Consider the following 144,179-nt stretch of genomic DNA (forward strand, 5'->3'; position numbering starts at 1 on the left):
GATGCCTTTCTCATATCAATCATACTATCATATATAGTACTGTGGTATTTTTCAAAATAATTTTCTTCGATTCCTAAAAAGAATAACCGAAATCGGTTTGTTTGGCCGTCTACTGATAAAAACTATTAATTGGAGAAAATTTGAGGTCGATTTAGAAAACTTTTTATGGTTTTTCGCCCTTTTCAGTGATGGTATACAATTTTTATCTTTATATATTTTTATACTTTATCTTGTATTTCCGGATCCGGAAATCGGATCCGCATGAAATTCAGGAATTACGTATGGGACCACAGGACCTTTCATTTGAACCTAAGTTTGTGAAAATCGGTGGCGCCATCTATGAGAAAAGTTGGAACACATATTTTCTATTTTTTGCACATTTTACCCTATCACTCCCAAACCGGAAGTCGGATCCAAATAATAATCCGGAATTTTGTATGGGACCACAAGACCTTTCATTTGAATCTAAGTTTGTGAAAATCGGTTCAGCCATCTCTGAGAAAAGTTAGTGCACTTATTTTCACAGCTACGCGTAGCTAGCTCCTATCCGGGTAAATCGTTTTGTCAACTCAGCTACCCTGCATGTGAAACACACGAAAAAAACAAACTAATTGAGGATTGAAACAACTGGCGGAGAGGTTACTATAGAGAAATGACTACAAATTATTGCCGTGGAGCCCGATCACAGCTGAACATGCTCGGTTTCTTTTATTGAATTAAACTGTTTCTTCGTGTGGTTCACATGCAGGATAGTTTAATTGGCAAAACGATTTACCCGGATAGGAGCTAACTACGTGTTCGAATCCCGTCTCTGCGGTGGCTTTTTCATGGTTTTCATTACGTAGTTGTATTCGCATGTCATTTTTTCAGTCTGTTTTCCTCGTAAGATGCTGATCAAATTTATTTGCTTTTGCGTTTTGCTCAATATTTTTAGGAAAATGCGTACTGTGAAATGTACTGTTTTTTTTTTAATTCATCATCCTATAATTCCAGAATCGGAAGTCAGAATTGGATAAAACTCATTAATTTTGTATGGGACTATAGGTTTATTTAATATTCAATTTTTGTTTCTGAAATTCGTTTTGGCTTTTTTGAGCAAACGATTAAACTTTGAGAAACGATTCGATACTGAAACCGGAATTCGAAAATCGGTGTAGCCGAAGTCAGATAAATTCAACTCAGTAGCTGTATAGTTTACATTTGTTTCAAAATGTTTGATAATCAATGTGGATATCTTTGAGGAATCGTAGTGCGAGTTAAATTTGTCGGTGCTTTCCGAAACGAAAACTGAATACAACTGAAATAAGTTTATTTGGTTATCGACTATCCAAATCTGCTTAATCGATAAACCTGATTAATTTATGTGAAATACACATTTTTATACTAATCACCCTGTATCCCCTGAACCGGAAGTTGGATCTGACTGAAAAATAAGATGTTTTATAGAATCTTAAAACTTCTCATTTGAATCTTAGATGATTCTTAGATTTCATTTGAATCTTAGAGGTTCAGCCATCTACGAGAAAAATGAGTTACACAGTTTTAATTTCGTTTCACATATCATCCTGTAGTTCCGGTACCAGAGGTTGGAACCAAACATAATTCAGGAACCTTGTTTGGAAGCATACGACTTTTCATATGGATCTGAGTTTGTAGAAAACGGTTGAGTCATCTCCGAAAAAAATGAGTGAAATTATTTATTTTGAAATTATTATCACACACGCATTAGCTGATCTCGACGAACTGATTCGAATGGTATATGGGTGTTATGTTCTTCCAGCATTTATTGCTCTAAGTAGCTCAAAACAATATAATTATGGAATTGCTTTTAACTCGAAAATAATGCCATCATCTGATTTATATATGTCATATTCGAACGATTATGTTGCCAAAAACGAACCGTGCTAAAATCGGTCCGAGGTAAATTGTCATGAAAAAGGATGCTGTACACAGTCTTTCTGATACTTAGAAACAATTGTATGGAACAGTATAAAAATCGTGTTTTACGTTGCTTCCAAGCATTTATTTGCCATACAGCGCTCAAAACTTGTACTGCTTTAATAGGGGCAAAAATTGCGATAACTCCGTTAAAAATGGATGGATTTTAACAATCTATGGCTTGTTGGGTAGGTATTACCGTGCGGAATTTAGGTCTAAAAACATATTCTGTTTTCAAGGTCAATTGTGACAGATACTGTCAAAAAACTGAAAATTTTGACATAAAACTTCGTATAACTCAAAAAGTAAACATCCGATCTCAAAACCATTCAATAGCGTTCTGGGTGACGGGGATACCTTTCATTTGCGACTAGTTTGATCAAAATCGGTCCAGCCATCTCTGAGATCTCGACCTCTTTGTTGACAACACACATACAGACACACACACACACACACACACACACACACACACACACGCTCACACACTCACACACACACACACACACGCTCACACACACACACGCTCACACACATGCTCACACACACACACACACACACACACACACACACACACACACACACACACACACACACACACACACACACACACACACACATACACACACACACACACACACACACACACACACACACACACACACACACACACACACACACACACACACACACACACACACACACACACACACACACACGGACATTTGATACTCCAAACCGGAAATCACTTCAATTTCTTGAACCGATTTTCACAAACCCATATTCAAATGAAAGGTCATGTAGTTCCAAACCAAATTCCTGAATATTATTTGGATCCGACATCCGGTTCCGGAAATATGAGGTAAAATGTGCAACAAATTGTTAAAATAAGTGCACATTTTTTTCTCAAAGATGGCTAAACCGATTTTCACCAACTTAGATTCAAATGAAAGATATTATGATCCCATACAAAATACCTGATTTATTTTTTTGATGAGACTTCCGGTTCCGGAGTTGTGGGGTAAAATGTGCAAAAAATAGAAATAAGCGTACTAATTTTTCTCAAAGATGGCGTGACCGATTTTTACAAATTAAAATTTAAATAAATGGTCTTATGATTCTATAAAATACATCTGAATTTATAAGGTAAAGTGTGTTAAAAATTGTACCATTACTTAAAGGGGCGAAACAAATAACTATAATAATCTGATTAATAAATCTGAACAGTTTTGAACATTGAAGCCATCGCAAGTTAATTCATTTTATGACAAAATAAACCCAAAAATATCGAATTATTGCAATCTACGCTGTTGGAAAGCCTGGTGTCTTTTTTTTTTTGTTTTCAAAAAATCATTTCTGTAATAAACGCAATAGTAGCAGAATTGAAAGGAAGACTCTTTCCTCGTAGCTAAAATAAAACCAACAGAAGCACATACTTACATGGTGTCTTTTGCTTCGACTTCACGATCAGACAGCTATACTTACCACAACGCAAAAATGACGCTTACAATTCGGAACATGTTTCTCACGGAAAATGAAACGCAACGAGATTCTGAAGAACTCAATTGAAATTTATTGCATATCTATGTACACAGGAAAATAGTTTATTTCCACCTTGTCCTTAATTTAAGGTAAAGATACTCACTCAGAATTATCTTCCTTAGCTATTGTGATATATAGAACCGTTTTAAGTTACTACAAGTTTATTTAAACAATCAGAAGATCAACAAATAAATAACGATATCCGACACTACAATATTTACAATTGTACAGAAACGAAACTAATTTTTCTTTTGCAACTTTCGGTGGAGTACGATGAATGATGACGATTTTGATTACCCAGTAATTTAGCATCGATCGGCGCCATTTCCTAGTTGGAAGGACTCCTAGGTGAAGGCGGAGGCTGCGGTTGATTGTGAGGAATCATGTGCTGTGGCGGGAGCTGATAGGGACTGAAGCGTGCGAAATGTTTTGCCCTCATATCCGAAGGCGACGGAGATCCGGAGCTCGTATTGGGCGTTGAAACCGTCGGCGGGGGTGTGGATGCTGACGATGCCGATGCAACCACAGCCGCCGCAGCATTCTGCAGGAATGTCGGCGGAAGCTGCGGAGTCCACTGGTTTTGCCACAATCCTCCCAGATTCATTGCGGCCGCTATTTGCGGGGGTCGCTGGTAGATTTGTGGCAGCAGTAGGTCACTGTACGGCGAACGACCCCACATTTGCAGATGCTGACGAGCTTTCTCGATTAGCGCCGCCTGAGCTCCGTCCATATCCTGACCAGGGCCAACGGGAAATTGGGCAAGCATGGGGTCATGGAAGAGACGCAACGGGGCACGCAGGTGCTGCTCCAGAAGCAGAGCGTCCATCGGATCCCTGTAGATAAGAATTAATTGGTCACACGAGAACTTTTCGACATAGAAATGATCTAGAAAATCAAAACAGTACTCACATGCTTGGGAAACTGAAATTAAAGGAAAACAAAAAAAAAACAATTTAATCGATCCGAAACACAAACTGGTTCAACTAATTCAAGCTATGTTATATCGGGGGTCCTGATAAAACAACTCAAGCCGAATGCTGATCACAAATTCCCCGGACCCGGCATTCCTAACCGGTTGGCACCGAAACGCCCGCGAACCATTAATCACCGAGTCAACACCCGTTAATTAGAGGCCGGCGAGCGGACGGGGCGTGGATTCTGTGAGACGCCTTTCGGCGCATCTCAGATCGAAGACCAAATTAACTCTTCGATGATAGGCACTGGGGTTGCGAGAGTGGCGCTGGTTGGAGGGAGGAGGTGACGAAAGGGTGGAACACTGAAACCGCTGTCGGCGGGCGGCTTTTTGGGCTTTGTTCTTCGAAAATCCGAGAAAAACGCATTATAAATTGCTAGTTTAATGTAATTAAGTTAACATCTCAACATATCATAAATCATGCCCGGTTCGAAGAACGTGTGAAACAGCAATCAGTGGCGGGAGAGAACGACGAAAAAAAAAATCAAGATCTCACCTGTCATAGTCCGTCAGCCGGGAAGAGTCCCGAAATCCTTTGGCGAACGGATTGGAATCGATTTTGAGCTTGGTGATGAGCTGGTTCTGATAGGCGGTTACGGCCGTGAAAACGGTTTCCGAATAGACGAACGTTTTGTGGTCGACCTCCTGCAGTTCCCGGGGGGTTGTCGGAACCTGCTGGCCGGGCCCCAACCGAACCAGGTGAACTCGGGGCTGGTAGCGATGCATCGAGTTAAGGACGATCTGAAAAAAAGAATGAAAAAATTTATCAATTTGCTTCAGCTAAATTTACTTAACACATCCACTTATGCTAGGCACAACATTGACGTCTTTTTGATTCATTCATTTGAAGTTGACCGTGGACAACTTTCAGATTGATCCCTCATACTCAGGTATTTAATAATTTTGAACATAATTCCTAATTGCTTCACGCCATTCTTTCCGTTTCAGATAATCGTGAAGGGTAGTGAATTATAGGTCAGTTCTACATTCAACGACATGGGATTGGATTCCACTTACTAGTGACTATGAAGAAAGCAACAAAATTGAAATAATAAATAAGAATTGTTATATAGTGCTATACAGTCATTCACAATCTTGGGGAAATAGCTTGTATAAATTTACTCTCCAAAATCTTGTTTCTAGTCTTGTCTATCGTGCTATGTAAAAACGTAGGAAACATAATCATGTAATTTGGGTCAAAATTTTATCAAAACCAATAAAAGGGTTATTTTGTAATTAAATTTTTGAAATCTTTTCCAGAGTAAATCAGCGATTCCCAAAATGGTCCCTGTAGCCCACTGGTGGGCTCTAGCTCATTTATAGTGGGTAGTAAACTCAAAATTGACCCCAGGTGAGCAATGAGTCGCAAATAGTCGGCTGAAAGTGAGGAAAGTGAGAAGATGAATGCGTAAGTGGTGTTACGGTCAAAAATTGGTCAAAAAACTACAAGGATCAGCCCTATGGGGTTGTTCGAGCCATTGATGTGGAACAAGGCAACCAAAATTTCTAATGATCTCCAAACAAAAAGTTCAATCAATCCGAACCAACACCGAACATCATTTGTCTTGATTTGCATTTGCTTTATGACCAACGAAATTACACCATTATCCCAAATATATGCAATTATATCTTTGTACATACATGCGATTTCGATAATTAAGCTTCTCTTCGCCAAGCTTGTGTTCAAGTTTTTTATGCAAGCAGTTTTTTTAGCGTTAAGTTTCTCTATCATTCTGCGATTTCGGTTGAAGCGATAAACTATTTCTCATTATCAATCGAGATCATCTAATATAAATTAGAAATTAATCTTAAGCATTCAAAATTTATCCAGGGGTAGTTATCAATTTCTCATGGGGAAACGACATAACATGGAATTCCGAGCTTGCATGACACAAGATCAGAGTATATCTGATTTTCTCAGAAACGGTGACGAATATCAAAAAACCCAACAGACAATCTCTTATAAAATTAGTTTAGATTATTCTGTGAAAATTTCAGAATGATTGTTTGACTTTAGCGGTCGGGAAAGTCTTTTTTCTGAAGGATGAGTTGCATAGCTGAAAACGGCAACTTTCTACTTGTTCATTGAATATCTCGCCTTCAAAAGCATAGATCGAAAATCTATCCTGAAAATGTCTAGATAATTTAGTTTAGATGCGATTAGTGCATAAAAACATATACGTTGTCGCGATAAAAATTAATTGAATGTTATTTTTGTAATGGTGAGTACATTTCTATGGCTTCACCATTTTTTTCTGCTCTTGTATCCTGGTAACGTAACGAAACATGAGAGAGAAATAAAATCGGCTCATCAAGGCTGCCAAACAAGCGGTAGCTTTATTGGATTTTATGTAATGTAGTCAAACTTGTAATCGAAAATATCAAAACTTTATTGGCCACCCGGCCACATCGAGAGTCATTTTACACCCTTTTACGAGAGAGCATGGAGAGAAATGTAATACGCACAGCGAGCGATACGGTTTTACGCTAACAACTGGCATCAGCCTTTAAAGATTCAAATCGTTTTATGGCACGATTTTGTATTGCTGTCTAGCAACAACCTACCTCTAGCATGCTAGGAGTAAGACTGAAACGTTAGCTTTAATTTCGCTTCTATTTATAGATTCGCGTACTTCCAACAGCTTTTGCATCGATTGACCAATCAGAGCGATGCTTTCCCTTTGCTATATCGCTTACCTCTTCAAAACCGTCGTCTATGGCAGGGAAATCCGGTATGCCAAAGATTTTTAGCAGCCAAATAGGACACTGCTCGCTACTAATCAAAATTTCAATCATATATAAATATATATATAAATTCTAATTTGCGCCTCTATATAGAAAATAAAGATGTGTTCCACTACTATTATACAGAACAGAAAGGAAATTCAGGTCCAGGTTCAGAATTCAGAATTGGAATCCAGGTCCACATTCATGATTCAAGGGTATGCCTCGGATCTCTGTTGAATTTTTCAGAATTCGAGTCCTAAATCTTGTTCAAATATAGAGTTTAGGTCCAGAATCCTGTTCCACGGATCAGAATTTAGGTTCAGATCCAAAATTTCTTCAGGAATTCAGCTCCAGAATCTAGAATAAGATTTCATGTCCAAAACTGAAGTCCAGATCCATGTTCAGAATTCAGGTCATGTAAAGTCAGGTGTTCAATTCTAGAACCCAGGTATAAAACTCAGGCCCAGAATTCGGAACCCGACTTCCGCTCAGGAATCCAGCTCCATGTTCTGAAACTAGGTCCAGAATTCTGGTCAAGAGTCAAGGTTGAGGATCTAGTTTCAGGTTCCAAAACTCTGTCAATAGTTCTGGTCCTGAATTAAAATCTGGGATCAGGATTCTGGCCCAGAACCAAAATCCAAGTCCAGGTTGAGAATTATTTTCCAAAACCCAGGTCCAAACTAAGAATTCTGGTCCAGAATCGAAGTCCCGAATTGGGGTTCAGAATTCAAATTCTGCACTCAGATCAGAATATTCAGAGATTTGGTCAAGTTTCTACATTCAGGTCCAGGTTCTGAATCCAAACAGAAAACACTGGTTCAGGGTCAGAATACAGATCCAAGGTTAGAATCTTTATCCAGAATGCAGGTAAAGAACTTAGATCAAGAATTAAAGTCCGTAATCAGACTACAAAATTTGGACCTAGAATCCAAACCCAGAGTTCTGTTCCTGAATACAGGTTCAGAATCCTAAATCAGGATCAAGTTCCAGGTACACGATTCTGGTGCATGTCCCGGATCTCTGGCAAATTATCAGAGTAAAAAATCTTGTTTAGAATTCTGAATTCCGGAATCAAGAAGCATTATCTTGTGCATACCGTCTTAAGGTTACAGGGCTTTGGAACAGTAACCCATTAGATAATGCTACCAGCCACACTCGCTTGTGGTCTCAAATGGTTACGTGGGATGAGTATTTACTCGCTCCTAGTGACCTAACTCTCACATACAGTTTTTTTTCTTTCAAAACATTCAATGTGAGCTATCCTCTTCGTGAGGAATGGTTGTGTGGTTGTCTGGAACGACAACTTGATGAACACATAGTTTGTTAAACGGACGATTCTCTGTTGAATGGTCGTGCTGGTGTCTACTGTCGTGAAATGAGGCTGGAGCAGTCTCATTCACTTGGTAGATACTGTACTGTGTTCAAAGCAGAAATTTACGCGATTCTGTGTGGAGTACAATCGGCACTTCAGCAGAGGATCTGTGGTAAACGAATTAATTTTTGTTCCGACAGTCAGGCAGCCTTAAAAGCATTCAGTTCGAATGACTCACGGTCGAATCTAGTGATCGCATGTCGAAATCAAATTGAAGACCTCAGCATTTCAAATGCTGTTTACTTCTTATGAGTACCCGGCCTTTCTGGTATTACTGGAAATGAATGGGCTGATGAGTTGGCTAGAGCTGGTGCAACGAATGATTTCGTTGGTCCTGAACCAGCTTTACCACTTTCAACTAGTTGGAAAAAACACAAGATTCGTTCTTGGACTGCATCCAAACATGCCAGCTACTGGCGCAGCTTGCAAACTTGCGCTCAGGCAATAACATTTTTACCAGATTTGAATCTGAAAATGTCAAAATGTGTACTGCATTTTTCCAAGTATCATTGCAGTATTCTGGTCAGATCTCTGACTGCACATTGCAAACTCAATTATCGCATGGCTACTGAGTATTATTCGTGTGATTTGTGTGAATGCGATTAGGGTACTTCATATCATCTTATATGTAACTGTCCCGCAATGATACAACTACGTATCCGGGCTTCTGGTTCTCCATACATGATTGATTCTGTGTATGCGGAGCTAAAATTAAAGGATATTCTCTCGTTTCTCACCCAATGTGGTAAGGAGCTATAGTCAGAAGGGTCCATCGTTCTTCCTGGAGTGAATGAATCCTTTCTGTATTCACCTTAAATAGGGTTTAGCTGATTGTTTGGCATCCTTTAGGGGGTACCGAATTTACTTCTGCTCTTACATACTGCGAATCGTTCTGCATTCTTCCGGGAGTGCAGAATGGTGTCGCTTTTGTAAGATCTCTAAATCCTCTCGGGGGTTGGAGATTTTATTAACAGCAGACTGTTCGGGACCTCGTAGAGGTTCAGAATTTACTTCTGCTTCCACTAAATGTGATCCTCAGCAGATTGTTCAGCATCCCTTAGGGGTGCAGAAATAACTTCTGCTTTTATGTGTTTTTGTGCCGTCAATTTTTCCCATGCTCCTAGTCCAACCCTTACCATTTCATTTCAATCCTTCCCTCTTATATATCGGGAAAATGAGGCTAAAAACAAATTGATGGCAAGGTACAAATCTCCAAACATCAAGGGGAACGTGCCATTTAAGCCAATTTGTTCTGATTCCTGATAGATCCAGAATTAAAGTTCGTAATCAGACTACAAAATTTGGACCTAAAATCCAAACCCAGAGTTCTGTTCCTGAATCCAGGTTCAGGTTCAGAATCCTAAATCAGGATCAAGTTCCTGGTACACGATTCTGGTGCATGTCCCGGATCTCTGTCAAATTATCAGAGTAAAAAATCTTGTTTAGAATCCTAAATCCAGGTCCGGAATTCTGCTCCAGATTTAGACTCAAAATCTACGTCAGTAGTTCAAGTCAAGAGATTAGGTTCAGGTCTGGAATCCGAATCCATGCTATGAATCCAAGTGAAGATTTCAGCTTCAGATTCAGAATTATTTTCTGTCAGAATTCAGGTTCAAAATCCATGTCCAGATTCAGTATTAGGATCCAGAAAACTTGTCGGGCCCTGAGGTTCAGAATCCTGGTCAGTCCAAATTCACAGTCCAAGGGCAAAATACTGGACAAGAATCCAGGCACAGAACTCACGTCCAAAGTCTAAGTTCAAAGTTTAGTTTCAGAAACTATGTCGAAAGATCCAAGAACTAAGTCCAAACTGTTTCGTTTTCAGGTTCAGGCTCAGAATCTAGGTTAAGGCGATCGTCCAAGTATCATGCGCGCGGGTGGTTTTAGGAAATTTTCGATGGAAATTTTGAAAAATTTACCAAAACCAAAAACATACAGACCTTTGAAAAACTTTTATCTATCTGCAGGGCAAAAATGGCTGAAAAATTCGGAGGATTTTCCGAGTCTTATCAAAAAAAAGCTCTGAGTGTTTTTGTGATGTTTCACAATTATTACACACATTCAAACAGAAGCGGATTTTCTTCAGTTCAGCAGGAACATTTAAAATTTTAAATTCATGGTATAAGATTAGAAACTTTTAAAGTTCGCACACTTCTCTGAAACCTGCCGAGCAGACTTCTCCCAAAATGTGCCAACCGGGTTTCACGTAGCTACTCACAATATTAAATACACGATTATCACTTAGTATGGAATCTCATCAATAAATTATAACCCAAAAAGTATCCCAAACATTTGCTAGACATTGCTGCTCGGTTCGCTGACGTTGGTTCGGCAAACTCGGTTGACACGTAGAGGAAGTTTCGACCAGAGCCCACAAGCGGGAAAATCCTAATTTTATGTTTATTTCGCCAACCTAACACATTCGCACCTTCGATTTCGGCGATTCGGTTAGTCCCAAAAGTGGGTGTTAAGAAAGCATAATTTACCGATGGTCCCAATGGTAGTAGCAACCACAGGAGTAGTAGTACTAGTAGTATCAACTAAATGGTCAACGGTTGATGCATACCACTTCAGTGTAGGAAAAATCGCCTACTTCGATATTGAACATTTCTTCCGTTTATGGTTTATTTTCTTTTTCTTCCTAGCTCTCCATTTCAACGCGGCGGGCATCAACGAGTAAGAATGGCGTTTCGAGAAAGAGTATGCATAAGTTGATGTTTCGTACCTAATTTATCAACCTAACACCTAACTTCGCTGTGAGCCATTTATATGCTAAAAATCGGCACCACGTTGGCACACACAGGAAAACTTTACCGTGGCTGTGTGTTGGTCGACGATGCGGAAAGTGCCGTCTTTTTTACACCCTGATTACACCTTCCGAGCGTCAACCACCCTCACCCAATTAAAACACGTACCTAACGAACATGCCACCAACACTACGTCATTCTCGAAAGGATGTATGGTTGCTTGGAAAATGTGGTGAGGACATGCGCTTCACCACCCGGGTCACCCTCGGTCTACCACTGGAACTGTTTCGGTGGGGTTGTTCTTTCTTCCCAATGGTGTTCAATCTTTTATCTACCAACACAAAGAGAACAGATATCAACAGCGTCGTTTCCAGGAGGGTTCGAAGACGGCGATGGTTGCCATGACAGCCACAGCCAGCTCAGCTTCTTCAGTTTAGCACACCATTCCGGGCGTCGTCGTCGTCGTCGTCGTCGTCTGGCGAGACGACACAAGATAGTCGGTTGCTAGCTTACTAAGACTTTCAGCAAAAGCGACAGACTCCGGGGGTTGGCAAATCGGGGGGTGGCACAGCGGCGATTCCTTCTAGCTGACGACAAATCGATTCTTTCTGCTAACGAACTTTCTCGCAGCTCATTCCTTCACTTGTTGGCAGGTTCCAGACAAGGCAAGGGTTTATGAAGTGAAAGAGGAAAAGCTTCCGAAGACATTGACAGCATCGGGGGAGGTTTATTTTCAACATCTCTTTAATTAGATCGGTTGAACGGTTCGGTGGCATCTGTCGCAGTTATCGAGCAGAGTTTACCGTTTCCAGAGGCACTTACAATGAAACGACATTTTTTTTCATTAACTGCAACCGAGTACGGTTGGTTTGTCCAACTGAATCATGTAGGATAAAAGCTCGTTCCGGAGAGGGTAGTATCCATACTTATTTCATCCGGAATTGATTTGTCAACAATTATTTCATTTTATCGTAACTTTGCTAACAGAGGTGGCGTTGATGAATCATTATTGTTCACTTCCATTTGACTGTTTTCGAAAGTATGTAACGAAAATGCCAGAACTTTTCAAAGTTGTCGACGTTTGAATATCACTAACATCTTCGGAATCATGTCAAAAGCTACTACACAAAGAAAATATTTAAGTTTCTAGTTTCTAAAGATACGAAGACCCGTGTTTCAATTATTGATACAATCGAAGCTAATAAATGTCATTTTCAATTACTCGAAACAGAAAAAAATCACGAGAAATAAATGTCACTCTCAGCTCCGCTTGCAAATTATGAGAACGAGATCCATGTCCAGTCGACAACATAAGCAGAAAAGTAGTTTCAAAATTGTATTCTTTTTTTCATTTACCTCTTAAGTCATTTTCGGTTTTCGGTGCAAATCGTATACTGTGCAGTGTCGATATTTAACCGAAACCTGGAGAATCGATAACGACAGAAAACGATTTGCAATGATTTTTACCTGTTGGTGCTCGTACCTACGCAGCAATTCCTCAAGAAACAAACATACGATCTCTGTGAAATTCGTAATATTTTTAACAATTATTCTTCATCGAAAAATTTTCGAACCGTATTTTTTCCCTTTGCCGTTAGGGTGACCTTTTCTATGTTAGGGTGGATCAAAAATCGATTTTTTGGAAAACTGTCATTCTTTAAAAATTCATTACTAGGTAATCATTGAACCGATGTTTTCAATTTTTAAATATGTTGTCTAGAAATGTCAACAGTTTTTAGGAAATATAGAGTTGGAATTTTACGGTTGATAACGTCAACTGTACAGAAAAAATAATGATATTTATACAACATATAAATCAATGATACTATGAAAAAGACATAAGTTGAATAAAAAAATTGATTGAAAATATTTCAATTTACGCTAGTTTCGCTTTAACAGTATATTGAAAAGTAAAAACTTGAGAAGTAACTTTATATTCAAATCACTGCTTCAAATATGTGCATGAAAATAGATGTAAATATTTTTATCTGTGTGTATAAGTTTTTAGCGATTTTCATTGTTTGTAGTTAGAAGGCGGTACATGTTTTCATAATATTTTATAAAAATTTAAACCTTTTTTCAAAACATTTCAAAAAATTAGCGAAGTGAAGCTTTCCGTTATAATTATAAGTCAAGCATTTGTTGACCAAGTTTCGATTTGAAATGTTCAAAAACGGAAAGTTTTGTTGGGCCAATTTTTATATGTCATGTTAAAAAGTCTAAATTTTCAACAACAAAAAATGAAAACATGTAGCACCTTCTACCCACAAACCGTGAAAACTGTTTAGAAACAATACAATTAGCATTTTGAAATCCAAAAGACATTTTTGAATTCTCATATTTTCTCTTTCTTTCGTTTAAAAGTTATGTTTTTTTTTGTGAAATGGGCATAGTTGATATATGCTTGATATAAAATTTTAAACTAAATTAATCACTCTTAAACCTTCACTTCACTAACTTTTTCACTTTCACAAACTTTTTGTTATGTTAATGATGATGATGATGATGGTTCCGCCTCATACCCCTACAAAGGTGTGTGCTGGACGATTTATCTAAATGATAATAAATATTGCATCACATATTTTAACCAGTTAACTAAATATAAAACGATCTGGTTAATCCAGCAGGTATAGATTCTCCTTCTAAAGTAAAACTGAGAACAAGAAAACATTCAAATATTTCCGGTTCACTATCCAGGGATATTCAAGAAAATTTCCTACCCGGTAAGATCCTTGAACAAATCAGGAATCGAACCCGATATCTTTGTCAGTATCAGACAGCAATTCACCTGCCCTTCCCGCTGGACCAGTTCATCGCTACAAACATCAGCTACGATGGAGTAACGAGACTGCGGATGAGCAGAGCCATGCCCAATTCCATAAACAAATTCCGATTCCGAAATATAATCAATAAATCATTACTCAACTCTTACAAAATCAAGATTCGAACTTGACACCTAGAATACTAAAGCTTTAAAAATAAAATACCTTTGTAAACAACTCATTTTTTTTGTCGTGATTACGACCTACTTTACTATGGGGTGCCTTTTCAAAATTAGCCATATGGAAGAATGGGCAGAACTTAATCGTGAATATCTCGACTTGCATTAAGGGCAGCAACATAATTCTTTCGCCATTTCATCAAAAATATGATCAGGAATTTAGGATAATATTTTGAACAGTGAGAGATAACCACAAACAACTCAAAAATGAAGTTTTCTAAAACTTTGAAACAACGCGGAAAACTCTTTACTTTTGTTTGGCTTTTTCGCGCAAGGACGACGATTTCGAGGTAGTCAGGCACATATCTTCATCTGAATGCGTATAAAAAGGGGAACCGTGGTCGAAAATCGATCAATTCTTCTTGTGTGTTGGATGAAAGCAGACGTCGTGAGAATGATTTATCATTTGCTTTCCGGTCGTCAAGGTAGCGATATCATCAACCAATAGCGACGGAGAGTGCACCTTCTGCGTAGTTAAAACCTCAACCGCTCAGGTAGCCACTCATATTCGCTTTCCTGTCATCAAGCCGAGACTTTGAGTCTGTTCTAAGTTCTGAATATAGTTCTTGAGCTCAGGTCCAGTTCCTAATTCCAGAATTCTTCAAATCGGTTTTTTTGTCCTGAATACGACTTACTTTATTATGGGGCGCCTTTTCAAAATTTACCCTGTACAAGAATGGGCAGAACTTTACCATGAATAATCTTTTGATATATTTAACCCAACAACATATTTTTTTTCTACAAGCTATCGGTAATATGATCAGGAATTCGTGATTAAATTTTCAACAGCGTGAAAAACCCTAGAAATAATTGAAAAACAAAGTTTTCTAAAGTTTTTGAAAAAAAATCATCACGCTTGCTTGCCTTTTTCGCATCCGGACGACGGTTTTGAGGTAGTCAGGTTTATATCAGAATCTACTGAACAAATAGAAAAGGAAATCTTTGAATAAAAACTGTTCATTTCTTTTATTACTAAAGACGAAACTGGTTGGCGAGGTGAGGTTATCCCACCAACATCAGTAAGAACAAACCAAGTATAAAACGTGAAAGTCTTATTTGGATTTAGATCGTTAGGAGGATTCTTAGTGTCCGTAGGATCCATAGTACTAGCCATGCAATGATTCTGTACACTAAGAATCGGCTGCGAAGTCTGTTGAAACAGAAAGGCCAAATTCCACAAAAGGAATGTAATGCCAAGACTTTGCTTTGCTTTTCGTTAGGAGGAGCAGTCGGCAATGAAAGTAGACCTTTTGCGTGGTGTAACGCCTCAAACGCTCAGGTCACAGAGCCAGTTTTCAGGATAATTTGATAAGCTTTGTGCAATTTTCGCAGTGCAAAATTCGCAATAGTGTTTAATATCTTAGAGAATTACACAATTTGGCCCTTCTGAATACCAGAAATTGATCTCGTACGGTATTTTGAAAACTTTTTTCCACTGAAATATTTAAATCCGAAACGAAATGAATGATATCAAAATTCTGTATGTTTTTATTTAGAACAATAATTGTATACCCAAAGAATTATGCGAAATTTTCTTCACCATACTGTATACGGCCCATTTTTCAACCACTTGCAGGTTATAGTTGAACTTTCTGCTGATTTGCTATATAAAATGCATAGCACCGACTTAGAAGCCATTAATGAAAGGTTCCTTCCAGAACCACCATTATTTTATCATAAAGAACTATACTGGTTGTTTCGTAATATTTAATTGTGTGTCAGAATCTTTAATCTGTACTTTAGTTTAGGTGTGTCATTTCAAATTCTAGTAGTGAAAAAGAGGAAAGCTTGCACAATTCACACAATCGATCAACTAATTGATATTCGAATGTATAAAGAAAGAGTGTCCGTTTTATTCGTATTCACGACATCCAGTTATGTCGCTGACATTACACACCCGTACTTTTTTAAACTTTGAAACAAATAATTAAAAATCCATCATCATCATCACACAGAACATAACACATGTTGTGTAGAGAAGTTTGCTGGTATCCAAGATTGATTACGGGTTTACCCGGGCGCGCAAGGAGCAGCAATCTGGACATTTTAAGTATAAAAATCCCTCGATTGATTCGGAAAAGCTTCTTTTCATATCTACGATACAGTGCCGATACAGTGAGGCACTCGCCTCTGGCGCCATCATCCAGGGAACGACAAAAATTTATGAAAATGATAAAAATTTGTTGCACGATAAGTTTATTAAGAAATTAATTTCTCACGAATTTTTATTTGAAAACTATTTAAATTAGTTTTTGCAATGACTGAGCGGAAATATATATTGGAGAAGCCAAGTGAAAGAAAAACTAATAGAAAAGATGAATTTTTGGAAAAAGATACGCTCAGAGACAGGACACGAACCTGCGTTCTTATGCATTCCGTGCATACGCGCTACCATTTCGCCACTCTGATCTTGTTTTAGCCACTCCAAAACTCGAAACAGACATAGTAGCAACGTACATCGAACATGGTCTACATCCTGGCCGTCACCCGACCGATACCTTACATCCAAACATCTTCTCTGTCCATCAAACACTAGTCCTCTCGCTTTATACCTATTTCTCCGATCAAGCATTTAAATTAGATTCAATTTAGGATTAGTATTGTACTGTTACATAAATTCGAAAAGATACCATCGTAATCATAATCATTTATTCACATGAAAGTGCAACTCTATAGCCAGTTAGAATACAAAACCGCCATTCATCGACGACCGTAACAATTATCTTTCCTGACGGTTCTCTATTGGATGGTCGTGCTTCTGCTGGTGTTTACTGTCGTGAAATGAGACTAGAGCAGTCGCGTTCACTTGGTTGATACTGTACTGTGTTCCAAGCAGAAATCTACGCTATTCTATGTGGAATACAATCGACACTTCAGCAGAGAATCTGCGGTAAGCTTTAAAGGCTCTCAGTTCGTATGATTCACGATCGAATCTAGTTATCGCAAGTCGAACTCAAATCAAAGGCCTCTGAATTTCAAATACTGTTTACTTCTTTTGGATCCTCCCCAACTCTGGAATTACTGGAACTTAATGGTCTGAATGCGATGCATGCAAACTTGCGCTCAGACAAAGGCATTTTTATAACATTTTGAATCTGAAAATGTCAAAATGTGTACTGCATTTTCCAAGTATCATTGCATTATTCTTATCAGAGCGTGATGACAGTCACGTACACAGAGGGCCCTGGCTCCTCCCGAAATCAAAAACATATAATTATTTAGAGTGTCTCAGACATGTGTTACAGAAATAACAATACACTAAACGTAATGAATCGTAATACTATATCAGTTCCAGTGTTAAAAAGAGCGCACCAAGAATTAGGTACATAAGCAATCTTTGGTAACATTATTTTTTATGCTTTGGGCCCCTCCCGAAATGAAATACTGTGAACTGGCCTACGTGCTGGACATCTTTTGAGATTGATTAACTCATTGAGAAGGTTTCCCTTCCACCAAAAATTTGCTCTTTGAGAGGGATTGTCATTCCTGAAACTCCAAATTCAATAAAATGTGCGTGTGCGTAGATTTCCGTACTACTATTCACTGAACTGATATCACCCATTTTGACTTCTTTGTTTTCTATAGAATATGTGTGAATATGGAAAATAAAACCGTTCTAACAGTTCAAACTATATATTTGGGCTTATGAGTGGTCCACTTAATTCAACTTATTAACAAACAATGTATAATTTCCCCTGTTAACTGAGCCGTTCTCAAAACTTCCCCTATCAGAGACGAGAATGTAGTGTACATAAGATCAGTTTGAATTTCGCACAGCATGGACGCTACTATTCAAACTGAGCCTCTTCACGCAGTGAAAATTGATTCTGTGCTCAACTGTAAATGAGCTTTCTGTGAATTTTTATGCGTCGTTCGAAGGGCAATAATTTTAACCAAAGTTCTGCTGATTTTCTTTGCATTTGTGGTACTGAAAGATCTCCATCATCAAATGCAAGATGATTTTGATCAAGTATGACATTAGGTGCTGCCCATAAAAGACGTCACGATTTTTTTTTGGCAAAGACCCCCCTCCTATGTCACATGTCAAGAAATCAAAATAAATAAAATTCATATCAATACATACTCAATATGTATGACAAACCATAAAAATATGAGGGAAAAATCGATTTATTACATGCTGTCTTTAGATTTAAAAAAATATCTCTAAAACTGCAAAACCATCGAAATTATTTTACTATTATTATTTTTATAATTTAACAAAAGTATTTGATTGGAATTGATGAAACATTTAAATCATCTGTTTTAATTGTCCTAGGGGTACACAGGTTTCTTTAGCTAAGAAATAATATTTCCTTAGTGTAGCATACAGGACTGAGAAAATAAAATTCAAAACCACATCAAATCGAGATCAATGCCGAGGAAGATCACTTGTTATCTTTCCCAATAAAGAACACTTCTCATCCAGTGATCTTTAAATCACATCGATCAAAATTGGTACGGATCTTCCGTCGCACAAAATCGGTAGTGATTTTGAGCTAAAATGATTCTTGCTTCATGTAAGTTCAAGCATTGGATGATTCGATCACATATGATCAAGATAAGACGTGACATGGTCTACGCCTGAAATCGTTGATCCCCCGCTGAGGGTGAGGGTGTGAATTTGTAACTAAGGATAACGCGTGTCAATGAGACTTTTTAAAAAATCATGGAACATTGTCTATTTTGTGAAACACCCCTCTCCCCCTCGCGGCGTGACGTCTTTTATGGACAGCCCCTTATGCATCCAATTCGAATCAACTTGTACGTACAAGCGCACGTAAAAAAAGTCTTTCGTTCCGAGATGGTTCATGTGAACCCAGCATCTCTCATCATCTCAACATAAACATACCAACGGTACTTTTCAGGAAATTCAAAATTCTGAAAGAACTTATCGAAAGTATATTTATAAAAGAACAGTTATAAAAGATAACTGCTGCTGTTCAACACCAATATTAACAGTGATTGTAATAATAGTAGTGTAGTCCAACGTCAACAGTTCGAACAAACTCAAAGGACTATCAGTGGTAGTGTTTCATGGTATGTTAATATAACATATACACAAGTGACAATTCGAATGCCTTTAAGTTTTATTCGAAATTCACAAAGGAGACGTTCATACGTTGGCTCGGTATTAAGGTATTAAGGTTTTTTTTTTATTATACAGGTTTTAACCAGTGTTGGTGATTGCAGAAAATTTGACAGAAGCTGCTTGATATTTATCTACATTGCATACAACATTTTCAATCCGGTAGAAGATGCTACCAGAACTCGTGTCTCTCAATGCATGAACCATGAGAGAATTTTTCTACATTCCTTCGCTCCACTTCAAATAAATTACATTCTGACAATGATTGGTGCTTATAATATTTCAAAACCCTTGCGTGGAGCATTCACATACATTTTCATAGACACAACTTATACAAAGGTTATGTGCACATAGCTAGAATAAGCGGCAATAGTAAAATGATGCTCTCGCAGTTTTCCACTGCCTGCATATAATCGGATCGCGAGACGAGAATGAGCAACCGTTTATTGCTTCAGAGAGAATCCCCGCAGCAGCGAGCTAACCTTTGATTCTTAGATAGGTCCTCGAGAGAAATTCGCTCTCGCACTTGTGTCTATTCTATGTTAAATGAACCATGCCGGTTTTTTTGTTGCTGCGATGATATGCGGGGTTAGGAATCGAACCCATGTGGGCTACATGAGAGTTACAGTTATTGTTAAGTCTTGTCATATTCGTCATCGTTCAGTTTAGTATGTTAGTCACCCATCTCCGTCAAAATTAAGTTCTGTGTTATTCAGTCCATGTTTTTGTAGTGGTCGTCCCAATAAATCCTTGAGTTCTCCCTACGTCGGGATAATCTCATACATTCTGAACACTGTCCGACAAATCCACAGACGTTGAATGTTCCCAAACAAATAGTTTAAAGTAAATTTTAAAAAAAACCTGTATTGCGAGCTATAGAATTTATTACTTTTCAGGTTAAGTGGTTTTTGCAATAAAGGAAAATTTCATTTCCGTCATTCTAATGTTCTACCGTAACATTTATTGACATTAATTAAATTTTCCAAATAGAAAAATGAAGAAACTGAAAATGGAACCGCATATTATTTGTTTTAAATTCAGTGAAATTGTCAATGTGAATGGAATTCTTATTATGAATTTCACCCGAATGAATATAATGTTGCTCATAAAGCAGGTTTTAAAACTTTCTTGAATTTTGAATCATTTCGGAACAAAGTTAACACAGGTTTGTGCTGATTCTTAATTTTGATTTATGAACTTTATGAAGAATTGAGATCATATTCCATCTCAAAATAGTTTTCAGTAAGCTTTTGTGGAGTTTACAGTTCCAATGCGAGATTTATGGTCAAAACTGCTACTAGCATTAATTAAAAGTAAAAATATTACTTGGGACAACCTTACAGAGAAATTAAATAACTGTCAGATGGCCTTCATTGTGCTGGTTAAAAAAATCGTGGGTGTGAATATTTTTGAGTTCGCCTCGTGTACCAGAAACACTCACTACGATTCGGCTACGATATGCTGACTGTATCAAATTGTATGTATCGTACGAAGATAATTATCTACAAAACTCTGATTAGACCGGTTATCCTCTCTTACGAGTCCTGGACAATGCTTGTGGAGGATCAATCATCTATGGTGGAGTACGGATGGGAGATGGTACGTGGAGAAGGCGAACCAAGCCTCATCCAGACGGCCAAGGTCGGGCGTTCCTAGAATGTCGATGAACCACCCGGTTGAAATGGCCCTCGACAATGATCCGACTGGAAACGAGTTGAATAAAGACTATAACACATGGGCTGAAAAGTCCCGGGCCTATCGGGAATCAGAACTAATTGGCCCAAGTGGCACGTTCCTCTTGTTATTTGGAGATTTGTGCCTTGCCGTAGTTTCTCATCAATTTCCTGATGGGAAGGGAAGGGTAAAAGGAACACGGAAGTGAATTGTGAAGTGGGTGGGGTGAGAAAACAGCACAAAACATGAAGAAACAAATCGTCCCCGAAAGGATGCTGAACGATCTACAGGTGCCAAAATGCACAGTTAATAAAACCTTCAACCCCCGAGATGATTTAGAGATTTTACAAAAGCGACACCATTCTGCACTCCCGGAAGCATGCAAAAAGATTCACAGTATGTACGAGCAGAAGTAAATTCGGTACCCCATTAAGCATGCCAAACAATCTGCTAAATCCTATTTAAGGTGAATACAGAAAGGATTTATTCACTCCAGGAAGAACGATTAACCCTTCTGACTATAGCTCCTTACCACATTGGGTGAGAAACGAGAGAATATCCTTTAATTTTAGCTCCGCATACACAGAATCAATCATGTATGGAGAACCAGAAGCCCGGATACGTAGTTGTATCATTGCGGGACAGTTACATATAAGATGATATGAAGTACCCTAATCGCATTCACACAAATCACACGAATAATACTCAGTAGCCATGCGATAATTGAGTTTGCAATGTGCAGTCAGAGCTCTGACTAGAATACTGCAATGATACTTGGAAAAATGCAGTAGACATTTTGACATTTTCAGATTCAAATCTGGTAAAAATGTTTTTGCCTGAGCGCAAGTTTGCAAGCTGCGCCAGTAGCTGGCATGTTTGGATGCAGCACAAGAACGAATCTAGTGCTTCATCCAACTAGTTGAAGGTGGTAAAGCTGGTTCAGGACCAACGAAATCATTCGTTGCACCAACTCTAGCCAACTCATCAGCCCATTCATTTCCAGTAATACCAGAATGGCCGGGTACCTATAAGAAGTAAACAGTATTTGAAATGCTGAGGTCTGCAATTTGAGATCCAGTTTCGATCACTAGAGTCGACCGTGAATCATTCTAACTGAGTGCTTTTGAAGCTGCCTGACTGTCGGAACAAGAATAAATTCGTTTACTACAGATGCTCTGCTGAAGTGCCGATTGTATTCCACACAGAATCGCGTAGATTTCTGCTTGGAACACAGTACAGTATCTACCAAGTGAATGAGACTGCTCCAGCCTCATTTCACGACAGTAGACACCAGCACCAGCACGACCATTCAAAAGTGAACCGTGTTCATCAAGTTGTCCTTCCAAATAACCAGACTCAAATAACAATACTCATCCCAGGTAATCATTTGAGATTATTTGAGACCACAAGCGAGTGTGGCTAGTAGCATAGTCTATAGGGTTACTGTTCCAAAGCCCTGTAACCTTAAGACGGTATGCACAAGATAATGCTTATTGTTTTAGGAACATATGTAGTGGTTTAATGCACAGCTGCACCTCTAGAGCAGCAGTAGGAGTTGTCGTGAATGCTCCTATCATTAGCGAAATTAAGACCATCCTTTGGAGATGATTTAGCTCTGACTGAATGTCGATGAACAACCTGGTAGAAATGGCCCTCGTCAATGATCCGATCGGAATCGAGTTGAATGGAGACTATAACACATCTGCTGAAAAGTCCCGGACCTAACACATAGATGACGCTAATTTTTTTCCAGTCACCTTTTTTCACTTAGTACTAACCTTTAAAAGACAGCTGTAAATATTTCATGATATTCCATTACATATATAGAAAATAAAGATGTGTTAAACATCAAAAATCGTGTTCTCTTTGCCTCGGAAATTTTCAGCTCTTGTGTTATAAAGACTGTCCCAGAAAGTATGGACGCACTTTGATTTCGCTGTAAACAATTCACAAGTGTTAGATATTCCAATTTTATTCGATATACTAATAATATTAGACTACAAGAACAGAATATTATTCTCAACAATTGCTACTTAGCCATTGTAGACTAGCTGACGCACCTTCTTGCGAACGTTCCTCATTAAATTCCGTACAGACTTCTTGGCGACATGTTTCCTAAGATGTGCCTTCGTTAATGCCCAAAATTCCTCAATTGGTCGAAGTTGTGGGCAATTTGGTGGATTCATGTCTTTTGGGACGAAAGTGACATTTTTGGTAGTAAACCATCCTACCGTTGATTTCGAGTAGTGGCAAGAAGTAAGATCTGGCCAGAAGACAACAGGATCCTTGTGGCTTCGAATCATGGGTGGAAGTCGTTTTTGTAAGCATTCCTTGATGTATATTTTGTTGTTCATTGAAGCAGTGGTGATGAAGCGTTTCGAAATCTTACCGCAGCTACAAATTGCTTGCCAGACCATAGCTTTCTTACCAAATGTTTAGACTTCAATCGATGTCTCGGACTGGTTTTACACTTACCCTTCTCGCACCGTATAATATTGTGATCCCGGCAAGGATTTGTAATCGAGTTTCACGTAGGATTCGTCGTCCATGATTATGCAGTTCAAATTTCCAGCAAGAATCGTATTATACATCTTTCGAACCCTCGGCCTGATCGATGCTTCTTGTTTCGGACTACGTTTTGGTTGTTTCTGCTTCTTATAGGTTCGAAGATTCAAATGTTCTTTAGCACGAAGAACATTTGACTTCGAAGTGCCCACTTTTTTGGCTACATCCCGAACTGAAACCTCCTTCTTTTGCTCGAACACCTTCAGTATACGTTTATCCAACTGAGGGTTAGCAGGACCTTTTTTCGACCCGTTTTCGGTTTATTCTCGAAAATGTTATCCTCACCGAACTTCCTGATTGCATTTCGCACGGCTTTTTCACTTACTCCTTCCATTTTTGCTATCTTTCTCAGTGACAGTCCGCGTTCTGTGCACTATTTGTACCCAATTTTTCGACGTTGTTCTGCTAAAAGTCCACGCATTTCGGAACAAACTAATGAACACGAATAAACAACTGCACAAGTGGTTAGAGAAGAGTGTAAACAACAGGACGTAGCCATAAAAATTGACAGATTCTGAACCATTGCGAAATGGCAGCGGTTTTTGTTTGCGTCCATACTTTCCGGGACAGTCTTTATAGCCGATATATAGCAGAGGCTCGTGTGACCTACGACTGAAAGAGTAACCAGTAAACTGAAATTTAGAAAATGCCCGTAAATTGTTTTAACTATGAATATTTCACTTTCAAAAACACCAAATCAATACTGAAACATACAGTAACAAAACAGCTCATATTGTTAAAATGTGCCACTTGAGAAATTGAGCTTTGCTATAGTTATCACATCCCAGCAAAAACATCACCACTTCCACCGGTTTCCAGAAGATATTGAGTCTCTACAGCCATAACCATCTATTCCAGTCAGTCGTCGGTTATATGGACTGACCCCATCTTTGTCGCAATTGACGTCACCACGACGCAAACTGACTGACTGCTTGGTTGGGCACTTAGGGATTCAGCCCACACGGGTCGCTACTATTAAGTAGGCTGATTTCTGCCATTGATTATATATCGCTTACTTCGTATCATTCCACATAGCCTACTCTATAATTCTACTTGGTGATAGTTATTATGACAATGCGATGGATCGTTCAAAGCCAGCAGGCAGTCAAAGGGGTTTTTCTTTGAAGTATGAATTAACTTATCATTTCTATTGCTGCTATATGGAAGCACTCGACTCGGTTGGGAAATGTTATATAGGTGTCAATTTGTTTGCAGTCGCGTTTACAGAGCCATCACGCACGGGCTACGCTCGGATCGCAATGAAAGGTAACGAGGCTTCATACATCCGCCATTTACCATTTACATTTACGAAGAAGTTTCCGCGAAAGCAGTAAATAAAAGTTCTTTGCTCTTCCTGTCTTCTTTGTCTTCTCTCTCTCTCTCTCTCTCTCTCTCTCTCGCCAGGCGGGATTCAGCAGGACTGCGACGCTGGATATGATGGCCATCCATAAATTATGATATGATGAAATTGATATCTCGCCATCTCGCCATGTGTGTTGTAGTCGTCTTGACGCGATTGATGGCCGCTGTCGTCTGGGCGTCGTCCGGAACAAATGAACGAGACCAAGACGTTGGATCGAAATAACTAGTGACAATAGAAGTGGATCTCCGGGGAATGGGGGAAAAACGGAACGAAACGACTTGTACGGGATATATTTTGAAGCTATTCCCATTCGGTAGGTTAGATGGAAAGAGTATGGTGCGGTTCCATTTTTCATTACATTAAATAAATATAAATTGTTTCGTTAGATACTAATCAGCTACAACCGTTCTACAACAAATCGTGCAAAGTTCGGAATGGTTCATCGTTACGTACACTTACTTGACCGCTCTTGTCCATCTCGTTGTTGGTCAGTTTGACCTTCTCGAAGGAGATAACCTGTTTCCGGAGTGCTTCGGCACCCAGCGGAGTGTCCGGATGGGCGTACAGCCGTGCCGGTGGTGGGGGATCGGCTTTTCCGGCCACCAACCAGGAGGACCGATGGTACGCGTAGCGGTAGCGCCGGTTATCCATGGGAATGATGTCCAGCAGGACCACGTACCGATCGGCGGGGGTGACTGGGCGCAGTGGTCCGGAAAAGGACACCCGAACCGTCGGAAACATACGTCTGCAATGGAAAAATGGGAAATGAAAATATGGTGATTCGTTATTTATTTTATTGCTTTTGGGAGCAGAACAAAAACCATTAAACGATTTCCAATGAAAACAACATAACAAAAGCGATCGCCCGTTCGTTCTTTAATTAAGCTTTAACAGAAAAGGTCAAACATTAAACTACAACATGTTCATCGATAACGATCTGTTTCGGGTCGCTTAAGGGGCAAGCGAGGCTCAGGCAAAGTTGCTCTCCGTCTGATTCCTCTCCCCCAGCAGCAAATGAAACACAAGCATTTTAATACGAAACAAACTTTGATGCGATATCAAAACGATGTTGAATGCAAAGAAGTAGGTAAAATGCTCCGAACTGGAGCGCGCGTAAAAACACCTTGCTTGTTTGGGATGCGGTTGGGAAAAACGGGTTGGTCGGTCGGTCCGGGCAAGGAAAACGTACAGAAACCGGTTCCGGAGTTCGTGTTTTACTCGTGTAAATTCGAGCGATTTAGTGGGATAAGATAAGCAGGCTAATTCAGCCATTTCTGGGCCTTCCTTTTCGTAGTAGCCCTTTTTTTTCGAATTCGTTCTATGGCGGCTGGTAGGGCGGCGGACCCACAGCGGAGGTGCTGAAAATGTGAATTTAGCTCCTCTGCTGCCGGGGCTTCCTCACAACCCGTTCTATTCGTTAGGGTCTTGTTGGTTCAGTCGTAAAATATCACGGGCAAAGGCATCCATTCAGCACATAGTTAGCGGTAGTAATTTGCATGGAAATTGATTGAAGGTCTATCGTTGGGTATGCTATCACGATCCACGATTATGGGTGGTCTTGGGAGGTTTTCATTTTTCGTCCCGACACGGGTTTGGACATATGTCGAAGTTTCGTTGTTTGAAACACATTCCGGAAACTCTCCGAACATCAAACCTCGACGATGTTCAGCCTAGTTTCCACGACCGGATTGCATCAGCTTTGGTGTGGTAACAAATAAAAAAAAAACAACTAAACGAAACACCATCATCAGAAGCAATTTCCTAGATAAATTTCAATTTTCCACGTCATTTTCTTGAATAGTGCGATGCAACCAGCCGTTTAACGACTCGATTTAGCTCAGCAGTTGTGGCGGTTCTTAACTACACGTCTCATTATTTTGATCGGAACTCATTCCACGGGTACCCCATGGAGAAATTGAATAAATGCGGATGGTGTTGTTTTTTTTTACACGTTTTGCATCGACAGCAAGACGCTTTTTATCATTACAATAAACGATGCACTTAAATGTTACCGGCGAATGTTTTGCAAGTATCCCACCGATGGCCCTAATAAGATGTTACACCTGAGTACTAGAACAAACAAAAGGCTTTCTAATATATCGGGACCAGGCCAACGTGAAACCGTGCTTCCTTTTTTGCATTCCATCATTTCATTAAAAAAAAGCAATGCAATGCAATGAAAGTCGATATACTTTTCAACGTAATGACAGATGGTAATAACTTCTGTTCCCACTTTTCCACTCTGATCAAAGTTATAATTTCGTTTTTTTTTTCTTCTACTTATCCGCTTCTCATTCATAAGCCAACACGTAGAATGGGGCAGTTTTCAGTTTGTCGCGGTTTTTACGTCCTATCCGAAAAGGGCACTTAAGCGTTATTATATAGCTCAATTTCCCTTCACTTTTGGGTGCCATTTCACTGCAGCGCCGGTAGTTAATTGAAAAGCCATGTTTGACAAAGGCATGACTGGATGTTTGGAGGTAATTTTTGTTGAGTGAACAGAAATATGAACAGTTCGTATTTGATGGGATTACTGGTTACAGGGTCAACGCTTGAAAGCGCATTGTTGAATTATTCCAACTGACGACTTGTTAAGTTGCACCGGTGGCCTTCGGTATTCAACAAAAAACTATATATAACGAAAGTCTTACGGAAATTTGGAAACTGTCTTTCTAAATTATGTACTCTTTTCCTATTAGATCAGTTACTATAGGGTGGCGCTTAGGCTATTTTTTTTTTTTTTTTTTTTTCATAAATACGTTTATTTCATAGGCAATATACATAAGTTTTTCTTCGCCGTGGCATCCACAATACATAGTAGTTTAAACCTAATACATTTCGAATATCATATTAGTATGTTGGTACTCATTAGTTAATCTAAACACTGTTTTTATCAAGCGAGTTGCTATTTTAAATTACATTAAATAAAATACATTTATTTTGTACATGATCTTATAACTATTTCAGGATTGTTTGTATCAGTTCACCACTTATATTCAATATCCTATAGTTGGCTATTGGTTGAACTCATGGAAGAGAAAACAGTTTAACATAAAATAAAATTTAAATTGGAACTCCAATGGATTTAATGAAATGATAAAGAAGTTTCATGTATGGAAGGTCACGACAAGCAAGAATGTCGCGAACTGGGACATTGGATAGTCTACCTTGGGTACGCAAGGAATTTATTAGTTGAGATCTGACATCACGAAACTCCACGCATGTCCAAACAACATGGTCAATATCGCGGTAACCTTCGCCGCAAGCACAATGATTAGTCTCGGAAAGTCCAATTCGAAGGAGATGTGCATCTAACGTGTAGTGATTGGACATGAGTCTGGACATCACACGAATGAAATCTCTACTCACATCCAGTCCCCTGAACCATGCCTTTGTCGATATTTTAGGAATAATTGAGTGCATCCACCGACCCAGATCATCTTTATCCCAAGAAGCTTGCCAGCTGGCAAGTGTTCTTTGGCGAGACGCGCTATAGAATTCGTTGAAAGCAATCGGTCTCTCATAAATTTCACCCTCAATAGCACCACGTTTGGCTAAAATATCGGCTCTTTCATTGCCTGGAATGGAGCAATGAGCCGGAACCCAAACTATTGTGATTAGATAATTATTATTCAATATGTCGTTCAGACACTGTTTTATTTTACCCAAGAAAAACGGTTCATTTTTGCCAGCAGCGTTTGAGCGAATGGCTTCAATTGCACTCAGACTATCTGTGAAGAGGAAATAATGGTTTGGAGATAATGTGACGATTACATTCAAGCTATAATGAACTGCTGCTAACTCTGCTATATAAACAGATGCAGGTTCTTGAAGCTTGAATGAGGCCGAAACATTATTGTTGAACATACCAAACCCTGTCGCTTCTTCCATTCGCGATCCGTCCGTGTAAAACATTTTCTCAGAGTTAATATGCCTGAACTTACTTGAAAATATTTTTGGGATTTCCATAGAGCGTAGGTGGTCCGGGATTCCACGCACTTCGCGCTGCATGGATGTGTCGAAAAATAAAGTTGAGTCAGGTACATTTAGGAGGCTGACACGGATAGGAATATATCTTGAAGGGTTGATTTCCTGTGACATATGGTTAAAATATACTGTCATGAATTTTGTTTGAGATCGAAGCTCGACTAGTCGTTCGAAATTATTAATTACCATGGGATTCAGCACATCACATCTTATTAGCAGGCGTGATGAAAGCTCCCAAAATCGATCTTTTAATGGAAGAACTCCCGCCAGAACTTCAAGACTCATTGTATGTGTCGAATGCATGCAGCCTAAAGCAATTCGCAAACAACGGTACTGAATTCGCTCAAGTTTGATAATATGAGAATTTGCAGCGGAACGAAAACAAACGCATCCATATTCCATCACTGAAAGTATCGTTGTCTGATACAATTTTATTAGATCTTGCGGATGAGCACCCCACCAAGACCCTGTTATTGTTCGAAGAAAATTTACTCTTTGTTGGCATTTCGTTATCAGATACCTAATGTGTCCTCCCCACGTGCATTTGGAATCAAACCACACCCCGAGGTATTTGAAAGTCAAAACCTGTTCGATTATTCTTCCCATCATATGAAGCTGAAGTTGCGCGGGATCATGCTTTTTTGAAAAGACGACCAGCTCTGTTTTCTCCGCAGAGAATTCGATACCAAGATGAACAGCCCAAACGGACAATTTATCTAAGGTATCTTGCAATGGTTTTTGCAGATCAATAGCTTTGGATCCAGTAACTGAAACCACGCCATCATCTGCCAATTGTCTTAGTGTACATGGGGTTACTAGACAGCTGTCAATGTCATTCACGTAAAAATTATAGAGGAGCGGACTGAGGCATGAGCCTTGCGGGAGACCCATGTAGCTAATTCTGATTGTTGCCAAATCGCCATGTGAAAAATGCATGCGTTTCTCTGACAAAAGGTTGTGCAAATAATTATTTATAACCGCTGGGAGTCCATGTTGGTGGAGCTTGTCTGAAAGAACATCAATGGAAACTGAATCAAATGCTCCTTTAATGTCTAAAAATACAGATGCCATTTGTTGCTTTTGAGCGAAGGCAATTTGGATGTCAGACGAAAGTAATGCAAGGCAATCATTCGTCCCTTTATTTCTACGGAAGCCAAACTGAGTATCTGACAACAAACCGTTCGTCTCGACCCAAGTGTCGAGACGTCGTAGAATAATTTTTTCGAACAATTTTCTGATGCAGGACAACATCGCAATGGGTCTATATGAGTTGTGATTGGAAGCTGGTTTCCCCGGCTTTTGAATGGCGATAACTTTCACTTGTCTCCAGTCAGGTGGAACAATATTTTGCTCAAGAAACTTGTTGAACAATTCCAACAAACGTCTTTTTGCGAGGTCGGGCAGATTCTTCACCAAGTTGAATTTAATTCTGTCCAATCCAGGAGCGTTATTGTTACAAGACATGAGTGCTATGGAAAATTCCATCATTGAAAAGGGGCTATCAATGGAATCATCATTTGAAGAAGACTCCCTAACAATGCTATGCGTAGGAACGGAATCTGGACAAACTTTCCTCGCAAAATCAAATATCCATCGATTCGAGTACTCCTCACTCTCATTTCCTACGTTACGATTCCTCATTCGTCTGGCCGTATTCCAAAGAGTGCTCATTGAGGTTTCTCTTGACAAACCTTCCACAAAATGTCTCCAATAGCTGCATTTCTTAACCCGAAGTATGTTCTTGTACTTGGTTTCTAAAACCAAGAATTTTTCAAAATTCTGAGGAGTTCCTCCTCCTCGTTTTAAAAACGTCTTGAAAGCATTTTGTTTCGCGTGTTTAGCATCTGAGCACTCTTTGTCCCACCAAGGATTTGGAGGTCTTCTGTTAGACGATGGACCAAGAAATCGTTTGGTTTGGGCTTGTTCTGCGGCCTCCAGAATCGAACAAACGAGGAAGTCATATTCTTCAAGTGGGGGAAGCTCTTCCATTGAAGTTAAGACACTTGAAATATTACTTTGGTATTTAATCCAGTCAATATTTTTTGTCAAATCATATGGAATATTAACTGAATTAGCAATGCCTTTGTTACTGCTAATTGAGATGATGATTGGTAAATGATCGCTACCATGTAAATCAGGAAATACTTTCCAGGTGCAATCTAGTCGAATTGAAGTCGAACAAAGAGATAAATCTAATGCACTTGGACGTGCAGGAGGTCTTGGGATCCGTGTCATGCTACCCATATTTAGTACCGTCATGCTAAAATTGTCGCAAATATTATATATTAGAGATGATCTGCTATCATTGTAAACGGAACCCCACATCATTCCGTGCGAATTGAAATCTCCTAAAATCAAACGTGGAGCAGGAAGGGCTTCGACAATTTCATTAAGCTGTCGTTGTCCAACTTGAGCTCTTGGAGGAATATATACCGAAGCAATGCAAATGTCCTTTCCTTTAATGTTTATTTGACAAGCAACAACTTCTATACTAGAAGTCGAAGGAATGTTTAATCTATAAAAGGAATAACATTTCTTAATTCCTAAAAGCACTCCACCATACGGGGAGTCTCTGTCGAGACGTATAATGTTAAAGTCATTAAAATTTAAGGCTATGTTTGATGTAAGCCATGTTTCGCACAAAGCAAATACATCACATTTTTGACTATGCAACAAAACTTTAAATGAATCAAGTTTTGGCATGATGCTTCGACAATTCCACTGCAGGACAGTGATTGAATCATTTGCGGCGGATGATAAATTATCCATCAAATGATACAAAACCTGAAAGAGCTGGCCATTGAGCTGATAACTGTTTCAAAAAAGTTCTAGCTATTGGAAGGAATGCTGTTATGATGGTCTTTAGAGGTTCAGAAATATTGAATGCAGCGAAAATCCATTCTACAATTTCCGAAAATTTCAGTAATCCTGTTGGTGAATGTGAAATGGAGCCCACTGGATTATTGTCTTTTCTTGAGCTAGTTCCTGGATTGGTTTGTGAATTTGACAAACCAGGAGGCACAGTTTTTGGTTTTAAATTTGGCTTTTTAGCTTTAACACGGGGATCTTTTTTTGAAGGTATAATTTTAGGTGTCTTTTTTGGTATTTTGTGGTTTGTTAATCTCCTCTTAACAGACCCTTGAGGAGTGACAAACGAGGTATCTTCACTATTTCCGTCAGAGTCAGATTCCTCTGGCTCCGCAAGATTTGAAAAACCGTTTTCGGTTTCCAAAGGGGAGACATGTATGACCGTTTTGAGCATTTCTGCATATGTGCGCTTAGACCGTGCTTTTAAAGAAAGCTTCATTTTGTCTTTACGCAGCTTAAATGCAGCGCACACTGAAAGATCATCATGAGGGCTTTCCCCACAATAAACACATTTTTCAACATCTTTATCGCAAAGATTATCCTTATGAGGCCCTTGACATTTGATACATTTGGACTTATTACTACAGTAAGTAGCTGTATGTCCGAATTTTTTACAGTTCGTGCAATTCATAACATGCGGTACGAAAAGCCGAACAGGAAGACGAATTTTATCGATATAGACATGGCTAGGCAATGCAGATCCGGCAAATGTTACGCGAAACGAATCTGAGGGACGATAAGACTTTTTTCCATCGACAATAGATGCTGAGTACAATTGTTTGCACTCGAGTATCTTAACTCCCTCAAGCATGGAGTTTTTAAAACGGCCAACTCCATTTTTAAGTAAATCATCTGCTGTCAGACTTGCTTCAGTCACAACACCGTCAATTTCTACCTCCTTCGATGGAATGTAAACTCGATATTCAATAGCAAATAATTTACAGGTTACAATATCGTTTGCCTGTTTCAAGTCGTTAACTACAACTCGAATTTTATCTCTATTAACCTTACAGATTTCTTTAACTTCAGAGAAATGTGATGTCAAATCCTTTGTAATTTGCATCAAGTTTAAAATCTTTTCTTTTTTTCGAAGATAGACTATCCATGGCCCAGTGGTACCCTGTGGATAATGTTTAGCCCTCGGAGTATTTAAACTTTTACTAGTATCCGGAATCGGATTCGGATGATCTTCCATGAGATCATCCATTACATTAAATTTTTTTTGTAAATTAATAATACCAAATTAAAAACTTATGTTTAGTAAAATTTCAGATATAAGAAATAAAAAATAAATTAAATTAAATCTACCTTGTAGCTGATGTCTCTGTTCCTTTATCGTGAAGAACGACGTGAAGCTCTTCCAACGATTTCCAATTGGCAGTCTTTTGCTGTTTCCAATTGGCAGTCTTCTGTCGTTTACTGCTATCTCAGTTGCTCTGCCGTCGTTGTGAACACCACTGCACTTGCTGTACCTGACCCCAGGTACAGTGCTTTTGCTCTTGGTGGCGATCAAATGCGATGCTTGCAGTGTAGCACCTCGCGATATATGCCGTCTCTTTTGATCCTACGCAGCGTACAAATTCTGGTACCTGGTAGATCAGCACTGGGTTGCTTTAGCACCTCTGTGCCTTTGCACCCCTTCGTCTTCGCACCTTTATGCGATGGCACCTCTGTGACTCGTCACTTCTATGCTCTCGCACCTCTGTGTCTCTACACCTCTGTGCGTATGAACGGGATGGCCTTCGTTGCTAGCTTTCCAGTCGGGAAACGCCCCGAATATTGCGTTTGCTATGGGCAGTTTAACTACCTGAAGCTTAGAATTGTCTCGGTAGCAGCCGTTAACTCACGAGCCAGTACAATCGAAACACAACCTCTTCGCTTGAATGGTTTTTACTGAATGAGCTTAGGCTATTTGTAATATGCTATAATCGACCTTATGCCTTTCTCCATAAAAAAAAAGTAACAGAATTGCTAGAAATGGCTTTGCGTGTGTATGAGTGTGCACTTTTCAAAGAATATTTTACCGCTCGGTTTTCTCTAAGATGGCTGAACCGATCTAAGATTCAAATGAAAAGCTTTAAGATTCTGTAAAACATCTTGCTTCTCATTCAGATCCAACTTCCGGTCTATGAGATACAGGGTGATTAGTATAAAAATATCCGTTTCACGAAAATTAATCAGGTTTATCGGGTTAGCAGATTTGGATAGTTGATTACCAAATAATTTATTTCAGTTTAAGCCGTGTTCAGTTTTCGATTCGGAAGGTACCCAAAAAATTAATTCGCACAATTTCTCGAAGATGTCTATACACTCCTCAGGTGAATGATTTCGGCTACACCGATTTTAGAACTCCAGTTCCAGTATCGAATCGTTTCTCAAAGCATAATCATGTTGTCAAAAAGGCCAAATCGAACTTAAAAAAACAAAAATTCAAATTAAATGACTTAAGGTCCTATACAAAATTGGTGAATTTTATCCGATTCTGAAATTACAGGATGATGAGTTTTTTGGGGTTTGGGTTATGCTAGTTCCTGAATACCTGCTCTGAAAGTGCCATGAATAATGACGAAAAACTCTAAAGTGGAACTTACTTCCACATCTCATGGAACGTTCAATCGATTGTCACACGTTGAGATTGAAATTCGGAACGATTTGCAGTTTCGACATTACAGGGTAATGAGTGATTAAAATCTCAATTTGCCGTTTAAAACGACTATAATAAAAAAAATGTCATGAGAATTAAAACACCGAATAATATCCATGCAGTAAACACAAACGGATTGATAAAAAAGAGGTATCATCTCACTGCTAGGTGGATTAATCACGTTTTTTTTATCGCTAATTTTTCTAAGATACCTTAGTCTATTTTTACAAGTCTAGGCTCATTTGAAAGCTACTGTTGAAATTTAGATGAAGTTCGAAAATCAAATAGTTGCCACTTCTGGTTCTGAAGATAAAATAGTATAAGTGACGTAACCGACTCGGTTGAATTTTCTTAAAGACAACTCAACGAATTTTGATAAACGCAGGCTTATTTTAAAACTAACAATGTCAATCAAATTTAAAAGGGTTATGGCGAGCATTTCCGGCTCGAGAGATGTAATGTTATATGTGACGTAACCGACAAATCTCAGTGTTTTTCAGTGCAACAAATTTTTTCGAAGATGAAGAATCGATTTCGAAAGACCTAGACTCATTTGAAAGCTAAGGAGTGTATTGAAAATAAGCTATCCACAATTTTTTTTCAAATTATGATAAAAAACGATATTTTAGACAAACTAAAAATTGATCCTTTATTGTACGAGGTTAACCTTAAGCATAATGAAAACCGGATGAAATTTAAGTTATTCCTCCACGAATTTTCGGACTTTTAATCGAACGCTCTTCTTCAAGTTCCGGACAAGTGTTGCATCGTATTTTTTGGACGCTTGAGGCCAATTTTTTCAACTCCTGCATGTTCCCAGCTGCCTCACCAGTCTTCTTGAAGGCCCTCTTCACGATTGCCAAGTAACGTTCGATGGGTTGAAGCTGAGGACAATTTGGTGGATTGATATTTTTCTCAACGAAATGTATACCCTTTCGCGCAAGCCAATTGAGAGTGGTTTTGGCATAGTTAGCCGACACTCAGATAGATTTTTGTATTTATAGTTCCTGTAGTGTAAAAAATGGTTGACAAACCACAGGAACATATCGCTTGCCAAACCAGTACCTTTCGACCAAATTTCTCCACTTGAATCGACCTGTCCGCATCGCTCACAACCTCCCCAATGACGACAGTAAAGTATTGTGGACCTGGGAGGGCTTTTGAGTCCTCCTTTACATACGTTGCATCGTCCATCAAAACGCATGCATCCGGACACTGCAAAAGACGCGAATACAATTTCCGGGCCCTTGTTGCTGATCGCTTCTTCTGTTATACACTTTGTTTCGAGATTTTCTGCTTCTTGTAGGTCTTCAGGTGATTTCGCCTCTTGATACGCTGGATCATTCCGACACTCGTTCTTGCTGTTTTAGCCAAATCACGTATTGACATTGATTTGTTCTTCATGATTAGAGATACCATTTTCCGGTCCAGTTTCGGGTTGGAAGAACTGCGTTTTCTGTCTCTTCCTGGTAGCTCATCCAAAGAATAGTGCTCCCCAAATTTATTAATGATGATTTTAACACTGGCATGATGAATTCCAAACCGCTTCGCCAATTTTCGCATAGTAATACCCTTCTCACTTAGCCATGTGTTCAGAACCTTAATTTTCACTTCCTTTGCAATACGCGACATTTTCTATACGAAAAATTTCAACCGCATAAACAAATAAACAAACGAAGGCTGACAGCCAACCGCACAGCATGCTGTGGATCTAAGCATAAAAAACCATCACAAATACATGCGTACAACACAAATGTATGTGGATAGCTTTTTTTCGATACACTCCTTACTAATAGGTTATTTGATAAACTCACAATCAATCAGGCGATTTCAATGGCAAGAGAAAGGTATTATTACACCACTGGGAGCATTAAGAATGGTTTTTTCATTGTATTCAGTATTGTTCAGAATTGTCATGGAATAAATTGAACGATGGCGGTAACGATTTATTTAAGGAAATTGTGTTCTAGGATGAGGCTAACTTCCGTCTGAGTAGTGCGAATAATGTCGATTCCTGTGCGAAGAAAGTCTATACTATCACTCATAAAGAACCATGACATTCACCAGAAAGGACAGTTTTGAGTAATTTTTTGTCTGGTGGAGTCGTCATCCCGTAGTTCTTTTGAAATGAATGAAATGTCAATGAAAATCAATAAGAACCTACTTCTTTTAGACCAAATTAAAGTTGATCTTAACAACATCTGGTTCGTACACGTGAAAGCATTGCATTGTATGTCGTAATTTAACATCATTATAATATTTCTTGAAGGGGTTATTTGAAATCATTGGTCTTTAGCACTGAAACAAGCTCTTTTCAAGGTATACAGGTGGATGGAAAAAAATGCACGAAAGTTTAGTTAATTGAATTCGTTCCAGCAGAAGAAGTCGTGTAGTCCATTGGAATGGTGTTTTATTCAGAATTTAATTGTATCGATTGTACTTCACTTCAAATAAAAACCTGTTTTAATCAACCTAGTGTTAATGATGCCTTACTGATAAAAACTATTCTTTGTAGTAGTTTTGAGGCCGATTTAGAAAATTTTTTACGTTTTCTCACTCTTTTAAGTGATAGTATAAAATTTTTCACTTACAGGGTCCGCCATGTAATTTTTTTTAAAAACATGCAATAAAACTCAAAGGGTTCATCCGATTTCAAAATTTATTTTCTCATGTTAAAGTACAATCCTTCTGGTTAATTGTGGAATATAATTTCATTCAAATGGCTGCCTCGGCTTGCCTTGCAGTACGCCATACGGTGGGTCCAGTTTTTTAGTACATTTTCAATTGTATGCAGCTTTATTTCAGCTATGGCTGCACGAATGTTGTCCTTCAAGGCTTGAATTGTCTCTGGCTTGTCCACATAACATTTATCTTTGACAGTCCCTCAAAGATAATTGTCTAACGGCGTCAAATCACAGCTCCGAGGCGGCCAAACGACATCCGAATTTCGACTAATAATTCGATCTTCGAAGACTGTGCGCAGAAGATCGATCGTAGCGTTGGCTGTGTGGCACGGAGCGCCGCCTTGTTGGAACCAAATGGTGTCCAAGTCTTCCTCTTCAAGTAACGGGAAGAACCAATCGCTAATCATGGCGCGGTAGCGCTCGCCATTGACCGTGGCGGCGACTCCTGCCTCATTTTCGAAGAAAAATGACCCAATGATGCCACCAGACCACAATCCACACCAAACCGTCACTCTCTGAGGATGCATCGGCTTCTCCATGATAACGTGCGGGTTTTCCGTCCCCCAGATGCGACAATTTCTCTTATTAACATACCCGCCGAGATAAAAATGTGCCTCATCTGGGAAGAAGATTTTTTGGCAAAAATCGGCGTCTTCTCCAAGCTGATTGCAAGCCCAGTTGGCGAAGCGATAACGCATCGGATGGTCTCTTCCTCAAGCGTATACACCACCATTTTCGTTCAGCGTAAGGAAAAAACTAAGTGACATTAAGGTTACCAATGTCGAAATAACCGCTAGTTAAAAAAAATATTAGATGGCGGAGCCTGTACTTTACCCGGAACCGGAAGTCGGAACCGGAAGTCGGATCCGGATGAAATTCAGTAATTCCGTATGGAACTACAAGACCTTTCAATTGAACCTAAGTTTGTGAAAATCGGTCTAACCATCTATGAGTAAAATGAGTGAAATCCATTTGGGAAAACATGATCACTATTTCCAGTGCCTCCGGAATCGAGAACCGGAAACCAGGATAGCCTGTTTAGCCATCTACTAATTATGATTACCAATTGAAATAGTCTTAAGGCCAGTTTTTTTTGACAGTATACCACTTTTGACATACTTTATCCTATAATTCCGAAATCGGATACAAATGAAATTCAAAAGTTTTGTGAAGGGCCATAAGTCCATTCATTTGAATTTTAGTTTGTAAAAATTGGAAATCGGATCAAAATGAAATTCAGCAGTTTCATAAAGAATCATAGGACCATTCATTTGTTTGTGAGATTTGGTCACGCCATCTCTGAGAAAAGCTAGTACACATATTTTAATTGTTTTGCACATTTTACCCCATAACTCCGGAACCGGAAGTCGGATCGAAATTATATACAGGAATTTTGTATGGGACCACAAAACCTTCGAATTGAACATAAGTGTTTAGTCGCCAACTGGCCACCGTAACAAAATGTGACAATGAAAAAGTGACACACCATAAGACAAAGTTAAGTAATGATTTCATATCGGTTACCGTATTCGTTGTGATGCAACAAAGAAATACAATTACAGTGTCGGTTGAAAGCTTCCGTACATTATCCCGAACAATAATATTAAATTAATAAGTAGAATAAGTAGAAAATTCCTTCAGTTTTAAAAATTTGGTCAAGTTAAATCTGCGCTTATACGCAAATTTTTTGCCGGTACATGTCGGAAGCAAACTTGTTTCGTTTTGGAATGTACATTCACACTACCAGATATTTCTACACTTTGTCACGGCCATGTATGCATGGAAAAATTTATACAATCGACTACCATTTTGACCAGTGAATGAAATATTCTTAAAATTTAAAAAAATGCCATTTTTAATTATTGCGATTAGTCAACTATTTTAACTTTGGTATATGGAAAACAAAATAACTTTGCTATATGGAAACAAAATATCGAAGACGCGCACGTTTTCAATAAGTATAATGATCAACTTCACCATAAATATCGAATAGCACTTAGATTTTGAGTAGATATAGTGAGTTTGAAGAATATTGAATTCTATATTTCAGCTCTCATTATCGGATGTCAATTTTTGGTCTTAAATGTTGAATGGGAAAAATATCAACAAATTGTAACTTCACACAAACTTATATTTTCTGTTTCATTGTGACTGATGTGCGCGCTGAATCAAATCAAATATTCTTTACTGAGAAGTTGTTTGGCAACCCTTGGTAAGTCGCACAAGTTCCGCCTCTTACGCTTTTCAGGTTACATAGCAATTATAATGCACGTTGAAAAGTCTTCAACTTGTTCCATTAATTTGTGTCATATAAGTTACTGTCATTGAAGTGTAATAACGTGTGCTACTTGGGCTTTCTATATGAGATTAAAAAATCCAATTTTCTTAACAAATAAAGTCTATTTTTACCTTTCTACAGATACAGATTCAACTCCCGGTTCCGGAGATGGCATGTTTAGAGTGAAAATGTCAGTTTCAAGAGTATTTTTTCCCATAAGCAACCATGGTATGAGTAGAGAATTTTTTAAATTGGCTAATAAATATCTCCAGTTTGCAGATGCAGGGCCAAATAAACTCATATCAGATTTCCATAAAATCAAACTCAAATTAATAGGTCTGATAGCCCCACAAAACTATTCAAGTCCGACTTCCGGTTCTAAGAGTACACGCTGATAAATTTACAAAAATTTCTCACCTTCGTAAAAATTTGTAAAATATCTTCCAAGTTGTACTCGAAACTGTTCCGATTTATAGGACATGTTAGTTTATGGCCATACGAGCTGCAGTATTTAAATACTATATTACAGCAAGATTAATCAATTTACTACAAATTAAAAAAGTTAAGAACCCAGTTTTGAAGACAACTTTCGCATTCTCAGTATTGCTGTTCCGCAAATAAAATGGATAAAACTCAACTCTAGTTTCTTGCGGCTTGAGATTCCCTAAAAGCGTTGTGCGAATGTCACGGTGTTTGCAATGTTTTGATAGTTGAATAGCAAACGTTACGTTTGAAAAAAGCTTCAATCAGGAAGTTGACTTAAAAAAAAGTATTCACCAAAGGTCTCATGTACAATCAGCATGCTTTTAAAAAAGTTTCGGATGGTAAGCAGATATGATTGAAAATAAAGAATGAATCAAACCTTATTTGAAACATTGATCATTATTACCCATTACAAAAGAGGATAATGAATAAATTAACCCGCAAAGGGGATGAATACTAAGAAAAATATGTAGATTAATATTGGCATAGAAGCTGAGCTAGTAATTCCAATAATTAGTTGGGTTCCGGACTCTCAATCCATCCAGGATGATAACGCTCCAGCATCGCATATTTTTGTCAAAGCGAAGAGAAGATTGTTCATTGAAAGTGCAGCTTTCGTTAATTTGATACTAACGAATGGTTTAAAATCAGCCACTGATTGTATGTTAGAATATAATATTCTAAATTTCATTTTCATTTATATCGAGTTTCCAGCATTGAGTCATTTTTTTTGATCGTCAAATGGTGAGATAGCTAAGTCCTCACAAGTTCCTATCTCATACCTCCCCGAGCGTCTATGATGACATTTGGTCAATAGAACGGCGTCGACTGGGAGCTATCGCCTTCTGCGTTAGTAGCAGAATGAGAGAGTGCGAAATGGTTTGTACTCTGAAGTCCATCCTAAAGTGCAATATTTACCATAGTATATTGCAACATGTGGTTCTGTTGTTTGTTGCATTATTTGTTTTATATTGAATTGAATTATATTATATTGTATTATACACTGTTGTTATTATTATTATTACTATTATTAAAAAGGAAATATTATATTCTGTTATGTTATATTATGTTGTATGGTATTATACTGCATTGCACTATATCATATTATATTGTATTAAATTATATTATATTTTATTATATTACTAGCTGACCCATCGAACTTCGTTTCGCTCAAAAATTATGTGTTGGAATGTATGTATTCGGAGCAGAATTGTTAAACGACTAAGTGGTTAACGGTAATACTCTCCAATATGTTTCTGATTACTTAACCAACAATGAACGAAATTCGATACTCATTCGCTTTAGCCCAGAAAAAGAAACATCACCAAAACTTAATGTGAAAATGTGAAGTTAAGTAAAAATCGAGCAAATGAACATACTGTCATCTCAGGATATATTTACAATTTGTATTTAGCCCAATAAACCAAAAGCTCGTAAAAAAGATTTACTCAAGCTGCATACAAAGCATTCTGAACAGTCCGTTTTTGAGGAACTACCGATAATTTAATGTTCACCCGACGCAACAGAACAAACTTTGAAGCAGTTCCTTGTACAGCTTTTAAGCATAGAGAAAGTTTTCTCAGAACTTGCTCTATACGTTCAAGTACTTTAGAACTCTAATAAAGTGGATATTTTTAGGTTCTAAGGAACTTTTGGTGACTTGGAGAGACGACGCTTACATTTTAAGTTGATATTGATCTTACCAATTCGAACATTCTTCTCAGTAAGAATGTCTTTTATAGTATCAAAGAACGCTCTCTAGCAACTCTTCACACGACTCTATCAGTGCCAGTGCCATCAAAAGGAGATGGATATCATCACAGCAACGAAAAACCGGCATAGTTAATTTAACATTGTATTATATTATATTCTATTATATTGTATTATGTTTATTGAATTATATCATATATTGTTGTGTAATGCATTAGGATGTGATATATTATATTGTAATGTATTATATTATATTATATTATATTATATTATATTATATTATATTATATTATATTATATTATATTATATTATATTATATTATATTGTATTATGCTCAATTATATCGACAAATGAGAGGGGCAGGGAGTGCATCAGGGTATCTTACAAGTGAATGACTGGATGATGGAGTGGATTGCCATCAGGCAAACAAACCATCAGGGGGGTTTAAGCTGGTACAGCGAAATTCTTTATTATATGGCCGGATGTTTTTGCTGGAAGGCACCGGGTTCTCAAAACCCATTTTGGCCTTCTTAACAGCAGTTATATGAAAGCTATCTGATAATCAAATTCGGATCTACTGTAAGTCTACCCGCATGCATCGCTAATGCCTTGATCTGATGGTGGCTTCACACATACATACATACATACAGTATCCAGCACTGAGTACTTTTTCATCCAGTTTCTTTTATTGAAATTTGACATATGTGGATAGTACCCACTTTTGAATAAAAACCTTTTACCCATTAAATGAGTTTCCCGGTTTTGTCCGATATGGGTAGTATAATACTCATTTACGGGTACTTTCATTTAATCGTGTAATAATTTCAAAATGGAATATTGAAAATAAGGAGATGCGTTTTATGTTTATTTTTTCAGTTTTTTTTTCTAATTCTTGAAAAAGCTTTGGACCGTTATTTCAGTATATTGTTTGTTTTTAGTGTCCAATCAATTTATAAATAACATTTCTCCTTAAATACCGTTTATGTACAATTGATAGTCTTCGAATAACTAAAATTTGAAGAGAGTACATGCTAAAAAATGCCCGGGTTGGTGGTTCAATGCATAGAGCGCTGGTCTTACAAGCCAGTTGTCGTATGTTCGAGTCCCGACCTGGAAGGGTTCTTAGTGTCAGTAGAATCGTAGATCCAGCCATGCAATGGGTTCTGTACGCTATGAATCAGCTGCGAAGTCTTGTTGAAACTGATGGTAAAATTCCACAAAAGGAATGTAATACCAAGGCTTTGATACAAGCAAAAAAAGAATTCACCCTTTTTATAAACCAGCCTCTCTTTCCGTGCAAAATGAATAGTTATGATAGTATAGTATAGTATATAATAGTGCCAAAATGAAAATGTGCTTTCATTCAAATCACAGCCAATCGATTCTGATTTTTCCACCTTTTCTACTGTTAATTTCAAAAATTCATCAGTAGGATCATTCTTGGTAACGCAGGAAATGACTTCTGATACGTCAGATTTTAACCCAAAGTTAAAATAATTTGTGGAACGGTTCACAAGCTAATTATTAAAGGGGACGGGTATAGCGTGATGAGTAAGTCGATGTCGTTCACGCAGCCCGCCTGTGTTCGATTCCCAATCTCTATAATCGAAACAAAAGGAACCGATTATTACTAATACTTGATGTGACAACTCGGCAGCTGAATGAGCGACTTCTTCCCATTTAAAAACCGTGTTCACCCAAACCCTGATCCGAAGTTTTAAAAACCTTGACAAAATTATCAAATTAATTCTAAACACAAACAAAAGCCGAAAATTTTCCTACTAATCCGACGAGGTAACTTCCCAAATATCTAAACCGCAATTTCTCTTAGCTAGATCCTTAGCTGCTGTCAGTCGAAAACTGTGAACGTTGTCTCATTCCAGTTGATTAATTAGCAAATTAGCTTCGCACCCGTCCGGTTGCCGTCGGCTGTCTGTCAGTTGTCTGATTAGTCTGACGCAACGGCGTGGCGGGGACGTTCGTCGTGGAGGTAATGCTGACATTAAAATTATACCGACCGGGTCCAACCGAATGACTGCGGAAAATTCATGCGAACTTCGGCGAGTTATGTTTGGCGAAGGCCTTTAACCGACCGACTGACGGGATGCCGCCACTGAAAATGAGCTGCACCTGTAAAAAGTGTATATTTGATTTATCCATTTCATGATCTTTTTTTATTGAATTACTTTTTATTGTGTGTTGCTTAAACACATTGTGTGGCCGATGTTGTCAAAAACAAAAAATCAACAACAAACTTTACGACCCCCGGAACAATGCTTGCGTGTGAATTACATGGCCGTATAACTAACGGGGCTTTGCCATACAACCTGTGACAAGTTTTTCTTCACGTGATACAGGAAAAGTTTTTCACGATAAAGGAATAAAAATTTCACCGAACTGGGCTTGCGTGTCGAAACACGTCAACAAAAGGGTACGATCAAGATTTTTATTCCTGATGTATCCTGAAATTAGGTTTTTAAGTTCGCTTGGGGGTCATAAAACTTTGTTTGTTTATAAGCCACGTGTCGTCAGTTACAACCGAAGGGGGAACCGAAAAAAAATGCGCTGTTGTGTTGTGAAATAAAAATCCGTTCCAAATTCTTCGTGATCGTGATTTTTCCCAACATTTCATTGCTATTTTTCTTATTTAAAACAACTAAATCTAATTAACAACCCCACCGTTAATGACGCCTATCCAAGGTGTTTAACTGTTTGTCCCTATCCGGATGATTGCTCCCCGTCTCGATTACTGTATCCAGATAAAGAAGAAACGAACTGGCCACAGCAGCAGCCGCAACAGCAGATTCAGCCCGGGACAGGTGCGCTGGTGGCTGGGAGAGGGAAAAATTAAACCTATCGTAAAATTAACAAGAAACAACGACTAAAGCTGTCATCGCACTGATTACCACCGATGCGAAGCCATCGGTATCTTTCTGTCTGTCTCTTTCTCTCTAACTCACCCGTTCACCCGTTCGGTGGTCACCAATTGGGCGTCAGTTCGAAGCTGATGAGGAGAAGCTCACCTTTTATTATCTTGTTTTGTCACATTTAAGAGTGCTCTTCAAACACACAAACACGCACACACACAGACCCCGGGAGGACCTGAAGGAAGATTATCTACCGTGTTTTATAGTAATTTGATACATAAATTAAATTTTAATTGCCACGAGCGCTCGTTTGACGCGGAGGTTCGTTCAGCTGAACACTGACAACAATTCCACCAATCGATTCAATTCTCATACCAGAAGTAAACGTTTTTTTTTGGGAAATCGTTTGTCACGATTGAAATCCCGGCGAGAAATGATCGGAATGATCTGGACACACGATCGCAGCTCGTAAATACTGGAATTGGTGGTTTTCACCTGAAGATGCTGGTGGTTTTCAGGTGCGATTCGATCTGCGTTGGTTTTGAGCATATTTTTCGGACGAACAGTGATAAAACCTTGATTACTTATCTGGTGAACAGAGGGACCACTGGAATGTTAAAACTTTATGATTTTATTGCTGACACAGCTCTAGGCTGCGGTCGTTCCGGAAGAGACTGAAAGTTTTTAACACATTCTCTTGACATTCTCAAAGTTTCTTGAACAAACAGTGATACTGCAAACGAGCGGCTTTGGCTTCAATAAAACAATAAAATGTTCGAAAATAATTTTAATGCCCCCGGGTTGCTTCGTACCAAAAAAAAAACGTTTCCACGATTTAACTGGCTGGTGGTCTTCCCGAAGTTTTATTATAGCGGCTTAAAACTTATCAATTTAATCGAGGAAAGATCAGAAAAAATGTAGCAATATTTAAACATGTTCTAATGCATTCCTGATGATGATGATGAAACGATCAAAACGCGAATTGTGCACAATTAATTTAGCTTTTAGTAATTATGACCACTTTTGACGAGTTTTCAACAGACCAACTGTCAAACTGTAAATCAGCGAAGTAAAACATTTGAAACAATAACATAACGTAGTACTTGAAAGCCACTCACCTGGCTCTTGGTTTGATCAACGAATTATTGCAAAATGACAGACAGTATAACGAAAAACCGCTTCCTAAAACACATACTAGTGCGATAATGCATTTCCTTTATCATCGAAATGGCATCTTCCTTCAGTGCTGTAAAATTTCATTCAATTAAATTGAAATCAAATGTGTGTACACACTGACGATCACTCTGTCGCAGTAAACTTCACAACTTAATTCGTTTCTTTTCTACCGAAGCTCAGTTTGACAACAGTCATTTCATCACTTGAAGTAAGAAAAATATCATTTACAATTCAATGAGAGAGCGGCCTTCAAGTGAGGTTAATGTAAACACTCGCATTGGTTCAAGATATCGATAAGTAAACCAGTCATGATAACTGAAATATCTTTTACAAAATAAACATGATTTAATTGTTCCCTCTTTCAGTTTTGATTTTTAATATTTCGAAGCACATCTCAATACATTTCAAACAACCGAAATTATCGATTTTAACTTGCCGGTGACAATTGAAAACTCAAAAGACAACCGCCACTCTCTATTTATAATTATGGTCGGAGAGAGTTTAGGTTATCGAGTTGATTCATTCGCACTTGTTCACTAGCCACAGTGAAGACAAGGATGGCAATGAAACAGTTAGACTGCTTGGCACTACAAACTGAGCAAGCAAATGAATCAATTGAAATGAAGTTTTACCGCACTGATCGCAATTATCCACTGCCCGTATCAGGGCCGGTGAAAGAGGTGGGTACGGTGGGTAGTACTACCCAGCCGAAAATTTTCAAGGTGGGTAATTACTCCCTGAAATTTCGAGCAAAAAAAATGGTAATATTGTTATTATTTATAAAGTCAAGCATATTTTTATTGTAACTAGGAATAAATAAAATCAAAATTATTGAATGTTTGTACTCAAGGTAGAGCAAGGATGTACAGATATTCAATAGAAAGGTTGGACGCGACAAGAGCGGTTAAAGCAACCAGAAATCTTTTAGGAACCTTCAGCTAGAGCTAGCTTTAGCATCTCATCAATGCAAATCACTCGAGTCTCTGGTATGCCGGAAAGTACCTTTTTAACCATTTACTATCCGGACCGGCAAAAGAGAAAAAAAGAGTTCTTCGCTGTATGGATATTTTTTTTTATCAATCACGATATAGCTATAAGTTCGTCTCCTGTATCGAAAACAAAAGTGTAGATCTACGTCAAAAGATGTTGAGTGATTTTATTTATGCCAAGATATAGAACGAAAAGGTGAGACGTTAAAAGGTTCATTTTAGCAAGCAGAAATCTTTTAGTAACTTAACTTTCACATTCTACCAGTGAAAGTTAAGTTACTAAAAGATTTCTTGGCATAAATAAAATCACTCAACATCTTTTGACGTAGGTCTACACTTTTGTTTTCGATACCGGAGTGCAAATTCAAAATACAGAAAATAAAACCGTCCAAACAGTGGTCAGGCTTCGAATATCTACATCTCAACCATTACTTAACTGATTTTCAATGTATTTTACTTGGAAATATTGCTACGCATCGATTCGAGTAGATAAATCCATATATTTTAGGTAATTGGTGAATAAAACTTCAATTCAATTTGCATTTTCAGATTCAGTATCTAAACGACTTACACTCTGTGTGGTTCGATACTGCCGCATCGATAAAAATAGTCCAGATAAACATAATTTTTTGAGAATGCAATTGAATTGATCTTGTATTTTTTCGATACCATACTTATAGAATGATTTGCCCATGGCTTCAAAATATTTTGATGGTGCTTTCCTTTTTCAGATAATCGATGTTAATTATACCTCGAGCATCTAAAAACTGACATCATGATTGATCTAGCTAAATGATACATTTTCGGCTGGCTTTTTCTGAATGCTGATATGACTCCAAAAAATGATGGATCCATGTTTCGTCTACTATTTCATACCAACGCACGAGATTCTTTTTCATTGCGGCTAAACCGTGCCGATCAGCTCTCTGGATCCTCGATGCCTTGTTGCTTTTATTCGATTGTGAGCGAACGAGGCACCAATTTGGAAAAGACCTTTGTCATACCCAGATTTTCGCGTGAGTTTATTCATCTCAGCACATCCAATCTCACAAACTTTGATTTAGCGATCATTTATAACGATTTTCAAAACTTGCTAATTTTTTTCCAGATGAATGTTTTATTTCGCCATGTTCCAAATCAGAATACCACAAATCTTTATTTTTAGTGGGTCCTGGTAACATTTCTCAAACCATTTCTGAGCTGGCACGGTTTTCTCATTTTAGAAAGCAATGTTTTATCAACACACAATATTCGTTATTACCATATTATTTTTCAAACATGAATATGTAACGTCCCTCATATGTCAGTAGGTGCAATTGACGAGCAAATTTGACATATGTCATCTGAAGGTTGGTACTTTCGAGAAATGAGGAAAAATGAGCATTACAAACGTCATCTCTGGCTCAGTCCCGGATTTTTTGAACATAGATAGATAGTGTTATAGATATCAGCGGTTGTTTGTAGATATGTTTTGTGCGCCGTTCGATTCTCGCGAGACAGATTTTGATCGAAAATTCTCAAAGAATAATTTTCGAAAATTCGCAGACACAATTAAGTTTTTGCGGAATACAAAGACTGCTGCCTTAATATTCAAAACAAATACTGGCAGTGATTTTGAAACTAGCTGGGTAGTCCTACGTCAACAGTTCGAACAACCCCACAATAGTTTTATGTCGTATTAGCCCTTAAATACGCAATTTTGTTTCAAAACAAACTACGGAAAACGCTTTAAACTTCTAATTTACTCGAATTACGCATAAAGTTATGTCGAAACAAAACATTAAAAATCGACCTTACACTTTTAAGGGATAAATATTATTTCCATAATATCGTTCCCCCCGGTACGAAAAATTACCCACCTGGGCATAACACGTTTCACCGGCCCTGGCCCGTATAGAATCGGATCGCAAAACGAGAATAAGCGAGCCTTTATTGCTTCAGAGAGAATCCCCGCAGCAGCGTGCTAACCCGTGATACTCAGATGGATCAACGAGAGAAATTTGCTCTCGCACTGGTGTCCATTCTATGTTAAATGAACCATGCCAATTTTCTGTTGTTGCTGAGATAAAATCCGTCTCTCTTTGATGGCACTGATTGAATCATGTGAAGAGTTGCTAAAGTGCGTTTTTTTATACGATGAAAACCATCCTTGAATTCAGGCAATTCAAAATAGTGTGCTTTGACACCTCGCGACGCTTATCTGGTAACATTTCCAGAACCTCAAGTATCAGTAATAATACATTTGAACTTGAACATTGGCTTCTTTGCAGCTTTCAAACGAGCCCAAGTAAGTCAAAGTCAGTTGAGATATTTTAGAGAAAGTAGTAAGGAGTGTATCGAAAATAAGCTATCCACAAATTTTTCTTTCAAATCACGATAAAAAACGATATTTTATTCAAACTAAAAATTTATCCTTTATTGTACGAGGTCAAACTTGAGCATAATGAAAATCGGATGAGATTTAAATTATTCCTTCACGAATTTTTTAACTTTTGATCGAACGCTTTTCATCAAGTTCCGGACAAGTGTTGCATCGCATATTTTTGAACGCTTGAGCCCAAATTTTTTTGAACTCCTGCATGTTCCCAGCAGCCTTACCAGTCTTCTTGAAGACCCTTTTCACGATTGCCCAGTAACGTTCGATGGGTCGTTTCGGGTTAGAAGAACCGGGTTTTCTGCCTCTTCCTGATAACTCATCCAAAGAATAGTGTTCCGCAAACTTATTATTGATGGTTTTAACACTGGCAGTGATGAATTCCAAGCCGCTTCGGCAATTTTCGCATAGTAATACCCTTCTCACATAGCCATGTGTCCAGAACCTTAATTTTTACTTCCTTTTTAATACACGACATTTTGAAAACGCATAATATCAACCGCACAAACCAATAAACAAACGAAAGCTGACAGCCAAACGCACAGCATGCTGTGATCTGAGCATAAAAACCATCACAAATACATGCGTACAACACAAATGTATGTGGATAGCTTATTTTCGATACACTCCTTACGTCGTGTCGTTTACGTATCTTATTCGATTTTTTATCCAAAACCAGAAGTGTTCTCTAGAATTCTTTCTAACGTGAACTTTCACATATTGTAGCTTTCAATGAGCCTAATGTTTTCCGAATTGGTTTAGTCTGGTTCTCTGAGGAAATTGTTCCGATAGAAATCAGGTGTCATTTTATAAGATTATATCTGTTTCGAACCAAAATTGTTTACCATTACCTTCTCAAACCTAATTCATGGCCCAATGATAGCATTTTAAGCAATCTTAGGATTTTTGAAATTTAATGAGCCTTCTCTGAGAAAGCTTGAGTCCCTAGAAAAAAATGGTCTGTTAGGTCACTTCCACGAAACCACGAAACTTTTTCGAAACCGGATGTTCTGCGTGAGCCAACCAAATTCAATTATTGATCTGGTAATGGCTTTTAAATAAGCCTTAGATTGTTAAAATCGGTCTTGCCGTCTTCAAGCAAGTTGAACGGCTAGAAAATAGTTTCGATTTCTTCGCGTTTTGCCTTCGGCTCATCAGTGCTTAAGGCAGTTCAAATTGAACCGGAATCTCCGCCTAACAGTTCAATTTAAACCGCTAAGCAGACGCAAAGTCCACACTATTTATGTGACCCGAAAATAGTGATTTTTTTTCGGTTACGTTGCTAACACAATGACACAAACGAAGCCGGAAGTGTCAGCCAATTGGTCTTCAAGCTATAGTAGCTTTCAAACGAGCCTAAGATTGTCGAAACCGGTTATGACATATTCTCGAATACCTAACGAATGAAACAATCTTTGAAAGGTGCATACATGCATGGGGACTTCGGGGTTAAAAAAATTGAGTTTCCTGAAATTCTATATGTTTTCAATAAAAAATGCTCAACATACAGAGATAGGAGAGCAACCAAAGGCGGTGAGAGTGGGAGAATACAGTTGCAAGTTGCAAACGAGAGACCAGTTAATTAATATTTTTATTTTTTTCTCAATATAATCAGCAATCGGAAATTAAATGTGGCGAAAACGAAGAAAAAATCGGGTGAATATGCAACGTTTTAATTAGTTTCGAGAATATTTGTGTCTTCTTTCATTCCACCCAAAATTGAGTCGCTTAATACAACTGGCCACTGTCGCAGATATTGTGCATCAGAACGATAGCAAAAGTGCCACAGATCTCTAAGAATTGTGCCGCAGCATGGAAACGAAAGTACTCAAGTGTAACATTTATGAGAAATGAATTTCTGAGCAGTTCTAACAAGTGTTTTGAGATGTGATTGACACATTGATTTAAGCGACCACCCGCCTGGTCAACCGGATTTCCAAAAATATTGATTAATTTTTAAATTTGTTGTGCATTTCCTCTACACCAAAAGTCAGCCCTCTTATTGGTCGTGCCAAGACATTACCGCATTAACAGTCAACTTCAAGTTAATGCATTTTTGCATCGTGCACTGAAAAAAAAAAGAATTTTAAAGATGCGCATTTCAAAGATGCTTTGGAATCTAGTTGTGAAAATGTCAACGAAGAAAGAGTAATAAAACGTAAAAATTATGCTCGTGCATCTCAAAAAATCTAGCCACTCTCACGCCAAAACGTCGAAAAGGTAGATCAACTGTTTCAAGTGGAACCTCAATCTCTCCGATCGAGATGACACAAGCAAGCTAATAGTCTCATCTACTAGCGTGCAACTAAATACCAAGGAATTGACATTTGTTGAAATATAGACTTAAGCGAATATTTATCCTTTATTCTGTTTGAATTCAACTTGAGAAAGAATAATTTTTTATTATTGAACTACCATTGCCATTTGGAAGTTCAACTAAAAATTCTTAGCACAATGTTTACTTCACTTATGTAACACTTCAACGGGGCAATCTATAACTTTTGCTTCATGTCCTCGAGAATATGTTCAGCGATTTGTGTTAAATTTTGAATAGCATGAGATGACCATACAGACTCGAAATAAAGTTTTCCAAAATGTTTATGATATCATGTAGAATTGAAATTGCAGATTGTAGATTTGAGCATCATGTAGAAAAGAAACCCTAACCTCTACAATAAAATGCTTAGAAATCCAGGTCCAGGTCCAGGTCCAGGTCCAGGTCCAGGTCCAGGTCCAGGTCCAGGTCCAGGTCCAGGTCCAGGTCCAGGTCCAGGTCCAGGTCCAGGTCCAGGTCCAGGTCCAGGTCCAGGTCCAGGTCCAGGTCCAGGTCCAGGTCCAGGTCCAGGTCCAGGTCCAGGTCCAGGTCCAGGTCCAGGTCCAGGTCCAGGTCCAGGTCCAGGTCCAGGTCCAGGTCCAGGTCCAGGTCCAGGTCCAGGTCCAGGTCCAGGTCCAGGTCCAGGTCCAGGTCCAGGTCCAGGTCCAGGTCCAGGTCCAGGTCCAGGTCCAGGTCCAGGTCCAGGTCCAGGTCCAGGTCCAGGTCCAGGTCCAGGTCCAGGTCCAGGTCCAGGTCCAGGTCCAGGTCCAGGTCCAGGTCCAGGTCCAGGTCCAGGTCCAGGTCCAGGTCCAGGTCCAGGTCCAGGTCCAGGTCCAGGTCCAGGTCCAGGTCCAGGTCCAGGTCCAGGTCCAGGTCCAGGTCCAGGTCCAGGTCCAGGTCCAGGTCCAGGTCCAGGTCCAGGTCCAGGTCCAGGTCCAGGTCCAGGTCCAGGTCCAGGTCCAGGTCCAGGTCCAGGTCCAGGTCCAGGTCCAGGTCCAGGTCCAGGTCCAGGTCCAGGTCCAGGTCCAGGTCCAGGTCCAGGTCCAGGTCCACGTCCAGGTCCACGTCCAGGTCCAGGTCCAGGTCCAGGTCCAGGTCCAGGTCCAGGTCCAGGTCCAGGTCCAGGTCCACGTCCAGGTCCAGGTCCAGGTCCAGGTCCAGGTCCAGGTCCAGGTCCAGGTCCAGGTCCAGGTCCAGGTCCAGGTCCAGGTCCAGGTCCAGGTCCAGGTCCAGGTCCAGGTCCAGGTCCAGGTCCAGGTCCAGGTCCAGGTCCAGGTCCAGGTCCAGGTCCAGGTCCAGGTCCAGGTCCAGGTCCAGGTCCAGGTCCAGGTCCAGGTCCAGGTCCAGGTCCAGGTCCAGGTCCAGGTCCAGGTCCAGGTCCAGGTCCAGGTCCAGGTCCAGGTCCAGGTCCAGGTCCAGGTCCAGGTCCAGGTCCAGGTCCAGGTCCAGGTCCAGGTCCAGGTCCAGGTCCAGGTCCAGGTCCAGGTCCAGGTCCAGGTCCAGGTCCAGGTCCAGGTCCAGGTCCAGGTCCAGGTCCAGGTCCAGGTCCAGGTCCAGGTCCAGGTCCAGGTCCAGGTCCAGGTCCAGGTGGCAACAGGTTCTGGTCCAGGTCTTAATCCCAATCTAAGCCCACAATTCTGACCTAGGATTCCGATTCTGAATCTAGAAACTGGTGCTGAATCTAATTTCTGAAATCAGGTTCAAAACCAGGATGAAAATTTCTGAGCGAATAAAAAAAATTGCACTAAAAAAGTTTGTGCAAAACGACATATGATAAATAGAATACATAATAAATGTGTTATGTGCAACGTTCATTCTGAGGATCATTAGGAAAAATATTTCTCATGAAATTATGGAAAACTTGTGCACCCTGCTATGTTTTTCTGGTGACATTCTCTTACTTTACAACCACAATAGCTAAAATATTGCGTTGTACGGACATATTTCGTCCTGGACATCTTTTGGTCTTGAAAGGGTTAAGTATGCACACTCAGAATGCAATTTCAAAATACACGTTCAAGCCCAGAATTCAATTCTTGGTTCTGAATCCTCGTCTAGAATTCTGATATAAGCCCTGAATACTGGCCCAAAACTCAGACCTAGGTCCATAATTCAAATACAAAATTCAGGTTCGTAATTCGGATCAAGGATCCTAGTCCGGATCAAGAAACCAGGTCCAGATCTCAGGTTCAGAATTTAGATTCAGAATCAAAATTCAGGTTTGTAATTCAAGCTTGGAATTCAGGTCCACAAATTTAGATCAAGAATAACGATCCAGAATCCCGGCCAAAATTATGGATTCCGTTCCAGAGTCCAGGCTTAGAATCCAGTTGCAATTCTGGTTTAAGCTTCCAGTTACAAAATACAGCTTAAAAAACTTTTCCAGAATGCAGGTCTAGGTTCCGAATTCTTGCACAGAATCAGAATTCAGGTTCATAATTCATGCCCAGAATACTGGTCTAAGTTCAAAGCCAGAACACAGATCCAAAATTTAGGTTCCGAACTCACTACTATGAACCAGGGCCAATCGAAAATCCAGTTACATAATTCTAGTTCAGAATTCAGGTCCGGAATCGAGCTCCAAATCCATAATTAGAGTCCAGAATCCAAGTCCAAACTCTGAATTCAGCGCGAAAAACAAGTGGTACGAATCCACTACGTAAAAAAGATCTCAGTGTACTGAACTAATCGACAAAAATCTTGTTTTATTTGTAAGATGATGCACAGAGAAATGATTTTATTTCCTCGATCGACATCGTGTAAATGTGAAGACGACTTTTTCTACAACTAGCATCAGAAGCTGCTCGAAATGTTTGCCATTTAAACATTCAATAACAGATACTTTGAACATAATTTTCTTAGCTTTTTCTTGTTTTACACAATAAAATAAATCGACATTTTTTTCTAACGCTTCATGTAGCGCTCCGTGAGAATGTTAGGCTAATCGAATCACTGTGACGGATATCTGTTCTAAATCGACAGGCTATAGTATAATTTGAAATCAGAAACAAACAAACAAAGAATCTCTGGATGATAGAGATCTAGATAAATTCTGTCTAGGTCTTGAATAATTGATCAAAAACGACGACGCACTGCTAGGTGGCAACATCAGCTCAATTCTAGCTGTTGATGCTCAGATAAGCCGAAAACGAAACGTGAGGAAAGTAAATCCACCGAGCCAATAATTCACGAACACTCTGTTTCTTCGAATGTAGAAGAAACAGTTTTTTTAGTTGCATCAAATGCATTATAAACCGCAAAACGACGATCGAAACCTTCGAAAAACTAAGCGGATGTAGTTTGTTTCAATTAACCGCGCTCCCGGCAGCCGGCAGCACCGGACATCATCGGTTACAGCGTGTTTCAGTCAGTTTTGCCATTATAGGCACCGTTCGACAATCACTTCATTAGGCCATTCGAGTTCAATTTTCCGCTTAATATCGACAGGAAGAGAAACAGGGCATATGCAAAACGTGGGTCGAATAACGAACCGTCGAAATTAAGCGCTGGAGAGCGATTCGAGTCGCGCAATATGTTTCACATTCGAGACACTTCATCAATTTTTTCATGTGTGTGTGTGTGTGTGTGTGTGTGAGTTTGTTCCGGTCGACGACGTAATTTCGGTACTACCTCAGTCGGTATCTCGGAAAAAAGGTGGCTTCATTTTCAAGCGTCATTAGGTATGAAAATTTGGGTTCCATCAACGATTGCTACGTAGCTAGCGGATTTGTTGCACAAGAAAAGCAGTTAAGAAATTTGTGTTGCTTGACTTATTTCGCTTTTGATTTGCCTCCTCTTCTGTTTATTTTTTGTTTTGGGTCAGTATATCAGTAACGTGAGCAAACGCAATATGTCAAATCAATGGCAATGCTTAAGCCTTTGCCAATGCTAATCCGGAAACGATGAGTGATGAAATATAATGGTATTTTGAAATTACACTTTTTCTTAAAACAGTAGACAGCAATTCCACAACAATGCAACGGACAAAAACCCGCTGAGCGCAAAATGAGTCGACAACATTTCGACCGTTTTGTTAATTTAAATTCGAAAATTGTGGAATCCATCAGCACATTAACATCGCTCAAAGCTGCCAGATCATCCTCCCATTAAAGTGGTGTAGATTAGACCCTGTTGAGTGCAGTCAAACGTCGTTATCTTCGATCAGTGTATGTATCATATATGCATAGAGTCATGGAAGTACGAAGCGTTTTTTCACGGCAGTAGCAAAGCTATTTCCTGTTCCCAGTGAAAAACCTACCAATTATTTACTGGTCAAAACGATTACTTCGTCGCAGTTTAGCGAGCTGCAATTTCACCCAGATGACTTCGAACAGTTGGCCGGCTAATGTCTCATTCTCATCACTCAGCCCATCAGGCAATCATCCGCCCGTCATTCGCAGCAAAATGTGGCCCGGTTAGGTCAGCAAAATGAACAAAAAACACACACACACACACACACACACAGTTGCCCAGTTGCAGTTGAGCATCTTTATACAAACAGTCATCTACTTAAATGAATAGTTTAATGATGGTTATTACAATGAATTATTGATGTCGTTCTGTGCAGGTTAGTTCCAAGCAGCAACGATTTGTTTTTTGTTTCGTTTCAGTTTTTTTTTCCGGCAAAAACTCTAACGCTCTCTGCTATTATGTTGCAAACGGAGGCTATCGATGTTTATGAATGAGTTGCTACTACTGTGTTGACGACTGTAATCCTACCTTCCCCTGCCCCCATCAATGGTGCCGGGCTGTCCTCGGCTTTCATCGTCACGATTCAGCAGGAGCACTTCTGTAACCGGGTATGCACCTTCATATGTATGTTTTCATAAATTGGCCGCGCGAACGAGTGTTGTGAAACATTTCAATCAGTAACTAATTGAGTCCAATTTATTTCCTTTCCTTTCATGCGGAACAGGATTTTTTCCGCTGCATTTGCCGAGGTGAGTTTTTCGATGAGTAGTAATTTATTTACAAGCGTTATGCTAAATGGTGGTGATTGGATCCGTTCCTGCGAAACGGATACTCCACGCATATCCTTATAAGCTCGAGCTCTAAGAAACGCCACCGAATCGAATGTGAAATTTATTGTGCTCTTAATGTTTACTGTTAGGTAAGTACACTTCTTTATTTTATTTGGCAAATTTCTTAGTCTATAAAAGTTTCTGTTGTTTTCAGAATCGATAACCAGTAACCGTTCTGAAGTTAACGTTATCCCTGGAATAAATGGGTAATGACTTTCAGAAGTTAAACTTTCCAAAAACAGCATACGTGTCAAACCCGATAGATCAAAGCCCGCATCGAAATATTCTTGATGATCTTCTCGTCAGTAACTTTGTTTGGTTTGTCTTTATAAACGAAGAACCTTTTTTAATCCACTAGGAGCAATTCCAAAAATGTTTAGCAGATCATCAGACTCGACCTTCTCCGAGTTGGATGAAACTTTGCACATGGCTTCAGTATGGCAAACCATAAGTTGAGAACCAATGGAGAGGTCAATCCGTATCACTACTGATTTTTAAAAGGGCATTTGTATTTTTGCATTTCATAAAAAATGCCTTTTTCAAATCGTTGTAACTCGGAAACCGGTAATTGTACAAAAATGGTGTTCAGGAAGAAGTTGTAGGGAATCGATCGGGCATTCTAAAAAAAATATACACTGGAAAAAAATTGATTTTTTTCTCAATAATTACTAAATAATCCGAAAAAGTTAAATAAAAAAAAGAATGGTTTTAATTTTTTATTATGATTTCTATTTTAAAGCTGTTATTTAAACCTACAGATTGATGGCTATCCAATCCGTGCCTTTTGAAAAATGAAGAAGTTACAGCTAAAACAATTTACAGATATATTCGAAATTTAAAGTTCTTCTTTGAAAGATAATCATTTAAACAGTAGAACTAACGTAACTACGTCAAAACGAATAAACACATGTAGAATTGAAGATGTGTGCCAGTTGACTACATACTGTTTACAACCAACGTACGTACCGGCGAATTGCTTACCAAAATTCTACCTGTTTCACATATAGATAGCTATGCATCGTAGAACAGATATCAGTTTATAACAAATCTCTTTCGAAACAGTTACAATACTACAATATGGTTTTCTCAAAGTGTTGTAATCCTTTTCATGGTTTTGTGTGTTCCGGAAATTTTTTCCAATTAACAGAAACCATAATTGAAAAATTGGAAGCTCAAAAGTGCAAGGTTAAATTGAATACCACGTTAAGCATTTGTGATCGCTGTCGTAGGCGGGCTTATAAGGAAAGTCATACGTCGGAAATAGCAGGGCAGTCAGCAACGGAACCACAACCATCCGATTTAGAGAAAGTACCTTCAGTAGCTTCAATCAACTCAGCATCTTCTGAAGCATCAGTCGCGGCGGAGTATTCAAGAGCACACAACATTGAACTCTTCAACAAGGGCATCGCAGGAATCAACGTGTCTCCGATATCAACGAAGAAAACCCGGAATGTTAATTATCCTCGAGAAAAATATTTGGATATTTCAAGAGGTATAAAAAAGCTAATATTCGGGTTCCCGGCGGATGAAGAAGATCCAGAATTACTCAAAACGAAAGCAGCAGAGTTGGATGAAGTGATCACTAAAATGATAGAGCAGTTTGTTAAGCCTGATTGCACTAGGAATGAAAAAGTGCGTTTGTTGTCAATCTTGGTCAAAGGTGAAAATAGCCACCCAATTCAAAGGCGAACAAATACATTGTGTCGGAGGCAAGAGAATCTACGGACGAAAAAAAAGCCAAGAAACAAACGGGACGCAGCAAGAACGAAACGATAGAAAACGAGGTGCTTCAATATTTCAACAGCGATGACGTCAGCAGAGTAATGCCGGGATCAAGAGATTGCGTCACAGTCAAAATGAATGGTAAGTGTGAACGCAAACAAAAACGATTGCTTTATTCATCATTTAAAGAAATTTATTTGGGTTATAAGGAGGATTTTCAGATCGAAATATTGGATTTAGTACATTTTGCAGCATTAAGACCAAAACACTGCAAGTTGGTTGGAAGTTCTGGTTCACACAACATATGTGTTTGCACAATCCATGAGAATTATTATTTGACAGATGTGATCTAGAGAAATTTGTCAAACCAGTAGAAGAATTTGCAGCATATTTTTACTAAAAATTAAAAAAACTTGTTACTCATGATTTTATTAAAAATCAGCTATCTGATTTTCTTAAAATTGCAAAATCTAATTTAAAGACAGGAAAAATTGTAATTATTTGTGATTTTTCAGAAAATTTTTCATTTGTGCTTCAGGATGCTGTTCAAAGCCACTATTGGAGCAATGGTCAAGCAACCATTCAGCCGTTTGAAATTTATTATAGAGAATCGGAAGAGCTTAAACATTTAAGTTTCATTGTGATTTCAGAAGTGCTTAAACATGATACCATCGCGGTTCAAGTGTTTCTTTCACACTTAATGTCATTTTTGAAAGACAAAATTCAAATTCAAAAAAGCAGTATTTATGTCTGAAGGAGCTGCCTCGCAGTATAAAAACATAAAAAAATTTGCAAGTCTCTGTAAATTTAAATCAATGTATAATATTGATGCTAAGTGGCACTTTTTTGCAACTTCTCATGGTAAAGGACCATGTGATGCATTCGGGGGTAATTTAAAGTGAATGGCACCCAATCACAACTGCAAAACAATTACATGAATGGACAGAGCAGAGACGTCGAGATGTCTTTTTGTTACGTGTCACAAGAAGAATATGAACGGGGTATGATTTATAAAGATACCAAATGATTCCAGGCACACAGAAATACCATTCTTTCGTTCCGATTTCAGAAACCACATTTGTCACAAGACTGTATTCGAATGACGATGCACGTAGTACTCATACAATTTTCAAAAACTTAAAACCTTAAATATAATTAAGAATTACTCATGTACATGTAATAATTGTAGATAGAGCAAGTAAATAAACAATTCATGGAAATATAAAAAATGATGTTATAATTAAATATCCAAGTATCTCAAGAACAGCTACTTTTAGAAAAAAGGATATTATGACCTTCAACCTGTAGAATAATATTCTACTGTTTAAATGATTACCTTTCAACGAGAACTTGAAATTTCGAATATATCTGTAAATTGTTTTAGCTGTAACTTCTTCATTTTTCAAAAGGCACGGATGGGATAGCCATCAATCTGTAGGTTTTAATAAGAGCTTTAAAATAAAAATTATTAGAAAAAATCGAAACCCAATTTTGTTTAATTCAATTTATTTGGTTCGTTTTGAAATTATTGAGAAAAAAATTAATTTTTTTTCAGTGTATATTTTTTTAGAATGCCCAGTCGATTCCCTACAACTTCTTCCAACAATTAACGGTTTCCAAAAACATTACTAGAAGATTCTGTCAAGATTTGATTATCAAACTTCAATAAAATCAAAAACTATCTTTGGTATAAACTACAATCACCTTTTCAATTTGTAAACAGTTATATAAGGTAAAAATAGATTTAAATTTGTCAACCTCGCACGACATACAAAATTGAACGAAGCACGCTGTGTGCTAGGCGGGTGCGTTTTTTTCTTCTTCCGTACCAGCACGTACCGATGTGTACCGATTTTGCATCATTTCGGAACCGGAAGTACGAGCTGGATGAAATTGCACAGTATCTTTTAAGACAGTGAAAGTTTAAATTTGAATCGTGATTTGAGACAATCGGTTTAACCGTTGCTGAGAAATCGAAGTGAGTTCCGGTTTTGGAGCTTTACTTCACTATAACCGGTGCGTTCGGAAGCGAAAACCGGGGACTCGTTCTCGGAAATTTCTTAACCGATTTTTACAAACTAATATGTAAATTAAAATTCTTCCAAAAGTCGCCGGAAAGTTGATCCAGATCCGACTTTTGGTTCCGGAATTACAGGTATAAGATGAGGTGAGAATTTTTGTAAAATTTAATGGTAAATTCATCTAAGTTAATGGATATATAAATCTACTTTGGGATTACTAGTCCTCGGTTTCCGCTTCCGAACGCACCCATTATAGCGAAGAAAAGCTCCAAAACCGGAACTCACTTCGATATCTCAGAAAAGGTTGAACCGATTTTCACAAATCATGATTCAAATCATCGGTACGTGTTGTTACGGAAGAAGAAAACACCCCCGTTTAGCGCACTACGTGCTTTGTTTATTTTTGTATAGCGTGCAGGGCTGCCACATTTAAATCTATATTAACTTGACATAACTTTTTACAAATTGAAAAGATGAGTTTTTGATTTGAAAAGGATAGTTTTTGATTTTTTTAAAGTTTGAAAAAAATTCTTGACAGAATCTTTAACTAATGTTTTTGAAAATATAAGTAATATGGGAAAAGCATCATTACACCACAAAGTTGATTAAGGAAAGATTAAGATTAAATCATTTAAATTTTATTCATTTCAGAGCGAAATTAGCTTTGTAAGTTTTTTTTTGAATTGATTGCCTTATAGTATTGAAATGTAATGTAATGTAAATGTAATAGTGTTGGGAAAATCATGATCAGAAATTTAAAAAAAAAATGTTACTTTGCAGGCTAAGAGGACTCCTGAATGAGCTCCAATGGTTTTGGTATCATTTGCTAATTTCAGTTAACAATTTTCGCATTTGATGCATTGTAATAATTTTTTCTTTTACAATCCACGCCCGAATGAGTTGATGTGGTTGTTTTCAGTGGTTGTGTGATTAATACTGCATTGAGAATGTCGCAAATACCCAGTGAATTTTGTCGTTCCGCAACGTGCCAATTATTGAAAGCATATACGGAATGAACAATAATACAATGCCTAGAGAACAGTGAAGAAAATCATAAAAATGTCTATGGAATCCCATAACATTTAATAAAACTGATTTTTGCTTGGTTCATAAGCAAAACTGGCTTACGAAAAACTAAGTGCTTTTTCCGCAGTGTGTGATTATAAAATTCCTTAATTTCTTCCTTCAGTGTAGGATTGAACACCGCACCCAAATAAATATTCACATTCGAGTTACTTGAAAAATCACATAAAATAGTTTCAAACGTCAAATTGAACATTTTACGTGAAGAAAATAAATGTTATACGAACATCTTCTTGAATTAATAGAACCATCACATACTATTTACGTGAATCAACTAAACTTCAAACAATCCACTTGAATTTCCAGTGTGATTTTGAAAATGGCGAGCTGTGAGTCCTCAAAGTGTAAGTAATTCAAACATTTTTTTTATCTTCACAAAATCATGATTAATTCAAAGACTACAAACTAAAGAGTTGTGAATTTGTTTTAACTAAATTTTTCAACTTTGCAGGATCTATCAGTTGGTGGCCCAGGAATCCTACTTCCACGATCTTAACGACTGCTCTTGATGTTTGTTGAAATCAGTGCAGTAAAACTTCATTCAATTCAATTGAAACTGAATGTGGAACACGTTGACGATCTCTCCACTGCAGTAAACTTCACTCTCTGACACACACAATGTTTACTGACGGCCCGAAAGGGCAGCATTCAGTTCATCACTCGTTTCTCTTCAATCGAGGCTCAGTTTAACCACCGTCAGTTGATCTATTGAAGTAACAAAATATCTCTTTCAATAGTGTGAGAGCGGCCTTCAAATGAGGTTCATGTAAACATTCGAATTGGTTCAAGATAATAGATGAAAGACTAATCAGATAGCTGAAATGTCAATCACAGAATACATATAAATTAATTGTTTCCTCCTTCAGTTTTCATTTTTAATACTTTACTCCATTTATAATTCTATTCGTTCGAATCTGCTTACTACCAAGTGCGAAGACACTGAAGCAGCTATACTAAAAGGTGATTTTTTTGAGGTTAGGATTTTCATGCATTAGTATTTGCTCAGATTTTTTGAGGTTATGATTTTCATGCATTATTATTTGCTCAGTATGCTCTGACATTTCATCATGAATAGACTTACTAACGAGCAACGCTTGCAAATCAGTGAATGGGCCCTAGAAAAGTTGGCAGAAAATCCGCTTTTTTATCGACAAATTTTGTTCAGCGATGAGGCTCATTTCTGGTTGAATGGCTACGTAAATAAGCAAAATTGCCGCATTTGGAGTGAAGAGCAACCAGAAGCCGTTCAAGAACTGCCCATGCATCCCGAAAAATGCACTGTTTGGTGTGGTTTGTACGCTGGTGGAATCATTGGACCGTATTTTTTTCAAAGATGCTGTTGGACGCAACGTTACAGTGAATGGCGATCGCTATCGTTCGATGCTAACAAACTTTTTGTTGCCAAAAATGGAAGAACTGAACTTGGTTGACATGTGGTTTCAACAAGATGGCGCTACATGCCACACAGCTCGCGATTCTATGGCCATTTTGAGGGAAAACTTCGGAGAACAATTCATCTCAAGAAATGGACCGGTAAGTTGGCCACCAAGATCATGCGATTTGACGCCTTTAGACTATTTTTTGTGGGGCTACGTCAAGTCTAAAGTCTACAGAAATAAGCCAGTAACTATTCCAGCTTTGGAAGACAACATTTCCGAAGAAATTCGGGCTATTCCGGCCGAAATGCTCGAAAAAGTTGCCCAAAATTGGACTTTCCGAATGGACCACCTAAGACGCAGCCGCGGTCAACATTTAAATGAAATTATCTTCAAAAAGTAAATGTCATGTACCAATCTAACGTTTAAAATAAAGAACCGATGAGATTTTGCAAATTTTATGCGTTTTATTGTTTAAAAAAGTTCTCAAGCTCTTAAAAAATCACCCTGTACTTGGTACTTGAAACTGAGCAAGCAAAACTTCAAATAACTAGGTACGACTATTCAACTGACGATGATTTCTGGGAGCTTCACTTGAAAACGGCAGCAAAAGTCAAATGAATTTGGCAGGGATACGCTGACGGTCAGCGGCCATAAATTTCATTTTCGTCTTATATTATTCGATTGAAAATGAAATTTTACCGCACTGGTTGAAATTGACTATTCGACATGGATTGAAAGGTTTAGTTCAGTCGTTTGAAATTAATTTTGCTGCCATGTCATATAATAAAAATATCAGATTTCTAAAAAAATATCATAGACTTGCGGTAAATGTTGCCGCAATATTACTGAAATACATTTAAATTACATATGGCATTTATGAATTTTTGAAATAACATCTGTTTATTAAATTGCCGAATATAATAATATATATAATATATAATATATAAGAATGCAATATAGTTCAGAAATTTCATCTGCAATTATCAGATTGGTCTAGAAAAAAAACTTTTGGAAATGTTGTTTAAATAAAACTAGTCGGCTGTCTGCATGCAGTATTTTCACTTCGTAAAAATTTAAATGTCAAAGTTAAAATATAATGATGATGAAATTTTTTTATTATTCACAATTTCGTCAAACTCGTTGAGCTTTTCTTTGTTCAGCTTGTTCGAAATCTATTCATTGGCTATAACTTCTTGGACAAAGAAACAATTTAATCTTTTTCTTTAAAGATACTTGTTAGCCAAACAAACAAACAAACGACAGGTTCATCCACAACGTCATCTTCTACATGTGGTTCAATCAAGGATGGCTTTTATCGTATCAAAGAACGTTCACTCACAACTCTTCACAAGATTGAATCAGTGCCATAAAAAAGAAACGGAAATCATCGCAACAACAAAAACCCGGCATGGCTCATTTAACATAGAATCGACACCAGTGCGAGAGCGAATTTCTCTCGATGACTGCTGTTAGCACGCTGCTGTGGGGATCCTCTCTGAAGCAACAAACGGTCGCTTATTCTCGTTTCGCGATCCGATTCTGTATGGGCAGTGGATAATTGCGATAGAATCAGTTTTACTATTGCCGCTTATTCTAACTATGTGCATATAACGTTTGCATAAGTTGTGTCTATGAAAATGTTTGTGAATGCTCCACACAAGGGTTTTGAAATATTGCAACCTAGTATGAGAATCATCAAGTCGAATCATCGATTCGATTTCTGCGATTATTGTCAACTTGCGATTCTCTCTTGGGAAATTCCACACAGCAACGATCATTATCAGACTGTAAATTTTTTTAAGGGCGTGAAATACTCAGAGTATGAAGTGGAGCGAAGAAATGTAGCAAAATTCTCTCACGGTTCATGCATTGAGAGACTCGAGTTCTTGTAGCATCTTCTACCGGATTGAAAATGTTGTATACAATATAGATAGCAATATAGCAGCTTCTGTAAAATTATCGGCAATCACCAACACTGGGTTCAATACACGGTAGTATTTCCTAAAATTAATAAATCTAAAATTTCAATCAATTCACTCAATGATGATGACTAGGGACACATAACATTGAAGCAATTGATTTTCTTACTGGAACAGTTTTCTCAAATGATCAAAGCAGGTTCATCGAAAATTACTCAAATTTTGTACAAGCATTATCCATGACCAAAACCGACAATTATCAGTTCATCATAACTCTAGCCTTACTTTTGAAAAGGGCCTAAGCGAAAATTATGCGGAAATTTTTAACTATATCTCAGAAACTGTTGAGCCGATGGATGTGTATGCACTTTTAGAAGATCGAGTTCAAAGATCAAGAGGCTGTCACTTTTGGTTCTGTAGATATAATGTTATAAGTGATGTAACCGACAAACCGCGTTCTTTTTGCCGCTCGATTTTTTCAGAGATGGCTGAGCCGATTTTATCAAGGCTAGGCTCTTTTGGATGATACTATTAAATTGTGGATGAAGCTTAAAGATCGCATGGCTCTGATTTCTGGTTCCTGAGATATAATTGTATAAGTAACGTATTCGAAGAACTGCGCGTAATTTTTCATCAGGTGATTTTCCTCGAAGATTACTCAACGAATTTCGATAAACTCAGGCTCATTTGAAATCTAACAGTGTCAATTAAAATTCGTAGGTTATGGCGAACGTTTCCGGTTCCCGCAACTAGTTCTGATACGACTAAGTCCAAACTAGTTTTTCACAACGTAAAGATAACGAAAATTACAAGTAGAATGTTTTCTGTTGGTTTGAAGAAGTGTATGAAACTTGAATACAACAAGAATTTTACTTTTTTCTACACTAATTTTTTGACAAAAATAGTTGGTGAATTTATAGCAATTTATCTTCTATGCACTACTATAAGCCCGAAGAATACAATAGATGGATTGAAATTCGATCGCAATAATATTATAATTCTCTTTATTTATGAACTCAAAACAACAACTAATAACCGTTACATGGCATTAGTAGTTCAACATAAACTGCTGAGGCACTGATGAGCTGAAAGCGAAACGTAAAAAAATGAGAATAGTTGTGTGTACTTAGCACAAAATCGGTACCCATGCGGTACCAAACCCCTAAATAACTAATAATATTTAGTGTGCATGGAATAATTTTGAACATTTAGAACGTGGGGTAATTTCGTAGTTTGTTTTCCATATCTTTAGAAATAGATTTTTATCGAAAGCACATCAAGAAACACCTATTTAAATTTGAATTGTAAAATTAATACATTGTTTCAAGATTGTACTTTCAAATACTATGCTGCTCTTATATCATTGATAGAAAAGCATGCTGGATTCATTCAATATTTATAAAACCGTTGCTGACCTAGCTTTAACTAGTTAACTTGAAAACAAGTTATTTTCACGCAAGAGATTAGACGTTAGTAACAATCACTCAGAATTCTTGTTGCAAACTTTTTCAAAATAAGTCACCGTAACGATAATTGTTACTTGGATAATCTTATATGTGACGAAGATGAAATAATCAATTTAGGAAGACTTAGACTCGTTTGAAAGCTACTATTAGGTTTTCTGATAAGCGCACAATTCTAATGTCCAAGGATAGAATTTTACAAATGTTTTAATGAAAGGATCAAAGCTCTGAAAGAAAGAAATCAAATATTTCATACAAACGGCAAAAGTTTTCTAAAAAAACATCTGCAGTTTGAGAGTGGAACACTTTTTCAATTTGAATTTGAAGTTGTAAGTAAGAAATATAATAATAAATTAACGCCAGTAAATCCCATCCTAAGATCAAATTAAGTCAATCGTTAGGACTTGAACTTGAAAATAGGAACGTTTCTGACGAAATTACGAAAATTGTATCAGAACTCTTTTAAAAGTTATCTTGAGACTCTTGATTACAATTTTAACCATATTTTTTGACTTCGTTTGCTTTCCTCAGAGATGGAATAACGTTGAAGTGACTACAAATCTCAAACGCGAGAAGCCCAGCAAAATTTCCTTAGTACACATTCTTTATTAAATCTGAAGACAGGCACGTACCCAGAGGGGGGGCCGAAGGGGCCCGGGCCCCTCCCGAAATCGAAGTAAAGTAATTTCCATTTTGGGATTTTTAACTCAGGAACAAAAATGAGTTTTTTGGTTATCAACTAACAAGATGTGCTAATTAGAAGATAAGAATAAGAGTCGGGTTTCACAGTGATTACAATCAATGTCAAAATTAAAGGAAATGGTACTGGATGATCAGAAAGTGCCATGAAGATTAGTACTGAGCAAACATATCATAGTTTTAGCAAGATTCTGCGAAGGAAAAAGATGTCCTGCCGCTGAATGTTGCACTTGCATACTCAGGATAAAAAAGATGAACGCGAGCACACTTCAGAAGCATGTTCGCCTATGCTGATGATGATGGTGTCGGTTGGTTACTGTTGACTTACTCCATTATTATACGCCAGAGAACAGGACATTACCGATTTCGGTAATATAAGTATAAGTGTGAATTATTGGAGCGATTGAAAATCGGCGTGGGCTCTGAGAAATTTACGTGAGTTCCGTTTTGGAGTTTTTGAATGCTACTAAGAAAATTGTTCTTTTATTACATCATCACTCCCAATTAGGAATTTAAATTTTATATTCATCACCCTGTAAAATTTCAAATATATTCAAAAATTTAAACTCGAAAAAAAGTCCGCGAACTCCATATTTTCTTCAAAGAATGAAGCACGGAATTGGTATAGCGAACAAAAAAAAAGATCGCGGCAATTTAAAAAATCGGAAAATTTTTAGAAACGTCTTCTAAAAACGTTATTTTCAAAAGTCTACAAAAAAGTCTGCAACTGAAACATGTCTACAGCTAATTTTATAAATCTACTGATTTACAAACAAATCTGCAGACATCTCTGATCCAGACACGGAAGTTGATTCGATGATTAAAATAGGATCACGTGGGATTATAAGGCACTTCATTTGAATATAATTTTGTTAAAATCAGCTTGACCATCTATTCGACAAATAACCAACAAATTTGGCAAAACTAGAAGAGCTTACTGAATAGTTTCGAAATATTTGTTCCATCTTACATCATGGTTTATAAGAACACACCATTGAAATTGAAGGTTTTAATACTCATCACTCAGCTTTCCCGGAACTAGAAGTCGAATCCGAACTATGGGACTAGGACTAGAAGAAATGTAAAAATCGATCCCTTCCCTTTGACACATAGAAATTTTTGCTTAAATCTCTCATTGTCCAATCCGAAATATGTGAGTACATATTTACTTAAAATGCTACATACTTGCACTCACTCTTCAATAAAAAATAAAACAAAATATATTAAAGGCACAAGAATCATCACTTAGGCGCATTATTTCCTATTTGTGGGCTCCTCCCGAAACGAAATCCTGGGTACGGGCCTGTCTGAAGACATAGATTTACATTATGATTTACATCAGTGAGTTTTCGAAAACATTGATCAACTGTTTTCACCAAACCAGAACAAACAGAAACGAATAAATGAATCACGGATCCTAATAAGTCGATGTGATGGTGTCGCTGATAGGATCGCCCATCCCCGTGTACACAAGTTCATTACCGTTCCATTCTCAATTATGAACCAGTTGACAACGAGAAACATTAGAGAGGTGGGAAAATCGCACCCCTCGTGAATAATTTCGCAACGCAATTTTCTACTTCTACTTCAAACATGATTACCGACATCGTTTCAGCGCTGTCTGGTGTGTGTCGCTTCCGAAAATCCATGTTTGTCGGGATGACATTCATCCCAGTAGGCCCTCCGTGGCAAAAAGTCCACCAGCAAAATGACATGACAGGACAGCATCCCAACCAAGCAAACAATTGCCTGTCGCTGTTCGGCGTGTCACCGGGAAACCAACCTCAACCGCTAATCTGTCAATCAAAATCTACTCACGCTTCGAGTTTTCGTGCTCTGAAGGAGGGGGGAAATCGAGACCAAGGGAAAAATCCGAACACAACAACCGAGAAATGAATATCTTCTCTCATCTGCGTCAATTAAATTCCAATCAAAATCCATGAAATTCGTCTTTGTTTTTCTAACAAGTTTCCCGGAGATGAGCTAGGGTTCAGGGTGATGATAAAAACTCTTAAATTTATTTTTTTTTAGTCGGAATTAAGGCTCTATTCAACGCAAATGGTCTGCGCGGTTGTCCACAGTATCCTCGGTCGTTTGGAATCGCACTAAAGTGGACACATTCTGGAGGGGTAAAAGATCTCAATCGGACTTTTTACTACCTAAAACGACACACTAAGGAGACACCAAAAACTATCGTTGTCATCATCATCATCACCTTCACCAGCTGCTGCTGCTGTCTGGACAGCACATAAAGCATCGGAGCAGCATCTCTATGTGCGTATAAAAGCAGCTTGGTCCGACGTCGCGACTATCAGGTTCCCTAGGATCCGTGCACTTGAGTATATCGATGGACACAAATCGAACGCTCGCGGGGTGGTGATTTATCGACCCCATTTGGGCAGTTTTATCTTGTTTTAATTAATTGAGATTATTTCCCCTCACCCGACGAGTTGGGTCACCGAAAAACAGCTACGGTGCCGGTGTCAACTGATCCCCGATGGATAACGGAATTCAGCGCCGACCATCACAGCCAGCTTGGTTCTGGTCGATGGCGGTCTGTCCGCGTAGGACCCGTAGACAAATCTTCGTGTCCGCTGGGTGGTGATGGATTTGATAAAAGTGCTGAGTTTTTCGAGGAGCCAAGGTGGGCCCAAGAGTGCTGCTGGCGGTGGTGGTGGTGGTAAAATGACTATGGTGTTGGTTTTCAATTTCATCGGAGAATAGAAATTATGTTAATTGAATTGTTTTCCGAGCGAAGATTTATGCCTGATGGGGAGGAATCTTCACGCTGGAAGGGTTTTCGATTTCGTGACAGTCTTCAAATAGGCGAGGAATGTTGGAAGGTTAGGCTTGGTGATGAATTGCTAGATACAACTATCAATCCACTCAAATGTTCATTCTACGAAAAGTGAGCCCTAAAAATTTTATGATTATTTTTTCGAAGTGGATGAGTTCATATAAAAAAAAGGTTTTCGTGACTTTTTGTTGCTAGTAACGTGATTCCACGGCTCATGCAGGTGGAAATCTGTCCTCATTCCGACCACAATAGAAATTATTCCCATTCCCACCTAACGACAAATTACCCAAAATATTGGAAATAAAACTTGAGAAATATAACCTCCCAATCGCCGAAATCGATCCGGTAAACTTCCTTCAGTGCACGGAATTGTTCTGCCGTGATTTAATCGGCTCAGTCGTTGCACTTAGCCGATCCTATATTTGATTCAGATGCACCTCGCGCTGCTGTATTTCACTTGAGACTTCAATGAAAAGTTTATGTTTAACAATCAATTTGTAAATATGTTAGATATAAGTTAAATTTAGAAGAATTTTTCCGTTGTTTGCATTATTGCTCTAAGTGATGGTTTGGAATATTAAACACTCACTCACTCTCCAGCTATGGAATCGGAAGTCTGTACCGCTTTTAGCCGTCTTCGAGGTGAGTTTCTTTTTTTTCGATTTTTTGACCGTCATTTCCAGTAGTGATTCGAGTAAGATCCCTTTTGGAGTTTTTGGACACTTTTTCCCGTACTTCTGGAGTTCAACAAAATGTGAGATAACTAAGTTCCTATCTCATGCCTCCCCATGTGTCTATGATGACATTTGGTCAATAGAACGGCGTCGACTGGGTGCTATCGCCTTATGCGTTAGTAGCAGAATGAGAGGGTGTGAAATTGGTTATAAATTAAAGTCCACATGGTGTGTTGCAACATATCATTCTGTTTTGCCATTCTCTATAGAAAGGTATTAAAATTGCTGCAAAAATCTTATGGAGCCTCGGAGACCTAACACTATGATACCAATCCACTGAGCTCGACGAGATTGGCAAATGTCTGTGTGTCTGTGTGTGCACCTTTTAACGAATTTTTAACCGTATAATTTTCTCAGAGATGGCTTAACCGATTTCAACAATCTTAGGCTCGTCTGAAAGCTAGTATTGTTCAGTTGAGCAAGTTCGAATGGTTGGTAAACGACTTGAAAAAGCGAAATTCAGGCCTCAATTTGGTTCATAGCCTCTTGTCCAGTAACTCCTATCCCTACCTCCCTGCGGTGCCGACTGGGGTACGAGTAACCATAGGAAAGATCGGGTAACCAGCCCCGGTGAGTCGTATGCTGATAGGGAAGGTGGGGCTTTGCTTTCTCTTTACAGAGAGCAAGCCTACCCGAGCGTCTGTTCCTAATGTTGGGGCGGCTCGAAACAGCGTCTGTTCTCCATGTTAGGAGCGGCTGATTAGCGTCCTTGTGTCAGTGTGGGACTCCAAACAGTGCTGACACGATGGCCCTCCGGCGAGACAGGAGGTTGATGCAGGCCTAACAAGCCGCCCGGAAAACACTTGTTACGTATAATCAAGGAAAAAAATACGATTCGGAATAATCGGCAAAGACCTACGCGACGAAATAAGGACTAGGAATAGAAGCTTGGCACATGGAACTGCAAATCGCTTGGCTTCCCAGGATACGACAGAATGCTGCATGATGAGCTTCAAATCCGCGGCTTCGATGTCGTAGCACTGCAGGAACTTTGTTGGACGGGGCAGAAGGTGTGGAAAAGTGGGCATCGAGCGGCTACCTTCTACCAGAGCTGTGGGACAACCAACGTTCTAGGAACGAGATTTGTAGTGTTGGGCAAGATGCGCCAGCGCGTGATTGGATGGCCTCCTGAGGAGTGGTAGTTCGAAGCACCTTCTTCCCCCGCAAAGATATTCACAAAGCCACCTGAAGATCACCTGATCAACATACGGAAAACCAAATCGACCACGTTCTCATCGACGGGCAATTCTTCTCCGTCGTCATCAATGTCTGCACCTACCGCAGTGCCAACATTGATTCTGACCACTACCTTGTCACGGTTTGTATGCGCTCAAAACTATCGACGGTGCACAACACTCGTCGCACAGAAACGCCGAGACTAAATCTCGAGCAGCTACGTAGCGTTCGTACTGCAGAGGAATATGCGCAACAACTGGAGCAGGTTGGTGCGGCAACTCTTGAAGACGGCTGGAGAAATATGAGGTCCGCCGTGAGTAGCACTGCTGCAACCGTTCTAGGTACGAGGTTATCGAATCGAGGAAATGACTGGTTTGACGGCGAATGTCAGCAGTTGATCGAAGAGAAAAATGCAGCAAGGGCGAGGATGCTGCAACACCGCACTAGAGCAAACGAGGAACGATACAGACAGGCACGGAACAGACAGAACACGGTTTTCCGGAGGAAAAAGCGCCACGAAGAAGACCAAGATCGCGAAGCGATGGAACAGCTGTACCGCGCAAATAACACACGGAAGTTCTATGAGAATGTGAACCGCTCACATTGAGGCTACACGCCATAGGCCGCAATGTGCAGAGATATCAGCGGTAACCTTCTCACGAACGAACGTGAGGTGATCGACAGCAGTACTATGACGAACATCTGAATGGCGAAGCACAAGATACACAGAGAACGGCACAGAAATCAATCTGGGTGCACGCTCAGCCGACGACAGATCATCCCAGCACCTGATCTATCGAAGATAAGTGAGGAGATCGGTAAGCTGAGGAACAACAAAGCCGCGACAATGACCAGTTACCAGGCAAGCTGCTTAAACATGGAAGAGAGGCACTGGCTAGAGCGCTGCACTGGATGATTTCTAGGAGATTCTATCACAGGAATGGATGGATGGAGTTGTATGTTCTGTCTACAAAAAGGGCGATAAGCTAGATTGTTGCAATTACCGAGCAATCACATTGCTCAACGCCGCCTACAATGTACTCTCCCAAATCCTTTGCCGTCGTCTATCACCAATAGCTGAGGAATTCGTAGGGCCGTACCAAGCGGGATTTACTGGAGCCCGCGCCACTACGGATCTCATATTCGCGATAAGACAAGTACTCCAGAAGTGTCGTGAATACAACGTATCACCTATTCATTGACTTCAAAGCGGCATACGACACAATCGATCGAGAACAGCTATGCCAAATAATGCACGAATACGGTTTCCCGGATAAACTGACGCGATTGGTCAAAGCAACGATGGATAGAGTGATGTGCTACGTCCGAGTATTGTTATGAAACATTTGGTCAGTGTGAGAGGACATTAGTCTCTCAGCCCAAAGCCATAATAACCCACCAATCAACAATAATGACGGTTCATTTAAAAGAGAGGTAATAACAAAGAAAAAGCAGTGCACTCACCATTTGGGTTGTCGTCACGTTGCCAAAAATCACGTCTTCCTCGGCGGTCTCGCCGTCCGTTCTGTTTCCCATGAAGTTCAGATTTGCCGCAGCAGCGGAATTCCTCAGGTAGCTTTCCCGGGTGATCCTCGTGCGAAGTGGGAGTCGTTTCCGTCCTGTTTCTTCTTCTGGTTCTGCCTGTCGACTCCAGCGCCAAACCTCGGAATCGGCTCTCCGGATACCCTCGTGCTATCCACGATAATGCGACGATTGCACTTCCAGGGGAAACGCTGACCCCTCACTGATTCTTCACCACTTCGGATTTTACCGCCTCCGCACAGGAATCCGATTCACAACGGCCCTGCGAAAACTGCTTGCTACACCGCTGCAGTGCGATCACACAGCGACGCCGGAACCACTCGGGGAACGCTTGACACGGGAACTCTGGATGTTGGCGTGGTGATTACTCCCAATTTTTGCTGTGAACGGGTCAACATCCAAGTCCGTTGATTTTTATCGAAACCACCGATAAGGATCGCTGACCAGGACGTCATTCACTCGGGACTCCCGGGACACGCGGTCACGGTTTTTTCAGTCGCTTGCTTCACACTTTCCCGGCCTTCTTTTTTTCACGTCCTCTCGCTCGCGTGTTCACCCAAAAACTGATTTGTCATTTTTCCCCTCCGTCCGGCCGGCGTATACAAAATAATAATCTATACCGTTTCGCTCTTCAAGCGAGCAATTTACTATTGTCTCTGTTTTAATGCAGAGTGTTTCGTGCACGCTTAACACAAACCCCTCATGAACCTTAAGTTACTAAATTAACTGTAACAGTATCTGGGACGCTCTCGAGTCCCTTTGAATCTCGGAGAGGGTTTCGGCAAGGTGATGGACTCTCTTGTATCTGGGTCAATATTGCCTTGGAAGGTGTGATTAGAAGAGCGAGGATCGACACGAGTGGCACGATCTTCCGAAAGTCCGTACAACTTTTTGGCTTCGCTGACGATATTGATATTGTGACACGTAACCTTGAGAAGATGACGGAAACCTACATCGGACTGAAAGCTGAAGCTAGGCGTATCGGACTGGTCATAACTGCGTCAAAACCAAAATACATGAAAGAAAGAGGCTCTAGAGAAGAAACACTACGCCTCCCACCACGAATATTGATAGACGGTGACGATATCGAGGTGGTTGACGAGTTCGTGTATTTGGGCTCACTGGTGACCACCGATAATGGCACCAGCAGAGAAATACAGAGACGTATTTTGGCAGGGAATCGTGCGTACTTTGGACTCAGAACAACCCTTCGATCGAGAAAAGTACGCCACCGCACGAAATTGACCATCTACAAAACGCTCATTAGACCGGTTGTTCTCTATGGCCACGAGACCTGGACTATGTTGGCAGAGGACCAACGCGCCCTCAGTGTTTTCGAAAGAAAGGCGCTGAGGACCATCTATGGCGGAGTACAGATGGAAGATGGAACGTGGAGACGAGACGGCATATGAATCACGAATCGCAACAGGTGCTAGGAGAACTACCCATCGTACGGCCAGCTAAAATCGGACGTCTACGATGGGCTGGGCATGTCATAAGGATGTCGGACGACAGCCTAGTGAAAATGGTTCTTAAATCCAATCCGACTGGTACAAGAAGAAGAGGAGCGCAGCGAGCAAGGTGGATCGATCAAGTGGAGGGTGATCTCAGAAGCGTCCGTGTCTTGAGTGGCTGGCGACAAGCAGCCATGGATCGAGTTATGTGGAGACGTATGCTTGATACAGCAAAGGACACCCCAGGCCTATAGCTGTTAGGTAAGGTAACACATGGATCAATAAGTCCCAAGACTAAAGCAGAGATGGCGCTCGTAGTAAACCAGTAACCACGTCTTTCTAGAGTACTAACCTTTGCTTGAAACGGGTCAAAATTTTAAGTCGATCCGACCAGAAACAGCTGAGTTATCGAGGTTGGAGTAAAGTCGTTTTGTAGTTTGTTTAAAAAATGGAAAAAACCGAGTTTCGTGTTTCGATACAACATTGTTTTTTAATGGGTAAAAACACCGTGCAAGCGAAAGAATGGATTGAAAAATGTTATCCGGACTCTTGTCCATCAAAAGCAACGATTTGTCGGTGGTTCGCCGAGTTCAAACGTGGTCGTACCGACACAAATGACGCGGAACGCTCGGGTAGACCTGTGGAAGCCGTTACACCGGAAAATGTGAGTGAAGTGACATAAATTATAATGAAAGATCGTAAAGTGAAGCTCCGTGAGATTGCTGAGATGACACAGATAACATATCATATGGAAGTGTATTTACTATCCTTCATGAAAAATTAAGCATGAAAAAGGATTTTTCCAAGTGGGTGCCGCGATTGCTTTCGATGGAACAAAATGCACCCTGCCACAAGTCGATGAAAACAATGGCGAAATTGAACGAATTGGGCTTTGATCTGCTTCCCCACCCCCCATACTGGCCAGATTTAGCCCACAGTGACTACTGGCTCTTTGCTGATCTTAAAAAAATGCTCCAGGGAAAAAGATTTGGCTCAAATGAGGAGGTCATCGCTGAAACTGAAGCTTATTTTGAAGCGAAAGATAAATTTTTTTATAAACATGGTATTGAAAAATTGGAAAAACGTTGGAACCATTGTGTCACCCTAAAAGGTGATTATGTTGATGAATAAAAAAAAATTTGCAAAAAAAATGTTGTTTCCATTGTTAGCCTCGGGACTTATTGATCCATGTGTTAAGTCCTGCCACGGAAAGATTAATTGTGAATTTTTGAACATATTTTGAATGACATGGAGCAAGATTGACGTTGTTACGTTTGGTACAACAGGAGAGATTCACTATGAACGAAGTTTATCATTCTACCTGAGGAAAAGTTTTGCAAAGGCGCCTCATTCTTAAGGAAAACCGTGTTCAAGTCAAAACCGATCTCGGGCGGGAGAATGGCAACACCAACACTAGAAATCAGAGCCAATAAGAAGTTTTTAAATTGTACTGCTACCGATAATTAGAAAACCATATTCACTTCTAATTATCACTACGGCCACTGCCTAGAGTAACTATGTTCCAACAGCTTTAAATTGATATTTTATTAGTTTTCAAATTGTTATTACTCCTAATAAGCACGCAACGCAACAAATCGTTTAGCTATTGAATTAAATCACCCGTAATTATAGCGAACTGAACGAGCTGTCTGGTATCTGCTATCAAGCTCAATAGTTCAGTAGTCCAGCCAGACCACCTGGGAGTGTGCCTTTACATTCTAGACATGTGGTGTGACAAAAGAAAATTCCACCAGCACGAATGCAGAAGAAAAAAAACCAGCGCCAGCGGGATCAGTCAGATCTCCGGTGCGAACTTTACGCACTCTGCACCGACGTAGCGTGACTTGTTCTAGCTTCTAGGAAACTCGTTTGAAACATAAAACCGACCGATGATTTAGTTTTATGATTTCAGAATTGGTTTTGGCATTTAATCACACACCTGTTTAGTTAGTGCTGTTGGTGCAATCGGACTCGAAACGCTACCGAGTTAAGGTGCAGGAAAACTCGCACGCCCTTTCGGAACAATAATCAGTTCACCCGGTTTCTCATACGGAAGATGATTTTTTCAAGCAATTCTTAGCTGACATCATAATCGGATCTAGAATATTCTATTGAAACTAATCAACTGAGACAAATGTTCATATTCCTTCAGTTTTTTCAATTGAAAAATATGTAAAATGTAAGGGCGGTTGGAGTCAATAAGCTCCAGCTCCAGAAAATAAAGTAAACCGAAACGATCGCTCCTAAATCTTTTGTTTTACGCCACTTTAAAGTGTTGATATTTATGTTGGACCGTCACATTATTCGAGTCATTTCGTTTTTCTTCTCTCTTCCTCATCTCAGAGTCCTTCTTCCTTTAGCTGCGCCCGACCGGCTGCGAATGGCGATTTATGTTTTGATCGGTCATAAATAATGCGATTATGAACGGAGAGGCATGCTTCTGACTCAGAATCGCAAAATATGACGTGATCGGTGCGCGGGTAACGCGAAACCGCCCGAAAAAATAAAGAAACACACATTTTTTGGCGCCCGCTGAGCTGGAAAGATTTGCCAGATTCATGCGAACCTTGCGGAAGGACCAAAGGAAGGTGGAAACCCGGACGAAGAGCAAACTCGAAGGTGTGCTTTTGGGTGCTGCTGCTGCTGCTGCTGCTATTGCTGTTGCTGCTAATTAAGCACTTTTCTACCACTTGCTGAGAGTGATGGCATGTGCGTTTCGGGAATTTATGATCCTGCCATTTCCGTTTTGTTGCTACTTCTCGTTCTACGGGCACCTGTGCCCGTTGGAATGTGCCAAGATGGATGGAATGTCACATGCATAGAATGTCGATAGCAAAAACGAGTGATTGAAGCCAAGGTCGGGAGCTTTTTCGGAAGATTAAATTGTAACGTCGTTTTACTGTTTCAGGGTCACGTGGAACAACATTTGAATGAAGGTCAGTTTTCGTTGGCACACGACAATTCAACCTTGACTTCGAATTATGGGTCCTGAAGCAAAAGTTTAACCCTGGCTGAAATGGAGTACCTTGAAACAGTAATTACAATAATTAGTACGTTTCATGAAAATTCGTAGAAAGACTGTACCTAGCGCGCCTCTAGCGATGAGAATCGAAACTCGTTGACAGTGGTTTGTTTACACTTCTATAGAGATCAACTGGTGCAAGTTTCATCAGAATAGTTGATCGAGTAACTTTAAATGCAACTCAAAAGAAAAAAATACATTGTGCACATACACATGGAAAATTCGGAGTGGTCCGGCTTCGTGCGAAACATTATTGACAGGAAAGGACACAAATTGTACAAAGCCGATAAACATACGAAACCGTCAGATGAAGCTAGATTCCGTGACCAAAAAGTACGACGGTATTATGACGAAACACAAGAACTGCGCTCAGATAAATGACGAAACACAAGTCAAAGCAAGCAGCTTTTTAAGCAGCTCCCCGATCGAAAAAAATCATTATTTTCACATTTCTGGTATATATCACCCTGTAATCAATGAACCGGAAGTCGGATCCGCATGATATTTCGGAACTTTGTATGGGACCATAAGACCTTTCATTTGAATCTCAGTTTGTTAAAATCGGTTTAACCATCCCAGAGTAATGTGAGTGACATTATTACTACATTTTTGATGTATTACTTTCACATTTTTTATGCATATCATTCTGTATTTCCGGAATCAGAATATGGATCTAAATGATATTCTGGAACTTCGTATAGGACCGTGAGACCTTTCATTTAAGTCTGAGTTTGAGAAAATCGGTTTAGCCATCTCCGAGAAAAGTGAGTGATATTATTTTCACATTTTTATTGCTTTATTTTCACATTTTTTATGCATATCACCCTATAATTCCGAAACCGGAAGTCGGATCCAAATAGAATTCTGGAACTTTGTATGGGACCGTAGGGCCTTTCATTTGAATCTAAGTTTGTGAAAATCGGTTCTGCCATCTCCGAGAAAAATGAGTGACATTTTTTCACAATTTTTGTACATATCACCCTGTAGCTCCGGAACCGGAAGTCGGATCCAAATGAAATTCAGGAACTTTGTATGGGGCTATGAGACCTTTCATTTGAATCTAAGTTTGTGAAAATCGGTTGAGCCATTTCCGAGAAAAGTGAGTGACAATATTTGTCACACACGCGCACCCACACACACACACACACACACACACACACACACACACACACACACACACACACACACACACACACACACACACACACACACACACACACACACACACACACACACACACACACACACACACACACACACAGACATTTCTTTAGTTCGTCGAGCTGAGTCGAACGGTATATGACATTCGGTTCAAAAGTTGGTTTTTTGCAGTGATTGTATAGCCTTTCTATATGAGAAAGGCAAAAACAATATCACTCACTTTTCTCGGAGATGGCTTAACCGATTTTCACAAACTTAGATTCAAATGAAAGGTCTCATAGCCCCATACAAAGTTCCTGAATTTCATTTGGATCCGACTTTCGCTTCCGGAATTGCAGGGTGATATGCACCAAAAATGGGAAAATAACGTCACTCACTTTTCTCTGAGATGGCTGAAACGATTTTCACAAACTTAGATTCAAATGAAAGGTCTTGTGGTCCCATACAAGATTCCTGAATATTATTTGGATTCGACTTCAAGAGTTCTTAAATCACTTTCCATTGAGTTAATAATAGCATTGATGTCACTGTCAGGGTTGAACAGAGCTGTGTCGTCGGCGAATAGTCGTGGAGTTCCTTTAAGATGTAAATTACCTATGTCATTAATATACAAAAGAAACAATAGTGGTCCAATATTACTTCCTTGTGGAACACCAATGTTTATTGGAGCAAGGTTGCTGCTGTCACTTTCGATGGATACAAATTGTTTTCTATTAGTCAAGTCACTACGGATAATTGAATTAGCAATGTCCCTGATCCCATAGCAATCGAGTTTGTCCAAAAGTATACTATGATCCAATGTGTCAAAAGCTTTTTTAAGGTCTAAGATCTTACTATCGATCCCGCTTATAATTTCATCAACTCAATTCAACGTCAATTCAATTATAGCGGTATGTGTGCTAGAACCTTGTCTGAAGCTATATTGGAATTTAAAGAGGATATTATGCTTATTTAGGAATTCGATAAGTCTAGTGACTAGAAGTTTTTCAAATATTTTGTTGAATAGGGACATTGTAGATATAGGACGGTAATTATTACAATCACAACGGTCACCCGATTTGAACACAGGAATGACTTTAGCCAGCTTGAGGCAATCAGGGTAGTAACCGGTCTGAATAATTACGTTAAAGCACTGAGAGAGTATTTTAGCGAATGCAAATGAATTATGTTTTAGTACACTTACAAAGACGTTATCAGGGCCGTTACTTCTCTTATTATCCAAACCTTGTATTAACAGTATCACTTCATTTACAGATGAAGGACGTAGAAAAATAGAATCACAAACACGACGAATGTTACTTATTGAACAAAAAGATGAGTTTACAGGAATAGCTTTAGCCAATTCGTTACCGATATTTGAAAAGAATTTGTTGAAAATACCACAAACTTCCTTGTTGTCATTAATGTTGTTGCCCCTATCAAGCGTATCTTATCCTTTTCTTTTGTTAGTCCGAACGTACATTTAAGATTTGTCCAAAATTTCGAATGAGGTACGTTAAGTGAGAAGGTTTTCGTAATAACTTTTTTTATTCGCCTTTTTCATGGAATCGACTTTTTTAGAGATATGTGATAGCATTTGTTTGAGATGCTGATCGAGGGGGCTTGCCTTAATACGTTTGAGGTAATTGCTTTTTATTTTCACTAGTGTCCATAAATCAAAGGTCGGGGACGGGTATAGCGTGATGGGATAGTCGATGCCTTTCACGCAGCCCGCCTGGGTTCGATTCCCAACCCCGCACATAGGGTCAGAAAGATTTTCTGGTCCGAAGAGGCGAATGACCTAAGATGTTAAAGCCTCTATAATTGAAACAAAAAAAAAATCAAAGGTCATCCATGGGCAATTATTACCTTTCACTGTGACTGTTTTAGTTATTATTCTTGTATGTTGTAGTTTCAGCGTCCTCAATGACATCAATACTACTAATAAAATTGGAAAAATCAAGATTTACCTGACGATAGTTTATGATTTTTTTCGTTAACGTCATAGGTTCTTTATCAGCTAGTATTTTGAAAGTTGTTAAGATTTGAGAGTGATCACTTAGTTCATTAAATATTGTGTCGTTACGAATCCGATTAACGTCGTCAAGTTTACAAATAATATGGTCAAGCATATTGTCGCTAATTGGTCTTGTAGTAAAAAAATTCGGTGCTTCGGTTGAATTGAACACATCAAGCTTTCTAGGTAAACGGAAAATTCGTTAAAATCAAAGCTAGTGGGACGATACACACCATGAATATTATAAAAGTGTCCTTTGATACAAAGCTCGATGTTTATATGGTGAAATTCATCGGACGTGTAGTTCTTAATCAGTCTATGTTCAATATCTTGTTTGACATATATTGCTAGGCCTCCACTAGAATGTTCTCTACAAGCATAAAACGCTTTATAATGCGGTATTTTATAGAGAGCACAAATTTCATCTTTCAACCATGTTTCTCCGATTACAATAACATCTATAGGAGTTTTAAAATTGTCAATATCAATTAGTATATCATCAAATTTAGAAAGATCGTTAATACCTCTTACATTCCATTGCAAAATCTAAAGTGTTTTTTGTCGTTTAATGTATAGTTGTTATTGAACTCATAAATATTTCCGTGAAAAAAATTATTGAACTTATAAATATTTCCGTGAAAAAAAATCCGAAACTATTGAATCGAACTTCTCAGACAAGAAATTCTGCGAAGACTCCACAGCACTAGTAATTATTTAGCCAGCTACCTCTGCTTCAAGGTGGCTCTGGAGTGTTATGCTTCGAATTGCCCGACCAATTGAAAAATACTAGACAATTTCAAACCAACGACTTCGACGATGCGATGGGCAGTTGTCAAGAATTTCCAGAAAATACGGGTTCAATAAAAAAAAATGTGCTGATTTCTTGTCCTTTCTCACTGTACGGGAATCGCTGATGAGCTCCATTAAGAGAGAGGCTCGAAATTTCGTTCGAACTGAAGGAACGTAACCATCTAATGCAGTAACTTTAATGTTTTTTTTTATAAAAAGTACAATAAAGCAACCATTTATGGACTCTCCAAACTTACTGATTCCCGAATTACAGGTCTTTTACAGCGTGCCAAATTATTTTTATTTAGGCTAGGTCGTTAAAAAGTGAGATAACTAAGTGCCTCACAAGTCCCTATCTCATGCCAACCCGTATGTCTATGATGACATTTGGTAAATAGAATGGCGTCAACTTGATGCTATCATCTTCTGCGTTTGTAGCAGAATGAGAGGGTGCAAATTGGAAGCAAAAGCCTACAATTGTAAAACCAATTAAACTGTTAGTTGTCTAACTAATCGATTGTTGATGTTTTCTTTAAATCTGCAATTTTTGGTTAATCGTGCTGGCAGTGTACCGCTGACATTCGGCAATGACACGCACTGATTGTAAATAGTTTTAAGTAATATTAATTAACCGGAAGTCATTATTTTGGATTTCGGAACGACTCCAAGCTCAGATCGAGATTCAGGTTTAGATCTAGATCCAAGTTCAGATCGAGATCCAAGACAATAGTATCATTTCCCGTTTCAAAAATAGCCATATTATAAGGGTTGTAAAGAAATATCGATAAAGAGGAAGTCACTGTCTTGGACTTCGAAACAATCTCAAACATTTTTTTCTGGCATCTAATCATCAAATTCGTTCCAAAAGTATTCCAAAGCTAAGAGTTTTTAATGAATATCAAAGAGCTGAAAGTCGCCATCTTGGATTTCGAAACGGCCTCAAACATCATTTTCCGGCTCCTAATAATAAAATCCATTCCGAGAATATCCATTTTGTAAGGATTTACGAAGAAAATTAACAAACCGGAAGTCGCCATTTTGAAGTTTGGAATAGATCCAAACATAGTTTTCCGACTCCTACCTATCAAATCAATTTTGGAAATATTCATATGATTAGGTTTTAAAACATTCACTGCACAAATTGTTTTTCCAAATAACGTAAACTTTTTTTACGAAATAAATTCCAAGTAAGTAAGTACACTTCATAACTCGTTTTGCGATCTAGGATTTACCGTTTAGTTCTTAAATGGAGGTATCGGTGTATTCGAAGATTAGTATTTTTTATCTAACCTAAATTTGGGTGTAAATAATTCTTCTTTTCTTATTATAAGTGTTTCATGTAAGAACGTCCTTAAGAGAAATACTCAAGTGTATGCAATATCATAATATGTCCAAACAAAAGTAATTGGCTGGCTCCGAAGAAAGAAGACTTGAATACGATTGGTGAGAAGTAGGACATCGTATGAAAACTGAAGTAATGGAAAGATCGGAAAATGTCAATTGTTTATACAAAACTGAAGATTATAAACTTAATATGCGTAATATTTGAATCCATTTGATGCAAACAGTGCATTAAGGCGGGGCTGTTTAATAAAACGGTGAACTCGGATTTGCTCTGCATACGAAATGGGTTCATCGGAATTCAATTGAGTTATATGAACAATCTGAATTTACTTACCGTCCCGTCTTAGTGATGATCATCTCCGTACCGAGATCATGGAATTTGTCCCAGAGTTCTTTCGTTTCCAGGTGACACTGAACGGGCCGCAGATCGTCTGAATTGCAACTTCCGACGATTTTGTTTTTTGTCTGTGCGAGATGAAAAAAAAATGCACAGAAAATTCCATTATTAAATATCAATCCAACCGATGACGAATACGACCATTCTCATACCGTGGCAGGTTCCGGTGTCAAACGTTCCTCGTCCGATGGACTCGTTGGTGTGCCCGTGGTCCGCGAATGACTGCCTCTTTTGGTGCCACGTGAAGGCGTTTCCGAGTCACTGCATTGTTCCACATCGACATCGGCATCGTCCTCGCCTTCCGGGAATCGGTCCACCGATATTGGACCTTTGGAGGGTGAGATGAACGAGAGAGGGACAGAGAAAGAAAGAAAGAAACAGGCCGATATTAAACCCCATGATTAGCTTTACATGCTTGGAGTGTATTGAAAAGTGATTCCATTTATCGCGTGAAATTGTAGCCCCAGTAGCTATTAGACAGCCAGGTAGCGATACGAATCTCGAACCAGAACAACCTCCGCCGATCGATATGTTGAGCAAGGAAAACAACGACTCTCGTTACGCTCCGAATTACACTCCGGTAATCTCCGGCAATCCGAAGAAGTCGGCTCAGAGCTCAGAGCAGGAAAGTTTCGCTTATAAATATGGACTAATTAAATTAGCATGTAAATTAGCCGTGAAACAATTAAAAGTGTAAGCGAGCAGTAGAAGAAACAAGCAAATCTCGAGCCGGCCGATAGATAAGACCGCCGCCGTTTGGCGGAACGAAGGAATGGCGAAAACATTCCGAACGAACCTCCGACGCACCGGGGCGGAGGTCGGACGCACCTGGGGGCGCTGTAATCACAAATCAGTCGCGCTAACGTGTGGTGAAAAATTATTCAAATTCTTCTAATTTATTCTAACTCAGCGAAGTTTAATCAAGCTGCCTTTGTTTGGATCTCACTTCAGCGGGCCCGGTTGGAATTTTCCGCACCCTGTTCGCGGTTGTGACGACGACCGAAAGATGGCCCAACCTCGTAAATCATAATAAAAATAATTTCGTCGGACTGATTTATTAGTCGAAATACTACGGTAGACCGTAAACATTGCGGTATGTTTAGTTTTTCTAGTAACGAAGCAAAAATTGCCCTTCGGTTTGCTGTCTTGAAGAGAAAATTTGACGTGTTGGCAAACAAACAAACCACTTGGAAGTACAAGAATTGAACGATTTATGATTGCAGAAACGTGATTTGCACCAATAGTCTGATCTGAGCTATCTGATTTCGGGAATAAATTGTGCTTGGTTTGGCGATCAGATGGTAACGAAGTTTGTTTGAGGTCTCGGAAATCAGGACTCATAAATTCAAACTTTGATCAAAAACAGTTCAAGGTACTAATAAAACTGTACTTTTGTATCAATAAACTTCGATCGCTTGATAGAGCAAAAACAGGGCATTCAAGTTTGACTGAACGGTTTCGTGAAATTATTCTCATTGCGTGTTTGTAATAAGGTTAAAACACAGGGGCTGGAAAGTCCCGGGCCTAACAAAGAGAACCCGTTTTTTTATGTTCAAAACTAACTTTATTCAGCAACGTAATCTCCATCAAAAGCAATCATTCCAGCGCCGCTCTCTAACATTTCAATACCACTTTGTAGAACGATTTATCTTTTGCCTCAAAATAGGCCTCAGTTTTAGCGATAACCTCTGCATTCGAGCGAAATTTCTTACCGACGAGCATTTTTTTTAGGTCGGCGAACTGGGAGCCAAATCGAAGCGAAGAAAGCTTGCTTCAGATAGAATTGGAACAAAGACAATTGCCTGTATTTCAGTTATTTATTATTGAATTCAAGATCCTCTTTTATACAAATGTAGCGTTTTCTTTATACTTTTAAGAAAAAAAAACGGATAAAATTATTCGTCACGGTTTCGAAGGAATTCTCGAATTTTTCCTGTGACACAGCTCATCAGGCGGCGCACACCTTCTTCGTCCATCGTTTTAGCTATCTTATTCCACCAGGTCCATCATCTGATTGATGTCTTTGACAACCTTTCCCTTTGCCTTGAGTCTCCTCTTCATGATTGCCCAGTATTTCTCAATAGGGCGGAACTGGAGGCAGTTGGGTGGGTTAAGGTTTTTCGAAACAAACTGGACCCCTTTCTCTGCACACCATTCTTGAACGACTTTGCTGTAATGACTGCTTGCCAAATCCGGCCAAAACATTACGGGATGGTCGTGGGATCGAATGAACGGCAAAAATCGTTTTTGGAGACACTCTTTTTGGTAAATGCCCTGCCAAATCATAAATTATCCTGCAAATTTGTCGGCAAACAAAGTCAAAGTCTTGGCATTACATTCCTTTTTTTGCGGAATTTGGTCTTTCTGTTTCAACAGACTTCGCAGCCGATTCTTAGTGTACAGAATCATTGCATGGCTGGTACTATGGATCCTACTGACACTAAGAATCCTTCCAGGTCGGGGCTCGAACATACGCCAACTGGCTTGTAAGACCAGCGTCCTATGCATTGAACCGCCAACCCGGGACGCAAAAACAAATTTTAATTTGGCTGGAACATCCCCCCTAGCCGTTACGAAGTAAAATTTTTGACCTGGGATTTGCCCGAAGTCAGCCTTGACATAGGTTTCATCGTCCGTCAGAAGACACCCGTCTAACTTGGTCAGCACCTGGTCATATAGTTTTTTAACACGAATTTTGACCACATTATTCTATTTTATGGTCCGATTTGGCTGTTTGCTAGCTCGATACGACTTGATTCCTTCCCGGAGTCGAGTTCTCCTGACGGTACTATGGGCAGCGCCGAATTTACTGGCCAAATCATGGTCCGACAGATTAGAATTCCTCTTCGTCAAAATCTTACCACGCAGTTTCCGGTCGACAGTTCCACTCCGACGATTGGCTTGAGGCTTCCGAATCGTCGTCAATGTTTCTTTATACCGTTTGATAACGCGCCATACGATATCTCTGGGCAATTTCAGCTGTTTAGCTAGCCTAGATGCAGACCGCAATGGTTTTTCCAAATAACTGTGCACAATTTTTTCCCTTCTTTCGGCTTCCATGTTGATTGTTTACAAACTACAGTCGATTTGCGGAATGTCAAAAATCATACGTGAAGCTGACAAAATTCCCGAAACGTGGGCGCCAAGAACTTCCAAATCCGTCCACCAGGAGCGCCACAATATGAGCAAAAGTTTGTTCCAATTCTAAATGAAGCAAGCTTCATGTTAATGGTATTTTCTTTCCCAAGATAGTCGATAAATATTACACCCCGCACATCCAAAAATACCGAGGCCATAACCTTTCCAGCCGATTGTTGTGCTTTCGGGTGCTTTGGACGAGGTTCACCAGTTGCTGTCCACTCAGATGACGACGACCGTTTTGATTCCGGAGTGAAGTGATAAATCCATGTTTCATCCATTGTCATATATCGACGCAAAATTCCCGTTTGTTACGTTTAAACATGGCCAAACACGGCTTATAATCATCATGTTAATATGTGCTTCCTACTAAAACACGAAATTCCTTCCGAATCTCGTAAAACTCCGACCAGGCTGCAGTCGAGAGATTCGCTTTTAATTTATACATTTAGTTCATTGTGTTCTGTTTTTTTTTTTTTCATTAGACAACCGTAATGCTAACGAGGTATCACTCCATAATCATCAGTAAAGCCTTACGCGATACGAAGTAAGGTTCGATATCTACTCCCTAACCAAAATTACAAAATTCCAAATGGATCCTCTTCGCAGTCTAAACTATAAATACGTGCCACTTAAGGAACACGAGTAAACCAAGTTAATTTGTATTGGTAATTACGTACATTTTATTTGGTACGTATGTCATAGATCTATGTATTCATATATGCAGTGCAACGAGTTTATTAAAGTGGCTTGCACGATTGAGTTTCAAACAATCTTTTTTAACAATAATTTATTCTCAAATGAATGTAAAGCCTGACATTTTGGATGAAATATCAGTTTTGATCAACTTTTCACCAACGTTTGATGGAAAATTGCTTACACTTTATGAATGTTGATTTTAATTCCCTAATAAAAAAAAGTTAGCAATACTTCTTCACTGAATTTCCGGAAAAATAAATAGTTTTACGACAACATTCCATATCCATTGCCTTTCGCGTGTTCAACGAAAAGGTTCCTATTATGCGGGTTCACTTATAAAAGGTACGTAAACCTTCATCTCGCAATAATTTCTGCTAGAGAAAATCCAGTGTTTGTTGCTAATCAAATCTGTCAGTGGAAGTAAGTTGAAACGGAAATAATTTTTCTTAGACAGTTTTAAGGAAAACTGGAGAGTTTTAGATTACGATTTTCGCTTTTCTTGAATTGCAATTTTAAGCAGAATAAACTGATTGGTTTATTTTGCAACCATTTGGAAGATTTATTGCTTATAATCAGGAAAAGAAGCGTCGGAATTTGTTTTTACGCTCACATTGTTGACATCACTCATACGCTTGCAAAGAGTCTTGCTCCTTAAGCACGGCCGCAAGAGATATCTACACGGTTATAAACTTCACGCGTAGATCCATTGATCAAACGTCCCCCGAATAATCGACAATCTCTCCAGTATTCTGCTTCTGCTATTCCCATTGCTGTAAACAACGCGAGATGACACACAACTACTGAAAAAAAGGTGGGTGGGTAATGTCAGAGACATAACTGGATGTCGTAAATACGAAAACAACTTACATGTTCCTAAACACTTCCGAATATCAATTAGTTGATCAATTGTATGAATTATGCAAGCATTCCCCTTTTCCACATTTTTCGTAAAAACAAAGAAGGCTTCACTTGATCTCGATTACTGTGAATTTCACACAGCGAAAAGTGCACAAATCTAACCAAACTGTTCTAGATTTGCACTAAACTGAGGATATTTCCTTTCGATTAGCGAACAACAAATTATAATAGTTTTTTAGAAAACTTTTAGAGCCATTAGAACGGATGATTTTGTGCAATGCTCTCCACCGTTGCTTTTTCACCAATGCAAATGACTGACAGCTGTGACGTAATCACTCTTGTCGGAAGCGAAACTCGTTTATAAGAAACATTTCAGAAAAGTTTAATTTTGAATTATTTGAGAATATTTTATCATAAAATTGTGATCATATTTCCGATGACATGTAGCAAAAATTATGTTGATTCGTTAGATACAACAAGAAATATTCACGATCAAAAACTTATCACTCTCTCAGAGGGTAAATTTTGAAAAGTTGTAAAGTAAGTCGTATTCACGACAAAATAAAATAAAAAAACACTCTCGGCTGGGTTAGCTGCAGACCAATTTTAAATTTTCAGCATGAATCACACAATTGATTTGTAAAGTTTCACACACTCCATATAAATCTGATAACACCGACAATGATAAGTATGCTGATGGCGCTTCGATCGATCGGTTGACATAACTATATTTTGGGCGGTAAATTCGCAGTATCCGTCGCTTGAACAGTTTTTAGTTTCGCGAATCAGCACTATTCAATAAATAACACTACAGGCACAGCTGCACTATCACTCAAAATAACTGTTTCGACCAATGATCTTACTACAAGTTGTTTGAAACACATTGAAATTAGACTTTTCTGAGAGCAACACTCTCTTTCTCTCACTCTCTCTCTCTCTCTCTCTCTCTCGATTGCACTGCTGTTGTTGACATGTAAACAATCATTTCACGACAAAACACACTAGAAACAGCTATACCAGGTTTGAGTAATTACAGTTTGAATCATTCAGGGGTTAGCCAAATTTTGTGCCAGGGCTCATAACCGTAAAAAAAAGTATTCTGCAAATAGCAGAAACTTTACGTCTGCTCGGCGGTTCAAACTGAATTGCCGAGTTTTGCTATGACGAAACGTAAACGTATTACAGTTTGAAAACGTTTGCTAACTACTTTTCGATACACTCTAATCGGATTTTCGAAGTGATAAGAAGTGAAAGAAAGAAAAAACTACAAGGATCAGCCCCAACGGGTTGTTCAAGCAACCAAGGCAACCAAAATTTCTAATGATCTACAATCAAACAGTTCAATTAATCGTCACACTTTTGAATCCGCGATTCAACGAGAATCTGCTTGGATTGATCTTGATTAGGAACCAACACCGAACACGCGAACCCAGAACTCTGTTTGTCGTGATTTGTATTTGTTTTGTAGCCGACGAAATTACATCAATATCCCATTATATCTTTGTACATACTTGCGCTACGAATTTCGATATTTAAGTTTCTTTTCGCCAAGCTTGTGTTCAAGTTTTGTATACAAGCAATCAGAGCGATGCTTTCCCATTGATATATCGCTTACTCCTTCAAATCCGTCGACTATGGCAGGGAAATCCGGTATGCCGGAGATTTTAAGCAGACAAAATAGGATACTGCTCGCTACTAATCAAAATTTCAATCATATATAATTGAAAATACGTGGCTTGATACATTCAAATCGAAACTCAGAAATGGTTTAAATCAATTGATGAAATAATATTAATAATTGATACAAAATAGACTAAGTACAAGTGTTTAAAACCAGACTACATTTCTACGTGCATTTTCCCTTGAGTTTCTGATTTGCACCCCTATATAGAAAATAAATAACTGCTATCAAAACATTCCAGATCCGACAACTAAAATTACAACATTTCCTCTAGCTTGGACGCGGATTATTTTATACTTCATTCTTTTCATCAACTCCTATTCATCATTCATGTTATGATAATAAGAGTTAAAGATTCGATCTTACATCAATTAACGCAAGGTTCGGTAGAAATGTTCGATATTATTTTTCAAATTTTTAATTCAATAACGGTCACGTTGACGGAACATTTCCAATCCTACCGAACTTGGTCAGGCTGGAGGAAAAAATCGTCCGACTGAAGCTGACTTCAATTCAGTGAACGGAAACACCACCGGTCGAAGTCGGATGACTCTCCGGAGACGGAACGAGAATGGCAAAACCGAAAAACGACCGGAAAAATATATAGCCCCAGTATCGATTTTCCCGAGCTCTGTTGTTTTGCCATCGCCAACTGTACCTCGTGCATTTTGCAAGTAATTTTTCTTCGCTTTTATCGTCTCGAAGACAGCGCCTTGGTTGGAGCTTCCAGGAACAGTTTTCCAGTGTCAGCTGTAGTTTACCAAGATCAGCGGTTTCCTCCCGGGGGCTGTTAGTTTTGGCAATAACAGAACTCGATAGTTTTGATGCCTCTCCGGGGAAGTCGCTTTTCCTGATCGTTGCCGAGAATTTGTAATAAGTTCAATTTATGATATTGGCAAAGTTTCGAAACAACGCTTGATAGCACAGTGATGCCCCCCCTCCCTCGAGAACGTTGGTCCGTAATCAACAGAAGACTGTAACTAAACTAGACTAGGCTAGACTTGACTAGACCGGACTAGACTAGAGTATAACCGAAAGATGGGGAAGCGATTTATACTCTTATCTGGAACATCGGAACAGTAATTACCTTAATTATCATGCAAATAATTAACATCGGCGGAAAATGTTCGCAGCTCATGAATGAACACTAAATACCTGAGAAACTTTCGCAACTTTTAGCACACATTGACCGCGCTGACGCAGTTGGAGTGTTGCGTGTATTTGCACGACTCCCATCAAGCTGAGCACGATTCTTGCATCCCCTTTGAGTTCCACAAACTAGTGCCATTCGTTTCGTTCCGTTGAATTTTTCGTTCAAGTTGTGAATAGGCTCATCACCATCACTCGAACCGAACCGAAGATACCGTATCTTAGCTTTGTTTGTACGTTTGCTACAACAACCGTCCCGCGTCATGATTGCGAACCCATCAATTATCGTTCGGTGCATCGTCGGTAGAATCCAACCGGAGCCGGTGCTGCTGCACTTGCTGCAGGCCACTGCAAGTGCGAATCGATATCGTGCAGATTCTAACACCTTCTTCGAAACTACAAATCAGCGAATCATCACGCACACTGCCGCCAAAGCGTTAAACGGATTTTTTTTTATTGTTACTGTTGTTTCATCGTACGCAAATCTTTTGTTGGATTTCAATCAGCAGTTTTAGGTTGGTGCACTTTTCTTTTGTTGCACTGGTCGGTTGTTTGCTGATAGTAATAAAAACAAAACCATGTAATTAATCGAGCCAACAACGGTGAAGAAAACATTGATCGAACAGAGGAGGCTCAGCTCTGAGCAGTCGATCTTGCAACATTGTGGATCCGGAGTACGTTTTTAACCAGCGAAGAACCAAAAAACTTCGTTCATTTGAACCAGATGATCCCGGTACTGTAACAACTAGATGAACGAAACGAACAGACTCTGGAACAAGCCCTCTAATTGGTTTACGTTTTCGTAAGACTTCCCACCACTTCCCTCAGACTGTTTGCCTGTTCATTTTGTCTTTTCAGTAGTTGCAAAAACATAACTCTGTCACGGAGCAATCTTTCCTTGTCGAAATCGTTCTCATAAAATTTACCAGTTCCATCGTTATCTGCTGGCTGACAAATCTTTCCAAAAGTTTGAAAAATCGCACAGAATCATTTTTGGATCGACTTTTAAGTGATGAAATCAATTGATCAAAGACTTTAGAGCAAGCTTTAAGGCATTTCAATTTTTTTAGATTCAAGGTCAGTAACAGCTTGAATGCTCTCTGTTCCAAATTTCATCAAAGGTAGAATCGCGGGAAGCGTTAAGAACGCCGGAAACTGTTTGCATTTTGCCATACGATTCGATGTTGCAAAAAGTAGACCTTACAAGTCTTTGTTTAATATCTCCATATGATCGATAATTTCAATCAGCATATTAAAAAGAAAGACACACTCGAAAGTTTCCAAGTAATCGTGAAACCCAAACGCTTTAGCTGATACGGCGCTGTCGATTTTCGTGTCCAAAGAACGGTCATCAAAAAACTGCACCAATTGTGTGTAGTTTACTTTGACAGTCCTCAGAGATTATTATTATTATTATTATTACTCGTTTATTTGACCTTGGCTTTAACCGTTTGGTCATTCGTTGAGGTTCCTCAGAGATTTTATTCCGTTCATTTGAAAAAAAAACCGTTCAGCCATTGTAGCACTTCTCCTATGTAGTGACAGTTTAGCAGGTCAAAACTTAACAGAACCATTGTAAGGACTAATGTAGTGATGGGCAAAACCGTTTATTTTGAAAAAACCGTTCAAAACTAGAAATCAAATCAAATCAAAAGAACTAGTTCTTTCGTTTGTTCGTTCGTTCCGAACAACACAGAACTATTGAACTCTCACTCATCATTCAATTCAATTTTTTTATTTTTTTCTTATACACTTTCTTTATGTATACAATATACACTTTCAGTATGTGGTTTTTTAAGTGGCATTTATGAGCGGATTTCCGAAGTTACGCAGTTTTCTAGTTTTGTCTTAGAAATGCATAAAATGTCGAGATCTGGTGTTATCTCGAATTTTTTTTAAGGTAACTCTGAGTTCTTTCGTTTGTTCGTTCGTTCCGAACAACACAGAACTATTGAACTCTCACTCATCATTCAATTCAATTTTTTTATTTTTTTCTTATACACTTTCTTTATGTATACAATATACACTTTCAGTATGTGGTTTTTTAAGTGGCATTTATGAGCGGATTTCCGAAGTTACGCAGTTTTCTAGTTTTGTCTTAGAAATGCATAAAATGTCGAGATCTGGTGTTATCTCGAATTTTTTTTAAGGTAACTCTGAGTAATGAAATTCAGCAGATCTTTTATGTGATTATAATTTGTTTATTTGATTACAGGCTCTCATGGTCTGCAAACTAGAGACATTAACTAGCAAATATTGAAGCTTATGAAAAAAAAAACGTTTTTAATCCACCTAGTGGTGTAATGATGCCTTTCTCATATTACTTATATTTTTGGAAATATCACCAGAAGTTTTTGTGAAGAATTTTTTATGTGGAACACATCTTTATTTTCTATATAGGCATGCAAATCAGAAACTCAAGGAAAAAAAGGCGGGTGGGTAATGTCAGAGACATAACTGGATGTCGTGAATACGAAAACAACTGACATGTTCCTTAACACTTCCGAATATCAATTAGTTGATCAATTGTGTGAATTATGCAAGCATTCCACTTTTTCACATTTTTCGCAAAAACAAAGAAGGCTTCACAAATCTAACCAAGCTGTTCTAGATTTGCACTAAACTGAGGATATTTACTTTCGATTTGCTAAGAAGAAATCCTAATAGTTAATTAGAAAACTTTTAGAACCATTAGAACGGCTGATTTTGTGTGATGCTCTCCACCGTTGTCCCCTTTTCGTTGTTTTTTCACCAATGCAAACGACTAGCAGCTGTGACGTAATCGCTCTTGTCGGAAGCGAAACTAGCTTTGCAAACGACACACAATACATCTGCTTGCAGTGGCGATAGAATCCAAACTGATCCAATTTTTGTTAGGAGGTTTCTTTATATGTGATTTCGTTTGTAGCTTTTTCACTAATGGGCGGTCCTAACGGCTTTCAAAATAGCAGCGTATAGAATTTTAATGTCGATTATTTTATTTCGGATTTGCATAATTTATTGAAAGAAACTATCAGGATGCTGTAAGGGATTCATTCCTGCCTTTCAGAAAGACCAAATTGTGGAACTCACTACGATATTGAACACTGTTCGGAACATTTTTCTCAAACGATTTGTTGTACAGCAGCAGATATTTTGTTCTCTTCCTCAGAACGCGTTCTGATTGGCTGGTGTTGACATGGGCCAAATGAGACAGGTTTTTCAATAGTGTACTATTGAAATACTTCAATGCTTTTGCTATACACGTTTATGTTGAAAAATTTCGATTCTATTGGTAGTTAGATTATATAAATCCTTTCACAGATCACTGAGCTATGAGCTTTTAAAATACGAAAAAGGCAAACGCGCCTTATGAATTATCCTCTTTGATACTCGTTTATACCGAACATTTCAGAAAAGTTTAATTTTGAATTATTTGAGACTATGTCACAAAACTGAAAATTTCATCATAAAATTGTGATCATTATTCCGATGGCATGTAGCAAAAATTATGTTGATTCGTTAGATACAACAAGAGATATTCACCATCGAAAACTTATCACTCTCTCAGAGGGTAAATTTTGAAAAGGCACCCCATAGTAAAGTAAGTCGTATTCACGACAAAATACACGTAGAAATGTGGTCAGGTTTTAAACACTTGCAGCTTAGTCTATTTTGTATCAATTATTAATATTATTTCATCATTTGATTGGAAAAGTTTTAATTTGAGTATATCAAGCTACGTATTTTCAATTATAAATGATTGAAATTTTGATTAGTAGCTAACAGTACCCTATTTTGTCTGCTAAAAATCTCCGACATACCGGATTTCCCTGCCATAGGCGACGGGATTGAAGGAGTAAGCGATATATCAAAGGGAAAGCATCGCTCTGATTGGTCAATCGATGCAAAAGCAAAGCTGTGGAAGCACGTGAATCTATAAATAGAAGCGAAATTATAGCTAACGTTTCAATTCCTACGCGTAGCATGCTAGAGGTAGGTTGTTGCTAGACAGCAAGACAAAAAGTGCTATAAAACGATTTGAAGCTTCAAATTCCATGTTATGTCGTTTCGCCTGAGAAATTGAAAACTTCCCAGGGTAAATTTTGAGTGCTTAAGATTAATTTCTAATTTGTATAAGATGAACTAGATTGATAATGAGAAAAAGATTATCGCTTCAAACGAAATCTCAGAATGGTAGAGAAACTTAACGCTATAAAAAAAACTGCTTGCATGCAAAACTTGAACACAAGCTTGGCGAAGAGAAGCTTAAATATCGATATCCGTTTCGCAAACATGTACAAAGATATAATTGCATACATTTGGGATTTTGGTGTAATTTCGTCGGCTATAAAACAAATACAAATAAAGACAAACAGTGTTCGGTGTTGGTTCCTAATCGAGATCAATTTAAGCGGACTCTCGTGCGGAATCAAAAGAGTGACGATTGATTGAACTGTTTGATTGTAGATCATTAGAAATTTTGGTTGCCTTCACAGAAAGAAAAGATGAAACTTACACGACATGTAAACCGATAGTACTATGAAATAGACATCAGTTGAAACGAAAATCTGATTTAAAACCATGAGTGATGTAAGATTACATTAAGATTCATTTAGTTTTTCATTGAACAAGACAAACCGCTTAGTTTTGTAATGTAACTTTCCATTCAATTGCCTGCTCCAAATATGTGCATGAAAATAAATGTAAAATCACAAAATATTTTTATCTGTGTTGTTCCACATCAATGCACAGTGGTTCGAATCAATAAACGTGGACATAAATCAGTAGCTGTCAAACGGTTTTTAATGCATATAGTTACTTTTAAGAAATTATTTACAAATTCTATCCCTAACTGTTCATGGCCTACTTTGACAAAAAATATAACCATAACTTTTTTATCTGAAGAGATAGACATTTTTTTTCTTCTACAAAGTTTTAGAACTATTGAAAATAATTTACTTTGTCAAATATACCAAAAGTCTAGGTCGCACCGTTTCGGATATACAAAGCGTTTTTATGGCAACCCCCTTAAAATCACTTAACAATTAACTTGTTTCAAGTTATTTTTTTATGCATACTTTCTTTGGAATAGTTTAAGAAAATAAAAAATCACATATTTTTGTTGAAGGTAGTGCATAGGTTTGTTGTTTCCTGGCAAAGTTATACAACATTTTACCTTTTTTTTACCTATGATAAAACCTTACACCGAAGCGAAATATGCAACTTTATGCAGCTGATTTTTACAAAATTTATAGAAAAAGGTATACCCAATATTATAAAAAAAATCTAAGTGGAACTCGATGGAACTTTTTTTAGGCCTTTTCAAAGTTAGTTTAAGTTATTGAATTATGACCACCCCCTTAAAACTAGTTTTCTAATCATAACTTGTTTCAAGGTATTTTTTAAACCTTACTTTGTTTTGAATTGTTGTAGAAAATATAAAATCCCATAATTTTGTAGAAGGTAATGCATAGGTTTATTCTTTTCTGGAAAAGTTATACATCATTTAACCTATTTTTACCTAGGAAACCTTGTATTAAAGCGAAATATGCAACTTATTTCAATAATTCATAATCCAATTTATTTTCCAATGAAAATATCCTGAGTACTATTCGTGTGACTCATTTTTACTATAGCCATGCTGAAACCATGAATGGTTAAGAAACGGAGGGCGTCACGCGTCTGCTATTTCTGTAACTCACTTTTACAGTGAGCGTAGAGATGGGCAATTCGCTTCTGAGCTATTGAATCGAATCTTTAAAGTGAGCTGATAGCTCACAGCTATTTTAAAAAGAACCGCAGCTCACCAGTTCACCGCACTGGTAAGCAGGGATGCCAGGTTCACAGATTAATTTGTGTTTCACAGATTTTCAACCTTTTGCACAGATTTAAAAAATGGAACAAATTATCACAGAATTCTGAAAATGGTCACAGATTGACACAGATTCTGAAATCAATCACAGATTTTTCAAATTGATCTCAGTTTAACACCAAAAATTACAGAGCGGATAGGAAATTCCGATCAGGTATTATGGAAACGGGGAAACGTGCACAGGTTTTGCACAGACAGGTTTTTGGATTGATCACAAATTTTTGAAAAAATGACCTGGCATCCCTGCTGGTAAGGTGGAAACAAGCTACGAGCTGAACGAATCGTCGGTTCTTGAAGAGAGTTATAAATGAGAAGAAATTTGTGCATGAGCTCTTGCCAGTTCTTCAAAATGTGCATCTATCCTTCTTTAACAAATTGAATGAGCCATTGTCAATAAGAAATCTTACTTCTCACTCAGTAGGCTAAGGTATATTCAGGGATGCCACTTTTGCAGATATTCTCAAATATGACACAATAATAATTCGCAGACAAGTTAGTTCGTATAGCATTGTTCTTTGTGCATCAATGATTTCGATCATGCATATGAAAGAAAAACGGAGTGAAAAAACCGGCGCTCAATACAAACCTTCAGTTCAATCTAAATGAGCTGATGAGCTGATCGGTTCGGAGCTACTCACTGGTATGAACTGTTTCGCACATCTCTAATACCGTTTTCGTTTTTGGACCTAGACGCGGGCGACTCTGACTCCGAGTAAAAAGAACACGCGGTACGCGCCCTAAACAACCACTCATAGAAAAGTAAAAATGAACAAATTCGCATGGATGCTTGGTGCGACCCGAGAAAATTTTCAGAGCGAAACTACGCGATTGGAGTTCGATCTAGAGCGACCCCAGGTTGCTAAAACAAACATATCAAACGATGTTTGGGCGACTCTGGGTCAGCTTTCGGGCTGCTCTGATCAATAAACGAAAACTGTATAAGTGAGCGTCGCACGATCAACATATCGTCTTAAACAACGTGTTGCTTCGCGATAACACACTTTTAACACATGGATCAATAAGTCCCAAGACTAAAGCAGAGATGGCGCTCGTAGTAAACCAGTAACCACGTCTTTCTTCAGTACTAACCTTTGCTTGAAACGGGTCAAAATTTTAAGTCGATCCGACCAGAAACAGCTGAGTTATCGAGGTTAGAGTAAAGTCGTTTTGTAGTTTGTTTAAAAAATGGTAAAAAACCGAGTTTCGTGTTTTGATAAAACATTGTTTTTTAATGGGTAAAAACACCGTGCAAGCGAAACAATGGATTGAAAAATGTTATCCGGACTCTTGTCCATCAAAAGCAACGATTTGTCGGTGGTTCGCCGAGTTTAAACGTGGTCGTACCGACACAAATGACGCGGAACCAAACTGACGTGAGATTTAAGCGCTTAACGTGCAACCATAAGTCATGTCTTTCTACCCTTAGTTACAGAATAAAATTTCATAATGTTCAATTCAAGTTTTTCTATGTTTCAACTAATAATATCGCTATAATTCAGTGCTGATCATCAAAAACCTACACAATTTTATGATTTTCAGATCATTACAAAGCTATTATCTTGTCACTGTTATCAAATATAGTCTAGACTAAAGAAGTTTAGTTTGTTCATTCCTTTTTTGTTAAATCTGTATTGGAATTCATAAATCTGTACAAAATCAGCACTTTGTATGCGCAAATCGGAGACGACTAAATCTGGTGGCTTTTCGCCCTTTTTTGTTTCAACTATCGAGGATTGAAGCTTTTGTCAATCGCCTCTCACGACAGAAAAATTTTCTGATCTAATGAGCGGAGTTGGAAACCAAAATGAGCGGTTCCGGAATCGGAAGTCAGATTCGGAAATATTCAGCCTCAGTATAAAGTACCAACCATTTTGTATTTGTTGAAATGACACTCGGCCTCCAGGGCCTGGTATCGACATGAATGCAAAAACTTTCCGTAAAAGAAGTATAAATTAATTTTTGGATTCCTATCAATGACTTTGAAAATGTTGTATGTGAGTAAGACCTTCGTGCATAATACCAAAACTCATGCTGGACTTCGCAAGTTGGTGTCTGCTGTTCCTGAGAACCCGAGAAGTTCGTAACATGGCAAGCGATTTGTACTTGCGGAAAGCGTAGTACACCTTGCGTACCATGAATGGATTGGTGTATTTGGAAGAGTGTCTCTTCAAAAGTGAGTTACGGCGCTCCGAAGAACTACTAGGTGGATTTGGCATCATCCCACTGAACGAAGGACGTTAAAGAGAGTGGTTAAAGGAGAATGATTTCAACTTTGTTCTGAAACATATGAAACTTCCAAACACTCCAGAGCTGCGCCCGAAGGAAAATTACTGGATCATGGAACTTCTCAAATAAACCTAAGTAGAGAATGTAGAATAAATTAAGAGAGCATGGCTGAATACGCAAAACAATGTCGATGGCTGAAGAAGGTCAAGATTCGCGCATTCGGAAATAAAACTGAAAAAAATTATACGAGTGATGCCAAATTTATCCTCAATTGTTTCTTCTCACTCCTTGAAAATTTTGTGATAATCAGATAAAAACTCGGAATTTTGAGAATGAGTTTTGAGGATGAATTTTGAGAGTAAATTTTGAGTGTGCGGACGAGTTGACGAGTTTACATCTTTCAAGTAATCGAGCAATAGCCAAATTAAGGATGCTGTGATGAAATTATACTAGTAAAGTTTGATAAAATAATCCCAATATAACTTGAAATTCATGCTGTCGGAAATTATAGGAATAGATATGCATCTCTACAAAAATAATTTTTATTTCACAAACTTCACAAATAGTATACTTCAAAAACTTGATTACTAGGCCTATTAAATGTCTCTGCAACTACCGATAAAAATATTTACTAATAGCCTACGCGTTTACTAAATGCCATCCTACCACCCAGGCATCGAACTGAACGGGGTGGGCCTCTGTCAAGCAATGCTGTCATCTTCAATTTGGTTCCCATGATTCGATATAAATAGTATAATTAACCACAACCGGGTCCGATCAGAAAATTCAATAATGATAGGGTTCGTTTTTCAGGCTCTATTTAAATCGTGCCATCATATCATTCCCATCGGCCATTCGACGCGGGCTTTCGTAATATGGCCTGTTAAGCGGTCACCGAAGCACACACGCACAGACGGCACAGCGGGTCTATGAGCGTGCAGGCAGGCAGAGGCGTTTCGATCGTCTTCCGTCAGCTTTCAATTACCAGCCGCAAGCCGAAAAGGGTACGAAAAAAAATCTTTCTCCGAAACGGCTGACGCCTCCTCGATCTACTGATGAGTATGCTGCTTCTGTGCTTTTGGTGGCGGATGCCTGCAACTACTGATCTATAAATGACCAGTAGGTAAACGTCGTGTTCAGGACGAGTCACGCAACCTCGCATGGAACATTTTTTTTTTTGGGTTCCCGAACTCTCGAAACGAAATGTTTGTTTTTACAATCGTTTGGGACAATCTCGAAAATTTAACTCTTTTTTGAATTAGGGTATTATCTATCGAAAAAAATAACGGATACTCGCCACTGATTTTTTTTTATTAAAACTACATTTTGAATTTCAGTACCTTTATAAATTGTAAAAGTTTTGTATCCTATTTTGGGCGAGGACAAAGTTGAAAACAAACTCCACTCTTTCGTTTTCTGATCTGAACGATTACTAACATTTAGAAGGTACTGCATTTTTCAGCCATGCTTTCTTAATTTATTCTACATTCTCTACTTAGGTTTATTTGAGAAGTTCCATGATCCAGTAATTTTCTTTCGGGCGCAGCTCTGAATAACTATAAAACAATTTCATCAAACAGCAAATTTACTTTCGCAAACTCTTGCAATTTCGTTTGAGAAATTCCTACGAACAAATTGCAGAACTAGGTCAACAAGCTTACAGCGATCTTTGTAGCTAACGTCGATTTGCACGGTTTCTCCATGGTAGATTGTGCAGAACGAATCGAACAATTTTTTCTCTTGAAAGGTTCGATCGAGATCCATTAGATTGCGAGAGGTAACCGAACGACAGCAGCATGTACAAGTAGGTCTCTTATAGCAGAGTCCTTAGAAACGCGAAAAAAAATAATACTAAACGGTTGGAGGCCCTAGAAATCACGAAAATTCATATGATTAGCTACACTCTTAGAAAAAACGAAATTTACGCTTGACGTAAATTCAAATATGCCGTAATTTCTTCGGTGATGACACAATATTACATCTACTAACATGTAAACATATATTTTGCGTCTGTGTCGACGTGAGTTTCATCGAAAACAACTGTGAAGTTAATGATATGACTTATCTTTAAATGCTTTGTATTGTGAATGTAAGTAAATCGCGACGCTCCTTTTATGTGCATCTATAAAGATGTAACATTTTTTAAGTGTGTACACACCCAGAAAAAGTCGTGTAAATTTACGTCTTCTGAGACCGACAGATAGAAGCGTCAAAAATGACTCAATTTAACAATAAATCTAACTTATATTTTATGCATTCTGACATAATTTAAGTGCTAAAACATGTAAATTTCAACGTTTGCTTGAAAAGCGGGATACGTTTGACGTATATTTATATCCTTCTTGTAAAATTCAGCCGTTTCAAGGATTACGTTCTTATGAACTGTGCCCATTGTGAATTTGCGTCACCTGTAAATTTAATTTCATAATTTTTTGCTGTGCAGGCATCGATAAAAATCTTATGGACTTACAAGTAAATGATGGAAAATAAAAGAAGTTACGGAACACTTTGTGTACTCTAATAACATCCTTTTCACTTGACACAAGTTCGGGAAAAAATCTGGTTGTGGCCGAAGGAAAAAACTACAAGGATCAGCCCCATGGGGTTGTTCGAGCCGTTGAGGAACAAGGCAACCAAAATTTCTTATGATCTACAATCAAAAAGTTCAATCAATCCGAATCAACACCGAACATCATTTGTCTTGATTTGCATTTGTTTTATGACCGACGAAATTACACCATTATCCCAAATATATGCAATTATATCTTTGTACATACTTGCGATTTCGATAATTAAGCTTCTCTTCGCCAAGCTTGTGTTCAAGTTTTTTATACAAGCAGTTTTTTAGCGTTGAGTTTCTCTACCATTCTGCGATTTTGGTTGAAGCGAACTATTTCTCATTATCAATCGAGTTCATCTAATATAAATTAGAAATTAATCTTAAGCACTCAAAATTTATCCAGAGGTAGTTGTCAATCTCTCATGGGGAAACGACATAACATGGAATTCCGAGCTTGCGCGACACAAGATCAGAGCATACCAATTAAGGGCTGAGACCAGTGTGTTGTAGGACGTTTTGAAGGGCTATTTTCACGCTTCAAATTTGATTTTCTCAGAAACGGTGACGAATATCAAAAAACCCAACAGAAAATCTCTTAGAAATTTAATTTAGATTATTCTGGAAAAATTTCAGAATGATTGTTTGACTTTAGCGGTCGGGAAAGTCTTTTTGCTGAAGGAAGAGTTGCATAGCTGAAAACGGCAACTTTCAACTTGTTCATTGAATATCTCGCGTTCAAAAACATGGATCAAAAATGTATCCTGACAATGTCTAGATAATTTAGTTTAGACGCGATTAGTGCATAAAAACATATATGTTGTTGCGATGAAAATTAAGTGAAATTTATTTTTGTGGAGGTAAGTCGGTTTCTATGTCGGCGCCATTTTAGTTCCCTGGTAACGTAACGAAACATGACAGAGAAATAAAATCGGCTCATCAAGGCTGCCAAACAAGCGGTAGCTTTATTGGATTCTATGTGATGTAGTCAAACTTGTAACCGAAAATATCAAAACTTTCTTGGCCACCCGGCCACATCGAGAGTCATTTTACACATTTACGAGAGAGCATGAAGAGAAATTTAATACGCACAGCGAGCGACACGGTTTTACGCTAACAACTGGCATCAGCCCTTGAAGCTTCAAATCGTTTTATGACACGTTTTTTTCTTGCTGTCTAGCAACAACCTACCTCTAGCATGCTAGTAATAGTAGGAATAGGACTGAAACGTTAGCTTCAATTTCGCTCCTATTTATAGATTCGCGTGCTTCCAACAGCTTCGCTTTTGCATCGATTGACCAATCAGAGCGATGCTCTCTCTTTGATACATCGCTTACTCCTTCAAAACCGTCGACTATGGCAGGGAAATCCGGTATGCTGGAGATTTTTTGCAGACAAAATAGGACACTGCTAGCTATTAATCAACATTTCAATGATATACAATTAAAAATACATGGCTATGAACATTCAAATTAATACGTAGAAATATTTCCTATCAAATGATGAAAAAATATTAATAATTGATACAAAACAGACTGAGCTGTAAGTGTTTAAAACCTGACCACATTTCTACGTGTAGTTTTTCTTGAATTTCTGATTTGCACCCCTACATAGAAAATAAAGATGTGTTCCACATCAAAAGTTGTCTTCTGTAGTTTTTACCTAAAAATAGCATCAAAACCCGGTGAAGAATAGTTTACAGGATTTTTTTTTTGTTTCAACATCTTTCAAATCATAGACGTAGATTAAAAATTCAAATGAATCCAAATGGTTTTCTTGAGATAGTGAAGAGTCGGCAGCATTGAGCTTCACATTTTTTATGACAAATAAAAGGCATTTCGAAATTCCGCACTCTGGCATTTCAGTATACCTCCTTACATTCATTGCGATTTTTTTATAAACAGATTCTATTGTAATTTCATCATACAATTTGAACTTGAAAATTTGTTTGCATTTGGCCCAAGCCACCCCCCTCATGACGGATTCCTTGGGCCACAACTATCATAAATTATCACAATTGAATTTATGACACTGGCCCTTATTACCGGTGTCACTACACGATGAAAACCAAGTGAAGTGACTGTGACCCTTATTATGGGTATCACTTCACGGTGGAAATCAAATGAAGTGAATGTAGGTTCTTATTACGAAAGTCGCTTCTGAGATAAAAGTAATTAATTGAATGAACTTGATGTCATTTTGAACATCACGCCACCAACATTTTGTTGAAAAATTTGTTTTTTTTCCTCCACAGTGAACTGAAGTGATATGTAAGTGAAGTGAATGTGAAATTGGAGTGAGAACGGTAATAAGGGCCACTGTGAATAATACTGTTCCTTGTAAAACAAAATGGTTAATGCTCACAAATTAATATTTTTTCTATTAGTAATATCGTAAATTATGATGTGATTTCAGGGCTGTTGCTTGTGCTTACTTACTCAGAAATTACTTTCATCACTTACAATAAAAACTTGTTTTAGCTCACTTAGTGGTGTAATGATGCCTTTCTCATATATAATGCTGGGTTATTCTATACAAAATGTTTCTCTTCGATTTTTGAAAGAAACCAAGGTATTGTTTGTGCATTAACTAGTATAACACACAAAATGAAACAGTGCTTTGCTCGCGTAGATAATCCTTAAGAAAACGTAATGGGAACCCGAGAGCAGGTATAATCGAAGTCGGTTCGTACGGCCACCAACTAACATAACGTACTAGTTTTTATTCAAACTTTGAAGTTTTCATACGATTTTGCCATCGTACTCTAAACGACGGTTTAAATTTTTGTTGTATCCGAAAATATGCAGTAATTGTTGGTAGGACCATAAGACCTTTCATTTGACCCTAAGATTGGGAATAGCGGTTCTGCCATCTCTGAAAAAAGTGAGTAAGATCCATTTTCAACATATGACTATTATCTTCCATCGTTAATCGAAAACCGGGAGCCAGGATAACAGGAATCGATTTGTTTATTTGCCTACTGATAATAGCTATCGATTTGTGTAGTTTTGAGTCGAGTTTAGACATTTTTTTGAGTTTATCGTTTCGCCGGTTTAAGTGACGGTGTACAATATTTAACACACCCTATAACTCTGGAACCGGAAGTCGGATCCGGACGAAATTCAGGAATTCCGCATGGGACCACGGGACCTTTCATTTGATTCTAATTTTAATCTGTCAAAATCGGTTCAGCCGTCTCCGAAAAAACCTAGTGAGATTCTATACTTTATGTGTCGTCTTCAACCCGTCAGTACATAACAGTTTATGTTGAACTGTTATGTGACCTAGCAGTTCAACATAAACCGCTGCAGATATAAAGCTTCTGCTACTTACAGAACACTTTTTTTATATGCACCGAAGTGCAACGTCTTTACTGTCGTGTCGAACGTAAACGAGTTTCGACTAAAACTGGCCGATTCAGGTGATGGTCATTTAGGGGTTATCCTATTTTGTGCCGTTGTGTGCCATATGCACAAAATTGGATAACCCCTGAATGACCAAGCTCGATGAACTGAGTCGAATGGTATATGATTTTTACTAGTCGATTTTCCAAGTGATTGCATAACCTTTCTATATGAGAAAGGCAAAAATATCAAAAAAATTCCTGCAGTACTTCTCGATAAAACACGAGTGGCCCAAGATCGCAACATGAGCTGATTTTTCGCAAGGAAGTAACGGTTCTCGAGATGTTTCGATATAAGACATTCTAGATTTTCACGGGAATATATAAAACCATCATTTAGAGCGACGATGAACAAAATTTAAAACGTAACGTAAGAAATCCTCGAAACTAGGCTAACATTACGCATCTCGACTAGAGTTTCTCTTTTAAAATCGTAGAGCAGAGGTTTTCAAATTTGTTTGCTCGAATGCTCATTTTGAATATATTATTCGTTCTACTGCCCACCAAGCAGAAAAAAAATTATAAAAATTCTGCGACAATCAACATTTTTGCAGTTAACTCGAGATTCAAATATAAAATAGACAGAAATGATACAAAAAATAATTTGCTTCCCATTCCAAACGCGGTAATTAATTGTTATTTCAAGATCCTATCGTTCAAACATTGGGTAAACAAAACAACAACAAAACTTCAACTGGAGAAATAAAGTGAGATCGACTGTTAGAGGATATAAGTTTTTGAGTGCGAAATTGGATCACAGGGTATTAGCTAAAATGTGAACTTAACTGACCGTGCACCGTCAGATCAAATTTCTACCAAATTCCTTTCTAGCCGGAAGTCTTCTGCGTTGTGTATCATAACATCCACAGTAGTTCAGTTGGTAGAGTGATTTCTCCGGATTGAAGAAGGTTGCGGACGGATTTTTAACTGTATCTGAACTGAGCTTATGACGCCAGTTTTTGGATTTCATTATTTTCATTTTATCAGTCATAATTTCAGACCGTCTTTTCGTTGAGCAATGGAGAAAAGTTCTTCCTTAGGCGTATTTGCTGGATTTTGGATTCTGAACCTGAAGCTGGACATAACTCAAGACTTGGACTCTTGGTCAAAATTTTGAAGCATGATTAAGGACCTGGTTTCTGGATCTAAGTTCTGGACCTGCATTCTAACCTTGGATCGTGATTCTGTATTCTGAAACTGATACAGAATTCTTCATTCTGATTCTATATCTGGACCTGGATTCTGTACACTGATTATAAGTTCTGGACCTGAACTGAGTAACTTGACCTAACCTCTGAACATTAATTTGTGATTTGAGTGCAGAATCTGAATTCTGAACCTAAAATCGGGACTTCCATTAGGACTGAAATTTTTAGTCTGTATCTGAATTTTGAAATTGGACTCAATTCTGCACCAAAATTCTTGACAGAGTTTTTACCTGAACCTGAATTCTGCATCTGGATTTTGGAATTTTATTTTCAACCTGGACTTGGACTTTGATTCCGAGCCAGAATTCTGAACTCGGATCAGCTTTTTGAACCTGATACTAGATCCTGACCCATAACTCTTCACCTGAATTCTGGACCTACTTCCAGAACATGGACCTGGCTTCTTGAGCTAAAATCGTGATCCGAATTTTAGGCCTGCATTTTGAATCTGGGTTATAGACCTGAGCTCCTGACAGGAATAGATACATAAGTATGTTTTGGACATAAGTTCTGATCCCAGGCCTAGATTCTGGGTCTGCATTCCTGACAGAAATTTTAGATCTGAACCTAAATTCTGAACCGACAAGCAGGATTCTGAGTCTGAATGCCGAACATTTTTTCGTGTATTTTGTATGAATTGAATTTGGAATATAGACATGAATTTCTATTGAAACATTGAAACTATTTGCACTCATTCTTATTTGACCAATTCTTGGTCGTAGCAGCACTTAAATTTTCATCTTCTTAATTTCATTTTCTTTCTCACAAATCTCGCAAGAATTGAATGATGCACTAATCACATCATTTCCCCAACTGATAGACAAATTACCCACATGTCTATATAAATTTGTCATGAATACATTTTACTCAAGGCCTTCCTCAGAAGGTTATTCGAAGTATCGAAGACCACTATTTGCGACTCATTGCCCACTTGTTAACTAGTGAGCAGTATGGACCAGTTTGGGAATCACTGATGTATAGCATTCGATTAAGCGATTGAGGTCCTGACATTCTGGAACAAGACTTCGACTAGCGCGCTGAAGCTAGAGAAATTTGTCAAATGAAAGTAAATAAACTCAAACAATTTGCACAATTTAAAACTTGAAAACGATTGAGATACAAAGCTTGTAGGATGCCGCATCGCATGTATGGTTTTAAGAACAACCAAATATGTACGTCATCCGTCTTAAGTATAGGTTTGAATCGCGGACTATGAAAATCCTAAGCGCTTGTTGCATACACTGTGGAATGGAGCCAGCTGAGTATTATTGGAAGAGAAAGATTAAGTTCTTTAACGACTGGATATGAAATGTTGTATTATAATGAACGGCTTTTCTCAGTCAAATGAATTAGACAGACGATTTGTTTTTAAATTTTTTCTGACGTTTCGACCGTTTTCGATGGCTTTTTTGAAGAGAAAATGATGGTGCCATTAAATGTACAACAATACAATGCAACAGATAGAGAGCAGTTTTTACAAATTATACTTGCTTAAGTACTGGTAAGGAAATGAAGAGTAGAAAAAAAGATATGTCAAGACGCATATGAACAAATAGAAAAATTCATGTGATTGAACTTCGAGGTTCCAACTCAGAAACAAAACTTAAGTTTCTTATCTTTAATGTTTTATTTTTAAATTTAATGTTGAATAAATTCATTGAATGCAATATTTTGATAAGGAACTACAGTTGCAGGACTTTTAGTTCTATTGATATTGTAGCTATCTCTTGTAATATTAATCATATAACTTTTTGCGTTCAGTTAACATGATTGAAAATTAGTTAGACAAAATTTACAATAATTTATAAAACATTGAATAAAGATATAAATTTAATATTATCGACAATAAAAACTAATATGTTGATGATAATCGAAAACTGGGACAGAATATGTCAAATCACTCAGAAAAATAAAATCTTTTTGAATCCATTCCGATGTTATATTGTATTGTTATTTTTCGAACGTCCTAAGCATTGTGTGGGTATTTGTTAAAGAGTGGCATGATTTTGTTTAAAAGGTGACAAAAACTTTCATTTTACTATAGCTTTAACAAAAAATGAAACAAGTTAATTTTTTCTTAACCAACTATTTTTAAAAACAAATAAACGTATTCTAAAAGTAAGACTTGACAGCAATTAACCTTTCGACCAGTTCTCGTCGAGTTTAGTAGTTCCACAGAGCTCGAGTGTTTTGTAATCAAAACTTCTCAATATTCAAATACTTCTTTTAATTAACTCAAATGAAATGAAATGACTGGCACTACCGGCTTCTAGTTCTCAGTCCTTGAAGCACCGGAAATAGCGATGAAAAACTTCGTAACCGTTAGACCGGTTTTCAAAAACTTCTGCTCAAATGGAAGGTCTTATGGTTCAACAAACTACAAACAAAAAATTATTTTACAGGTGATCTAATCCCACATATGATGCAATTCATTAAGATCTGATTCGTCAAATGACGGAAAATTCCATTTGTAATGACTTAAAGGGGTGCTCTATGAAACGGTAGAAAATATGATCCATTTGCAATAGTTTGCTGTACAGAAACCGAAAAAGCATCTGTAGATGTACAGAAAACAAGTTTTTTATACTAAAAGTATTCAAAACGGCAAACATATCGAGAGTGGTTTTAAAAAATCGACTTCTCGTCGACACGATATCTTCCAAAGGTGAGCTCTAATACATTCAAATAGTGTATCAAATTGATCAGTAGAATTGTCTTAAATGCGTGAACTTTAGATACTATGTGAACGTTTAATACATAGCTACATATAAACATACATGCAAGAAAAACAGGGTATTTCCTTGTTGTCTGTTTTAAAAATTATATAGAACAATCACAATAAGCAAACACTCGTGTCGATTGGATTATTAGTTTTACTTTCATTGTGTGGACGGACGGTTTCGAGAGAACGCGCTTCAATGTTTATATGCTTCAAAACAGAGTACCTATAACCAGAGTGATGACAGTTGCTTGCTCGGAATGACACCTTTGTTCCGAACGAACAAACGACCTGTCAAATGCAATGTAAATCTAACGAAACTACCAACATTGTGGAGTAAATATTTTTAGCTGTTAGTATCTCCGAAATATTTAAAGCGCGATTTTGAAACTTTGAAAATATGTTCTCATACAACATATCATTCGATTAAAACAATAAATGAAAAATTGATTTTTCATGGAGTTAATATTGAATTTAGAGTGTACAGTTAAATTTTGTTCGGATCAACCTTCCGGTTTCTGATTTACAGAGTTAAGTGTGTTGGAAGTTTCAAACTATCATTTAGAGTGATGATACAAAAAAACTCGAACATCCTTCCTAATTTGGTGCAAAATTATTTTAATGTGTAGTTTTCAAAAGGCATTATTACACATCTTGGTGAATTAATATAGGTTTATTAAATAAATTCAATATTACATATTTTGAATCAATGCAACAAATATAACTGGTAAAGCAATAATATATTCAAGAACACGTGAAATTGTGTAAATGAAAATTATATGGCTTAAAATCGAATGGAAAAACTGGTAGATAATGTCATGAGACATAACCGAATAACGTGAATACGAATAAACTGGATGATTTAGTTGCTTTGATGTTAAAGAACCTGAATTCTGGATCTGGAATTCAGGAGCCGAATTTCGAAGCCGAATGCTAGAATAAAATTCTGAAAATTAATTTTGATGCTATATTCTGGAGCTGAACTCTAAATCTGCACTCGGAAACTGAATCCTAAGACTGATTTTTGAACCGATAACTGAACCTGTGTTCTGGAACTGAATCCGAGTATGCGATTCTGGTTCGACACTGAATTCTGAACCTGAATTCTATCACAGAACTATGGAAATTAGTTCAGGTATGCAATTGAATTTTAGCTGCAGAATCACGGTCTAGGATTCAGTTTTTAAATTCGGACCCAGAATTCAGCTCTGAAATTAAGATCTAGAATCCAGAATGCGGAATATAACTGAGTTTTGAGACCAAATTCTGAATTCAGAACCTTTCCAGCATGTATATTAGGATCGAACACAGGAAATACAACTGAATTTTGGTTCTTAATTCTGGTCCTGTATTTCGGTCTTAAGTTCCAGGACTGAAGCTGAATTCCGGATAGTAATTTTGGAACTGAATTCTGACCTAAATTTCAGAACCAGGATTCAGTTTCAATAATCAGATTATACTCCAGAATTCAATTCCGACATTTAGTTCCAAAGTCCTGGTCTAGAATAAAGATTTCGATCTCAATTCGAGATTTCGGTTCCAAAATTCAGACTTTGAGTCAAGTTCTGGAATTTTTGATCTAGATTCTGGAATTCTGGTTTTAGGAGGGGGGTGAAGGCTTGGGTTTAACGGTTGAGAAAAAAACATGTTTTGAAAATTTTTATACAGCTATCGTGAAATAAATTCAAAAATTTTACATAATACTAACGATCATCCGAACATTTCGTATTTTTTTCGTGGAACAATATCAAGAGATAAGCCGGTGCAGAAGTATTTTTGAGAACGCTTCTTAGAAATCATGATTTGCGGTGTCCACTGTATCTCAACGAAGACTAATCAGAAGTCAATATATCAAAGCAGTATAGTTAAAGTAGATGTTTTTCTAGACCCCAACATTTTTTTTTATTTTTTGGCGGTTGTTTAAAATAAAAAATGCTATTTCTTACAAATAATACCGACATTTTGTAGCTATAAAACGTTGGGCTCTTGCTTCTTCTCAGTATGAGATAGGCAAACTTAAAGTCCCATAACTTCCAGAATTTTGCTCCGATAAGCTTGAAATTTTCGCAGAATATTCTTGAAATGTTTTACTATAAGAAAATGTTAAGAAAAAAAATAAATGAATATTAGTGTTAGAACCCCCGCCACTTAAGAAAATATGTGCTTCTGTAGCTCAGTCGATTAAGTCGATTGTGATTTGTGATCTAATGTTTCCCGGTTGCTATCGATTTTTTGTTTTTTTTATTTCATTCGGTTTCAAGCCATGTAAATTTCAAATCACACAATTTTACATGTTCTTAAATATAAATTTGTGTAAATTACGATGCTCCATTTATGTGCATCTTATAAAATGTAAAATCATAAGATTTTTTCGAACGATGGCTCTACCACACTTCGTCCTAGTTCTTAGAAGATCTTCAAATGATGTTTCGTAAGGAGATAAAATTCGATCTATTAAAAATGATTCATCACATAAAAGATGGATGAGAAATTGCTTGAAAACTGTAAAAATATGTATGAATCTTTAGCTTTACAGAAAAAAAATTGTGGGAAGCTACAAGCTTCTAATGAATTATGTTCACTAGAAACTTATAGCTCATTTAGGGGTTAGCCAAATTTTGTGCTAGGGCAGGCTAATCCCTAAATGACCAAACCTGCATCGGCCAGAAATAGTCGAAAACACGTTTTCGTTCGGCACGTCAGAAAAGACATTGCACTTTGTTGCAAAACAAAAAGTGTTTAAGTAGCAGAAACTTTACGTCTGCTTAGCGGTTCAAATTGAACTGCCGAGTTTAGCACTAAGCAGTTCAATTTGAACTGCTCTGCACTGATGAGTCAAAGACGAAACGTAAAAATAATAACTTATAGCTTTCCGCAAACTCTCAAAATACCGGTGTTTATATTTGCTTTGTAGCGGTATTTCACTACTAACAATGTACTGTAAACTGAAACTCATTCACGCAGCTACAGGGTTATGAAATAATATATAAAAATTTTGTTAACTTAATCAAATATTACAATAGAACTGATGCACTGAAGAAGGTTGCAAATAGCATACCGAAATACTGGTATCTGTGTCTATTACTATCTCGTGACGAAACAGTGAAGACTTTTAAATATAGTGGAATGAAATGAAAACAATTTTTTCTTTTTGATTCAAATTAATTAAGTTTTGTGTTTCGAACGGTGGTTGTTCACTTTTAGACGAGTAGCAAGAATAGTCTTGTTCATTAAAATTCGTTGTTAGATTTCAATCTAAGTTATGTTTAAACTGATGTTAACATATTAAAATAGAAACCCGAGAGTGGATGCTACATCCTAGAGACATCCTAAAACATATCCGTGACTATTACACGAAGAAAAATCCATTGCCAGTACCATGATTCGAAATCATGAAACATGTATTCTCATCGAAGTTCATGAGCAAAATTAATAAAATAATGAAAATTTGCATGGATGATGAGTTATTGTTCAGAATCTCATTCAATTTACCCATGAAATCATGATAGTCATGTTTCATGATTTCATGATTTTTAATCATGGTACCTGCAATGGATTTTTATTCGTGTATTACACACGAAGAAATCTATACACGGTGCTAGATCGGTCTTTCTGAATGCTTCAATAAACTTAAGAAATATTAGCAATTGATATCATATTCTTACGAACAATTTAGTCTAATCAAAAACGTTTCAATCGTTATGGGCATAGGACCATAGTAGATTTATAGACCATCTATAAAGGTATTTGCTGAGTTGAGATCTCAACAGTAGCAATAAATAATCACTAGAAATTACGTACGTAATTTACGTATCGACAGGGGAATTAATTTACATGTTAAAATGTAATTTTCGTTGTATTCAAATCGGTCATAAATTCCGGAAACTTCTTAGTTAACAAGATCTTCGTTCGACCAAACTTTCCCGGCAGTATTGGTCTTGTAAATCAGTCCAGTATATTATTTCAAAAATTCAGTCAACTTACTAAGACTCCTTTCCGATGGCTCTCGGCTGGAACTGCCGCCGCCGGTACTTCCGTTAATTCGACCACCGACGGATGCGGCCGCCGCAGCCGCTCCCCGTGCCATGATGGCGGCTATGGAAAAATCCGTCGCCGAGCCGGATCCCTCCGGTCTTTTGGATGCGGCTAGGGCAGCCGCCGCTGCTGCCGCGGCTGCCATGGCCGCCGGATTTTGCGATCCCAGTAGCATAGCGGCCGTAGCCAACCTGCGTCGAAAATCACTTGTGTCAGAGCTCACCACTCGATTGTCGGCGCCAATCTGGCCTCCCCCTCCTCGTCCTCCTCCCGTTCCACCTCCTGCGACACCACCACTCAGACGGAGGGGATTTGTGGTATCAATTTTGAGACTGTTCCGGGCGTCCCTTCTCCAGCCCTCGTAATGATCGGAGTGTTCTCAGCTGGAAGCTTTAAGTTTGTATGCTTGTTTCAAATCTTCCAGATTGCTTACACTAGGTCAGAACATGTTTTCAGTTTTACACATCCGATACGGTCACGACAGAATGGTTCGAGATTTTCCCTAAAACTGCATACAATCCACGTACAAAAAAAGGAACAACTATTTTTTCACGATTTCCACACGATAGAACCGACCGGGAATAGACGGGAAAAACGGTCTCGTTCCGTAACACTCACGTGCACCAGTAGCACCGGGATCGAACTGCACTGGAATGCATATGGCCGCCTGCAAACGGCCGTAGCAAGAGAAAAAAAAATCAAAACACAGCACAAAACTAAGGGGCGAAAGCGATGGAAACCACGGATGGACGCGAAGACAACGACGGCAGCAAAAACAATAACACCAGCATCAGTCAAACAGCCGCGAAATATCGTTCGCGAATCCGCGCGGCAAAGCCCTTTGTTTTCGCTTTAGCCTACACCCGTAAAACCAACCCGTCGACGTGTGTGCGAGCCTTGAGGCGTACCAGTGCCAACTAAACTCCGGTCCTGTGCAACCGAGACCAGACATTCCTACACCTCCACCTCCACCTCGCCGCTAAGGAAGCGTACCTACAGCTGTCCGTGCTAGTCACGGAGTTGCGAAGAACGTGACCACTTGAAGCATATTCAGCGACGATACAGCGAATAAACCTTATGTCCACGATTCCCGAGCATTGCAACCATAGTACCGAGCGTATTGCTGCACTTGAAACTAGAGAGGAAGACAGTCTCCATAAGCTCCGCCCATCACCAACACACTGTCGACGGTCACCCCAGGGTGCGAATGGTGTTCAAATGCAAAATCAGAGCGTTCCGGGTACTCAGTAATCAATGGATGGAACTCACCAAGAGGGGCGTTGTTATGGCGGGAACTCACTTCCAGTGGATGATAATCTCTCAGATAGGCTCTCAGTGTTAGTGAGAGTCGCAAGAAAAAGAAGAAAAAAATAACCTAACTCACTAATTCCTCTTCTGTTTTACTCCTCATTTAAAGCTTTCATCGAATGCTAAACACATATTAGCCCCGTCCCACTTTGGCATTCACTCGTTACCCTGTCTCACTTTAGCACGTTCGCCCGTTGATGACGATGATGACGGGTTCACATACCGGTCCGGTTCGGTCTGATACGAGACGGCACGGTCTGTATTTACAGATTCTCAACTGTTCCGGACCGAAGATATACTTTTTTTTTTGTTGTTTTGCTTGCCTGCGCACTCTTCGTATCTGCTTGCCGCTCATTTACACCGCAATGAGTGCGCTGAAATGGGTTTCACTGGTGCGGTCCCGTTCTGGCCCACGTGCAATCCCTCAATCGATAGTTTTGCAGTAGTAGCGCGAGAGGTGGGAAGTAGGATCGAATGTGATTCTAATTTGATGAAAACTTATGGATTGATGCCGATAGGAGTTAGGGGATTCAGCTTTCGCATTGGCGATTAGGTCGTGAATAGGGTATGGATGTCGTTACCTCGGTTATTTCGGATAATCCGTTGGAATAGATTTATTTCATTATGATTTTGTTTAACAACTACAGGGTCCGGCACTCGAAGTGTAACCAACTTCAGACCGCTCGCGCAGCTGACGCACGGGCATCAGCTCTCTAGAAATTTGCTAAATGACAGTTCGGAGTTGTATTTTTTACAAGCGCAAGAAAGCATTTTGCCAAAAGTGAACGCGAAAAAAAAATCTTGACTTGAGAGAGCGAAGGAGTTGCTTCGTTTGGCCGAAAGCGGTCAATTTCCGAACATTGTATTTTCTGACGAGAAAATTTTTCCAATTGAGCAATTCGTAAACTCTCAAAACGATAGGGTTTACTTGACCGACCGTTCATACGAGAATTTGAGTCATCGATTCGCCACCAGGAGGCAGCACCCGCAACAGATAATGGTTTGGGCCGCTGTAACCGCAGATGGGCGCTCTCCAATCGTTTTCATCGAGCCTGGCGTCAAGGTAAATGCGACATATTATCGGGAAAGTATTCTGGAGGTTGCTTTGAAGGTGTGGGCAGACAAACATTTCGGTGGCAGACCATGGACGTTTCAGCAGGACTCGGCACCGTCTCACAAAGCTCGAGTGAACCAAGAATGGCTGAAAAACAACGTTCCGAACTTCATCACGTCCACACAATGGCTCTCGAATGCACCAGATGCGAATCCAATGGATTATTCTCTTTGGGCCATTTTGGAGAGCAAAGTCCGAACTAAAAGATACACCAGTCTCGAGGCGCTGAAAAAAGTTATTGTCCGCGAGTGGGCCTAAATACCTGCAAGTCACATTCGGCAGCTTGCGATTCGTTTTTTGACCGTCTCAAAGCCATAGTCAAGGGAAAAGGTGGTCATATCGAGCAAAAGTGAATTGATTCTGAATTTTGTATTATTTTTACACATTTTGTACTTTGAATCAAGTAAAAGTAATTTTCCAAACTGAATTTATGGCCTTTTTAATTGGTTACACTTCGAGTGCCGGACCCTGTAATTATGATAAGAGACTTATACTCCCTAAACACAAAAACGACATATTTTTATTATGATAATAGAAGTCATCTCACCTCATTTCGGTCGAGAAGCTAAGCCTTCGGTATTGCACGAATTTTGCAGCCGATAGCGTGAATCTTCTCAGATTGGGATAGACCAGTACACCGCGGCGCCACGCCGCTGCCGCCGATAATTTCGACACGCCGCCAATATAAGAAAAAGATAATCAGAGCGCCGGTTATCACATTTTAATCATGCCGCCGATTTATCAGCCGAAAAAATAATTTTATCAATGTGCAAAATTGTTTACAGTTTTCATGAAAATTTATTGAAAATAATCACTAAAGCATTTTCCGCCTACTTATACTGAAAATCAGTACTACCAAAGGCAAAGTCTTGGCATTACATTCCTTTTGTGAAATTTGGCCTTTCTGTTTCAACAGACTTCACAGCCGATTCTTAGTGTACAGAATCATTGCATGGCTAGTACTATGGATCCTACTGACACTAAGAATCCTTCCAGGTCGGGGCTCGAGAACATACGACAACTGGCTTGTAAGACCAGTGTCCTATTCATTGAACCGCAAACCCGGCTACCGACGTCATCTAAATATGAGAAATGGAAGCAAGAAAAGGAAGGTTTTTCCGAAAATTTTCATATCGGCAGTAGTGATTTGCAACATTTTTTTTCGTTTATTCAATAGTACAAATAGATATCAGCAATAAAAGTAAACTCGGAGTAAAAGAAAATCGATTTCAAAGTGATTACTACTACTTTTTTGTGTAAACTAGGATTGATCATGGAAAATCTTCAGAAATGAGTGAAATTGGGTAAGGTTAGGTTTTTTCAGATCAACATCTTTCAAACAGAAACCAGTGTAATGTTGATTTCTTGAGTACTAGAATGTATAGCGATCGAGTATCATTTATTTTGTAATTTATTTGTTATTTCTGGGCATTTGAAAAATGGTATTGAACCAAGTTTAATGCTCCATTCTAAATAAACGTTAATTTTCGCACAATAAATTAAGATCAACGTTACCAACTCAGAGTAAAAACATTTTTTTCTACTTCTACTATGATTTTTCAAATGAATTTACCCGTTTTTAAAGGAAACCGTTAAAAATGTGAAGTAATTAAAAATTTTCCGGCCGATTTGACAGCTCTTACTGAAAGGATTATCTTTAAACAAGCAGCGCCTCTTCATTTCATTTTAGCGTCATTGTGCCAATAAGCTGGTTCGCCTCTAAAAAATATATTTAAATGTCGTTATGTTATAGAAAGTTTGTATTAAAATTAGACTTATGTTTGGCAGAATGTTGCAAAATTTTCGTATTTTTCATTATACCACACGGTATTAGTAAAATACACATAATGCATAGTATTATTATACTATGCATTGTCTACGAAAATTCCAGATTACTTACTTATTAGGTGAGATATACATTTCTAATAACTGTAACTCAGGCTTTGTAGAAAACTGATTTCTAATCAGATTTGTATGTTTGTATGAAATGAATTTTTTAGTATACAGTATATATTTGTTTTTTTTTTCCACTCATTAGCTTTCAATTTGAACAGAAGCCTCAGCAGTTCCGAATAAAATTTTATATTTCTTGCTAATGATAAAAAAAACAATTGTATATGAATGATATATTTATTTAAACAATAGTCAACCATCTCAAAGTAATTGCACAATGTCTTCTTTAATTTGCTGCTTTCGAAACCATTTACCATCTCTATCCACTACGTTGGCTATAATGGATCACATAAACATTAGGATCGTTGATTGTAGGTCGAGAAAATTATAAAATAGAGAAACTGTCCTGTGTTATAGATACACACAAAATAAAATTAATGTTATGCTTATAATTGATCCGCCGCCGATATTTTCAGGAAAAACGTCACGCCGATTCGCCGTCGTCGCTGGTCAAAAAGACGCTTTAGCCGCCGATGTTGACAATTTTGATCGGCGCACAGGTCTAGATTGGGACTCGAACGTATGACGACTGGATTCAGACAACTTAACGCTTCGATCTAATAAATGATCAGTGATTTTTACCTTTTTACCTTTTTTTATATATATAAAAAATAGGTATAGAATTCGCTCAAACTTTCGAAAATTTTTCCGAGGCCCGGAGGGCCGAATGACATATACCAATCGATTCAGCTCGACGAACTGAGCAAATGTCTGTGTGTGTGTGTGTGTGTGTGTATGTGTGTGTGTTGTCAACTAAGAGGTCGAGATCTCAGAGATGGCTGGACCGATTTTGATCAAACTAGTCGCAAATGAAAGGTCTCCCCGTCACCCAAAACGCTATTGAATGGTTTTGAGATCGGATGTTTACTTTTTGAGTTATTCGAAGTTTTATGTCAAAATTTTCAGTTTTTTGACAGTATCTGTCACAATTGACCTTGAAAACAGAATATGTTTTCAGACTTAGATTCCGCACGATAATACCTATTCAACAAGCCATAGATTGTTAAAATCCGTCCATTTTTAACGGAGATATCGAAATTTTTGTGTAAACGACTTTTCCCCTTATTCCAGCAGTAGGAGTTTTGAGCGCTGTATGACAAAGCAATGCTTGGGAGCAACGGAAAATACCGGATTTTTTATTCTGTTACATACAATTGTTTCTAAGTACCAAAAAGACTGTGTACAGCATCCTTTTTCATGACAATTTGCCTCGGACCGATTTTAGCACGGCTCGTTTTTGGCAACATAATCGTTCGAATATGACATATATAAACCAGATGATGGCAGATTTTTTTTTAATTATATTGTTTTAAACTACTTACAGCAATAAATGCTAGAAGCACATAACATCCATATACCATTCGAATCAGTTCGTCGAGATCAGCAAATGCGTGTGTGACAAATAATTTCACTCAATTTTCTCTGAAAATTTCTTTACTACAAATTCAGATTCATACGAAAATTCGTATGCTCCCAAACAAAGTTCCTGAATTATGTTTGGTTCCGACCTCTGGTTCCGGAACTACAGGATGATATATGAAACGAAATCAAAATTGTGTAACTCATTCTTCTCGTAGATGGCTGAACCGATCTAAGATTCAAATGAAATCTAAGAATCATCTAAGATTGAAATGAAAAGTTTCAAGATTCTTTAAAACATCTTGCTCTTCAGTCAGATCCAACTTCCGGTTTCGGGGATACAGGGTGATTAGTATAAAAATGTCTATTCCACATAAATTAATCAGGTTTATCGGGTTAGCAGATTTGGATAGTCGATAAAAAAATTAACTTTTTTCAGTTTTAGTGGTATTCAGTTGTCGATTCAGAAGGCACCTAAAAATTTAATTCGTGCTATGATTTCTCAAAGATGTCTTCACTGATTTTCAAATATTTTGAAACTAATGTAAATTATACAGCTATTCAGGTGAATTTATCTGACTTCGGCCATACCGATTTTTGAATTCCGGTTCCAGTATAAAGCCTAATCAAATTTCAGAAACAAAAATTCAAATTGAATTAAACTTAGATACAAAATTAATTAGTTTTATACATACATAAAAAAATTAATGAATTTTATCCAATTAAGCTTCAAAGTTGTACTCAAAACTGTAATTTATTCGTCATATGGCCATACGAATCGGTTTGGGTTATTCTGGTTCCTGAATACCGGCTCTGGAAGTACCTTAAATTACCGTAAACTCTAAAATGGAACTTACATATCATGGCTTGTTTAATCGATTATCACACTTCTAGATTTAAATTCGATTGTATTTGCAGTTTCGACATTACAGAGTAATGAGTGATTACAATCTCAAATTGTCGCTTAAAACGACGGTCATTAAAACAATGTGATGAAAACTTAAACACCGAAGAATATTCATGCAAAAACACATGTGGATTGATAAAAAAAGGTATCATCTCACTGCTAGGTGGATTAATCACGTTTTTTATATATATAAAAAATAGGTATAGAATTCGCTCAAACTTTCGAAAAATTTTCCGAGGCCCGGAGGGCCGAATGTCATATACCAATCGATTCAGCTCGACGAACTGAGCAAATGTCTGTGTGTGTGTGTGTATGTGTGTGTGTCTGTATGTGTGTTGTCAACTAAGAGGTCGAGATCTCAGAGATGGCTGGACCGATTTTGATCAAACTAGTCGCAAATGAAAGGTCTCCCCGTCACCCAGAACGCTATTGAATGGTTTTGAGATCGGATGTTTACTTTTTGAGTTATACGAAGTTTTGACCTTGAAAACAGAATATGTTTCCAGACTTAGATTTCGCTCGGTAATACCTATCCAACAAGCCATAGATTGTTAAAATCCGTCCATTTTTAACGGAGATATCGATATTTTTGTGTAAGCCTCATTCCAGTAGAAGGAATTTTGAGCGCTGTATGAAAAAGCAATGCTTGGGAGCTACATGCAACACGATTTTTTATACTGTTACATATAATTGTTTCTAAGTACCAAAAAGACTGTGTACAGCATCCTTTTATATGACAATTTGCCTCGGACCAATTTTAGCACGGTTCATTTTTGGCAACATAATCTTTCGAATATGGCATATGTAAACCAGATGATACCAGCATTATCGAGTTGGAAGTAATTCCATAATTATATTGATTTAAACTTTTTACAGCAATAAATGCTGGAAGAACATGACTTCCATATACCATACGACTCAGTTCGTCGAGATCAGCAAATGCGTGTGTGACAAATAATTTCACTCAATTTTCTCGGAGATGGTTAAACCGTTTTCTACAAACTCAGATTCATATGAAAAGTCGTATACTCCCAAACAAGGTTCCTGAATTACGTTTGGATCCGACTTCTGATTGCGGAACCACAGGATGATATGTGAAACGAAATTAAAACAATGTAATTAATTTTTCTCGTAGATGGCTGAACCGATCTAAGATTCAAATGAAATCTAAGAATCATCTATGATTCAAATGAGAGGTCTTAAAATCCTATAAAACCTCTTACTTTTTAGTCAGATCCGACTTCTGGTTTAGAAAATGCAGGGTGATTAGTATAAAAATGTCCATTTCACATATATTAATCAGGTTTATCGGGTTTGCAGATTTGGATAGTCGATTACCAAATAAATTTATTTCAGTTTGAACGGTATTCGTTTTTGGATCTGGAATGTACCCCAAAATTTTAATTCGCACTACAATTTCTCAAAGATGTCTACACACTGCTCAGGTGAATTTAACTGATTTCGGCTACACCGATTTTAGAATTCCGGTTCCAGTATCGAATCGATTCTCAAAGCTCAATCATTTTCTCAAAAAAGACCAAATCGAACTTCAAAAACAAATATTACAGGTCCCATACAAAATTGGTGAATTTTATCCGATTCTGGAATTACAGATGATGAGTTTATAAATTTACCATGTAAATTGTTTGGCGTAATAATTTATGGCCATTCGAATCATTTTGGGCTATGCTAATTCCTGAATACCGGCTCTGGAAGTACCATAAATAATGACGAAAAACTCTAAAGTGGAACTTACTTCGACATCTCATGGAATGTTCAATCGATTGTTACACTATTAGATTCAAATTCGATCCGATTTGCAGTTTCGGCATTACAGGGTAATGAGTGATTAAAATCTCAATTTGCCGTTTAAAACGACGATAATTAAAATAATGTCATGAGAACTAAAACACCTAGGAATATCCATGCAAAAACACATGCGTATTGATAAAAAAAGGTATCATCTCACTGCTAGGTGGATTAATCACGTTTTTTTTTCTAACATCTAAATTTAAGATTTATTTTAAATTGAGTATTCACGTGAATCCATGGCGATGTTATATTTGATTTTGTTATGTCTACGTTATTGTAAACTATTGCATTCATATTCAGAGATGCTAGAACACAATGCCAATTCAAGTAAACCAAAAATGTATTGAGAGCGTCTAAGGCTTCGCTTTCCATGAGCGAAACGTTATTCGGAAATCTTTCAAAAGCTAACTGCTTACAGATAACATGCATTTCATACCCGAGCAACTAGGCTACGTTGCCCACTTGAGCGCTGAAATCGTGGTTATCCTTCTGTTTACTTTGAAAAAAAGTTTACTTTTATTTTTTTATCCTTTTAACCAAAGACTGCTTGAAAAGTTTGTATTGTACATACTCAAGTCTGCGGTGGATACTTATTGCGTAATAAAATCGCTCAAAAATCGACATTACTTTAAAAATATGACTTGCATAATGTGCATAACTTCTCATAAAAAACCACTTAACATTGAAAAGTTGCAAAAAAAAACCGCAATCTTCGAAAAAAAAACTTTTCGACAGATGTCATTAAAATTCATGAAACATCGAGATCTGGTGTTATGTGATGTGATGTGAAGTGAAGCCACCATCAGTTCAAGGACTTGCCAGTGGATGCGGGTAGACTTACAGTAGCTCCGATATGACTCATCAATTCACCTTCTTACTATAGCTGTTACCGAAAAGCGAACAAAAAGGGTTGGGCGGATATGTAAGTAGAGTCACTTACTCGTATTCCGCGGGAATAAAAGATGCTCTTCCAACCGTAATATCCAGTGCATGGATGAAGCATATCGCTATACATGCTTGAACCCGCCTGATGGTTTGTTTGAGAAGGGCGCGTCAGACTCATGTCAAACCTTCAGAAGGAAACAAGTTTCCTTCAAGTGACTTGGGCTGGCTATCCACAATCTCTCGTCCAGTCATCAATTCGTCCGATGCCCTGATGCTCCCTCCCCTTTACGCCCCGTGCAAAATGTTTTATATTGATAAATACAATGAAACATAGTGTATTGAAATTAATATAACATAAAATGATATAATAGATTACAAAATAATATAATATAACATAATATAATATAATAAATTTTAATTTAATATAATATAATACAATGTTATATAATATAATATAATATATTATAAAACAATATATAAAATAACAGTTAATGTAGAGTGTCAGTTATGCTTCAATACTGCAGGATGTAGAATATTTCTCTTCTAATAACAATAATATCCACATCTATAAAAATAATATATGTTATTATTATTGATGACAAATTAATAATAATAACAATAAATATAATTATGAAAATAACAATAAAAAAACAATATAATATAGTACAATGAATTATATAATAAAAAATAGAATAAATAAAATGATATGTTGCGATATGCTATGATATTATATTACTTGAATTTATATGTCATTTCTCATCCTCTCATTCTGCCATCAACGCATTTCTCATCCTCTCATTCTGCCATCAACGCATTCCATAGACCATTTGTCACCACAGACACACGTGTAGGCATGAAACAGGAACCAGTGAGAACCAAGCTCACCTTGTGACGACCTTGATATTTAGTTGAAAGTTAATTTAAAAATGATAACTTATAAGGAAAACAAATTTATATTTTGCGCAGAGGTACGTAGTACTACTCATAATAAACCCTATAATATAATATAATATAATAAAATATAATATAATTCAATGCAGTATAATACCATACAACATAGTATATAATAACATAGTAGTGTAAGACGATAATATATGAAACAATATGCTATGATACAATATAACAACAGAATTATATGTTGTAATATACTATGATAAACATTGCACTTTAGGATGGGCTTCAACCTACAAGCCATTTCGCACCCTCTCATTCTGCTACTAACGCAGAAGGCGATAGCACCCAGTCGACGCCGTTCTATTGACCAAATGTCATCATAGACGCTCGGGGAGGCATGAGATAGGGACTTGTGAGGACTTAGTTATCTCACCATTTGACGACCACATCGAGATCTGGTGTTATCTAAACAAAACCTTTTTTTCCACCAAGTGGTGTAATGATGCCTTTCTCATACTACTTATATTTTCAAAAATATCACTAGAAGATTCTGATTTTTTTTTAAATTTTGAATAAAATAAGAAATTTTCTTTGGGTGTGAACTAACATAACCTTTTCAATTTGTAAATAGTTATGTCAAGTTAAGAAATTTTCTTTTTTTTTGCATCGTCGCACTGAATGATTAAACACACTTTACCCTATAGATCAGGAACCGAAGTCGGATCCGGATGAAATTAAACAGCAGCCTATGAGACTATAGGATCTTTTATTTGAGCCTAAGTTTGTGGAAATCGATCAAATCATCTCTGAGAAAATTGAGTGAGTCTCGCTTAAGAGTTTTTGACCACTACTTCCGGTACTTCTGGTAACGGTAAAGTAGAACCCGTATATCTGTAGTCGGTTCGTTTAGTAAGTTACTAATATAACCTACAAATTGAATCAGTTTTGAACAAATCTAGAAGAATTTTACTCTTTTTTGCATCGTCGCTCCAAATGACGGTGTGCAATTTTAAACACACTTTACCATATGAAAGCATGATGAAATTCAATAGCAACCTATGGGACTATGGAATATTTTATTTTATGAGTGACATTATTTGACACATACTCACACATACAGCCATTGCTCAGCTCGATGAACTGTGACGAATAAAAATAGAACACTTAGCCCTCCGGGCCAATTTCACTAGTCGATTTTTCAAGTGATTGCATAAACTTTCTATATGAGGAAGCAATAAGTGTACTCTTATATAAAAGCATCGTTATCATAATTTTGTAAGAACACTAACAAGTAGGTGCACATTGAATAAAAGATTTACAAATTTACATTTTTTCACCTGAAAATATATAGATTTAAATGTGACAACCCTGCACGCTATACGAAATTGAACAAAACACGCTGCAAATGGAGCACATCCGCACATACCGACGCGTACCAGTTTTGCATCACCATTTTGAGTGACGATTTGAATGACATTCATAGCAATTCGGTTCCGAAATTATTGGAACCGGAAGTCGGATCTGGATGAAATTACACAGTATATTTAGAGACAATGAGAGCTTTAATTTGAATCATGATGCGTGAAAATCGGTTAAACCGTTTCTGAGAAATCGAAGTGAGATCCGTTTTTTGAACTTTTCTTCACTATTATCGGTGCAAGCGGAAGCGGAAATCGGGGACTAGAAGTCCCAAAGTAGTTTTATTCACTAAATAACATAATCTGCCAACTAGATGAATTTACGAGTAAGTTTTATGAAAATCATCGCTTATGAAAAATCTGGATCAACTTTTCGGGGACTTTTTAAAGAATTTAAACAGCTCTTATTTGCTTCTTAGTTTGTGAAACTCTCCCCGACATCTAATTTATTCTAGTTTGTTAAGGGTAAGAAATTGCCTAGAAAATCACTTACTTTAACTATTATTACTTTTCTTTAATTAGAATGGAAAAATAATTGTTTTTTTAACTCGCCTGGTCTTAACGTCTCGTGCATTTTTGAGACGAAACAAGAAACCTACATAACATTGAAAATGCGAATTAAAAAAATCCACAGGAATTTGAAAATTTACGTGAAAACCGCATAACTTTGGTAATTCGAATGAAAAAGTCACATAAAAAGAGTATAACAAACCACATAAAAAGAAGCTTTAGTGTATTACAGGTTGAGTTAAACTTTTTTGTTCATTTTTTAATAGAACTAATTCAATGAAATTGTATTTTCCCAATTATACAATTTTCTTAGTTGTTAGTAAACTGACCGCACCGCAATAATGTTGAAATAATTTGTTTAATTTTTAATCCAAATTCCATGGTTTACGATAGTAGCTCTGAAAAATTCTTTTCATTGCATTCTCGGTATCGGTAACACTGTGAATTCTCGAAAACATCGAGATTTTTGTATGATTAAATAAACAACTGCTGTTGCCTTGCCGAATCATCAGCTTAACAATAAAGAAAGGTGGGGTTAGGGAAGGTCTGATCAAGCAAAATACTTGGGTTTAAGGCCATCGTCCAAGTACCATGCGCACGGGTGGTTTTAGGAAATTTTCGATGGAAATTTTGAAAAATTTGACAAAACCAAAAACATACAGACCTTTGAAATACTTTTATCTCTCTACAGGGTAAAAATGACTGGAAAATTCGGAGGATTTTCCTAGTCTTATAAAAAATAGCACTGGAAAAATGAGCTTTTTTTGTAATCTTTCACAATTATTTGAAAAAATCATTCGATGGAATGAAATTTTTTTTTCAAAAAAAACCTTATGCTGGCAACAAGAATCACATTGGGACACATTTTTGGAAAACCTTTTCACGCTTTTCATGGAAAATCAACGAATTTCATATAACCGATTTCGTGGAAATTTTTGAAATTCGTGGATTTTCTATGAAAAGCGTGAAAAGGTTTTCCAAAAATGTGTCCGAATGTAATCTTTGTATCCATCATAAGGTTTATTTGAAAAAAAAAATTATGTCATCGCATTATTTTTCCAGATAATTGTGAAAGATAACAAAAACCTTTATTTTTCAGAGCTTTTTTTGATAAGACTCGGAAAATCCTCCGAATTTTCCAGCCATTTTCACCCTGTAGAGAGATAAAAGTATTTCAAAGGTTTGTATGTTTTTGGTTTTGTCAAATTTTTCAAAATGTCAATCGAAAATTTCCTAAAACCACCCGCGCGCATGGTACTTGGACGATGGCCTTAAAGTATGACAAAAAATTAACTTTCAAAGATCACATTGAAGGAATCCAGGCAAAGTGCAATAAATATATTAAATGTTTATATCCTCTTATAAACAGAAATTCTAAGCTCTGTCTAAAAAACAAATTGTTAATTTATAAACAAATTTTCAGACCAGCCATGCTTTATACAGTACCAATTTGGTCAAGCTGTTGTTCCACCAGGAAGAAAACGCTTCAAAGGACTCAGAATAAAATTCTGAAAATGATTTTGAAGTGTCCTCCCTTGTTTAGTACAAATGAGCAACACCGACTCACAAATATAAAACCATTAGATGTATAGTCACATAATATAATCCGCAAATTCCGAAAAAAAATCTTATGTCCTAATGGTAATAACCAAGTCATGTCTATATAATAGGGCTGAAAAGTCACCACTTGTGGCTGGACACCCAATTTAAATTAATCCCCAAATCTTATGGTTGTATTATGAACACAGTTCGAAAAATTCTTGTGATTTTAAATCTTATCCTAGGCACATAAATGGAGCGTCATATTTCACACAAATTTATAACAAGAACAAGTAAAATTGTGTGATTTGAAAATTACATGGCTTTAAAACGAATGGAATAAAAATCAAAAGATCAACAGCAACAACGCGACTTGAACCGAAAAACATTGGATCACAAAGCACACCAATTAGTCGACTGAGCCACAGAAGCACATATGCATATAAATTCAAACAGTCTAACTTGCTAGCCGAGTGCAAATTACACTCGGAGCCAGTAAATTTCTGTACGAATGGAATATTGCGTCATTTGAGAAGTTAAGTAGTTATGAATTGTATCGTTTGTAGAATTATGTCACCTGTTAAATTCATAATTTCTTTCTGTGAAGAACTTGGAGCAGGTTTCAGAGTTTCAATGAGTTTTTGAAAAGAGCAGAGCAGATTTATTGTATATCAATAAGACTCAAAACACTTCGAAGTACCTCAGAAGTGCTCTGGCAATAGAAGGTTTGAGACAATCTAATTAGACATCAGAAAACCTTGCATGGTGATGGAAAATCTCTAGAAAGTCATCTGGAAGAACCTAACTTCTTACACTTATATTTCATTCGAAAAATATCGTCGAAAACAACAAATGTGTGTGACAAAAAATGTCACTAATAATGTTCTCAAAGATGGCTGAGTCGATTTCCTCCATCTAAGATTCAAGCGAAAAGTTCTTCACAAAAACTTTTTGTTTTTCAATAAGATCCGCCGACTTCAGGGGTTGCTTTTGAGCTATCATGTCTTCAGAAGAATCTCTGTTTCTTCATCTTGTAATATAATCAAAGTCAAGGATGGCTTTTATCGTATCAAAGAATGCTCACTCGCAACTCTTCCACGATGAAATCAGTGCCATCAAAGAGAATCGGAAATCATCGCAACAATAAAAAACCGGCATGGTACATTTAACACTAGTGCGAGAGCGAATTTCTCTCGGTGAACCGTCTGAGAATCAACGGCTAGCACGCTGCTGTGGGGATTCTCTCTGAAGCAACAAACGGTCGCTTATTTTCGTTTCGCGATCCGATTCTGTATGGGCAGTGGATAATTGCGATAGAATTATTTTACTATTGCCGCTTATTCTAACTATGTGCTTATAACCTTTGTATAATTTGTGTCTATGAAAATGTATGTGAATGCTCCACACAAGGGTTTTTAAATATTGCAACCTAGTATGAGAATCATCAAGTCGAATCATCGATTCGATTTTCTGCGATAATTGTCAACTTGCGATTCTCTCTTGGTAAATTCCACACAGCGGCGATCATTATTAGACTGAAATTTTTTTAAGGGCCATGAAATACTCAGAGTATGAAGTGGAGCGAAGAAATGTAGAAAAATTCTCTCGAGGTTCATGCATTGAGAGACTCGAATTATTGTGGCATCTTCTACCGGATTGAAAATGTTGTATACAATATAGATAAAAATCGAGCAGCTTCTGTCAAATTTTCAGCAATCACCAACACTGATCAAAGTTATCATTAATCCATCTACAAGTGAGTTAAAAAAAATATGTTGCATGCAATACGAGATACACAACTGACGCCTTCAAAAAAGCTCCATTTTATCACATTTGATTACTACTGTCGGTACTTCTGGGAGTTAAGGCTGGATATCGGCATAGTGACATTTGATTCATTCAACCATACACTAATATGACCTACAAATAATTTTTGGAAAAAATGTACTGGTAGTCGGACATGAATAAATTTTACCGAATCATTCATCATTTACCAATGTTTTGTTTAGACTCTCATGGTTTGCAAACTAGAAAAATTCACTAGCCAAAATAAAGAGGTAGCTTACGAAAAAAAATATATCCATGAAATTGAAAATTTTACACCAAGCACCCTAACTCCGAAACTAGAAGTTTGATCCGATTGAAAATTGAGATACTCGTATGGCATCTCAAGACCTTTCATTTGAATCTAAGTTTGTGAAAATCGACTCAGCCATCTCAAAAAATAAGTGAGTGATATTATTTTCACAGTTTCGGTGCATTTTTTTCACATTTTTGTTGTATATCACCCTGTAATTCTGGAACCGTATCCAAATGAAATTCAGGAACTTTGCACTTTGTCTTAAGACCTTTCATTCGATTCTAAGTTTGTGAAATCGGTTCAGCAATCTCGGACAAAAATAAGTGTAAAATATTTCTCGCACACATTTACACAGACATTTACTCAGTTCGACGAGCTGAGTCGAATGGTATATGACATTCGGCTTTTTGGGCCTTGGTTCAAAAGCCGTTTTTCACAGTGATTCTATAACCTTTTTTATATGAGAAAGGCAAAAATAGGCAGAATTAGAACATCAAAAAATTTTGTGATCGAAATTGGGAAATAAGAAACTTTTACAATTAGAGCAGTAAGAAGTCAAATTTCCTTATACATATCTCTAACTCTCAAAAAGTTCGTTCAAACGAAATCATCTTTTAATGATTGAAAAATGAATGTGATTTCTTTCAGTGCTATATTCGACACATCCGAGAACCCGTACCCAGCTCAAACTAACTAATTCTTTCTCCCATTTCACAATTCGTTCCATTGGAAAGATTTCACAATTGCATTCCATTGGAAACAGAGGTTTCGAAGTTCAAAATATCATCAACTCTTGAGATAAAGACCTTCGGAGGAAATTTAAAATGAACGCAGTATTCCTTCAGATCACCATCTTTAGCCCTTTGTTGGGCTAGCCACGGGGAATATGTAAACTATTGACGTCATATTATGTTCAAATTTCAAAAATCTGCAACCAAAGCACAACATTTGTTGCCATAATTGAAACTGCAAGCAGACTTTATAGAAATTAGAGTAAAATTTTGTTAAGTGCGCTAAGTATCACATGGGCTGAAAAGTCCCGGGCCTAACACATAGATGGCACTAGTTTTATTGCAGTTTCCTTTTTTTCAATTAATACTAACCTTTAAAAGACAGCGGTTAAAATTTCACGATATTCTATTCTAATCATTATTTTGAGTTATTGTGCTAAGAGTGACGCTACTTTTGTTTTTTTTTAGAAAAATTTGGAAAAATTTCTTGTTTTAATTTTACACTGCTTCTTGATGGGAAAAAATATCGTTCAAGCAAAGCAATGGCTTGAAAAGTGTTATGGAGACTCCACTCTATTAGAAACAACATTAAAACTTTGGTTTGCTGACTTCAAACGAGGTCGTAGAGACACCGATGATGCAGAACGCAGTAGACGTCCAAATGAGGTGGTAATACCAAAAAATATTTTAAAAAATTTACAAAATCGTTTTGAATGATCGAAAAGTGAAGTTGAACGTGTTGGATTTATATTGCATGAGCACTTGACTATGAGAAAGCTCTGCTCAAAGTGCTCACTGTTTTCGAGTCAATATGTGACAATGGATGAAACATGGATTCATCACTTCACTCTATCACATCAGCACGATCATCATCTGAGTGGACAGCAACTGGTGAATCTCGTCCAAAGCGCCCGAAAGCACAACAATCGGCTGGAAAGGTTATGGCTTCGGTATTTTGCAAAGTGCGTGGTGTAATATTTATCGACTATCTTGAGAAAGGAAATACCATTAACAGTGAATATTATACTAGCGTTATTGAAGCGCTTGAAGGCTGAAATTGCAGAGAAACGACCGAATATGGTAAAGAAAAAAAGTACGGGTGTGAAATGTCAGAGACATAACTGGATGTCGTGAATACGAATTAAACTGACACGATTTCTTTACACTTTCGAATTCGAATTGATAGTTGATCGATCGTGTGAATTGCGAAACTTTCCCTCATTTCACTACTAAAATTTCATTGAAAGAAACTATCAAGATGCTGTACAGGATTCATTTTTGCCTTTAAGAAGGACCAAATTGTGGAATTCTCTACGATATTTAACACAGTTCGGAACATTTATCTAGAACGATTTTCGCACAGCGAAAAGTGCACGAAGCCAATCAAATTATTTTGGATTTTCATTAAACTGATGATTTCTACCTTCGATTTGCAAAGAAGTAATCTTAATAGTTCTCTAGATAACATTTAGAGCCATTAGAACGGCTGATTTTATATAATGTTGTCCACTTTTCGTTTTTTGTTTTCTTTCTCTCCAATGCAAAGCACCAGCAGCTGAAGCAATCGTTCTTGCTTGAACTGAAACAAACCGACACACCCGCTCGCAGTGCCAAATGCTGCGAAACTGGTTTAATGCGTCTTTTCGCCTTGACGACCGGAAGGCAAATGAGAACTACAACCTGAGTGTTTGAGGTTTTTAACCACGCAGAAGGTTCGCTCTCCGATGCCGCTGTTTGAACGCGTCTTCTCGCCCCGACGTCTGCTTTAATCCAATGCACAAGAAGAAATGATCGATTTTCGACCACGGTTCCCCTTTTATAACGTTCAGTTGAAGATATGTGCCTGACTACCTCAAAATCGTCGTCCTTGCGCGAAAAATCCAAGCAAAAGTAAAGAATTTTCCGCGTTGTTTTAAAATTTCAGAAAACTGAGTTGTTTGTGGTTATCTCTATTATCTGTTCAAAATATTATCCTAAATTCCTGATCATATTTTTTATGAATTAGTGAAAGAATTATGTTGCTGCCATTAATACAAGTCGAGATATTCACGATTAAGTTCTGCTCATTCTTCCATATGGCTAATTTTGAAAAGGCGCCGCATAGTAAAGTAAGTCATATTCACGACAAAAAAATTGTTTCATCAAGACAACGCACCGTGTGACAAGTCAATCAAAATAATGACAAAACTACATAAATTCAACTTCGAATTGCTCACACCTCCACCGTATTCACCAAATTTGGCTCCCAGCGACTGCTAGCTGTTCGCAGACCTGAAAAAATGGTCGCCGGTAAGAAATTTCACACGAATGAAGAGGTTATCGCTGAAACTGAGGCCTATTTTGAGGCCAAAGGTAAATCGTTCTACAAAAGTGGTATTGAAATGTACACAGTTCGAAAAAATCATGTGATTTTACATATTATAAAATGCACATAAATGGAGCGTCATATTTCACAACAAATTTATATTTAAAAAAATGTGAAATTGTGGAGTTTGAGAATTACATGACTTTAAATCGAATGAAATAAAAAGCAAAAGATCGATAAGCAACAGCGCGACTCGAACCGCGAAACATTAGATCACAAAGCATGTCAGTTAATTAACTGAGCTATAGAAGCACATATCTGCCTAATGAATAATCGATACATATAAATCCATACAGCGAAACTTAGTAGACGAGTGCACATTACACTCGGAGCCTGTAAAATTCCGAACGATTTCAATATTCCGTCATTTGACAAGTTAAATAGTTATGAATTGTATCGTTTGTACAATTATGTCACCTTTGAAATTCACAATTATTTCCTGTGTAAGAGCGGCGCTGGAACGATTGCGTTGCTCTTGATGGAGATTACACCGATGAATAAAGTTAATTTTGAACCAAAAAAGGCGGGTGGGTAATGTCAGAGACATAACTGGATGTCGTAAATACGAAAAAACTGACACGCTCCCATCACTTTTCCGAATATCAGTTAGTTGATAGATTGTATGAATTGTGCAAGCTTTCTCCTTTTTCACAAATAGAGTTTGAAGCGATGCACCTACATTAAAGTACAGATTAGTTACATTAAACAGCTACTATTCTACAACTATATATTTCAAACCTAAAACAATTCCTTTTTAATTTGCTGTAGTTTATTTTTATTGAAGCTATGAAGTTCGAAGATATCAGATTCTTCTCGAAATTTCAGTACCAGACAATTCCAATGGCCTGGTCTGAAACGTATCGACGATCTTCGGTATGCAAGAGTAATTTTAATAATAACAATAATAATTATAATAATAATAATAATAATAATAATAATAATAATACAGATTAATCTATATATATATATATATATATATATATATATATATATATATATATATATATATATATATATATATATATATATATATATATATATATATATATATATATATAAAATACAGATTAACCTGTATATATGGCAACCCTGTTTCGCAAGGCATATTTTCACACGACCCCATACTAGTATAAAGATGTGTTCAACATCATCACTTTCGCTTTCGCATTGCCGTTCGTAATTGAATGTGTTAGTGACGGTACAAATTATTTTAAGTTCCATCTTGATGATTTTTTTTTTTAGGAAATATTGAGATCTGAGATGGTAGGAAAGCGACAAAATTCAACTAATTCTTAAGGATGATCTTTAGCACTGAAAAGTGCTTTGAATGGGCCTTGCTGTACTTTTTGGCTGCCTTTCTACCGGTTTTCGGTGTCATCGTACTGACGGTGTCTCGTGCATTCAGAGTAGCTGCTTTAACATAAATGACGCTATTTCTCACATCACATTTCATTTTATACTTGCTACTGGCAACGGTGTACGGAAAGCCCCTTTTCCAAAATTCCTTTTCCTGTTCACAGAACGGGAACCAGTGTACTATTGAAAAACTTCAATGTTGTTACAATACACGTTCAAGTTGAAAATTTTTGATTCTATTGGTAACATAGTTAGATTATATAAATCCTTCCACAGATCACTGAACTATGAACCTTCAAAATACGAGTAAGGCAAACGCGCCTTATGAATTATCCTCTTTGATACTCTTTTATACCAAACATTTCAGAAAAATTTAATTTTGAACTATTATGTCACACAACTGAAAATTTTATCATAAATTTGTGATTTTATTTCCGATGGCATGTAGCAAGAATTATGTTGATTCATTAGATACAACAGGAGATATTCACGATCAAAAACTTATCACTCTCTCAGAGGGTAAATTTTGAAAAGGCACCCCATAGTAAAGTAAGTCGTTTTCAAGACAAAAAACGTGTTCTTACTACGTGTTGTTACTAATGCAATAGAAGTATTCGGATATCGATTCAGATCTAGAACGAGAGGGCCGGAAAGAGTTTGCCATCTGTTATAATCGGAATACCAACTTCTCTACCCAAGCAATGTTGTCTACAATCGTGCATCGAAACAGAAATCTAGCAAGACGGTCTTCCTGTTGTTGAGCATGAATTGTGCCATAAGCAAATCAAGTCGGTCTTGAGAAACTGAATGAGAATTCACACTTCACTCATGATTCCGGAACAGGAAGCTAGATTCGGTTAAAAATGAGCCTAAGTTGGTACAAATCGGCTCAACCATCTCCGGAAAAAAACGAAATTCGTCTCTTTCTATAGATTTCAATTGCCTTTCAATAGCTTCCGTTTTCAACTGTTGCAAGATTTGTTTTTTTCTTCGATCACAGAGACCTCTAATCCAATTTGATGTGTTGTCCGGGCTATCTCCAATGTATATAGTTTTCGGAACGATTCTATTGTTCCAGCACATCAAATTTTAGGTTTAAAAAAATCAATTGAACATTATTCGGTAATCCCATTCTTCGGATTTAAGCTAGCAGGAATTGAACGATCCAGCACTGGAGTATGATCAAACGAACTAATTCATCATCTTCGAACGCCAACGGCCGACAATCTCCGAAAAAGGTTGCATTGTTACAAGTGTTGGAAGTGGTAATGTGAACACGAAAGAAAAAAAATAATAATCAGCTGCTGGCTTTTCAAGCAGCCAGTTCACACGAAATCGGTCCGATCTTCCGTTCTCAAAATTCCGAATCCACCAACCTGCGATCAGCGCTGATCCCTCGATGATCGATGTTCAATTCAATTCTCCATCCAATGATATCAGAAATCAAAAAGCAAATCTATTCTACTCAAACCGATCCCGGATTCTTTTGCCGGATTCTCTCCCTTCGAGCCGTGCTTTTTGTTCGGTTCGAGAAGATTGAAGACCTGCTCCGCCGACGACCGAAACCTGGTCGCCGGAGTCGATGTCGGGCTGTGAGTTTTATTGTTTAATAAATTTGTCTATTTTCTGGGTAACGAGGAATCATTCCGGCAGGCCGGCCGGCCGGGGACTCACGCGGTTCGTGCAGTGGAAATCAATCGCAAGATTAATGTCTTAATGGGTGGGCGCCTTTGGAAATGCCACCAGAATGGAAGGAGTGATAGTGTGATGGCTTCTGCTTCAGCAGCAGCAGCAGAGACCGCGAACGGACCCGGTTTCGCCATATTCGGTCATCCTGTCGTTGCCATCAGACATCCAGGCGGGCCAGTAGGAGGCCAATCAGACAGAGGCGATCGAATGATCAACGACGAACGGTGATGGAAGACCGAGTATGCGTGAGGTGTGCGAGCTTGCCGTTGATTAATGAAGCTCATTTACATATATTCATGTGAGCGTTTTGTGTTTTCTTGTTTTGTTTTCGGTGGTCTCGCTTTAACCGAAGTTGATTTTGCGTTGATTGTTTGCACACACCAACCCGGGCCGCAATGGAGTGGTTACAAATGACATCTAATCGGGTTCAGGTCGACTGTCGAATATTTAGGAAGCTGGGGGTGCATCAGCCCGACTGCATCCGAATCCATAATGTGCCAACAAAGGATTATATTTCAGCTGAGCGCAAATATTTCACTCGATTTCCAAGTTACTGTGCTGTGCCACGGCAGTGACAGAATTTATTTAAATTTAATGCAAATTAGCGAATCGTTTGCAAATACGCATGTGGAGCAACGCGAGGAAGATTGCAACTCGGCACCCAGTTAGCGGGCCGATGCACTGCAAAAATGCGGAAAGCCACTGTCGCGACGGGTATTTGCTATTTATAAGTTTATAAATCATAACTGCATTTGATTAACGGATTGGAGGATTGATTTGCATATTTTATGGGTAAGGAATAAAAATGGAAAGCTAACTCGGTAAAAATATTTAGATTGGCTTAAACCTTTTCGACATACGGCCGCACAAATCACTAAATGTTTGCAGAAAAAAAACTAGACAGTATTGACACTCCGATAAAATTGTAATATTACCAGATTACCCCTGGTTGAAACTCTGTTACTGATCGGAATCAGTTTCAATTGTACACATTAGATCGTAGCATCACAGTAAATAGAATATCTCGAGCTCGGTAAACTAAAATGCCAAGTTAGATCGACAAAACGACATTTTACTGATTAATCTACCTGCTCTTTTCCCAAATTTGGTAAAGTTTTTCTACGAAATTTGGGATAATATTATACTGAACTTGTCAGTAAATATCAACTATAATAAATCCACTTGCCGAAATTTCGAACAGTGCGTTAGTTTTTACTGAAACTCAGTGAGACACCTGTCATCTAATGCCTCTTGTCGATTTTGCGAAGCACCACGCCGCCATTTGGTAATATTTTTTATCGTGAATACGACTTACTTTACTATGGAGCACGTTTTTAAAATTTAACCTCTGAAAAAGTGATAAGTTTTTGATCGTGAATATCTCTTGTTGTAACTCACGTATCACCATAATTTTTGCCACCTGAGCAATTCCAGAAATGCTTAGCAGATCATCAGACTCGACCTTTTTCCTCCGATTTGGATGAAACTTTGGCAAACCATGAGTTTTGAACCGATGGAGAGGTCAATCCGACTCACGACTGATTTTTAAAAAGGGGGTATGTATTTTTGCATTTAACAAAAATTGCCTTTTTCAAATCATTGTAACTCGGAAACCGTTAATTGTACAAAAATGGCGTTCAGGAAGAAATTGTAGGGAATCGATCGGGCACTCTAAAAAAATATACACTGAAAAAATTTTTTGATTTTTTTCAAAATAATTACGAAATAATCCGAAAAAGTTCAATAAAAAAAAGCATGGTTTTAATTTTTTTTTGATAATTTTTATTTTAAAACTCTTATTAAAACCTACAGATTGATGGTTATTTCATCCGTGCCATTTGAAAAATTAAGAAGTTACAGCTAAAACAATTTACGGGTTTCGTTGTAATTCGGAAACCGTTCATCGTACAAAAATTGCGTCCAGGAAGAAGTTGTAGGGAATCAATAGGTCACTCTAAAAAAAATATACACTGAAAATAAAATTGATTTTTTTTCTCAATAATTTCAAAATGAACCAAAAAAACAAAATCATGGTTTCGATTTTTTTTATAGTTTTTATAGCTCTTATTAAAACCTACAAATTGATAGCTATCCCATCCGTGATTTGAAAAAGGCAATTTTTGTGAAATGCAAAAATACACACGCTCTTTTTAAAAATCAGTCGTGAGCCGGATTGACCTCTCAACCGGTTCAAAACTTTTGGTTTGCCATACTGAAGCCATGTGCAAAGTTTCATCCAAATCGGAGAAGATCGATTCTTGTTTTGTCACCTTTCGTCTACTCATTCCTGGAATTGCTCACCTAAAATCGAAAATATGATCACCAATTTATGATAACATTTTCAGTTGTAAGACATAATCACAAATAATTGAAATTTCCTGAAATGTTTTGTATCAACGAGTATCTAAGAAGAAGACTCATGACGCCTTTCTCTTACCCGAGCCGACGCACAGTGATGCCAAGATGACAGCAACCCAAAGTTTCTTTTATTTTTTTCTTGCACTTTTGTCGTGAATACGGCTTACTTTACTATGGGACGCCTTTTCAAAATTTACCCCCTGAGAGAGTGATAAGTTTTTGATCGTGAATATCTCTTGTTGTATCTAACGAAGTTTTGTTACATGCCATCGGAAACATTATCACAATTTTATGATAAAATTTTTTAGTTGTGTGACTTTTCTGAAACGTTTGGTATCAACGAGTATCAAAGAGGATAATTCTCGTATTTTTAAAGCTCATAGCTCAGTGATCTGTGAAAGGATTTATATAATGTAACTACCAATAGAATCGAAATTTTTCAACTTAAACGTGTCAAAAGCATTGAAGTATTTCAATAGGTACGATCAATTGAATAATTTTGAATCATTTTGATCAAATAAATAGGAAACTGGAAATCAGACAATTTTGCTATTAAACCTTTGTGCCAAACACTATCGAATGCTTTTTCTATGTCTAGAAAAGCAACTGCAGTGGATAACCCAGAAGATTTATTTGCTTCTATCATGTTCGTAACTCTTACAAGTTGATGAGTTGTTAAATGTTCATGACGAAATCCAAACTGCTCTGGTAAAAAAATTGAATTCTCATTTCTATGAGACATCATTCTCAACAAGGTAATTTTTTCAAAAAGTTTACTGATAGAAGAAAGTAAGGTAATTGGTCGATAACTTGATGTTTCTGTTGGGTTTTTATCAGGTTTGAGGATAGGAATTACTTAAGCGTTTTTCCATCTTTTGTCGTGAATACGACTTACTTTACTATGGGGTACCTTTTCAAAATTAGCCATATGGAAGAATGGTCAGAACTTAATCGTGAATATCTCGACTTGTATTAAAGGCAGGAACATAATTCTTTCACCATTTCATCAAAAATATGATCAGGAATTTAGGATAATATTTTGAACAGTGTGAAATAACCACAAACAACTCAAATATTAAGTTTTCTCAAACTTTGAAAACAACGCTGGAAACTCTTCACTTTTGCTTGGCTTTTTCGCGCAAGGACGACGATTTTGAGGTAGTCAGGCACATATCTTCAACTGAACGTTATAAAAGGGGAACCGTGGTCGAAATTCGATCATATCTTCTTGTGCGTTGGATGCAAGCAGACGTCGTCTGACCAGCAGCTTCGGAGAGTGCACCTACTGCGTGGTGAAAAACCTCAAACGCTCAGGTCGCAACTCCCATTTGGACTTCAGTCGTCAGGTGGAACAGTCGTCAATGAAAGCAGACCTTTTACGTGGTGCCAAACCTTAAACGCTCAGGTCGTGCTCTCATTTGGACTTCAATCATCGGTTGCGCAGCGGTCGTCAATAATGAGAGCAGTTATCATTTGCTTCTCGGTAGTCGTAGCGAGAAGTCGTCTTCAAGTTTCAGATTTTAGTTCCGGAATATAGGTTTAGAATTCAGAGCCTGCGTGCTGAAACTGGATTCTGGAACTATATTCCGAAACTGATTTCAGTTTCGAAATTATAGTTTTAGAATTGCAACTGATCTCTGAGTCTGTTCTTGAATAATAAATAAATGAAACCATAATAATACTCTCAAAGAATTATGAGAAATTTTTCTTTACTGTACTCTATACAACCCACGACCATCAACGTGGCGAAAAATCGTCTTCAAGTTTCAGAGCTTAGTGCCGGAATATGCACACTTGAAAAAATCCCTGCGATTTTACATCTTATTAGATGCACATAAATGGAGCGTCGCAGTTCACGCAAATTCACGTGGAAGAACATTCAAAATTGTGTCTAAAACTCCATGACATGAAATTCATTGAAATAAAAAAAAAGAATACTGATAGGAATCGCCGCGACTTGCACCGAGAATCATTGGATCGCAAGTACGTCTGTGAATCGACTGAGCCACAGAAGCATGCATCTGCTTGGCTGGTAAAAGGTAAAAGGTAACTAATCTGTACTTTAGTTTAGAAGTATCGTTTCAAATTCCTGTAGTGAAAAAAAGGAAAGCTTGCACAACTCACACAATCGATCAACTAATTGATATTCGAAAGTATAAAGAAAGAGTGTCAGTTTTATTCGTATTCATGGCATTCAGTTATGTCTGACATTACACACCCGTACTTTTTTGGGAAGTAAACTAATAAAAAACACTTGTTGAAAATTTTAACCAGGAGTCTCAAGGCAACATCGGGAAGATTTTTAATAAGAATATTAAAAATTCCATCATTACCAGGAGCCTTAATGTTTTTAAGTTTCCTAATAATTGACTTAATTTAATAAATATTCGTCTCAGTAATGTCATCTTGTAACAACACTTGAGTTGAAATATGATCATATTTCAGTGAGACTTCATTTTCAATAGGACTCACAACGATCAAATTAAAATTGTGGACACTCTCGAACTGCTGAGCAAGTTTTTGAGCTTTTTCGCCATTTGTAAGAAGTATTTGATTTCCTTTCTTGAGAGCAGGAATTGGTTTCTGAGGTTTCTTAAGAACCTTAGAAAGTTTCCAGAAAGGTTTAGAATATGGCTTAATTTGTTCAACTTCTTTAGCGAAATTTTCATTTCGCAAAAGAGTGAATCTATGTTTAATTTCTTTTTGTAAATCCCTAACTATGTTTTTCATAGCAGGATCACGAGAACGTTGATATTCTCGTCGACGAACATTCTTCAACCGAATGAGCAGTTGAAGATTGTCATCGATAATAGGAGAATTTAATTTAGTTTGAGCTTTGGGAACTGAAAGATTTCTTGCTTCGATAATGTAATGATTCAAATTATCAATTGCTGTGTCGATGTCCGCAGAATTTTCTAAAGTAGTTTCATGATCCACACGATTTTCAATGTGAGATCTGTAATCCAACCAATTAGCTCTATTATAGTTGAATATAGAACTAATGAATTCCATGAATGGTTTCAACTTCGATTCCCAAGCTTTCAATAACTTTAGTATTGAAAGAAGGTAAAATTCGCTGTTTAATTTGCCGTTGGACAAAAATGGCAACTCAATCACCCATTCCAGTAAACCTGTCAAATCGATGAACCACATAATGTGGATTACTTTTCAATTTGACATTTGGTTTAAGAAAAGTTTCTGTCACAATGGCAATATGGATTTTGTGAACTTTGAGAAAATTATAAAATTCATCTTCACTCGATTTTAAAGATCGAGCATTCCAATTTAAAATATTCAAATAATTATTTAACATCACTGTTAAGTTTTAAATTCATTATAATATTATTTGCAAATTGCCATCCAATTTGAAATGCTCAAAAAAGTGATGAAGTCGAATTCATTCGGATGATCATTTGAAAAAGTTGATCTTGAAGGTAGATCATTTTATTCTCAGTTATATCGCCTAAATCGAGTTCGTTTAAAGAAGCGAATTTTCATTGAAGGAATATTTGTAGGTAGACTGCCATTAGAACTGCCATTAGAAGAAGATGATTTGGCCGATCTACCTATTAATAAATTGTTTTTGTTAGAAGATGAACTGCAAGCCGTTCCTGTGGTGTGATTGAGAACATTAGAAGAATTAAGTGGTAGATTTCTACCTGTTACACTTGCGTAACTGACATTAGAAGAAGATGATGACGAGGTCGATCTACCTGTCAATAAATTGTTTTCGTTAGAAGACGAATTGGAAGGCGTATCTGTTTTACCTTTTTTTATATATAAAAAATAAGTATAGAATTCGCTCAAACTTTAGAAAAATTTTCCGAGGCCCGGAGGGCCGAATGTCATATACCATTCGATTCAGCTCGACGAACTGAGCAAATTTCCGTGTGTGTGTGTGTGTGTGTGTGTGTGTGTGTGTCTGTGTCTGTGTGTGTGTTGTCAACTAAGAGGTCGAGATCTCAGAGATGCCTGGACCGATTTTGATCAAACCAGTCGCAAATAAAAGGTCTCCCCGTCATCCAGAACGCTGTTGAATAGTTTTGAGATAGGATGTTTACTTTTTGAGTTACACGAAGTTTTATGTTTATGTTTTTTAACAGTATCTGTCCCATTGGACCTTGAAAACAGAATATGTTTCAAGAATTAGATTTCGCACGGTAAAACCTATCCAACAAACCATAGATTGTTAAAATCCGTTCATTTTCAACGGAGATATCGACATTTTTGTGTAAGTGACTTTTTCCCCTGTTCCAGCAGTAGAAGTTTTGAGCGCTGTATGGCAAAGAAAGGCTTGGGAGCAACATAAAACACGATTTTTTATACTGTTACATACGTTTGTTTCTAAGTACCCAAAAGACTGTGTATAGCATGATATTTTGCCTCGGACCGATTTTAGCACGGTTCGTTTTTTGCAACATAATCGTTCGAATATGCCATATGTAAACCAGAAAATGACATAATTTTCGAGTTGAAAGCAATTCCATAATTATGTTGATTTAAACTACTTACAGCAATAAATGCTGGAAGAACATAACAGCCATATACTATTCGAATCAGTTCGTCGAGATTAGCAAATGCGTGTGTGACAAATAATTTCACTCATTTTTTTTTAATGATGACTCAACCGTTTTCTACAAACTCAGATTCATATGAAAAATTGTATACTCCCAAACAAGGTTCCTGAATTATGTTTGTTTCCGACTTCTGGTTGCGGAAATACAGGATGATATGTGAAACGAAATTAAAACTGTGTAACTCATTTTTCTCGTAGATGGCTGAACCGATCTAAGATTCAAATGAAATCTAAGAATCATCTAAGATTCAAATGAAAAGTTTTAAGATTCTATAAAACATCTTGTTTTTCAGTCAGATCCAACTTCTGATTTTGGAGATACAGGGTGATTAGTATAAAAATGTCTATTTCACATAAATTAATCAGGTTCATCGGGTTAGCAGATTTGGATAGTCGTAAACCAAATAAACTTATTTCATTTTTGGTTGTATTGGCACCCAAAAAATTAATTCTCACTACGATTCCTCAAAGATGTCCACATTGATTTTCAAACATTTTGAAACAAATGTAAACTATACAGCTACTCAGGTGAGTTTATCTGACTTCGGCCATACCGATTTTAGAATTCCGGTTCCAGTATCAAATCGTTTCTCAAAGCTTAGTCATTTTCTCAAAAAAAAAAAGCCTAATCGAATTTAAGAAACAAAAGTTCAAATTAAAATAAATCCAATTTTATCCAATTCTGACTTCCGATTCTCGAATTGTAGGATGATGAATTTTTAAAATTCAAAGCGATATAGAAGATGACAATCCCGAAAAGCTTCAAAGTTGAACTCAAAACTATTTCAATTTATTCGTCATATGGCCATACGAATCGGTTTGGGTTATGCTGGTTCCTGAATATCGGCTCCTTAAATTACCCTAAATTCTAATGTGAAAATTACTTCGACATATCATGGAATGTTTAACCGATTGTTACACTTTTAGATTCAAATTCGATCGGATTTCCAGTTTCGATATTACAGAGTAATGAATGATTAAAATCTCAAATTACCATTTAAAACGACTGACATTAGAATAATGTCATGAAAACTTAAACACCGAAATATATTCATGTAAAAAACACATGCGGATTGATAAAAGAGGTATCATCTCACCGCTAGGTGGATTAAGCACGTTTTTTGTTTTAAATTCGAAGAAATAAGTGCCTTCGAAGAATTAGGCGTGGCATTTGTAACGGTTTTTTGATTTTCAAGCATGTTCTGTAAATTTAAGGTCGTTGATTTGACTTGTTGTCTAAGCGAACGAGCGTTTAAATTTTTTTTCCCTGACAGGACATTTCAAATAATTGGATTTATGATTTCCATCGCAATTTGAAAAGGAAAATTTATCAGTGGTTTCATTCTTTGGACAAACGTCTTTCGAATGCGATTTACCACAATTCAAACACCGTATATCAATATGACAATTTTTCGAAGCCTTGGCAACGACGACATTGCGTTAAGTTTGCAATACCATTATGCCGTTTATAATGTTTCAAATAAATTTTAATGTGGGAAATGAAACGTACTTTTTCTAAAGTTTTCAAATGGTTTACGTCACTTCGATTGAAGTGTATTAGGTAAAGTTAATGGGAAATTCCAGAGCGTGGTTTAGAAGTACCATTCGCTCTTTTTTCATAAGTATTATTTGGGAAGGGGCAAAACCAAGCAATTCTTTTAGTTCATTTTTAATGTCATCAGTACTTTGATCATTTGATAAGGCTTTCAAGACACCCTTGAAGGATCTGTCTGATTTTATATCATATGAATAAAATTTATGAAGTTTCTCGGACAAATATCGAATAAGACGTTCGTAATCTTTCAATCCATCAACCAAGACTCGACATTCTCCTCTTCGTCCGATTTGAAATGCGACTTTTACTTCCGGGAGAAAAGTAGAAAGCTCAGTACGGAATGCTTTGAAGTCGGAAATCATCACCGTCACTGGTGGCATAGATTGATGTTTCTTCCCAGAACGACAAGCGTCCATTTTGGGAATTTTTGAAGAATTTTCTTCTATGTCGCTACAATCGGATTCAGCAAGAATCTCGTAAATATTGTTAGACGGCATAGAATCAACGGAAGGGAAATCCGTCCGTTGTCTTTTATTTTTACATTCAGATTCTATAAGATCGTGAATGTTATTAGAAAAATTACTGACACTTATAACTAAAGCAACAATAGTCTTAGAAACAAATTCTTTATGGTGTTATGAGTTAAGTGAAATCCGAATACACCTGAGCAGCGATGAAATAGTCGGCACATACTGACTTAATTTTTGTGATTCAATTTGAAATTTCAAACTGGGGGAAAAAGCTGTAGAAATTTGAGCTATCCATCAAGTAGTGTTCGAGATTAGTATTTACAAATAGTATTTTGCGAAATACCTATGGAAACAAATTCAACAGAGCAGTGTTTGTTTTCTGTTGAATTTGTTTCCTTAGAAATAGGACTGTAAGTGAATGCTGTGGTGGCCAAGTGCAGTGAAGCATGCTTGGTTCTTCTAGTCAATTGGACTTTCTCTTCATGTCGTATTTTCAATCTGTTTCCCCGTTAGAAACTGATAAAATTTAAAACTAGCTCAAGACAGATCTACGTCTTACCAAGACTAAAACACAAAACGTTAGAAGAATAATCATTTCTGAAAAACTTCACTTGAGAGATGAAATGTCACCAGATATCACAACTAGAACTAGAAACATCGCAATTTGGCACATACAAGAGAGCAATCGTACAGC

The 144,179-nt window shown here is 37.8% G+C and overlaps 1 protein-coding gene across 4 annotated transcripts; it reads right to left on the reverse strand.

Moving 5' to 3' along the window:
* Nucleotides 1-3,518: 3,518 nt before the first annotated feature.
* LOC131428199 (T-box protein H15-like) lies at nt 3,519-113,636 on the reverse strand. 4 transcript variants are annotated; one of them, XM_058591930.1, is made up of 7 exons: nt 112,556-113,636; nt 83,232-83,407; nt 83,017-83,147; nt 25,445-25,730; nt 4,947-5,191; nt 4,387-4,398; nt 3,519-4,310 (listed from the first exon to the last, which is right to left on the reverse strand). In XM_058591930.1, exons 1-7 carry the CDS (start codon nt 112,779-112,781, stop codon nt 3,806-3,808), a joined length of 1,581 nt encoding a protein of 526 aa, XP_058447913.1. In that variant the 5' UTR covers nt 112,782-113,636; the 3' UTR covers nt 3,519-3,805. The 4 variants fall into 4 exon arrangements, with proteins under 4 accessions (XP_058447913.1, XP_058447912.1, XP_058447915.1 ...); XM_058591929.1 differs by having other exon boundaries at nt 25,439-25,730; XM_058591932.1 differs by lacking the exon at nt 4,387-4,398.
* Between the last annotated feature and the right edge of the window lie 30,543 nt (nt 113,637-144,179).

Source organism: Malaya genurostris, chromosome 2 (assembly GCF_030247185.1).
Source record: "Malaya genurostris strain Urasoe2022 chromosome 2, Malgen_1.1, whole genome shotgun sequence".
NCBI classification, from domain to species: Eukaryota; Metazoa; Arthropoda; class Insecta; order Diptera; family Culicidae; genus Malaya; species Malaya genurostris.

Bases quoted from the DNA above. Each gene is read 5' to 3' on its own strand.
- LOC131428199 (XM_058591929.1), bottom strand. From the start codon at position 112,781: ATGCTACTGGGATCGCAAAATCCGGCGGCCATGGCAGCCGCGGCAGCA. The intron at 25,731-83,016 runs GTAAGTAAATTC...TTTCCATTGCAG, and splicing joins ATCATCACTAAGACGGGACG to ACGTATGTTTCCGACGGTTC. The intron at 5,192-25,438 runs GTACGTAACGAT...TCTTTTTTTCAG, and splicing joins ACAAGAGCGGTCAAGTAAGT to ATCGTCCTTAACTCGATGCA.